This window comes from Homo sapiens, chromosome Y (assembly GCF_000001405.40).
Source record: "Homo sapiens chromosome Y, GRCh38.p14 Primary Assembly".
NCBI lineage: Eukaryota > Metazoa > Chordata > Mammalia > Primates > Hominidae > Homo > Homo sapiens.
This window is the reverse complement of record NC_000024.10, coordinates 19,420,561-19,552,470: the sequence shown is the minus strand read 5'-3', so window position 1 is coordinate 19,552,470 and position 131,910 is coordinate 19,420,561. Positions and strand designations below refer to the sequence as shown.

Here is a 131,910-nt window from a genome sequence, read left to right as displayed (position 1 = left end):
TTTAAATGATAGGAAAAGGCATTAGTAAGATAAAATGTGATTACTATTGAGATAAATATTTGCTATAAAAATAATTCAATTTGGTTAAACACAAATTGACTTCTTAAATAATCTTAAACATTAAGTAGAAGTAATTTTAGCTTATCAGTAAATTTGAGAAAATGTACACTTGTAGAATAAAAAGTGTGTTTGTATTACACTTTGCAGTAATTAGTCAGATACAAAGTTGTTTTCATTAAACTCAAATATTCACTTTTACTTCAAAAATTCCAACATTGAGTTAGTTTCTGAATAATAGCTTTTTTATTGTATTTAAAATTTAGAAGTTTAATTTTATTATTTTCTGGATTTTTAGAAATATTTAATGTAAAGCTCCTTTATAGTAAGTCAAATTTATTATATATTTCTGAAATATTAAAAAAAGAAACATAAAATGAGAAGTAAATTCTGAATTACAGACACAGAAACACAGAAAGTAAAGTTTTTTCTATTTTTCATCTGATAAGATCTCCAGAAACTTTAAATCAATTTGTAAGGAAGGATTGTCATGAGACAGTGAGGTTATAACCTGGATTCCCCATCATTGCCATAGCTAATGGAAAATAATTCCAGGAGCCATAAACAAACAAAAGCTAATCTAAAACAAAATATAAAATTAGTAAGAAGAAAAAATGAACAATAGAGAAACTTTGGGGCAATAAATTTGAACCTCTTGTGCCGCTGGAGTTGCATATGGGGAAGCCAAGAATAGATGGTACCAGGCATTAAGCCGTCCACTCTTGGCAACAACAGTGGTCTCTCTGTCGCCCACGCTGGAGTGCAGTGGCGCCATCTCCGCTCACAGCTCCGCCTCCTGGATTCACGCCATTCTCCTGCCTCAGCCTTGCGAGTAGCTGGGACTGTTTTTTTTTTTTTTTTAGTGGACAGAGGATTTCACTGTGTTAGCCAGGATGGTCTCGATCTCCCGACCTCGTGATACACCTGCCTCGGCCTCCCAAAGTGCTGGGATTATAGGCGTGAGCCACCGCTCCCGGGATCTCTTTTGTTTTGTTTTGTTGTTTGGCTCTGTCCCCCAGGCCCCCAGGGCAGTAGTCGAATCATAGCTTGCTGCAGCCTTGAACTCATGTGTTGTAGCTACCCTCCTGTCTCACCTTTCCGAATAGAAATTTACCTTATTCTGTCAGGTTTGAATTCATTAAATATCTCTTAGGAACTTCCAAAACTGTGAAAAGATTGTTTTTAAAAGGCTATAACAGTGACTTTCAGGTGAAGACTTGGACAAATAGATAATTTCTGTACCCATTAAAATCAGGGGCTGTTACTATGTTTGAAGACATTGTCGCCACAGCTTGAAGTCTGTAAGGAAAACCTGTAAAATTAGTGGGTGCCCACTCTAGTTTTAATCATTTGAGTTTCCACTCCTCATTGTGGTTGAACTATTTTATAACTCTGCAAAATCTAGAAAGTTGAAAAGAAACCAAAGATACTTTCCCTTTTCTTCCCACTTCTCCTACCCTTGGCCCACCTCCTTCTCCACCTACTACTCCACATGGAACCTGGAGATTTGAGTCGGGGAGTGATGTAATACCTGCGGCGCGTTGGCCCTTTACACACCTGTCAGCCATTTCAAGGCCTGAAGGGGCTGCTTTAATCTGCAATATTCAAAACTGGAATAAAAGGGTTAACTTTCCTTAACAGGTAAACTGACAGCTTGACCAGAGTGCTTCAATGATGCTGCGCTGGGGTTGAGGGTGGTTGGTGTGTGTTCGTGGTGGGGCAAGGAGCGGGGTTTGAGGTGGAGAGTGGGGTGGGGCCTGGCGATCCCGACTCGCGACTGTTCTGCCAGAGCCCTGGATCCTCTCCTTGATACTTGAGGTACTTTTCTTCCTGCGCACAGACGGACACGGACACAAGGTTGTACTAAGAAAGCTTGAAAGGTCCAAAGACACTAACAATGCAGTGGACGTCGATGTTCCTGATGTTTTCTGGTTTGAAAAATTAAGACAGATGGAAGAGTACATCTGCTGTTGGAAGACCAGTTGGAGCAGGGAAGGCTGACAGCAGGGTATTTTGCCCGAGCTCGCTAGTTCCCCTGCAGTCGGCCACAAGGCTAGCTCAGTCTAGCTACTGTCTGTCCCTGTGTCTTCGCGTCCCTAACACTGAGCAGAGGCGATGGTTGCCGTAAGCCCAGAGCTCCAAGTCGCTCAGGGGCCTTCACCTGCCTCTCCTCGCAGCTGCACTCTGATGCTAACGTCCCCACATGTGGTTATTTCACACAATAGCAGCGGCTTCCTCTCAGCTCCTCTCCTCCGAGCTTTTCGGTGAAATTAGAGATTTAGCAGCAGTTTAGAAACACAGCGAGCCTAGGGGAAAGGGAGGAAACCCTTGATCTCAGCCTGACCTTCGGAGGCAGAGGGGAGTTCCCTGTGAAAATCCGTGGCCGGGGCTGGGGGCTTTCCTTCCTAGGATTCCGAAAGGGCTAAGTAAGGGTTAGAGGTTGTGCAGGAAAGGCACCTGGTGAGCCAATTTCATGTTTACTTTTGCTTGTTCCCTTGCCTACTCATAATGCCCAGGGTAGCACTTGTCCCCTTACCTGCTCATATTACAAAATATAAAATTAGACTCATAGTCCAGGACATTGCAGAACCTGGATGGCATGCAATGGAACAAGGAATCATAAAATGAGAGCAAAGTTACCTCAGACTATACTGACCCTTCCTTGCCATCCATCTCCCTGGAACTTTGCCTATTCCCACTTCTTCTCCCCAGGGTTGAATGCTGTCTCCTGGAAAATATCACTTAAGCAATCAGTTAATAATAGAAAGCTTGGTTCATAATCACAGCCATAGGGAGAGCATTAACTTCCACGTGGTCTTAGCAATAATGTGAGAAGCAGATCTGGAAAGACTAAGTTAAGATGAATTTTTCAAGATTTGAAGTTTGAATTAAGACTTATTTTTTAATACATGAAGAGAAGAAAGGAGCTTCTTTAAGAAAAGATAAGGATCTTAGTTCAATAATGTGGGACTAATGGGTACTGAGGAAAATTTTAACTGGAGAGATTCAAAGAATGTTTGGGATATTATTATCGGCTGTTTGTGTCCTCTTTCTCCAATTCATATGTTGAAGTCCCCCCACCCCACTACTCACTACAGATGAGGTTTTTGGTAGGTGGTTAGGTTCAGATTAGGTCATGAAGGGGGGACCTCATGGTATTAGTCTCCTGTAAGAAGAGGAAGGAAGATCTATCTCCACCTGAAGGCCTAAAGAAAGGCCAAGGGAACACACAGGAAGAAGATTCCTGTGCCATCTGCAAGCCAGAAAGCTACTCTCACCAGAAACGAAATCAGCAGACCTCTTAATCTTGGACTTTCACCTTCCAGAACTTTGAGAAATAAATTCCCATTGTTTATAGATCCTTCAATCTATGTATTTTGTTATAGCTTCCTAAGAGGCAAATGCACAAATAAACTGATTTGATGCTTTCAATGGAAGCATCTTTCAGTGACTATCTATAATCAAGTTAATTTGCCAGATTTATCTTTTCAGGCAGGTTTCCTGGAATAGTAAATTATGTGGAGCAAGACGATGAAATAATACAAACCCAGATGTGAAAATACCTAGCTGGGTGCAGTAGCACACACTTATGGTCTGAGCATTTTGGGAGGCTGAAGTGGGCAGATTGCTTTAGCCCAGGACAAAATGGCAAAACCATGCCTGTATAAATAATAGAAAAATTTTCTGGTCATGGTGGCATGCACTGTAGTCCTTGCTACTCAGAAGCCTGAGATGAGAGGATCACTTTAGTCCAGGAGATTGAGGCTGCATTGAACCATGATCACATAACAGAGTGATCTGATCCTGTCTGAAAAAAGAAAGATAAAGAAGAAAAGAAAGAAAGAATGAATGAAAAAGAAAGAAAGAAAAGAAAAAAGAAAAGGGGAGGGAAAGAAAGAGAGAGAGAGGAGGGAGGGAGGGAAGGAGGGAGGGAGGAAGGACGTAAGGAAGGGAGGGAGGGAAGGAAGGGTCTCAAAACTGCAGATCATAAGAAGTGTTTGCTGTATGTAAACATGCAGTTTTCACAAATACAGTCTCTCCTATTCAGTTTTTTAACTTTTCAGAGAACAATAATTCCTGATCATAAAACGAGGCTAGTTTCATTAGGTTCAATATGACTATATTCCTAAGTTTAACATGAATGGCAATTTATGATACAGATGTGTCAAAGCTGATATTCTTGAAGGTTTTATAAAGACTCTCATAGTGGACTTTTTAAAGCTTCTCTGTCTAGGAAGACAAGGCCAAGAACTCTGCATCAGATTTTTCTTGCAGCATCTCTATATTGGAGTGATATATTAGTCCACTTTGACTATAAAGAAATACATAAGGCTAGGTAATTTATAAACAAAAGAGATCTATTTTGCCTTGCAGTTCTACATATTGTACCAGAAGCATAGTGCTAACACTGTTTCTGGTGAAGGCCTGGGAAGTTTTCACTCATGGCAGAAGGCATGCCACATAGTGAGAGAGGGAACAAGAGAAAGAATAGAAGATGGGGACTATTTTAAAAACTAGAACTTTCTGTAACTAATAGATAAGCGATCTGCCCTGGTGACCCAAACACTACCACTGTGTCCCACCTCCAACATTGGTATCACATTTCAACATGAAATTTTGAGGGGACAAATACCCAAACTATATCAGGGGAATCCATCTATTTTTGAAGTTCTTAAAATACCATGTCTCTCAGGAAGTGACCCTTCTTATTAACTGTACAGCTAGATCCTTAAGCCTGATATCATATCAGTTTTTCCAAGAGAGTTCTGTAATCATTGGCTCCCCGCTGTCAGCCTTAGCTCCTTGAAAGTATCTGGTCATATCTAAGTAAACGAACATTATTTTAAAACACAGTATTCAACAACCTTGGCCAACATGGTGAAACGCCATCTCTACTAAAAATACGAAAATTAGCTAAGTGTGGTCGCATGGGCATGGTGGCATGCACTGTAGTCCTAGCTACTTGTAATCCCAGCCACTTGGAAGGCTGAAGCAGGAGAATAGCTTGAACCCCAGAGGCGGAGGTTACAGTGAGCCGAGATTGCACCACTGCACTTCAGCCTGGGTGACAGAGAGAGACTCCATCTCAAAAAACAACAACAAAAACAGAAAAAAAAAAACCCACAGTATTAAAAAAAAAATTCATTGTGTTATCAATGTTTCCAGTTATGTTCTCTTACCAAGAATAATGGGTTATTTTTAAGCCTGAGGAAATACTATATAGACATGAGTAAAATAATATTTTTGTTAATTTTTTTGAGACAGAACTTCACTCTGTCACCCAGGCTTCAGTGCAGTAGCACGATCTTGGCTCACTGCAACCTCTGCCTCTTAGGTTCAAGTGATTTTCCTGCCTGAGCCTCCCAAATAGCTGGAATTGCAAACATGTGTGACCACGCCCAGCTAATTTTTGTATTTTTGGTAGGGACAGGGTTTTGCCAGTTTGGCCAGGCACACCTTGAACTCCTGACCTGAAGCGATCTGCATGCCTCTGCCTCCCAAAATGCTGGGATTGCAGGCATAAGCCACCATGCCCAGCCAAGAAACTCTTAATAAGAGTGTAAATTAGTTCAACCATTGTGGAAGATAGTGTGGTGATTCCTCAAGGATCTAGAACTAGAAACACCATTTGACCCAGTGGTGCCATTACTAGATATATACCCAAAGGATTATAAATCATGCTGCTATAAAGACACACGCACATGTATGTTTATTGCGGCACTATTCACAATAGCAAAGACTTGAACCAACCCAAATGGGCATCAATGATAGACTGGATTAAGAAAATGTGGCACGTATATACCATGGAATACTATGCAGCCATAAAAAAGGATGAGTTCATGTCCTTTGCAGGGATATGGATGAAGCTGGAAACCATGTTTTTCAGTAAACTATCACAAGGACAGAAAACCAAACATTGTATATTCTCACTCATAGGTGGGAATTGAACAATGAGAACACTTGGAAACAGGGCAGGGAACATCACACACTGGGGCCTGTTGGGGAATGGTGGGCTAGAGGAGGGATAGCATTAGGAGAAATACCTAATGTAAATGACGAGTTGATGGGTGCAGCAAATCACCATGGCACATGTATACCTGTGTAACAAACCTGCGTGTTGTGCACATGTACCCTAAAACTCAAAGTATAATTAAGGAAAAAAAAGAGTTTTCAATTTCTGAAGCCATCAGGCAAGGAGGATAAGATTTTATTTACAAAAGCTTAATTTCCATTTTAAAAAGCATAATGAACCTACTAGATTGTTATACATTACAGATAGCTTAAAAAGAAAGAGAAAAGACTTCTTATGTGTCCAGATCTAAAGACTTAAAATAATGTCAAGAATATTTCAAAGAATGTTTCCTTATTTGTTCATTCAGGTATTTGTAACCTGAATATAATTCTTATATTGCTAGACCTTGAATTAATAGTGTCATGAACCCAATTACTTTTCTACTAAAAAGAGTTTTGAGCCAGGTGTTCAGTGGGACACCTACCTGTAGTTTCAGCTACTCAGTAGACTGAGGTAGGCAGATCCCCTGAAATAGGGGTTTGAACCAGCCTGTGCCATATAGTGAGACCCCAACTCTAAAGAATAAAAATCAGAGAAGAGACTGGAAATCCTGACTCTGTCTCAAAATTGTCTAAGCTATGTCATCAGAAGAATGTAGCCAAGGCTTTATTTGAAGTGTCAATAATGTAAAGAACTATGGGGCTCTGAAATAGAACTTCCGTGTTGAAAATGAAGTACTCTGGCCTGTAGCTGATTGCAAGAGCTTGAGCTTTCATAGAAGCAAATAAAAAGCTATCTTTAGATAAACAATGCTTAAAATGGCCATAATTAACTTATTACTAATCACTTTTAAACATAAAATATCTGATGAGTTAATAATAAAAAAAAATTGGAACTGACAGGGAAATTTAATTGCATTTGTGGTTTGCAAAACAAAGCTAATACAAAAAAGTTTAAAAACAATGTCTACAGAGATAAGAATGACTATTTTCAAATAATGTACTGAATAACATATCTGATACAAAAATAGATAAATTTTTCCCAGACAGGAAAATATCTTGAAATTTTATACTTTTTTAGGAGAATGTGCATACTTATAATGAATATAGTGAAAATGTGTTAAGAACATAGAAACAATGTATTAAGAATATACCGAGAATATTAAGTGAAGAAATTTAGTGAATCTGGAGAATATCCTAACCACGTATATATTTTGTTTTTGTTGTTGGAGAGGCAGGATCTCACTATGCTGCCCAAGCTGCTCTCCAACTTCTGGATTCAAGGAATCCTCCTGCCTTAGCCTCCTAAAGTGCCAGCCAACCATATGAGTGTGACAGCCTCCTAAAGTGTGCGCCAACCATGCTCAGCCAGTATTTTAATACACCATCTATATTTTAATAAAACTTAAGAGATGCATCCCAATAGAAATTAGTGGGCCAGAAGATGGTGTATTAAACTGAAAATGTAAAGTTGTGATGAAGTTAATATCTTAAAAAATTATTACTGATAATGCCATATTGTTTTGGCTTAATATCAGGCTAAGTAACCACAGTATTCTGATTTAAAAAAAAACATACTAGAGAGCAAGTTTATTGACAAATCTTTAGGAACTTCAGGTACAGCATATGATTTCTGAACTATGTGTGTAAATAAGGTTTTGTTTATTCAAATTTAACACAGGGTAGTCTGTGTATGCCTTCCGATTTGATAGCTCTAATAAAACACTTTAATAGTACCATATCAAATAAATTTTATCATCATCGATTTTCTTCTTAATATGAAATAACACATATTTGTGATTTTTCTAAGAGTCAAAATCTCAAAAATCATTTTAGGTATAAAATATACCCCGAAAGTTTTATTTTATTCCATTTTATAATTAATCTGACTTGGAAAGGGGAAAAAAGCTCAAAGGGTATGTGAACATTTCATTAAGATAGGACCATTGGTGTCTGAGAAACAATATTTGGTTACCCACTTAAAGGAGACAATAAAACATGTAAAAATAAATACAGAAGTGAAGAAGTTAATATGTGATTTTGAAAAATATTACATTCAAAAGTGGAAAACTTTTTTTGTATTTTTTCCTTCAAAAAAATGAAGACAAATAATGAGGAGAAAATTATTCTACTAAGGCACAGACTCTTTTTTATCTAGGCAATAAGGAAAAAAAAGAATAATCCATCATATTGCAAGGGAAGGTAAATAAGAAACCAAGGAAATGTGTCCATCAAAACTGATCAAATTTTGCCAGTGTGGCATCTTAAAATACATTTCATAGCTTTTCAAACTCAAATATGAAAACAATTTGTTTTTTAGATTTTTTTTTTCTTTTTACTTCAAGTTCTTTATATTCTAGACTAACACTTTAGGGCAGATATTGGAGGGTGTGTCTCTCTTGGTGCAACTATTGCCTTTGCTTCAAATGGTGGCATATGGAGGAGGACACAACCTGTAGGAAGTGTTCAAGGAGTCTGGTAGTGACACCTGCTCAATATTGCTAGTGATAAAACTGTAGCCACTGTATAGCAATATCTGCCTGTAGAATGTCATTTCCTTTGAGGGGTACATTTTTTTTAGAGTTTCCTATAACCTCTAGAGCTGAACTTCATAAAAATAGGTAAAGGTTGGCCTTAAAAAGCCTACATTACACACTTTCAGGATGCTAGACCTAATAGTAAGCCAGGGATGAATCTGTAGAAGGCTCAGGTATCAGCTTTATTTATATATGTTAGTTCTGAGAGAGTAGAATATTTTTTTCTCTGTAGTGGCTCTCTAACAGCTATTAGGTTTACAAAGAGCTGTGGCCCAGATATTATTAACTGTCATCTTCCAACAGTTCCTTTCCAATGTATCTCTTACTAGAAATACTATTACATGATGTTTTTTCTGAAATGATTACTCAATAGGTTATAATGACAGCAAGATCTCCAACTTAGTTCATACTGATATTAAGATATAATAAAAATAGTATGTAAAGTAGATAATATAACTCAACATAAAGGGTAGAGGAAAGCACTTCAATTTGTTAACATAACATAATTTAACTTGATTAGGATCCAAAATCCTTCAACTCAGTTTCTCTCATGTTTCCATACTGGAAAATGAAAACTGCATATTTCAGAGATGTGCATTTATTCTCTTCTGTCCCTACTCCATTCGTTTATCACAATTTTCTTTCTCTGTAAGGACAGAACAAATCGTGTTTTTATGCCTTGATAAAGAAGAAAATATTTTTTTCTGGACACATAATTATCTGAAAAAGCAACTATTAACTTGGGAACTTCCTCTTCTTCTGAATTCTGGTTCTTGCAGGAGTGTTTAGACACCTTAATATCCTCTTGTCCTCACCTTTGTAAACTAGAACAAGACAGATTATTTGTTGTCCCAGAAGCCTGTTGGGAAATAAGAAGAGTTAGAATGACTCGATGTGTGTGGGTGGTGGTGGTGGTGGAAAGGAATGGGTGAGGGGAGGGGAGTGGATAGCGTATGGGCACAGATAGCCCTGTAGGAAAAGCAGTTTGCTTAATGTCAAGTTTGAGCAGCCTGCTAAAAAAGAAATAATGGGAAAGGGAGTGACTGTGATTGAGCCAGAAAAGAACCAGAGAACCTCAGATTGGGGATTTATTCTTGCATTGTACTGTTTCTTGTTCTGCAGGTTGTACTATAAGTTTCTTTCTATTGATGACTAGGAGTGGAAAATGCATACAGAGAAAGCGCCAGTCCCTATTGCACCATGGAGTTAAAGATGACTATTGACTTTAGCCACCAGGACTGAGATAGAAGCTAAGCAACTGCTGTGCTCATGCCCTGAGAAAGTGCCACTACTTGTGTCCTCAGCCCAGGGAATGGCAGGCACCAAGGGGTCCAGAACAGTGAAGACCATGCTGTAGGCTCTGCTACTCGCTGGCAGGGCTTAAACAGACAGACAAGTAGAGGCTGCAGATCCCGGTGCTGGTGACTGGGTGGGCTAAATGTGGTATGAGATGCAAGGCTCATATATATTGGCTACTCCTATAGCGTCAGTGACTTGTGCACACACTTCCTGATCTCCAGTATTTTGGTTCTAGCCTTTTGCCTGCGCTTGCCAATCTTTTTGGTCGACCTGAAGTGTTTTGCTTTGCTTCTCCCACTTTTGTTCTGTCTTGCGTGTGAGCACTTCTTGGCCTGATGTCCCATAGCTTGGGCTTATCTTGGTATCGTTCGCAGCGAAGAATTTAGGCACAAAGTTCGGCCGCTGACTCAAAAGTCTGTCTTTCCGTGCCTGAGATATTTCACTTAACATAATGTTCTTCAGTTCCCTTTATGCTGTTGCAAATTACAAAACTTCGAGGCGGAATCTGGGTTCCACTCTAAAGAAAACTCACTGCAAGTGGCAAGGAAAGCAAAGCAAGCGGGTTTGGGAGGTTGTCATGAAGGTGAGCAAGGCTAGTGTGAAGTTTCAGTCACCTGTGATAGAGTGGCAAATTGCTAAGGCTTTGGGAATTGCAACCGCAGGGATGGATGCAAACGACCGCGCCCTAGGCTTCTCTAGCGAAGCCCCAGAGGCAAGGCGCTGGCTCCTACCCAGGGAGGCAGGATGTGGGTTGGGACAAGTTAGAGGTGGGGAATTAGGAGAGCCTTCGCAGCAGAGCAGAATGCAAGCAAGGTTCGAAATCCATTTAGGCACTGAAGGGCTTGCAGAGTTGCTGATGTGCTGTCAGAGAGACTCGCGGCTGAGCTAAGTAGGGACCGGAAACTACTCGTCCGCGAGTTAAAATAGGACTCCTGAGATTTCACGGCTCAGAGGTTTTCAGGTGCGTGTCTCTCTCGCTTCTTGTTGAACATCTTTAAATAAATCTTGTGGCCTTCCCTCCCTCCTCTATCCTGTGCACCTACAGCTAATTTCCCGACTTGTCCCGCGTGTGCATTGAGCAGCTTCTCACCCTTTCAGGAGCCAGCCTGGTAAAAGATGGGATCTCCAGGGTCGGTGGCTCACAGCTGTAATCTCAGCACTTTGGAAGGCGGGGGCGGGTGGATCACAAGGTCAGGAGTTCCAGCCTCGCCAATACGGTGAAACTCCTTCTCTACTAAAAATAGAAAAATTAGTCGTGTGTTGTGGAGGGTGCCTGTAAGTCCAACTTACTCGGGAGGCTGAGGCAGGAGAATTACTTGAACCCGGGAGGAAGAAGTTTCAGCGAGCCCGGATCACGCCACTGCACTCCAGCCTGGGCGACAGAGCGAGACCCCTTCCCCCACAAAAGGATGGGATCTCCAAAAGAGGTGGAGATGCCGTTGATTCAGGTTGCAAGCCTCGGCCGAATGGAGTATAGAGTCCAGCTTCTGTACTGATAAGATGGGTTTGTCTAAAGTGCAGAAATATTTGAACAATATTTCGAACTCTCTCGCGTGGCGGCAGTAAAGGCTTTTACAGTCAGAATGTGTGCTGACAATAAAGTGCAAGAGTGACTTGGGTTCGGTATTAAAGAAAAAGCGTAGTCGTTCCTATGTCTTCCCTGTGTCCCAGCGAGTAAGGATTTTTCTATTTTTAGCTCTCCTATACTCCGCTGGAACCTACTATACATAGAGAGCATTAGTCCATAGAGACTATGCACGTGGTAGGGCGAGGGAGGTCCAAACGAGATGATTCCTAGGCTATCCTTTCCTTCGAGGTCTTCCAAAGTCGTCGTATAGGACTGGCCCAGACTCCCGGTCCCAGCTTTAATGTACCTGGAAAGAAAGTGCTTTCTAACCCTTAGTTGAATATGAAAGCCTACTGTAGACGAGTACAAACTGAGGGGAGGATGTTGAGTTAGGGTAGCTCACAAATCCAGGGAAGATCATACATTAAGTTGAAATAAACTTTGCTTCTCTGGCTAGCGTCCTTACTGCAAGCTCAGCCAATTGCGGGCCAGCACTGGGTGTGGGCGGGATGAACTTGCTGTCTTCGTCAAGATCTCTCCCAGGAGCACAGATGTGGGCAAAAAGATGTGAGATGGGCTGGGTCAGGCAGTTGAGAGCTAGCAAGAAGGTAGGAAAGGTGAAGACACCAGATTAGGGGTGCACCAGAGACACCCCAGTTCTGTTCACTCAGGTTTTTGTTTTTGTTTGTTTTTTCAGATGGAGTCTGGTTCTGTCGCTCAGACTAGAGTGCAGTGGTGCGACTTTGACTCACTGCAACCTCCATCTCCTGGATTCAAGTGATTCTTCTGCCTCAGCCTCCAAAATACCGGTGCCACCATGTCTGGCTAATTTTTTTTTTGTATTTTTAGTAAAGATGGGGTTTCACTGTTTTGGCCAGGCTGGTCTCAAACTCCTGACCTCATGATCCGCCCACGTTGGCCTCCCAAAGTGCTGGGATTAAAGGCCTGAGCCACCACACCCGGCCTCACTCAACTTTTTAATGAAGATTTCTGGAGAGGGGTTTTCTCCCTTTTTGGCTGTCTGTGAAACTTCTCATAAACCTATTGATTTATTACCCCAAATAAATGCTTAATTTGTGAATAACAACATAAGATGGGAGGAGTTATGGGCTTAAGTTCAGCATATTTTAACGATGGACCCTAATTAGCCCCAACGGTGTTTCTTCTTTGTTGATAGTTTCAGATTCAGGGAGAGAGCCAGCCAGAATGGTCAAAATGTCTAATCTTCAACCTGAATACTTGGCTATGATCAAAAGGAGGTGAGCTGCAGAGAGAAAAGACAGCACCAGGCAAAGTAGTCACAGAAACTGAGCCCTGTACCTGATGGATTAGAAGATGAGGACTGGTCATAAGGTCAAAAGAGGCTCAAGTTCTACAAGGCAACTATGAAGAACAAAGTAGAAGGTCTATTAAAATTTAATTCTCTAAATACATGATAAAATAAGAAAGATAAAAATTTCAACTTAAAATAGCCAAGTCAAAAATAAATTATTATTATTTTTTTTCATATCTTTATGACTTGAGCTGAAAAGTAAAGGATGTTGGATGTTGGCTTAAAAATTGCTCAGGTGCCTGCAGTGATTCCCTAATATAGGCCTTTCTTAAGCACCTTCTCCCTTTGTAAAGACCCCATGTGTACAGGCAGTGTAGTTTGCCAATTTTAGGCAACTTCACAAATCAAAGAAGGGGATGTTCTTTACAGCTCCTTGATTCCAGCTGCTGCCCAGTGAAGCAGATACAATTTCTAAAAATTGACCATCTCCTCTGGGTTTTTGTTTGTCATCACCTTATGATATTACTGAATATATTAACACCCTATATCGTTTTCTCCAAAGTGTGAGGAAGGAAACTGTTTACTGGAAGTCAGGTCAAGGGAAGGCTCTTGTGTTGTGCAATAGTAATGTGCATTAGCCTGAATATATCAAACTGGTGAAACTCCAGTGGAGTTCTGCTGATTCTTTGTAGCACTTTTCTTCTCCAGTTTTTGATAACAGATATCATACAAACAGGACATTTCTGGATACTTTATAACTGGAAGGAGATTAAGAATAAGAAATGAAAATATTTATTTTTAAGTTAATAGATTTTTTGAAATTTCACATTTAAAGAAAAATTAGCCTGAAATTATAGAAAGTTCTCACATATCTTCCCTCCCTATGTTTTTATATTTGTCATCTTGCATTAATTAGTATAGTACATTTTTTCCAACTGATGAACCAATATTGATACATTACTATAAACCCAAGTCCATAATGTACATAAGGATTCACTCTTTTTTTTTTTTTTTTTCTGAGATGGAGTCTCACTCTGTCACCCAGGCTGGAGTGCAGTGGCCTGATCTTGGCTCCCCAGAAGCTCCGCCTCCTGGGTTCACGCCATTCTCCTGTCTCAGCCTCCCAAGTAGACTACTGGCGCCCACCACCATGCCCAGCTAATTTTTTGTATATTTAGTAGAGACGGGGTTTCACTGTGTTAGCCAGGATGGTTTCCATCTCCTGACCTCGTGATCTGCCTGCCTCGGCTTCCCAAACTGCTGGGATTAGACGCGTAAGCCACCGCACCCAGCCAGTATTCACTCTTTGCATTATACATTCTACATTTGTTCACACATGTGTAACGAAACGTATTCATTATTAGTATATTATACAGAATACTTTCGCTGGCCTAAAAATACTCTGTGCTCTTGACTATTCATTCCTTCCTCCCTCACATGGCAACTTCTGATCCTTTTACTTTCTCTATAGTTTTGTCTTTTCCAAAATGTTATATAGTTGTAATCATACAGTATGTAGCCTTTTAAGATTGGGTTCGTTCACTTAGCAATATGTTTTTCGTGGCTTGGTAGCTCATTTATTTTTATTGCTAAAAAATATTCAATTGTGTGGGTGGACCACAGTTTATTAATAATTCACCTATTGAAAAACATCTTGGTTGCTTCCAAGTTTTGGCAATTATGAATATAGCTGCAGTAGGTATTCGAATGCAGGATTTTATATAAACATGAGTTTTCAGCTTCTTTAGGTATATACCAAAAAATGTACTTGTTGAATTAGATGGTGATATTCTATTTAGTTTTATAAAAAACTGCCCAGCTTTCTCCCCAAGTGGCTTTATAATTTTGCATTCCCACCAGAAATGAATGAATGTTTCTGTTGCTCCATTTGGAGCATCCTCAATGGCATTTGGTATTTTCATTGTTTATCTACATTCCAACAGATATGTAGCTATATCTCATTTTTTAAATTTGTAATTTCTTAATGACATATGACATAAAGTAATTTTATATGCTTATTTGTAATCTGTATATCTTTTTTGGTGAGGTGTCTCTTCAGTTCTTCAGTTCTTTTACTTTGCTGTTGTTGTTTTTTTGGTGCTCCATGTGAGGATTTTAGCTATTTTTAATAAGGTTGTTTGTTTCCTTATGTTAAGTTTTAAGGGTTCTTTGTATGTTTTAAATACTAATCCTTTATCACTCATGTGTTTGCAAATATTTTTTGCAGAATGTACTTTATCTTTAAATTCTGTTAACAGTGCATAATGGAAGTTTTTAAATCATAACTAAGTCCAACTTATTATTATTTTTAAATGGAGCATGTCTTAGGTGTTGTATCTAAAAAGTCAATTGTTGGCTAGGCATGGTAGCTCACTCCTGTAATCCCAGCACTTTGGGAGGCCAAAGTGGGTGGATCACGATGTCAAGAGATGGAGACCTCATAGCCAACATGGTGAAACCCTATCTCTACTAAAAATACAAAACTTAGCTGCGTGTGGTTGTCCGCACCTATAGTCCCAGCTACTCGGGAGGCTGAGATAGGAAGTCCCAGCTACTGGAGAACTGAGCCAGGAGAATTGCTTGAACCCAGGAGGCAGACGTTTCAGTGAGCTGAGATCACACCACTGCACTCCAGCCTGGCGACAGAATGAGACTCCATCTCCAAAAAGAAAAAAAAAGTCAATTGTCATACCCAAGGTAATTTACATTTACTCCTGTGTTATCTTCTTAAACTTTTATGTACTGTACAAGTTGATTTATAAAACTTATATGTTTATATATAAAGTAAAAATATATATTACATGTATTTTTATATATAAAAATTTTGTTATATACATAACTTACATTAAAAGTCTAGGATTCAAAAATCCTAGAATTTTATGGTTCTGTTTTATATTTAGGTATATAATTCATTCTGAGTTAATTTTTGTGAAAAAAATTTATTTTTTACTGTAGATGTAGAGTTCTAGGATCATTTGTTAAAAAGACTATTCTTTCTATATTACTTCTATTGCCTTTGCTTGTTTCTTAAAGACAAGTTGACTTTATTTATATGTGTCCGTGTCTGACATTCTATTTTGTTTCTTTGATCTGTTTATTCTTTTACTAATGTCACACGGTCTTGAATAGTGTAGCTTTATTTTTTTTTAATTATAAATTCCATCTTTATTTCTTTCCTCTCACATCTGATTGCATGCAGTTAAAAACAGCCACACAGCAGTCTGAATGCTTTGCTGCTTAGATATTTCTTCCACCAGATATCCCAGTTCGTCACTCTCTTTTTTTTTTTTTTTTTTTTTTTTAGTATTCATTGATCATTCTTGGGTGTTTCTCAGAGAGGGGGATTTGGCAGGGTCATAGGACAATAGTGGAGGGAAGGTCAGCAGATAAATATGTGAACAAGGGTCTCCGGTTTTCCTAGGCAGAGGACCCTGTGGCCTTCGCAGGGTTTGTGTCCCTGGGTACTTGAGATTAGGGAGTGGTGATGACTCTTAAAGAGCATGCTGCCTTCAAGCATCTGTTTAACAAAGCACATCTTGCACCGCCCTTAATCCATTTAACCCTGAGTGGACACAGCACATGTTTCAGAGAACAGGGGGTTGGGGGTAAGGTTATAGATTAATGGCATCCCAAGGCAGAAGAATTTTTCTTAGTACAGAACAAAATGGAGTCTCCCATGTCTACTTCTTGCTACACAGACACAGTAACAATCTGATCTCTCTTTCTTTTCTCCACATTTCCCCCTTTTCTATTTGACAAAATCGCCATCGTCATCATGGCCCGTTCTCGATGAGCTGTTGGGTACACCTCCCAGATGGGGTGGCCACCAGGCACACGGGCCCCTCACTTCCCGGACGGGGCAGTGGCCTGGCGGGGGCTGCCCCCCACCTCCCTCCCAGAGGGGGCAGCTGGCAGGGCGGGGGCTGCCCCCCACCTCCCTCCCGGATGGGGCAGCTGCTGGGCGGAGGGGCTCCTCACTTCCCAGACGGGGCGGCTGCTGGGCAGAGGGACTCCTCACTTCTCAGACGGGGCGGCCGTGCAGATGCTCCTCACCTCCCAGACGGGGTGGCGGTCAGGCAGAGACACTCCTCAGTTCCCAGACGGGGTGGCAGCCAGGCAGAGGCTACAATCTCAGCACTTTGGGAGGCCAAGGCAGGCGGCTGGGAGGTGGGGGTTGTAGCGAGCCGAGATCACGCCACTGCACTCCAGCCTGGGCAACATTGAGCACTGACTGAGCGAGATTCCGTCTGCAATCCCGGCACCTCCGGAGGCGGAGGCAGGCAGATCACTCGCGGTGAGGAGCTGCAGACCAGCCCGGCCAACACGGCGAAACCCCGTCTCCACCAAAAAATACAAAAACGAGTCAGGCGTGGCGGCGCATGCCTGCAATCCCAGGCACTCGGCAGGCTGAGGCAGGAGAATCAGGCAGGGAGGTTGCAGTGAGCCGAGATGGCGGCAGTACAGTCCAGCCTCCGCTCGGCATCAGGGGGAGACCGTGGAGAGGGAGAGGGAGAGGGGGAGGGGGAGGGGAAGGGGGAGGGTAGCTTTATAGTAAACCTTGAAGTCTGATATTGTCAGCCTTCTGACTTCATTCTTTTTTATTGTTGTACAGGATATTCTGTATCATTTGCCCTGCCATATAAACTTGAGAATCACTTTGTCAATTCAGCAAATAACTGTTGAGATTTTTACCAGGATTGCATTTAATCTGTAGATCAACTTGAGAAAAACTCACATCTTAACATTATTGGGTCTTCTCCCTGAATATAGAATATCCATCTATTTGACTCTTATTTAATTTCTTTCACCACAAGTTTGTACTTTCCTCATATATTGTTTCTAAAAATGTTTATTGATACATAATAATTATACATATTTATGGGGTGCATGTGATATTTTGATATGCCTAAACAATGTGTAATGATCAAATAAGGGTTTAAATGTCTGCCATTTCCTTGTGTTGGGAATATGTCAAATCTCTGCTCTATCAATTTAGATAAATGCAAATAGATTATAATTAACTGTAGTTAATCTACTGTACTACTAAACGCTAAAACTTATCCCTTTTATCTAACTGTATGTGTGTACCCGTTAACCAACCCGTCTTAATTCTCCTCACTGACCTTACCAGACACTAGTTATAATCTACTTTCTATTTCAATAACAGCAATGCTCTGAGCCCCTATATATGAGTGAGAACATGTAATATTTATCTTTCTATACCTGGCTTATTTCAATTAACATAATGACCCCGAGTTCTGTCCATGATGTTGAAATCATAGGATTTTATTTTTTATGTCTGTGTAATATTATGTATATGTATCACATTTTTAAATCTATTCAGCTGTTAATGAAAATAAGTTGGTTTTATATATTAGCTATTGTGACTAGTGCTGCAATAAAGACTGGAGTGCAGGTATCTCTTTAATATATTGATTTCCTTTCTTTTGGATAAATACCTGTCAGTGAGATTGCGGGCTCATATTGTAGTTCTATTTTTAGTTTTATGAGAGACCTCCATACTGTTTTTCATAATGACTGTATACTAACTTACATTGCCATCAACACGGTATAAGTGCTCAATTTTCTCCAAATCCTCTTCTTATTTTCTCCACACACATTTATTACTTTTTTCTTTTAGATAAAGCCATTTTTACTAGGGAGTCTATTCATTGTGATTTGGATTTGGATTTTCCTGATTAGTAATGTTGAAAATTTTTTCATATACTTGGCCAAATGTATGTTCTCTTTTGAGAAATGTCTATTGAGATCCTTTGCCCACATGTTAATGAAATTATTTTTATTTTTACTGTTGAGTTGTTTGAATTTCTTGTATGTTCTGAATGTTAGCCTCTTGAAAGATGAATAGTTTGTTAATATTTGATCCCATTCCATGTTGTGTCTCTTCTTCCTGTTAATAATTAAATTTACAGTGAAGAAGCTTGTTAGTTTAATATAGTCCCATTTATTTTTTGTATTGTAGACTGTGCTTTTGAAGTATTTGCAATCTTAGCTATAAAATAGTTTCCTAGATGAATGCCCTGAAGCGTTTTCCTTGTATTTTGTTCTAGTTGCTTCATAGTTTTAAGACTCACATTTAAGTCTTTAATACATTTTGACTTGGTTTTTGTGTATAGTAAAATTTAGGGGTCTTATTTTATACTTCATCTGGGTATACAGTTTTCTCTGAATCATTTATTGAAAAGGGTGTCCTTTCCCCTATGAAATCAGTAAACTGTAAATATGTTTTATTAGTTTATGTGTCTGTTTTTGTGCCAGTATCACACTATTTTATTATATCTTTGTAGTATATGTGGAAGTCAAGTAGTGTGATGCTTTCTATTTTTCTCTTTGTACTCAGTATTGCTTTGAATATTTGGGGTATTTTTGGTCCAATACAAATTTTAGAATTGCTTTTTCTATTTCTGTGAGAAATGTTATTTGTATTTTGATAGGGATTGTATGAAATCTATAGATTGCTTTGGGACATATGGTCACTTTAACAATATCAATTTCTTCAGCATGAGATATCTTTCCATTTGTGGGGTGTGTGTGTACTCTTCAGTTTATTTGATTAGTGTTTTCCAGATTTCCTTGTAGAAATTTTCATATACTAAGTTAAATTTATTCCTAGGTATTTTTGGTAGCTATTATTAATGTGATTGTTTTTTAATTTCTTTATCAGATAGTTTATTACTGGTAAATAGAAATATTACGGATTTATGTATGTTGATTTTGTAACTTTCAATTTCAGTGAATTCATTTATCAGTTCTGAGAGGTTTTTCATAGAGTTTTTAGGGTTTTTATATGTAAGATCATGTCATCTGTGAAAAGGAAAAATTTGAGATTTCTTTTTACTAATATGAATGATTTTTCTTTCTTTCACTTGCCTGATTGTCCTGGCTAAGAATTCTAGTACTGTACAGAACAGGTGTGAAGACTGTGAGTATATTTGTCTTGTTCCAGGTTTTAGAGGAAAGGCTTGTAGCTTTTCACCATTCAGTATGATATTAGTTGTGGGTTATGTTGAAATCTGTTCCTATGCCTAATTTGTTGAAAGTGATGGCATGTTGAATTTTATCATATGCTTTTTCTGCATCTATTTAGATAAACATATGCTTTTTGTTCTTCTTTCTGTCAATGTGATATATCACATTTATTGACTTGGGTGTGTTGAAACAACCTTCCCTACCTAGAATAAAGTAGATATATTGATCGTGTATTATCTTTTTAATGTGTTGTTGGATTTGGCTTGCTAGATTTTGCTGAGAATTTTTGCACTGATGCTTATTAGGGATATTGGCCTGTAGTTTTAATTTTTAGTTGTGTCCTTGTCTGATCTTGGGATTATGGTAATGTTGGTCTCATAGTATGAGTTAGGAAAAATTCCCATCTCTTCAAATTTTCAGAATACTTTAAAAGGAATTGGTTTTAGTTTTTTACTATAAATTGGATAGAATTTAACAGAAAAACCATCCAGTCCTAGGATTTTCTTAGTTGAGATACATTTTGTCACTGGTGTCATCTCATTACTTATTATTGGTCTGTTAATATTTTCTTTTTCTTGGCCAGGCATGGTGGCTCATGCCTGTAATTCCAGAACTTTGGGAGGCCAAGGCTGGCAGATTGCCTGTGGTTGGGAGTTCAAGACCACCTGACCAATATGGAGAAACCCTGTCTCTACTAAAAATACAAAATTAGCCAGACGTGGTGGTGCATGCCTGTAATCCCAACTACTTGGGAGGCTGAGGCAGGACAATCGCTTGAATCCAGGAGGCAGAGTTTGTGGTGAGCCAAGATTGTGACGTTGCACTCCAGCCTGGGCAACAATAGCGAAACTCCATCTAAAAAAAATTACATTTCTCTTTTTTTGACTCTTGGTAGGCTTTATATGTCTAGGAAAGTATTCATTTCCTCTAGGTTTTCCAATTTGTTAGCATATAGTTATTGATGATAGTCTCCAATTATAGTTTTTATTTCTGGAGTATCAGTTATGATGTCACCTTTTTCAATTCTTGTCTTACTTACTTGAGTCTTCTTCAAAATAATCTCCTTTGACCTCACGTTCCACCTCCAGGGCACTCTGAGGGAAGTGGTGGTCTCCCAAGGTTTTAGGCAACTCTGCCTTGTGGCTTTGCTGGGCTCAGTCCTGGTGGTTGCTCTCAAGGACTGGCATTGAATGCCTTGTGGCTCTTCCAGGTGCATGGTGCAAGCTTCTAGTGCATCTATCATTCTGGAGTCTAGAGTTTGGTGACTCTTTTCTCATAGCTCCAATAGGCAGTGCCCCAGTGGGGCCTCTGTGGGAGATCTAACCCCATATGTTTCTCTCACATTGCCCTACTTGATATTCTCCATGGGGGCTCTGCCCAATAGTAGGCTTCTGGCTGCGTATCCAGGCTTTTCCATGCATCCTCTAAAATACAGGTGGGGGCTCCCAAGCCTTAAATATTGAACTCTGTGTACCCACAGATTTAACACCATGTGGAAGCTGCCAAGGTTTATAGCTTGCAACTTCGGAAGAAATGGCCTAAGCTATACCTGGGCCCCACTAAGCTACCCATGGAGCTGCAGTTGCTGAGCTATGGGGGGCAGTGTCCTAAGGCTGTGCAGGGAAGTAGGGTCCTGGGCCTGATCCATGATACCATTCAGTCTTCCTAAGTTTCTGGGCCTGTGAAGAGAGAGGGTTCTGCAAGTGTCTCTGAAATGCCTTCTAGGTCTTTTCCCCATTTTCTTGTGTATAACCATTTGGCTCTTATTTATTTATGCTAATTTCTTCAGTCTGCTTGAATTCATCCCTAGAAAATGGGCTTTTCTTTTTTACCCCATGGCTAGGATGCAAACTTTTATGCTGTTTCTTTTTAAAATATAAGTTCCAATTTTAGGTCATTTCTTTGCTCATGCACATGAGGCTAGGTTTTAGAAGCAGCCATGCCATGTCTTGAATTATCTGATGCTTAATTTCTTCTGCCAGACACCCTAAGTCATCACTCTCAAGTTCAAAGTTCCACAGAATTCTAGGATAGGAGCACAATGCAGCCAGGTTCTTTGCCAAGGCATAACAAAAATGACCTTTGCTCCAGTTCCCAATAAGTTATTCATCTCTATGTGAAACCCCATTAGCTAGGACATCTCTGTCCATTTTACTATCAGCATTTTGGTCACAACCATTCGATAAGTCTCTATGAAGTTCCAAATTTTTCCTTTTCTTCCTGTCTTCTTCTGAGCTCTCCAAACTTTTCTAGTTTCTGCCCATTACCCAGTTCCAAAATCACTTCCACATTTTCAAGTATCTTTACAGCAATGCCCCATTGCTTGGTGCCAATTTCTGTATTTATTTGTTCTTTCATTGCTAGAAATAACTACCAGAGACTGTATAATTTATAAAGAAAAGAGGTTTAATTGGTTCATGGTTCTGCAGGCTGTTCAGGAGACATGGCAGCATCTGTTTCTGGGGAATTCTCAGGGTGCTTCTAATCATGGCAGAAGATGAAGGGGAAGCAGGCCCATTTAATATGCAGGAGCAGGAGCAAGACAGAGTGGGAGGGGGCACTATACAATTTTAAACAACCGGATCTCACGAGAACTCACTATTACTAGAACACCACCAACAGGATGGTGTTAAATCATTCATGAGAAACTGTCCCCATGATCCAACTACCTCCCATGGGGCACCACCTGTAACATTGGGGATTACAATTCAACATGAAATTTGGGCAGGCACACAGATTCAAACTATATCAATCTAATAACATTTGCTTTATATATTCTGATTCTCACATGTAGAGTACATATACGTTTAGACTTGTTACATGCTCTTGCTAAACAAATCTCTTTATCATTAATGACATTCTTTGTCTCTTTTTAACAGTTTTTAACTGAAAATTTATTTGGTCTAATATAAGTGTAGCTACCTTTGCTTGGTTTATGTATCCATTGTGTGAAAGTGTCTTTTTCCATCTCTACATGTTTGGACTATGTGTCTTGACAAGTGGAGTGGGTTTCTTGTGGGAAGCATATAACTGAATCATGTTCTTTTTTTTTAAAAAAAAAAAAAAAGTCATTTATCAGATCTATTTCTTTTAAATGGATAATTTACTTTTTAGTCACTTATTTTTTTTTAGGTCGAATTGCACTCTGCTGCCCAAGCTAGGGTGCAGTGCTGTGATCATGGCTCACTGCATCCTCAACCTTTGGGGCTTAAGTGATCCTTCTACCTCAGCACCCCCAGTAGCTGGGGTCATGGGCATATGCCACCATGCCCAGTTAGGTTTTAAAATTCTTTGCAGAGATAGGGACCTCCTATGTTTCTCAGGCTATATTGAATACCTGGGGTCAAGAAATCTTTCCACCTCAGCCTCCCAAGTGTTGGGATTATAGTCATGATCCACCATGCCTAGCTTAAGTGCAAAATTTAAATCAGTTACATTCAAGGTTATTAGGAATAGGTAGGTGATTTATTTCTTTCATTTAAAAAATTGTTTTCTAGTTGTTTTTGTATTCTCTTTATTACTTTCTCCCTCTCATTGTTTATCATTGCAGTTTGATGGTATTCTAGAGTAGCAATATTTGAGTACTTTCTCTTTTTCATTTGTCTTTTAATTTTTTATTAGTGAGCTTTATAATTTTGCCTGTTTTCATGATGGTATGTATTGTCTTTTCACCTCCACACTTACATCTTTTTTAAGCATTTTTTTTTTTTTTGTAGAACAATCTAGTATTGATGTATCCCCTCAGTTTTTGCTTGTGTGGTAAGAACTTCCTTTCTTTTTCATTTTTGAAAGATAGTTTTTCTGACCATAATATTTTAGGCCAGGAGGTTTTTTCTCTTTTAGCATCTTAGTATATATCACCCCATTCTCCTCTTGCCTTTAATGGTTCTGTTGAATAATGTGCTCTGAGTCTGATGGGGATCTCCTTATATGTGACTGGACACTTTTCTCTTGCTGTTTTTAGAATTTTCCCTTTGTCTTTGACTCTTGACAGTTTCGCTCTAATGTGCCATCAGAAACACCATTATGGTTTAAACCTATTTGGGGAAATTTTTTGTTTTCTATATCTGTATATATCTATCTCTTACAATACTTTTCAGTTTTCAGCTATTATTTTGTTAGATAGTTGTTTTATGTCTGTGTCCCTCTCTTATCAGAACTCCCGAAATTCAAAAATATATTCACTTTATAGTGTCCCATATATCGCATAGTTTTTCTTTCTTCTCTTTCATTTTTATTTTTTCCTGACTAGATGAGTTTAAAAGATGTGTCTTCAAGTTCAATTTTTTTTAATTCTCCTTGATCTAGTCTGTTTTTGAAGCACCTGATAGTATTTTGAATTTTCATTCAAAATTTTCAGTTGTAGAATTTTTATTTTGTTCTTTTAATGCTACCTCTTTGTTGAATTTCTCATTCAGATAATTAATTATTTTTCTTATTTTTTTATTATGAGTCTTCTCCTGTATTTCACTGAATCTTCTTGATACTACTATTTTCAATTCATTTTTAGCATTTTATAGATTTTTTCTCATTAGAATCTGTTCATGGATAATTGTGTTCTTTTGGAGGTATCAAGTTTCCTTGATTTTTAAAACTTTTTCTTGTGTCCTTACATTGATATCTATACACCTGGTGTAACAGTCACATCTTCCAAATTTATGGTTGTCTTTCATCGAAAAAAAAACTTTTGCTGTAGATATATGTATGATTCAGGTGCTTTGGCTTTCCTTCTAAGTGCATGCAGTAGTATAGTCTCCATATGATTTCTCTGTAATCAGTATCAGTGGTGTCTGTGAGTTTCTTATTGGCTTAGGCTATGGTTGTTTGTGAAGCCTGTGGTGAAACTTTCCTGCAGAGGGAACACCAAGTTAGCTGGTCCTTGAGCCCCAGTTGTGGCAGCAGTGATATAGGCATGCCTGTCCTGGAACCTCTGGGGGTTGTACGTGGGCATTAGTTTTAGTGGGATCAACATATTCAATCCATAGGTCTTCAGGTGGCTTACTTGGATACCAGCAGTGGCAGCAGTTGGTTAGACTGGTAACTTGACATCAGGCTTTCTGTACAGCATGGATGATATCACCAATGGCAGTAATGGCAGTGGCCCAACCCTTGGGCTCTCAAATGTCTTGCAATGGTGTTGGCAGTCATGGAAGTTCAGTTCTGAGGCCTCCACATAGCATATATGGCTGGAAAAAGTTATTGGGCATAGTTGGTGGTGGTGATGGCAGGCTGGGCAGACTTATCCTCAGGCCCCCAAAGAGGCAGAGGGAGAGTTCAGTCCCTAGACACCCAGCATGCTGTGTGCTGGCACCAGCATGCTGAGTGAGCTCATTCTTAGGCCCTCAGAAAGCATAAACAGGCACTGGTGATTGTGGGTGGCTGATCCTCTTTTTCAACCTACTGTTGGTGCCTACAGTTAGCAGTGGGGCTACCTGCAGCAGGTGGGATAGTTTGATCTCCAGACTCTTGAACAATGTGGGGGCACTGGTGACAGCGGTGGGCAGGTGAGTCTGAACTGCTCAGTAGTGCACATGAGTGCTGGCTGTAGTGACTGGGCAGATTATCATTAGGTCACTGGACAGCACACTCAGGTGGTAACAGTTTTTATGATGTGTCTATTCTCACACCATAAGATGGGCCAGTCCCCAGTCCCTGGGTGGGCCAGTTCCCAGTCCCTCTTAAGGTGTGTGAGGTGCATAACAACTCTTGCTGGAGGCAGTGGGCTTACTGTGAGTTCATGCCTCCAGGAAGGTGTGGACCCAGGATGACAACTAAGTGGGCAGTCCTAAGTCCCTCTTATGATGTGTGCAGGTGCATGGCAGCACTTGCTGGAATGAGGGGGGTTGCTGTCAGAATTAGCAGCCTCAGGAACATGACTCTCAGGTTCTTGGAATGTGTGCTTTGGCTCAGCTTGTCTCTGGAGGAAGCCTCCCTGGTACACTGTACTGCCCGTTCTCTAACTGTAGGCCACATGTGCACTACAGCGCTGGTGACTTTTCTGTACCACTGGGCCCTCCTAGTGTCTATCCCTGTGGGTGCGTGTGGAAGGAATGTCAGTGGGCTCCAGGGATGTGGAGGTTCGGGGACTGTTTGAAGCTTGGTGCAATGCAATGTGGTGGGTAATGGGATCTCAAAATGTTGTCATGGGTCTCAGTGGGTGTGAATAATCTTGTGTGAATTCCGTCTCTGGAGCTGTGCTCAGGTCCCAGGCAGCTCCCTATTCTAGTCTGAGGCCCTGAAGGGCTGAGGGGATCTCCTGTGTTTAGAATTGCAGGAGTACACCAGTGGAAACGTGGACACCTGGGAATCTCTTGCTTACGTTTTATCTGCATTGCAGTTTCTCCTAACTGCAAGCCAATCCTGGTCAGTCTGGCTGCTTTACTGCTTTATCCTCTTGTACTTCAGAGGTTCCCTGTCACTTTCCTACTGAATTCCAATGTTCTTTCTTAAATCTTTTTTTCTGTGTGTGTATCTGCTGGCTGTTTTGTCCTTCTTTGTAGAGAAATATAATGCTTGGTGCCTCTAGTTAGCCATCTTGAAGCCCCTTCCCTCCTCAGGTATTCCTGTACATACTTTGTTAGAATATCAATCAAGAAGTCTCTCTCTCTCTCTCTCTCTCTCTCTCTCTCTCTCTCTGTGTGTGTGTGTGTGTGTGTGTGTGTGTGTGTGTTTTGGTGCTTTGAATATTTCTCTCTTCCAACATTTATGTAAAAAATCCTAATTTCCCTGGCATTAAATGAATTATGACGATGAGATCTTAGTGGCTTTATAAGAGGAGAAGGAGAGACATAACCCAGCACAGTTAGCTTCCTTGACATGTAATGTCCTGTGATGCCTTAGGACTATGCAGAGAGTCTGCGCCAGCACGAGGCCCCTCATCAGATGCAGAATCTCAATCTTGGACTTAGCCTCCAAAAATATAAGAAATAAATTTATTTTATTAAAAATAAATTATCCTGTTTCAGGTATTAAGTTATAGCAATCAAAAATGAACTAGGACAGGTGTTAATTAAATGTTTTTTTTTGTTTTAAGTTCTAATTATTCACTGCTGATACAAATTGAGTACCCCTTATGTAAAATGTTTGGGACCAAAAGTGTTTCAGATTTCAGTGGCTTTTTTTATTGGAATATTTGCATATATTTAACCAGTTGAGCACCCATAATTCAAATGTGAATACAAAATGCACCAATGAGCATTTCCTTTGAGTTTTACGTTGGTCCTCAAAAAGTCAGATTTTGGAGCATTTTGGATTTCATATTTTTAGCTTAGTGGTGTTTTACCTGTATATAGCAAAATGATTAACTTTTCTATAACTTTGTACCCTGTAATGCTGCTATGATTACTTAGGTACAGTAGTTTAGTGTCATTGTTGACTTTTTTTTCTTCAGATTTTCATTTTGTCTTTGAACGCAGGCAGTTTTATTTCTTCCTTCCCAGTCTGTGTACCTTTTATTTTCCTTCCTTGTCTTACTACATTAGTTAGAATTTCTACTATGGTGTTTAGTAGGAGTGATGAGAGACAATATTATTTTCTTCCTCCTGATCTTAGAGGGGAAGCTTGTAGTTTCCCACCATTAAGTATGATGTTAGCTGTATGTTTTTCTAGATGTTATTTTTCAACTTGAGGAATTGACCCCTCTTTTCCCAGTTTGCTAAGAGTTTTATATTATTATTATGAATGGATGTTAAATTTTATCAAATGCTTTTTCTATTTCTATCGAAATCATCATATGGTTTTATAAAAAATATGTTACTGTGATATATTACTGATTTTTAAATGTGGAATAAGATTTGCATGCCTAGAATCCATCCCACTTTGACATGGTGCAATACTTTTTATACACTGTTGGAATCAATTTGCTAATATTTTGTTGAAGATTTTTGCATCCATGTATATTGGTCTATTGTTTTATTTTTTCATAAGTCTATTTGAATTTGATATTAGAGTAATGCTGACTTCACACAATGAGTCAGGAAATATTCTCTCTGCTTCTATTTTCTGAAATAAATTGTAGAAAGTGGTATGTTTTTAAAAATAAATGTATTTGTAAAACTCAAGCATCATCTTCCTGTCAATAGGAATGCATACAGAGTTTAATGTTTTTTAATGCATACACAGCTTCAACTTTGCAAGGAAAAGAATTCTGGAGACTGGTTACACACAAGAATGTATTTAACTCATACAATGGAAAATGACTAGCATAATAAATCTTACACTGAATATATTTTGTCACATTGTTTTTAGAAAAAGAATACTCTCTTTGAACTTTGTACCTTCCCCAATTATTTTTATTCACTTTTTGCCTTTACATCCTCTTTCATTTTATTAAAGTTGGTTATGATTCCTCTGTCTTATCTTCAGAAAGACAAAGGCCCAAGGAGACTTAAAGAGTATGTTAATTATATTTCTAATAAACTGAATTATATATCCCTAATGCATTTAATTAGGTTGGTGTTTAGTTTAACACTCAGTTCTTGCAATTATGTTGTTTTGAAATGCTTTATTTATTAAAACAAATACATTAATTAAAATACTAATTTCAACTCTGGTGGTCTAATAACAGAAGAGAGCAAGAGAAAATGGGAAAAAGAAGGAAACAATGGAGAGGGAAGAGAAGGAGACCAATGAACACACACGCACCCACATATGCACAGGTGTGTGTACGTGTGCATGCACACACACCCCATTCCTTTTGCCATCCCTTCCACATCATTATTACACTGGTCCATACATTTGTCTCTGGTTGTGCCCTGTATGTCCTCAGCCCACATGGATTTTCCATTACTTCCTGCTTCAGGCAGTCAATAGCTAGGAATAGGCATCTCTACCTGCTAGCAGCCCAGCACTCAACCAGTTGTGAGAGGCTGGCTGCAGGCTCCTGCATTGGGCTTAGGCCTCACTGCCCAACTGGAGAGGAAGAGTCTTTGACTTTGCCTTTGGGTACATTGACTAATTAAACTGTGTTCAGGATAAGTTGCACCGAATGTACCCATGCCGAGAGAATGAAGAGGATGCTATGGAAAAGTCAGTCATTACTTAGGCAGAGAAAGTGAAACTTCTGAAACAGAGGAGTAAGGGATGTGTATCTGTGATGGCACTTTCTGTTTCCCTTTAAGTAGAGATTTTGAGTGCATGTTAACACTCTTGCTGAAATGAAGGAGATAAGGATATCAATGGGAAAAATTCACAGCTCATACACATTTAATTAAGCAGGACCTGTGTCATCACTAGGCAAGGGAGAAGTCAGTTTACATTAGATCTAAACAGACAATGCTGGCAGCAGATAAATAACTCAGGTATCCTTGACATACTAAAACTATTATTGCTTTTGTGCTGTGATTCCACAGCATATAGGAACACAGGAAGAATGGCTGTAGGGACAAAAGGAACCCAACGACCAGAGATGTATCATGAAGCTAAATAGAATTAAGAGGAACCAGGACAGAATCCTCAGCTTTTACCACTGCCTGTGAGCAGAAGGGAAGACAAGGAACCTCAGTAAGACATGGACCCAGGAAGGAGCATAATAGCTTCACCTGGGAATAATTTGCCAGCAAGTAAGAGTACATACTATTTCATTGAACACAGGTTTAATTATGTCCATATTTCACCCATCTGAGTAAAGTGTTTTCGAGTGGTAGAAACACTAGTTCAAGGTCACAGAACAAACCAGGCAAGAACCTAGATCTCACTACTTCAGTAAAAAGAGTCAGAAAACAAAAGCAACTTCCAGATAGGGAGAGATCCAAGATACTCATGATTACCCAAGAGGCTTGATATTTTAGTCAATTAGTAAGCATCTACTAAGCATGTACTGTGTACATAGCAACATGCTGGGAATCTGGGGGCCACAGTGGTGTAAACCCTCAAAAGATCGAGCAGGGAAACAGTCTTTTTTTTGTGCCTAGCAAGGAAAGCTATGAAAGAGAGTGAGGGGCTATAGAAAGAGAAAACAAAATCAATCCCTTCTAAGGTCCCACTTTTAAATGCACCCTACAGTGCAGTTTATGGAAAGTCATCAAATCACTCTCCTGTATCCAACCTGAAATAAAGAGATAGCAAATTGTTCTCCTGTCATTAGGAGTGGAGGTGAGAGAGGCATCTTTTTACCTTCCGTGAAGGGTTAGACCTCATTTTCTAATATAGGCCGGGAAAACTATTTTAATACAAATTAAGGAGGCAACATAATCTCTTAAGCCTGAGAAAGAAACCTAGACAAAGTTGTCTTGGATGTTTTTCATATACAAAGTGCTTATTCGTGGATATCTTAAAAACCTACAGGAAACAGAATACTGGGAAATAAAGAAGTTTGTTTAAAGATGTACTTTTCTCTATGCTGCAAAATATTGCATCTAATTTTAGGCTTCAGTGGCCATAATGTCTGACCTTGACATTGTGGTGTTTCTGCTATATAATTTTACTGATACATACTGTTGGAACAATGCCAAAGTCAAAGATTCTGACATCTCTTTGAAGACATATAAGTCCCCTTAAAATTTCTGTCCATGCAGTGACTCACAGAGAAGGTTAACAGAAACCCTGATTATAGCATACAGAAACTTTGTGGCATGGTGGTGACATTAGATGACACTGTCTAAGCTACTTGCTGGCATTTTTGTTTTCACAGTTTTGGTATTTCCCAACCATAGGGAGGCAGTCTTGGAGAAGAATAACTCATATCTCATCAGGGACAATATTTGGATGTTTCCTCTTCTTATATTTTTCTCCATAAGTCTTCTCTATTATCTTTGCTGCTTCCCAACTTACTGAATTGCACACAGAAACAAAATTAGATAATGGATGTTGAAATAATAAGAAAAATTGACTATGTAATATATTTATTCCATGCATAATTATTTAACAACCACTAGTGCCTACCAAGATATTGAGCATTTATACAGGAAATAAACATTATCTCAGACACAATGAAACTCTTGGGAAGAGAACAAGAATAAATATATTAAAATATATGATATCCTAGTTCACAATGAATACTCCAAAAAATTAAGATGATAAAGGGGATAGAGAGAGAGGACATTATTTTAAACAGTAAATTATTCATTACAAATCTTGCATCGACAGAATAATATGCATAACTCGTGAATCAGTCAGCTCTTTCACAGTACTGCTATTTAACAAACTACCCTAAAACTTAATACTATGCATCAGTAAACATTTATTTCTCAATTATCTATGACTCATATATCTTTGGGTCAGCTATGGTGAGCTAATCTACGCTATGCACAATTGGACTTAACTCCAAGTGTCGGCTGGAGTCCAGGTCTGCTTCACATGTCAGCTATCTTTCATGAACGAGTTGAATATCTAGGACATATTATTCTTATGGCAATAGCAAACATTCAAGAGGATATAATGAAAATGCAATGACTCTTAAGACGTAAACTCAGAAGGGACACATTGCTACTTCTGATGACATTTTATTTCCCAAAGCAATCCTGTAGCCTGATCTCAAGAGTAAGAAGGTACGCTCATAAGATGAACTGCAAATTCTCATGACAAAGGATGTGGAGACAAGATAGGATGTCTCCTATCTTGAACCTGGGCAGATGGGCCATATGCCATTCCAATGCTAAGAATGAAAAAATTTGTTTGAAAAACGTTTTTCTTTTCTGAGCTTGCCAGGAAGTGAAAGAGGCAGGTAGGGAATGTGAGAAAATTCACCAGACACAGCAAGTTTGCTTTGAGTGGCACAAACGTAGCGTATGGTCCATAGTGGCCCAAAGAGTCATCACTTGGCCTCACTGTGCTAACAACTACATCTTTAGTGAATCTGATCAGCTATGTGTCATCTGGTGTGTAAAGTAACTGGACTCTGATAAGCAGGTGAGATTTTAAGCTTTTTCTTGAAATTCGTGTTTCTCTATTCCCAGTCCTGTCCCACATTTTTCAGGCCATTTTGTTGTATAAGATGGGAAATATCCCCAATAATCCTTTCAGATAATGATGATTTTTGAAACCCTGCCACCCCTCAGTAAACTCTCCAGAGCTCTTCAGTCAGTCAAGTACCACAATCTGGCTCATACCTGCAGATAGGAAAGCTGATTTTTTAGTTCATCATCATGGTTAATGAAATCTAATGACCATTATCCAAACTGATACCAATAGAAGAAATTTGTTACATAATACAAAAATTCCAGATTGCAACATCAAGACATATTTTGTAAGTAGAAAGGATAGAACATTGGGAGTGATAGATTTTTGTTGTTGTTATTGTTTGTTTGTTTGTTTTTTGAGACGGAGTCTCGCTTCATCAACAGGAAGGAGTGCAGTGGCATGATCTTGGCTTACTGCAACCTCCAATTCCTGGGTTCAAGCAATTCTCCTGCCTCAGCTTCCTGAGTAGCTGGGATTACAGGCACATGCCACCACAACCAGCTAATTTTTGTATTTTTAGTAGAGATAGGGTTTCACCATGTTGGTCAGGCTGGTCTCGATCTCGTGACCTCGTGATCTGCCTGCCTTGGTCTCCCAAAGTGCTGGGATTACAGGCGTGTGCCACTGCACCCGGCCGGGAGTGATATGTTTAATGGTGAGGGTCAATAGAAATTTAAGCCATCTTTACGTAGGAGAGTTCTGATGTGAGGTACCCCAAATTCTGTAAATAATAGTAGGGTAGAATTGGAAGTAGGACAAGCTAGATGTAACAATTGTTCTTTTTCTTTCTTCTTCTTTTTTTTAAATTTACTTTAAGTTCTGGGATGAATGTGCAGGTTTGTTACATAGGTATACATGTGCCATGGTGGTTTACTGCACCTATCAATCCATCTTCTAGGTCTTAATCCCCTTAAACATTAGGCATTTGTCCCAGTGCTCTCCCTTCCTTTTGCCTCCTGTCCTCTGACAGGCCCCACTGTGTGATGTTTCCCTCCCTGTGTCCATGTGTTTCTCATTGTTCACCTCCCACTTATGAGTGAGAACATGTGGTGTTTGGTTTTCTGTTCCTGTGTTAGTTTGCTGAGAATGATGGCTTCCAGCTTCATCCATGTCCCTGCAAAGGATATCAACTCATTCTTTCTCACGGCTGCATAATATTCCATGGTGTATATTTGCCACATTTTCTTTATCCAGTCTATCACTGATGGACATTTGGGTTGGTTCCAAGGATTTGCTATTGTAAATAGTGCTACAGTAAACAAAAGGGTGCATGTGTCTTTATAGCAGAATGATTTATGATCCTTTGAGTATACACCCAGTAATGGGATTGCTGGGTCAAATGGTATTTCTGCTTCCAGATCCTTCAGAAATTGCCATACTGTCTTCCACAATGGTTGAACTAATTTACACTTCCACCAACAGTGTAAAAAGCATTTCGATTTCTCCACAGCCTCATCAGCATCTGTTGTTTCCTGACTTTTTAATAATCACCATTCTAACTGATGTGAGATGGTATCTCATTGTGGTTTTCATTTTCCTTTCTCTAATCATCAGTGATGATGAGTTTTTTTTCATGTTTTTTTGTTGTTTTTTTTTGGCTGCATAAACGTCTTCTTTTGAGGAATGGCTGTTCATATCATTTGCCCACTTTTTGAAGAGATTGTCTGCTTTTTTACTTGTAAGTTTGTTTAAGTTTCTTGTAGATTCTAGATATTAGACCTTTGTCAGATGGGTAGCTTGTAAAAATTTTCTCCCATTCTCTAGGTTGCCTGTTCACTCTGATGAGAGTTTCTTTCACTGTGCAGAAGCTCCTTAGTTCAATTAGATTCCATTTGACAATTTTGGCCTTTATTGCCATTGTTTTTGGTGTTTTAGTCATGAAGCCTTTGCCCATGCCTATGTCCTGAATGGTATTGCCTAGGTTTTCTCCTAGGGTTTTTATGGCTTTGGGATTTACAGTAAATCTTTAATTTTTGTGTAAAGTGTAAGAAAGAAGTTCAGTTTCTGTTTTCTGCATATGGCTAGCCAGTTCTTCCATCACCATTTGTTAAATAGGGAATCCTTTCCCCATTGCTTTTTTTGTAAGATTTGTCAAAAATCAGATGGGTGTAGATGTGTGGTGTAATTTCTGAGGTTTCTGTTCTCTTCCATTGGTCTATATATCTGTTTTGGTACCAGTACCACGCTGTTTGGTTACTGTAGCCTTGTAGTGTAGTTTGAAGTCAAATAGCATGATCCCTTCAGCTTTGTTCTTTTTGCTTAAGATTGTCTTGGCTATAAGGGCTCTTTTTTGGTTCCATATGAAATTAAAAGTAGTTTTTTTTCCAATTCTGCAAAGAAAGTCCATGGTGGGTTGATGGTAATAAAATTGAATCTATAAATTACTTTGGGTAGTATGGCCATTTTCACGATATTAATTCTTCCTGTCCATGGGCATGAAATGTTTTTCCATTTGTTTGTGTACTCTCTTATTTCCTTGAGCTGTGGCTTGTAGTTCTCCTTGAAGAGGTCCTTCATGTCCCTTGTAAGTTGTATGCCTAGTTATTTTATTGTCTTTATAGTAATTGTGAATGGGAGTTTACTCATGATTTGGCTCTCTGATTGTCTGTTGTTGGTGTATAGGAATGCTCATAATTTTTTCACATTGGTTTTGTATCCTGAGCCTTTGCTGAAGTTGCCTATCAGCTTAAGGAGTTTTGGGACTAAGACAATGCGTTTGCTAAATATACAATTGTGTCATCTGCAAACAGAGACAATTTGACTTCCTCTCTTCTTATTTGAATACCCTTTATTTTTTTGTCTTGCCTGATTTCCCTGGCCAGAACTTCCAATATTATGTTGAGTAAGAGTGGTGAGAGAGCACATTCTTGTTTTGTGCCAGTTTTCAAGGGAATGCTTCCAGCTTTTGCCCATTCAATATGATATTGGCTGTAGGTTTGTCACAAATAGCTTTTATCATTTTGAGATATGTTACATCAACATCTAATTCACAGAGATATTTTAGCATGAAGGAATATTAAATTTTACAGAAGTCCTTTTCTGTTTCTATGAGATAATCATATGCTTTTTGTCATTGGTTCTATTTGTGTGATGGATTACATTTACTGATTTTCATATGTTGAAGCAGAATTGCATACCAGCTATGAAACCAACTTGATTGTGGTGGATAAGCTTTTTGATGTGTTGCTGGATTCCATTTGCCAGTATTTTATTGAGGATTTTCCATCGATGTTCATCAGGGATGTTGGCCTGAAATTTCCTTTTTTTGTTGTGTCTCTGCTAGGTTTTGGTATCAGGATGATGCACTTCATAAGATGAGTTAGGGAGGAGTCCCTCTTTTTCTATTGTTTGGAATTGTTTCAAGAAAGAGTGATACCAGTTTCTCTTTGTACCTCTGGAATAATTTGTCTGTAAATCTATCTGGTCCTGGATGTTTTTGGTTGGTGATGTCTGTTGGTGAGTTCTGTGGATGTTGATTAGGTCTTCTTGGTCTAGAGCTGTGTTCAAGTCCTGAATATCCTTGTTAATTTTCTGTCTCGTTGATCTAATATTGACAGTGGGATGTTAAAGTCTCCCACTATTATTGTGTGGGAGTCTAAGTCTCTGTAGTTCATTAAAAACTTGTTTATGAATCTAGGTGCTCCTGTATTGGGTGCATATATATTTAGGATAGTTAGCTCTTCTTGTTGCACTGACATCTTTAACATTATGTAATGCCCTTCTTTGTCTTTTTTTATCTTTGTTTGATTAAAGTCTGTTTTATCAGAGACTAGGGTTGCAACTCTTGGTTTTTTGATGGGTCTCCTGAATACAGCACACTGATGGGTCTTGACTCTTTATCCAATTTTCCAGTCTGTGTCTTTTAACTGGGGCATTTAACCCATTTACTTTTATTGTTAGTATTGTTATGTGTGAATTTGATCCTGTCATCTTAATGCTAGGTGGTAATTTTGCACATTAGTTGATGCAGTTTCTTCGGTGTCATTGGTCTTTATATTTTGCTGCATTTTTTCAGTGGCTGGTACCAGGTTTTCCTTTCCATATTTAGTGCTTCCTTCAAGAGCTCTTATAAACCTGGCCTGGTGGTGACAAAATCACTCAGCATTTGCTTGTCTGGAAAGGATTTTATTTATCTTTTGCTTATGAAGCTTAGTTTGGCTGGATATGAAATTCTGGGTTGAAAATTCTTCTCTTAAAGAATGTTGCGTATTGGCCCCCAATCTATTCTGGCTTGTAGGTTTCTGCAGAGAGATCCACTGTTATTCTGACTGGCTTTCTTTTGTAGGTAACCTGACCTTTCTCTCAGATGCCCTTAACACTTTTTTCTTCTTTTTAACCTTGGAGAATCTGATGATTATGTTTCTTGAGGTTGCTTGTCTTGAAGAGTATCCTAGTTGCATTCTCTGTATTTCCTGAATTTGCATGCTGGCCTGTCTTGCTAGTTGGGGAATTTCTTCTGGGTAATATCCTGAAGTGTGTTTTCCAACTTGATTTCATTATCCCTCCCTGTCACCTTCAGTTACACCAATCATTCATAGGTTTGGTCTTTGCACATTGTCCCATATTAATGGGAGACTGTTCATTACTTTTCATTTTTTTTCTCTAATCTTGTCCTCACACCTTATTTCAGTAAGTTGGTCTTCAGCCTTTAATATCCTTTCTTCTGCTTGATCAATTTGGCTATTGATACTTGCATATGCTTCACAAAGTTCTTGTGTTTTTCAGGTCCATCAGGTCATTTTTGTTCCTCTCTAAACTGATCATTCTAGCAAGCAGTTCCTCTAACCATTTATAAAGGTTCTTAGCTTGCTTGCATTGGGTTAAAACATATTCCCTTAGCTCAGAGGTGTTTGTTATTACCCACCTTTTGAAGCCCACTTTTGTCAATTTGTCAATCTCATTCCCCATCCTGTTTTGTGCCTTTGCTGGAGAGAAGTTGTAAGCATTTGGAGGAGAAGAGGCATTCTGGTTTCCAGAATTTTCAGAGTTTTTGTGTGGGGTTTTCCTCATCTGCATGGCTTATCTATCTTTGATCTTTAAGGCTGATGACCTTTGGATGGGGTTTTCTTGTGGGGGTCCTTTATGCTGATGTTTATATTATAGCTTTCTGTTTTGTAGCTTTTCTTCTAACAGTTAGGTCCCTCTTATGCAGGTCTACTGCAGTTTGCTGGAGGTCCACTTCAGACACTTTTCACCTGTGTATTACCAGCAGAGGCTGCAGAACAGCAAAGATTGCTACCCATTCCTTCCTCTGGAAGCTGTGCCCCAGATGGGCACCAGCCTGATGCCAGTCAGAGCTCTCCTGTATTAGGTGTCTGTCGACTACTGTTGGGAGGTTTCTCCCAGTCAGGAGGCACGGGGGTCAGGGACCCACTTGAGGAGGCAGTCTGTCCCTTTGCAGAGCTGGTGTACTGTGCTGGGAGAAATCCCTCTGTCAGGATCAGCTGCTCTCTTCAGAGCAGGCAGGCAATAATGATTAAATCCGCTGAAGCTGCTCCCATAGCTGCCCTTCCCCCAGGTGCTCTGTCCCAAGGAGTTGTGGGTTTTGTCTGTAATCCCATGACTGAGGCTATTTCCTTTCCTTCAGAGATGCCCTGCCCAGTGAGGAGGAATCTAGAAAAGCAGTCTGGCCACAGCTGCTTTGCTGGGCCCAGCCTAGACCTCCCAGCCTCCTTAGCACTGTCAGGGGAAAACCACCTACTCAGTAATGGTGGATGCCCCTCCCTGAACCAAGCTGGATTGTCCCAGGTAGACTTCAGACTGCTGCGCTGGCAGTGAGCATTTCACGCCAGTGGTTCATAGCTTACTGGGTCCTGTGGGAATGGGATCCATTGAGTGAGACGGCTTGGCTCCATGGCTTCAGCCCCCTTTCCAGGGGAGTGAATGGCTTTGTCTCACTGGGGTTCAAGGCACCACTGCGGCATTAAAAAAACTCCTGCAGCTAGCTCAGTGTCTGCCCAAACCATACCCAGTTTTGTCCTTGAAACCCAGGGCTCTGGTGATGTAGGCATACAAGGGAATCTCCTGATCTGCAGATTTCAAAAATTGTGGGAAGAGCATAGTAACTCATATGGGTAGCACAGTCCCTCATGAATTCCCTTGGTTGGGAGAGGGAGGTACTCAGCTGCTTCCACTTCCTAGATGAAGTGAAGCCCCACCTTGCTTCTGCTTGCCCTCCATGGGCTGTGCCTCCCTGCTTAAACAGTCCCAATTAGAAGAACTGATTACCTCAGTTTGAATTGCAAAAATCACCCACCTTCTGCGTTGACCTCACTTGGAGCTGCAGACCAGACCTGTTCTTATTTGATCATCTTGGTCCCTCCTGGTAGGCTCTTCTAATAGTTGTTCTTTAGAACAATACAATATGGAGAGTGTGGAGCATTCTGGAAACTGCAGCATAGCCTCAGATTTTATTGGCAACTTTGCCAAAATTCCAATGATTCCTACTCTGGTCTAACAGACCCTTCTTGGGCCCTTCTCTTGTATTGTATTGTACTGTACTGTACTGCACTGTATTGTATTGTATTGTGTTTTATCCCCAACTACATTAACTTTTAACACTTTTATTGAAGTGAAACATACAGACACACAAGTATACACATAGTTAGTTCACAGCTTGCTGAGAAACAACATCCATGTAACCAGAACTCAGTTTAAGGAATAGAAAATCACCACTTCCCTAGAAATTCCTGATTGCCTTGCTGTCACTATCAGAGTGATGATATTCTATCTCTAAACTGGGTTCTGGTTACATGGATGTTGTTTCTCAGCAAGCTATGCATTAATTATGTGTAAACTTATATGTCTGTAACTCTTAACTTTTAACAACATTGATTGGCTTTATATATTGTGTATTTTATAAAAATAAAGGTTGTTTTTGGTTGGCTTCTCTTGCCTAACATTATGTTTATGGAATTTATTTACTGTTGTATATGATTGTAGTTCATTAATGCTCATTGCTGAATATTCCCTTGTGTGACTATACCAAAATTAAATAATCTGTTCTACAGTTGAAGAACATTTGGCTACTTTTGGTTTTGTCATTAAGAATAATGTTTTCATCTATATTTATGCACATGTGCATATATTTGGAGGCTACACATATTATTTATGTAGACATGTAAAATACGTGTGCAAAAATATAGCCTCGTGAGTGGCTGGGACCACAGGTGTGACAAATTTTATCAATTTTTTTTCACTTCCACTAGGCATATATGAGAGTTCCCCTTGCCAGCCCTCAGAATTTTCTCACTTTTATGTTTTAGCCATTTTAGTAGCTAAAAATGGTGGGATTCTTAAAGTTCCAAAATGGCAGAAACAAATTATTTTTCCTTTAAAAATTCTTCACAGTATCTCCTGTAAAAATATCGCAGGGGAAAATGTTAAATAATCTGCTAAGAAAATTCTATTAATTTATTTTTATTTTCAATAAAATATAGAGTTCAGTACTTGATCTTTAATAACACTGGAATTTGGAAATGGAAAAAATAAAAATCTGAATTCAGCTTCAAGCCTTTCCCCATTTCCCAAGTCTGCTTTATCTCTCTCTTCTACTTCTAAAGCTGTCTTAAATTACACCGTGTAAACTGTTCCCTTCCCACTGAATACATTTCTTCTCCTCTCTGCCCTTGGAGCTTAAGCTCCTAGGCTCTACCTGGAGTAATCTTTTTGCTTTTCAGATCTCATTAGACATCCAGCCCCAGGTAAAATTTCCTCCACTGGGCCTCATTTAAACTGATACTTCTTAGCATATTTGGGTATAATTCTTTCCATTCCATTGTGCTTATGGTCACAAACACTTGTCATTTGATGTTCTGAAGTGATTTTACATTTAGGTCCTCATCCTAATGCTTCATTCTTAGAAGGCAATGACCCCAAAATCTAGGAAGGTGTTGCCACACTTGAGTTGCTCAAAAAACACTTTTTTGCCAGATACAATACCATTAGCTTTTGTCTTCTAGTTTTAGGGGTCAAGAAAATAGTGCAGAAGTTAGGGCTCATAAAGTCTAAATATAACCAGATAAGCACACAACTGAGTAATTGTCCAATGCTGAAAATATTTCAAAGGAAATCTTGCTGGTCACTTCTAATTAGTCTAGAATATCCTGGCTGAGCAGTAGGATCTACTGATAGCTTCACAGACTGCCTCAGTGTCACCTGGGGTGCCACTTTAGGATGCAGATTCCTGGTCTCATGCCTTTAAAATCTGACTTTATAGAATTGGAATGGCAATCTCTATCATAACCTGTATACAGTTAACTCTGATGTGCAGAGAGGTTTGGAAATCAACTGAGTCTGAAAATAAGGTTCTCAATAGAAAGAAACTATCAAGAGATGTTGAGAAGATACTGTGATAAAATAATTTGGATTTAGCATTGAAGTTTAAGTCTTAGCACTAACCCTTAGGTATGAAACCATGGGCAAATTATCAACCCCTTTGCACCCTGGGGCAACTGTTTTACTTACTTTACACCAGGGATCTGTTTTACTTACTATTTGCTGACTAACATATTACCCCAAACATCACATATTAAAACACAGCTTATTTTGCTCACAATTCACTGGGTCAGGAATTGTTAGAAGGGCCAAGGGTAGTAATTCTCTTTCACCATAGTAAAGACTTGGATGGGTTGCTGTCAGATATCACCTCGGGTCGTAGTTATCCAAAGGATGTCAAAAATGGCACACTCACATGGCCAGTTGATGGCAGCTGTTGGCTGGAGGATTAGGTGAGCTGTCTACAGGGGCACCTATGATGACTCTCATATGGCAATTAGAGTTCTTTTTTCAATTTTTAATTTTTTAATTTTACATGGTGCATAGTAGAGGTATATGTTTATAGAATATGTAGGCTATTTTGATACAGGCATACAAAGTGTAATAATCATACCTGGGTAAATGAGGTATCAATTGCCTCAAGCATTTATACATTATGTTACAACAAACCATTTGTACACTTATAGCTATTTTTAAATGTATAATTAAATTATTATTAATTACAGTCATCCCATTATGCTATAAAATAATAGATCTTCACTATTTTTTTGTTCCATTAACTATCTCCACTTCCTCCTCCAATGCACTACTACACTTCCTAGGTTCTCATACCCATCCTTCTACTCTCTATCTGTGTAGGCTTAATTGTTTTTATTTTTAGCTCCCTCAAGTAAGTGAGAACATGCTAAGTTTGTCTTTCTGTTCTGGGATTATCATATTTGACTACAGTTTACTCTGTTATTGCAAATAATAGGATGTCAATCTTTTGCATGGCTGCATTATACTCCATTGAGTATACTTATATTTTCTTTATGCAGTCCTCTATTGATTGACACTTAGATTGCTTCCAAATATTCCCTATTGTGAACAGTGTTGCAACAAACATGGGAATGCAGATATCTCTTCCATATACTGTTTTGGTTTTTGTTGGGTATATATCCAGCAGCAGGATTGCTGGATCTATTTTCAGTTTTTTGTAGAAACCTCCAAAATGGCCTCTATAATGATCATCCTATTTTACATTTCCACCAACATTGTTTGAGAGTTCCCTTTTGTAACTGCTTATTTGGACAAAAGTTATTTTAATGGGGGTGAGATGATATCTCATTGTAGTTTTGATTTTCATTTCTCTAATGTTCAATGATGTTGATCACCTTTTCATAAGCCTATAGGTCTTCTTTTCAAAAATGTCTATTCAGATTTTTTTGGCTAATTTTTAAATTGAATTATTAGATTTTTAAAAATACAGTTGTTTAGCTTCCCTATATATTATGGTGATTAATCCCATGTCAGACAGATATTTGGCAAAGTTTTCTCCCACTCTGCAGGTTGTTTCTTCACTCTGTTAATTGCTTTCCTTTATTGTGCAAAAGCTTTTTAGCTTCCTGTGACCTTATTTGTCTAATTTTGCTTTGGTTGCCTGAGCTCGTGGGGTAGCACTCAAGAAATTTTTGCCCAGTTCACTGTCCTGGAGAGTTTCCCCAATATTTTCTTGTAGTAGTTTCATGGTTTGAAGGCTTAAAATTAAGTGGTTGAGCCATTTTGATTTGATTTTTGCATATGGTGGTAGATAGGGTCTAGTTTTATTTTTCTGCATATGAATATCCAATTTTTGCAACACCAGTTATTGAAGAGACTGTCCTTTTCACCAACTTATGTTCTTGGCACCTTTGTAAAAAAATGAGTTAACTACATATAGGTCTGTGGATTTGTTCCTGGGATCTGTGTTCTGTTCCACCAGTCTATGTGTGTGGTTTTGTGCCACTACATCGTGCTTTGATTACTATACCTCTGAAGTATAATTTGAAGACACGTAAATATAATTCTTCCTTTTTTGTTCTGTTTGTTCAGGATTCTGAGTCTTTTGTAGTTCCACATAAACTTTAAGATGGTTTTTCCTATTTCTGCAAAGAATAGAATTGATATTTCAACAGAGATTGCATTGAATCTGTAGATTACTTTGGATAGTATGGACATTTCACAATAATGATTCTTGAGAATTCTAAGCATAGACTATCTTTCCATTTTTTTGTGTCCTCTTCAATTCCTTGCACCAATATTTTACAGTTTTCATTGTAGAGATATTTCAGCTTTTTGCACAGGAATAAGTTAATCAGGGTGGAGCCAAGATGACCAAATAGGAACAGCTCCAGTCTACAGCTCCCAGCGTGAGTGACACAGAAGATGGGTGATTTTTGCATTTCCAACTGAGGTACTGTGTTCATCTCACTGGGGAGTGTTGGACAGTGGGTGCAGGACAGTGTGTGCAGCGCACCGAGTGTGAGACGAAGCAGGGAGAGGCATCACCTCACCCAGGAAGCACAAGAGGTCAGGGAATTCCCTTTCCTAGCCAAAGAAAGGGGTGACAGATGACACCTGGAAAGTCGGGTCACTCCTGCCCTAATACTGCACTTTTCCAATGGTCTTAGCAAAAGGCACACCAGGAGATTATATCCCGTGCATGACTCGGAGGATCCTATGCCCACAGAGCCTCACTCACTGCAAGAACAGTAGTATGAGATCAAACTATAAAGTGGCAGCAAGGCTGGGGGAGGGGTGCCCACCATTGCTGAGGCTTGAGTAGGTAAACAAAGCTGCCAGGAAGCTCGAACTGTGTGGAGCCCACTGCCATTCAAAGATGCCTGCATGCCTCTGCAGACTCCAACTCTGGGGGCAGGGCATAGCCAAACAAAAGACAGCAGAAGTCTCTTCAGACTTAAATGTCCATCTGACAGCTTGGAAGAGAGTAGTGGTTCTCCCAGCACGATGCTAGAGATCTGAGAACAGACAGACTGCCTCCTAAAGTGGGTCTCTGACCCCCCAGTTGCCTAACTGGGAGGCACCCCCAAGTAGGGGCAGACTGACACCTCACACAGCCGGATACTCCTCTGAGACAAAACTTCCAGAGGAATGATCAGGCAGCAACATTTGCTGTTCACCAATATCCGCTGTTCTGCAGCCTCTGCTGCTGATACCCAGGCAAACAGGGTCTGGAATGGACCTCCAGCAAACTCCAACAGACTTGCAGCTGAGGGTCCTGACTGTTAGAAGGAAAACTAACAAACAGAAAGGATATTCACACCAAACCCCCATCTGTACGTCACCATCATCAAAGACCAAAGGTAGATAAAACAACAAAGATGGGGAAAAAACAGAGCAGAAAAACTGGAAACTCTAAAAATCAGAGCGCCTGTCCTTGTCCAAAGGAATGAAGTTAGTCACCAGAAATGGAACAAAGCTGGATGGAGAATGACTCGGACAAGTTGAGAGAAGGAGGCTTCAGATGATCTAACTACTCTGAGCTATGGAGAATGACTCGGACAAGTTGAGAGAAGGAGGCTTCAGACGATCAAACTACTCTGAGCTAAAGGAGGAAGTTAGAACCCATGACCAAGAAGCTAAAAACCTTGAAAAAAATTAGACAAATGGCTAACTAGAATAACCAATGCAGAGAAGTCCTTAAAGGACTTGATGGAGCTGAAAACCATGGCATGAGAACTATGTGATGAATGTACAACCTCAGTAGCTGATTCGATCAACTGGAAGAAAGGGTATCAGTGATGGAAGATGAAATGAATGAAATGAAGCAAGAAGAGAAGTTTAGAGAAAAAAGAATAAAAAGAAATGAACAAAGCCTCCAAGAAATATGGCACTATATGAAAAGACCAAATCTACGTCTGATTGGTGTACCTGAAAGTGATGGGGAGAATGGAACCAAGTTGGAAAACACTCTGCAGGATATTATCCAGGAGAACTTCCCCAATCTAGCAAGGCAGGCCAATAGTCAAATTCAGGAAATACAGAGAACACCACAAAGATACTCCTCGAGAAGAGCAACTGCAAGACACATAATTGTCAGATTCACCAAAGTTGAAATGAAGGAAAAATTGTTAAGGGCAGCCAGAAAGAAAGGTCGGGTTACCCACAAAGGGAAGCCCATCAGACTAACAGCTGATTGCTTGGCAGAAACTCTACAAGCCAGAAGAGAGTGGGGAACAACATTCTCAAACAAAAGAATTTTCAATCCAGAATTTCATATCCAGCCAAACTAAGCTTCATAAGTGAAGGAGAAATAAAATCCTTTACAGACAAGCAAATGCTGAGAGATTTTGTCACCACTAGGCCTGCCCTAAAAGAGCTCCTGAAGGAAGCACTAAACATCGAAAGGAACAACCGGTACCAGCCACTACAAAAACATGCCAAATTGTAAAGACCGTCAATGCTAGGAAGAAACTGCATCAACTAATGAGCAAAATAACCAGCTAACATCATAATGGCCAGATCAAATTCACACATAACAATATTAACCTTAAATGTAAATGGACTAAATGATCCAATTAAAAGACACAGACGGCAAATTGGATAAAGAGTCAAGACCCATCAGTGTGCTGTATTCAGGAAACCCATATCATGTGCAGAGACACAAATAGGCTCAAAATAAAGGGACGGAGGAAGATCTACCAAGCAAATGGAAAACAAAAAAAGGCAGGGGTTGCAATCCTGGTCTCTGATAAAACAGACTTTAAACCAACAAAGATCAAAGGAGACAAAGAAGGCCATTACATAATGCTAAAGTGATCAATTCAACAAGAAGAGCTAACTATCCTAAATATATAAGCACCCAACACAGGAGCACCCAGACTCATAAAGCAAGTCCTTAGAGACCTAGAAAGAGACTTAGACTCCCACACAATAATAATGGGAGACTTTACACCCCACTGTCAGCATTAGACAATGAGATCAACGAGACAGAAAGTTACCAAGGATATCCAGGAATTAAACTCATCCCTGCACCTAACTGACCTAATAGACATCTACAGAACTCTCCACCCCAAATCAACAAAATATACATTATTTTCAGCGCCACACCACACCTATTACAAAATTGACCACATAGTTGGAAGTAAAGCACTCTTCAGCAAATGTAAAAGAACAGAAATTATAACAAACTGTCTCTCAGACCACAGTGCAAACAAACTAGAACTCAGGATTAAGAAACTCACTCAAAACCACTCAACTACATGGAAACTGAACAACCTGCTCCTGAATGACTACTGAGTACAAAACAAAATGAAGGCAGAAATAAAGATGTTGTTTGAAACCAATGAGAACAATGACACAAAATACCAGAATCTCTGGGACACATTCAAAACAGTGTGTAGAGGCAAATTTATAGCACTAAATGCCCTCAAGAGAAAGCAGGAAAGATCTAAAATTGACACCCTAACATCACAATTAAAAGAACCAGAGAAGCAAGAGCAAACACATTCAAAAGCTAGCAGAAGGCAATAAATAACTAAGATCAAAGCAGAACTGAAGGAAATAGAGACACAAAAAATGCTTCAAAAAATCCATGAATCCAGGAGCTGGTTTTTTGAAAAGATCAACAAAATTGATAGACTGCTAACAAGACTAATAAGTAAGAAAAGAGAGAAAAATCAAATAGATGCAATAAAAAATGATAAAGGGGATATCACCACCGATCCCACAGGAATACAAACTACCTTCAGAAAATACTACATACACCCTCCCAAGACTAAACAAGGAAGAAGTTGAATCTCTGAATAGACCAATAACAGGCTCTGAAATTGAGGCAACAATTAATAGCTTACCAACCAAAAAAAGTCCAGGACCAGATGGATTCACAGCCAAATTCTACCAGAGGTACAAGCAGGAGATGGTACTATTCCTTCTGAAACTATTCCAAGTACAGGAGGGTCTGCTCAGCCTTGTAACATGGGTACGAGTCCTGAGCAAGACAGATGCACACTGAGAACATGAGCCTAAAGTGCCATGCCAATGTCTACGGTTAGGCATTGGAGAGAGCAAACGGGACCTAAATAGACATCTTTTGAACTTTTGAGGAGATAGAATCAGAAAAGTGGAGGGAAACAGCCTTCATTCAGCAGCAGGAGACTGATGTGTGGATGATTTGGGGTGCCGATATTAGATTGGTCTAAAAACTTAATGACCATGAAGACATTAGTGCAGTTCTTTGCAGAGCTGCTCATTCATGGATGGATTACAGATCAAACATTTGGTGCCCTATAAATGTTACTAATTCGCAAAATTGTTTTCCTTTTTTTTTTCAAAACCATGTTGCTCTGGATTGTGGATGTTATCATGTTATTGGTAGTAGGTAGAACAAGACAATTTGAATTTCAATTTAGGGAGCTGTATGTATCAAGAATGTTCAGTTTAAGATGTGTGTCAGGCTAACATGCACTAAGACAAATTAAGACACTTGGTGCTCAGTTGTCCATTAAGAACTAGAAATGTAAACATTGATAGGCAAATACAAAGACAGAAAGTGTAACTGTATTTGAGAAAAAATATGGGATTTTGTTTAATTTAATACTGGGCAGAAATTTTGTGAGATGTTGCTAGGGACCAAAGCCCATTTAAAGGTGTGAAGGTGGTTCCATGAATATCTGTCTATCCATGCTTAAGGACACAAGCTGAATGGGAAAACCTCTTCAATGCATAATGAAGGCTTTTCTGATGAGAGAGAACAACACTGTGAAGGAAGCATGGGTTACACAACCACATTCATGCACATAACATTTTTGTTCACAGTGAAATAGTGCATCTTTTTCAGAAACAGAAACAGGAAACAGAGGGCAAAGTGACGTACCTGAATGTGGATGGCCCTCAATTCTTCAAATTTATTCTGGTTATTGTTTCTTTCATTATGGAGCAGAAAAGAGGGTATGTGTTGAGCATGAAGCAAGATTTCTAAGAGATTTTGAGTTATTGACTTTGAATGGATGGATGATGATGGAAAAAGGGAGGAATATCTTTCCACTTTCTGAACCTGAGTAGTGGATGTTGCATATTTTGTGGTTCTGTTGTCTCAAGTGATGCAGGGTCTGGTGGCCTGGGAAAGACAAAGCCAAAAAAAAAATGCTTTCATTTTTGTATACTTCCCCCCCAACCCCTCTGGAGAACCATCAGGAAGGCCTGTGTAGGGTGGATTAGCATAAGCCCCCACCAACCCAGACATGCATGTAAATTCTGCCCTGCTTCAAGGATTTTTCACTACCCCAGCATAGCAGGATTTAAGCTGGCAAGACTGCTGTTGGGTGGAGCCCATGTTGGCTGCTGGCTGGGCCTCAATGCCACCAGAACCCCAGGATCACCAGGACTTTCCTCAGAAGGTCCAGGTAGCCCTGGGAATGCCATCCTGGAGGTTTTGAAAAACATGGGAGGGGCAAGGGCTTTTGTGCGTTTACGCCTGAGGTGTGGTATCTCATACAATAGCCCCTTCTTCACCCCTGTTCCCCACCTCCCACCAGCCCCAGGCCTGAAGGAGCTCAGAAGTCCCTTTTGTTGTTGTTGTTTGCAATGGAGTCTCACTCTGTTGCCCAGGCTGGAGTGCAGTGGCCCAATCTTGGCTCACTGCATCCTCCACAACCTGTGTTCAAGCGATTCTCCTGCCTCAGCCTCCGAAGTAGCTGGGATTGCAGGCACCTGCCATGATGCCCAGCTGATACTTGTATTTTTAGTAGAGAGGGGGTTTTGCCATGTTGGCTAGGCTAGTCTTGAACTCCTCACCTCAGGTGATTCCCCCCACTTCAGCCTCCCAAAGTGCTGGGATTATAGGCTTAAGCCACCGTGCCTGCCCAAAAGGTCCTTTATTAGGCCTCAGTGCAATTCTCATGTGTGCATGAGTGCGTTGAGGACCACACATGGGGCAGGTGAGCTCTTTTCTCTGCAAGAGGGGACCCTCCTGCATCAGGGCTTCTTGTGCCTGCTGTTATGTCTCAGCCCTGCTAGGGATCTAGTCAGAATGGCAGGAGGCCAAGTTTGGCTACCACTCATACTGACTTTTTTCTTCAGTGTTTTTGGCCAGAATTCCCGATTCCCTCTGGAAAGTCTGTTCTTTGCTGAGGCACAGGTAGCTGAGCCATGAGAAGACGTTCTGGTCAGAGTGACTGGCCTCTTTTGTCAGTCCCTGAGGTGGACAAATTGCCCTGGTCTACAGCTATCTAGACTGCTTTTGGCAGTTGTCCCCAGTACATTCTGCCAAGGGATTGTATGAATTTTTGTCGAGTGAGAGTCGTTGTGGGTTTTAATAATCGAGCTGTTCTCCCTTGGTTATTTTTTAGCACCCTGTCACCCCAACCAGCATCGCCTGCTCACTCCTGGCGATTAGATTCGGCGGCAAGTCTGTCCGAAGATCTTTAACCTAGCAGAAAACATAACTAGTGATCTCAAAGATGATGGGGGGGAATGATTAATGTACATCGACACAGGGCAGATAGAGCTTTTAGGTCGTACTTGTCATATTGATTTGCATGGATACAGAGTTTTGCTAATGTTGAAAACCTGAAGCTAAACTATATTTTCATTGTTTATGTGCAACTAGAGGAACTGCTAGGTAAAGAGTTTCAGATCAGGGCTCCAGATTGGGGTGCCAGGAGCAGGGCATGTGAGATCACCAAGAGATTCAGAGGCCTCCACTTTATTTTATTTATTTATTTATTTATTTATTTATTTATTTATTTATTTATTTATTTATTATTTTGAGACAGAGTCTCGCTCTGTTGCCAGGCTGGAGTGCAGTGGTGCCATCTTGGCATACTACAACCTCCGCCTCCCGGGTGCAAGCAATTTTCCTGCCTGTATCCTGAGTAGCTGGGGCTACAGGCTCGCACCACCACACCCAACCAATTTTTCTATTTTTAGTAGAGACGGGGTTTCACCGTGTTGGCCAGGATGGTCTGGATCTCTTGACCTCGTAATCCACGAGCCTCGGCTTCCCAAAGTGTTGGGATTACAGGTGTGATCCACCGCGTCCGGCCCCGGGGTCACAACTTCGAGGTGTTGTTTGTCCTTGTGATTTCAGAATGTGGGGAGGAGTACCATTTTAGGTGGGGGAAGGTTATGAAAAGGCACTATTGCTTTGAAGAAAGGAGGGTCTTTTAATGCTAATAGTAACTGCCACAGGGGTAGATTTATAGGGCCAGTAGGGGTCGCTCCGTACCATTTCTGGCACCTTCCTCCAACACCAATTTCTGTTCTTCAGAGCTCTAGCTATCATGACAGGAATACAATAGACTTTTATCGCAAGAGTTTTTTACTTTTTACTTTTTATTTTTTTTAGGCAGCCTCCTTCTGCCTTGCTCCCTCTCCTTCCCCCTTCCGGAAGCTATAGACACTTCCGAGAGAGCGCGAACTTGCGGTGCACTTTGCATGCGCGCCGCGGGTAGGACTGGACGGTCGGATTTGTAGGCAATTCTGACACCGAGCTCCCGGGCTCGGTTGGTAGAAGATCGCTTTGGGAATCCTCCTACTCTACGAGGACCAAGTAAGACTGGGTGTGTTAGGGGAAGTCAGCAACTTGAGTTCTGTCTCGCAGTGCCTGGGCGGAACGTCCCCTCTCCTGAGGTGTTGGGATGCTATGAGAGGGGTTGAGAGGGAAGGCCCACCCCACCCAGATCTCGGTGCGGGGTGAGGTCGGAACTATGTCAGATTATCGAGGCTAGAAAGTCTTTAAAAGTCACTTGCGGAGGGCTGGCCCGCAGACCAGGGCTGCCGGGCCACGACGGCGTGCTCGGCTGGCAAAACGAGTTGACATCATCCCTCTGTCCCTCCTGCCGCTAACTGCTGGGTCGCACAGCGGAGCCATTTCGCACATCTGGAGTTTTGGGGTTAGGAGAAGCAAGCGGTCCAAGGCTGGAAAACCAATAGAGGTGGCCGAGGATCTGGTGCCCCCTGCGCGGCCTCACGGAGCCGAGCTGGCGGTAACCCTGGGCATTGGAGCGTCCATGAGAACTAGAAACTGGGAATAGTGTGGGAACAAACATCGGAACGGGAACCGATGTTTGCCACTCCTAAGCTTCAGTGGTTTTTGATTTCTAGGGCGAACTTCTGGGGAGAGGAAAAGATAAAACAGTTTGCTTCGTTAATTGGCTTTTTGTGGCAGCGCGAGAGTTGTAGGGCACAGTACCTGGCTTGCAAGCCACTCCCATTAGTCTCTTCATTCACCTGCTTCCCTTCCCCCTCTCTGGTAGTTTTGCTTCAGCCCTGTGACTAGTGTAAAAGTACTTTTTGAAGACATTAGCCCAAGGCAGATAGATTTGTTCACTACGTGGCAAAACTAGAGCGTCAAAGCCTAGTTTCTAACAATGAGTTGGAGACCTGAGAGTAGCCAACCTACCTTTTTTTTTTCTCTCTCTTCCTATTCTGGGCTCCTGGAGGAAGGGAAAGTGGGGTCTTCTGGGAACTAATGACCTCACACCAGGGAGGTCAATTTCATAGTAGAGAGTGGGATATAGGAAAAAAGTATGAAATTTTAAAACGTGCTAAAAGATTACTGCAGGTAAGAGAAACTGGGTTCAAGGCTTCTTGTGAATTTAGTTTCTAGGACTGAAATGGTATCTTTTTACTGTTATTTAGGGAGGAGTATTAGGGAAGTCTTCCAAATTTCCTCAAGGATACGGCGTGAGAAAATAATGATTTCAAGTGGAAAAATTAGACCAGCAATTGCCTTCTCTGTGCACTTCTACGTTTGAGCTTGAGTTTTGTCCTTACGGATAAGTTATTTAGGGCCCTCCAGCCTCAGTAAGTTTTTCATTTGTTAAGATTGAACAGTCATCCATCTTTAGGACCAAAGAACACTAGGGACATTATTGTCCTAAGGATAAATCGTGCCTTAGCTAACCAGTCATATTCTGTGGATTGCGCCTTCATTTCTTGCTGCTACTATTCCCTCTGACAGTGATATGCCAGTGTCCTGGGACTGACCAGTTAATACTCTCCACTGAGGTTATTTCTCTGGGTTTGCCTCTTTCCCTTTATGTCAGTTCTTTGTAATTTAAATGAGTACATATTGAAAGGACTGAATCTTTTTTTTCCCCACTAAATAGGATCATTTTATGGTTTAGACATTGGTTCTAAAGCTCTTAACCCTTAGCACTATGCTCTTTGGCAAGTGTTTTTTTTTTCTTTTTTTTTTTTTTTAGACGAGAGTCTTGCTTTGTCACCCAGGCTGGAGTGCAGTGGCATGATCTTGGCTCACTGTAACCTCTGCCTCCCAGGTTCAAGCGATTCTCTTGCCTCAGCCTCCCAACTAGCTTGGATTATAGGCGCCCACCACCAAGGCCAGCTAATTTTTGTAGTTTTAGTAGAGACAGGGTTTTATCATGTTGGCCAGGCTGGTCTCAAACTTCCGACCATAGGTGATCTGCCTGCCTCAGCCTCCCGAAGTGCTGGGATTACAGGCATGAGCCACCATGCCTGGCTGGCAAGTTTTTCATCATTGTTTTGGGGAAGGGAACAGGAGCTGCTAGAGGAAGGAGACCTGGTTGGAACAGGTGAGACAGAAGTGGCCTGCTGGAGAAGCGGAAGTGCGGGATACATTTGATAAGGATTAAATCTGGATGTTATGAGGGCTCAGTGTGGTGTTCTGCAAAGTCGGCCAGGGATCACTGTTTTATGTTTTGTATTTTTTAAAAAGTTTCTAGCATGAGTAGAAAATCAGATCTGTATCTTTTGAAAATTACCTGATAACTGAGGGCAGAGTATCATGAAAAAAACTGGTTTATCTTGGGAATGGAAGCTGTAACCAGACACGTTACATCTGCGCAGCTTTGAGCCACCAGACAAGTGAGAGTGGCTTCTTTCCTCCAAAAAAATACTTTTGTTTTCTTTTTGGTCAGTAGAAGTACTCCTAAATGCTATTTTTCCTTACCCACTTGAAGACATTTCTCCAGCATGACACTCTTCTGTGGACTGTTTTTCCCACCCTTACTGGTTTTCTACCCTTTATTTATTTATTTGTTTGTTTGTTTGTTTATTTATTTATTTGTTTATTTTGAGATGGAGTCTCGCTCTGTCGCCCAGGCCAGAATGCAGTCTACCATTTATTTTGCTCAGAGTCACAGTGAAACACAGTCAGGGTGTGCTTATTAAATGCTGTATAAAATGCTGTCAATAGAAGAAAAAATTACAAAGGTTAGAGGATATAGATTCATGGGTTTTTGACAGGAAATGCCTTGGCACTTGTCATGTGATAACATGACACTTGTCTAGGATTTACATTATTTGTACACTACATTTCATTTTTTTTTTTTTTAGAAGAAGTAGGCCTAGAGCTATTCAAGTTTGCATTTGTACAGAACTGCTAAATGGGAGTTTCAAAGCATTTAACAAGGCATTTAACAAGGTTTCTAGACAACCAAGTTTTAATCAGACCCAAAGCTGGAACATACATTTTGACTTGCCCAGCTCCACCACTGCCTCTGTTGTTGAAGAAAACAAAAAGACTTGAAAATAATTTCCTGTGCTTGTACTCCCCACCTTCACCCCTTCTCTGAGGGCACTCAGCTAAAGCTGAAGTATATTTTGATATAGGCAAGGCCCAGGCTGTATACTTTGAAAATAATTGTAGTTGGGTAAATACTGTTTATAAAACAAAGTGGGTGCAGTGACTCATACCTGTAATCCCAGCTCTTTGGGAGGCCAAGATGGGTGGATCACTTGAGGTCAAGAGTTTGAGACCAGCCTGGCCAAAATGGTGAAACCCCATCTGTACTAAAAATACAAAACTTGGTTGGGCGTGGTGGCACACAACTGTAATCTCAGCTACTGGGGAGGCTGAGACAGGAGAATTGCTTGAATCTGGGAGGCAGAGGTTGCAGTGAGCTGAGATTGTGCCATTGCACTCCATCCTGGGTGACAACAGTGGAACTCCGTCTCAAAAAGAAAGAAACAAAAAACAAAACAAAACAAAACAAAAAAACAAAACAACAACAAAAAACAAAACAACAACAGCAACAAAAACAAGGTGCTAAGATGGGAGGTAAACTGGCCTGGTAAATTTAATTGTTAAGAACAATGTCAATTATATGTAAAAGATATTCATTAGACAGAGACCAAAGATTTGTTTCTTGGGCAGTTGTATTTCTAGTGAAAGTTTATGATACAAGGTAATGCCTTCGGTAAACCATATAATGAGCCTCATGTAAGTATTTAGTTAAAGCATATTTAAGGACTCACTAGTCTTGTAATTTGCTCTAATAATGATGCTATGGGAATGAAGTTAATCAAATATCATAAAGGAGACATTGAGGTGGGCAATTTACAAAACAAAGAGACCACTATGGTGTGGGCTATAGGACAGATCAGGACTTTGTGACATGTACAGACTTACTGCCAAAACCTCAACGTGTCCAGGGTAGATCAGCTCCTGCTTTTGCCGAGTGTAGCAATCAGTCCTAGAGGTTTGAACAAACTTGATTTCTAGTTGAGGAAATGGGCTATAGGAATCATGCTTTCTTTTTAACCCAAGGAGAAAATTCTGGGAGAGGGCTGATAAACTGCACAGAAATCTATAAGAAATGGCAGCATTCTTTTGCTTATGATGTCTCTGGTGAAGCTGACCCGTATGGGACTTGTTTTGAACTGCCATTAAGGTTTGATCTGTAGCTGTATCTCTAGTCTGGTTTGACTTTGGTAAGGGGAATGTCAAGGCCATTTACATCAATCACAAATTTGTAAATAGTGTAAACGCTATTGGCAAGGATTAGCACAGTGTCTCTAGTCGTCTTTCCTCAGCACTTATAAAGCCCACAGGATGTAAACCCACAGAGGAAGTGCAGAGGTGGCTGCTAGTTTCTGGCCAGAGTGTCTTCTACTGAGAAAGCTCAACCGAACTTCCTTACTTAACTAAACAAATCTTTCTGACATCCCAGGATTGGGATGAGGTGCAGGATGGTTTGTATGTTGTGGTTTAGGGAACTTGTTAGGCGGAGGTGATGGGAGAAGGCTTACAGGGTCATGCGTGTTTGTGTCTGGAGGAGTTTGGCTAGGATGTGTACACCTGGTTTCTCAGCTGCTTGTGACAGAATTTTTAAGATTTGAGAAAATAACTTTCAGTTGTAAGTAGTAAGCTTGCTGTAAGAATTATTAATTAAATTAAATAATTATTTAAAAATACATCAGTTATGTAATAATAATCCTGGAAATTGCAGAATACTCTGAAAGTCACTGTTTCCTTCTGAAATGGCCTTGTTATTTCAGATGACAAGTTAGCAACAGGAGTGTGCTGTGTTCCCTACACTTGCCACTGTTTACCAGGTTGGAAATGCAACATTGTAGGTTCCAGGACTCAAACAGGGTATATTTGGGAAGAAAGAATGCCAGCTGGCTTTTGACAATCTATTTCCCTTATAAGCCTTCCCCTTTTCAGAAATATTTTTGCCTTCAATTGTAGGATGCAAAAGTGTAGTCTTCAGGTCTGCCTACTGTACCATCCACTCTGTGACTTATTAAACTAGATGTTCATAGTCATAGGCCATTTCCAAGTTCCTGGCACCTCTCCAGGCACTTCATGGAGGCATCATGTTGGGAAGGAGATCAATTGGCAGTGGTGACTATTCAATGAATCCTTAAAATGCCCAAGTCACCAAAGCAGGCAATCAAGATGATCAGGAATGTAGGTCTGCCTTTTGGCTGGGTTGGGGCAAGCTTAGTGTAAAAATTTACTCCTTAGGAACTCTGGAGTTGATAGCTTTATAACCATAGAACCTGGGGTTCAGTGAATCATTCAGGGCTGACTTAATCTGTATCCTGCCCTTCTACATGACTTTGAATCTCTGGTGAATACCTGCAGGATGCTTGCATTTCTTTGTGTCCACTTCCATTCCCCCTCCCTCCCGTCTTCCTAAGTTTTAACATGGGCTTTTTCATATATTTAGGATACCTAATGGGGAGCACAGAAATGCTTCTGGAGTGATACCTGAACTCATTGCCAGTTCTATAAATTGGTCTCTTTTTATGACTTGTGCCATTTTCTGGAGAAATGTTGCTTCCATTTCACCTGCTTCAGTTTCATCTGGAGGAAAGGCTTAAAGATAAACAAGCCTGTAGTGTGAAAACGTTAGAGGCCTTTTCCTGTTTACAGCTGGGCTTGTACTATCAAGATTTGATTTGTGCTTTTGAGGAGGGACTTTGGTTGGCATTTTTCTGAACTAAATGCAAATTATAGAAAAAAATATTTTTAATGGTATGCAATGTATTAGTCACTTGCTATTGTGCTCCAAGGTAGGCCTCATTTGCACCAGCATCCTTACATCTGCTTGATGCTCTTTGGAGGCAATTCCATGTGTTGCAGTGTGTGTAGTTCTATGGAGCAAGGAGGAGTGACTGAACTCTGACCAACCAGAAAAGTAATTGTGGGTGGTTGGTACACTGAAGTTTTTCTAAGTCTTTCTTTTGTGTTTTTAGACTTCTAACATTAAGCAGCACCCATGGGGTTCCCATTGTTCCTTGCAAAGAAAATGGATTCCTACTTTGTGCTCTGGCCCTTATCCTGCTTTCTGTGGACTCTCAGACTTTGGATTAAGAGCAAGGAATCTCAGAACTCCTGAGTGAAGTTTCTTTATATTCCCTTTGTATACTCATAAATGCTGCTATTAGCTTTATGGTATAATTTGTTCCATTTTGTTGGATAGAGGAGCTTACTCTATCCAACAATAATAAGTACCTTATTATTATTATTGTTATTATTGTCACCCACGCTGGAGTCCATTAGTATGCTCATAGCTCACTACAGCCTCTAACACTTGGACAAATGATCCTCCCACCTCAGCCCCTAGAAGAGCTGGGACTACAGGTGCATACCACCACACGAGGCTAAGTGTTTTATTTTAATTTTTTGTAGATATAGGTCTTGCTTTGTTGCTCAGGCTGGTCTCAAACTCCTGGGCTAGAGTGATCCTCCTGTCTTGGCCTCCTACGGTGTTGGGATTATAGGCATGAGTTAAAATACCTAGCTCGAGTGCATTTTTTTCCTGTGATACTCTAGTGGAGGCAAGTGCTTTGACAGGCACTCAGGGTTTAAATAAATAGTTATTGTAGATCTGCCTATTCTAGATCTATCCCTCCCTATGCAAACCCCTCTCACCCATCACTTTGAGTGGGAACCAGCTCTGTAGGGACCAGATCAAGAATGTGCTTGGGGGAGAAGAAGTAATGCTAAGATACTGTAATGAAAGATACAGATTTCTTTTTTTGGGACCTCTTCTATTGAGGGACCCCAGCATTCAAATGCTTCTGCTGTCACATAGGCAAATGATTCCCTGATGGTTCAGCATGTGGCACAATGTGAAAGAAATGAGAGGAACACAAAAGCAGATGTAGTAGCTTGAGAGATTAATGGAAAAGGGAGTCCCTCACAGCAATAGTTGATCTGGGAGAGGCACCTGGTCCGAGACACTTTTGCATGAGGGGTTCTGTGGGGAAGCCTGGGTTTTCCCTATACGCTCCTTGCTGATTTGCAGGCTAGTTCCTTTTCTCCAGTACTTCCCAGGGTCTGCACTGCCCTCCTTTGCTTTATCCCCAGTGGTTGCTTACACCTCACTTGTATCTTTGTAGGGGAGGAAGGGCCAACCATGGGAAGCAAAACTTCAGTCAGTTTGGAAGGTTTCCTGAATGACTGTGGAGGCTGAGATGGGGGTGGGTTAAGGTGGAGGGATGGTATCTTCAGTGTCCATTTCCTAGTAAGCTCAGCAGTATTATCAATGAGGCTTTGGGTATACTGGAGTCTCCCTGTGGCATGTGGAATTGCACCATTGACCATGTAGTTTCTTTTCATCAAGATTCCAGTAGGGACAGAAGGTACAGGCATGGGAAAAATAAGTTGGATTGCCAAGGCCAATTGGTGTGTGGTAAGTGTTACGGAACTTTGGTCTACCAAGAGGAAGGGACATTTCTCCTTCTCTCTATATTGCTGCTGACAAGAGTCAAGTACTTGGCCACTGTATTTTCTACTCTAGATTTCCAGTTCTCTCCTCTTCTTTCCTTCGCTAAGACTCATTTTATTGTAACTGCTGAACTTGTGAGCATGTGTGTGTGTAGACAGGCAGGAGGGTGATGGCAGCAGATAGCAACAGTGGGTAGTATTTCCCTCTGCAGTGCTTCTTACACGAACCTGCTGGCAACCTTGAGGGCATTATTGGAGTCTCCTACCTGATACAGATTAATTTTATGCAAAATGATTTACATGAAAATGATTTTTGTTCTTAGCCTCTCCTTTTCTAGGAATGGACTCTTTGGTGCTTGCATGAAGAACCGAGAGACATTGATTTGTGTTATATGGGGTGGTTTCTGAGATGCCTTCCATTTTGTCTGTGCTACCTGAGAAGTGTAATTTATGGACTTTAATAAATCTCAACATTCAGTCTATACAGAGAAGACAGAGACAGCGGAAAACACCCTGGTGTTAATCGTGTCCTCAGTCCAACTTCCTATTTCTTTATTTCTTTGAGTAACTTTCTGGCTCTTTTCCATTGGGGCTGCAACGTTCTTACCAATAGTCGAGTATTTTCTGTTTTTTTATTTTATTTTATTTTATTTTATTTTATTTTATTTTATTTTATTTTATTTCTTTTATGTGCTTTAGATTTATTATTGTTATATATACAATATAATATAATATTTACCATTTTAAGTATACATTCTGTGGCATTAGGCACATCTAAATTGTTGTGCAATCATCACTGCTCTGCATCCTCAGAATTTCTTTATTTTTCCTAAGTGAAACTTTACATCCATTAAATGCTCTTTCCCCACTCATGTATGTCAACCACCATTCTAATTTGTGTCTACAAATTTCACTATTCTAGGTAACCTATGTAAGTTAAATACAGTATTTGTTGTTTTGCAAATGGTTTCATTCACTTGCATAATATCTTAAAGGTTCATTCATGCCATATATGTGTGTGTATATACATATACATATATATGCATATACACACATACAACATTTTGTTTATCCATTTATCCATCAGTGGACTTTTTTTCACTTAAAAACACTGTTTAAGTTTCTGCTTTCAATTCTTCTGTATTATACCAAAAAGTGGAATTGCTGGACCAGAATTGTAATTATATGTTGAATTTTTGGAAGAAGCACAGTATGGTTTTGCAAACTGACTGCATGATTTTACCTTGCTACCAGCAATTTAAAAGGGCCCCAGTTTTTCCACATCCTCCCCATACTTGTTATTTTGTTTCATTTTATTGTTTTGTTTTTGGTAGTAGCCATCCTGATGGGGTAAACCCTAATAGCCAGCTTAATGGTATCTCATTGTGGTTTTGATTTACATTTTTCCAAAGATTCGCGATGCTGAGCACCTTTTTATGTGCTTATTGATCGTTTCTGTACCCTTGTTGGATGACTGTTTATTGTTTATATCCTTTACCCATTTTTTTAGCTGGGTTGTTTTGGTGGTGGTGTTGAGCTGTTATTATACTTTATGTGTTCAGAATTTTAATCCTTCATCAGATATATAATTTGCTAATATTTTCTCCCATTCTGTCAATTGCTTTTTAATTTTCCTGCCAGTGTCCTTTTAACAATTTTTTGGGGGGTTTTAAGCTGTGGTGAAAACCCCATATATTTCCTATCTTAACCACTTTAAGTGTACAGTTCAGTAGAATTACTTACATTCATGTTGTGCAATCAATCTCCAAAATTCATCGTCCAAATCAGACACACTGTACTTACTGAACACCCCCACACATTTCTTCCTGAAGTGCCTGACAAACAATTCCTTTTTGTGTCTGAGTGTTGCTGCTTTAGATATCTCATATATGTGGAATCATGCAGTATTCATGACTAGCTTGTTTCCCTTAGCAAAATATCCTCAAAGTTTGATGTTGTAGCACATGATAGGATTTCATTTTTTTGTACAGAACTTACACTTAAAAATGGTAACTTTTATACTATATATATTTTGCCACAGTAAAACCAAGGCACATCAAGGCAATATAAATTTTCAAAATAATATTTATGTGTGTAATTTTCACAATAACATTTCGTTGTATATATAGTCCACATTTTCTTTACTGGTCATCCATTGATGGACACTTTGTTTGATTCTATGTCTTGGTTATTATGAATAATGCTGCAGTGAACATGAGAGAAGAGATGTCTCTTCAACCTACTGATTTCAATTTCTTTGGAGACATACTGTGAAGCAGATTTACTGGATCATATGGCAGTTCTATATTTAAGTTTTGATGAAACTTTATACTGTTTTCTATACTAGCTGTACTAATTTGTATTCTCACTGGTGGTGTAAAAGGATTTCCTTTTCTCTACATCTTTGCCAATATATTTTATCTCTTGTCTTTTTGGTAACAGCCATTGCAGCAGGTGTGAGATGGTATCTCATGGTGGTATTATGTTGCCTTTCCTGATGATTAATGATGTTGAACATTGTTCCTATACCCATTGGTCACTTGTATATCTTCTTTTGAGAAATGTTATTTAAGTTATTTTCCATTTTAAAAGTCCCATTTTCAATTTTTTTGCTATTGATTGGAAATCCTTATATATTGGGTATTAATTCAAATTAAAAGCCTTTTGGTTTGTAAAAGGGTCCATTGCCAAGGGATTGGGGACCCTTGCCATAGAGGTAAAAAGGAATGTAAGAGAAAACAGTGAAAATTGTACACCAAAAAACTAGGATCCCTTTAACCTGCTGACTGTTTACTGTGCAGAGGCGTTTTAGTTTGATGCAATCCCGTTTTTCTGTTTTTGATTTTGTGGTCATACCCAGGAAATCACTGCCAAATTAAGTGTCATGAACCTTTCTGTTTATGATTTTTTTCTTTCTTTCATGACTTTAGTACTTACATGAGGTCTTTAATCAATCTTGATTTACTTTTTGTGTATGGTATAAGGGTCAAGTTTATTCTTTTGCATGTGGGTATCTAGGTTTATTAAACACCACTTGCTGAATGGCCTCTTCTTTCCATGCTGGGTGGTCTTGTCACTCTTATTCTTTTGACCATACAGTTGAGGGTTTGTTTCTGTTCTCTCTCTTTGGTTCATCACCACACTTTTTGGTTTCTGTAACTTTGTCATATGCTTTGGTATCATGGAGTTTGAGATCTCCAATTTGGTTCTTTTTCAAGCTTGTTTTTACCACTCAGTGTTTTCCAAGATTCCATATTTATTTTAGGATATGTTTTTGTGCTTCTGCAAAAAAACCCGTTAACATTCTGAAAGATAGTGTTGTACTGTATGTCAATATGGATAGTATTGACATTTTAACAATACTAGGTCTTCCAATTTATGAACACAGGATGTCTTTCTCTTTATTTGTATATTAAATTTTTTTCAGCAATGATTTCTTGTTTCAATATGCCAAGTTACTATTTGTAAAATTTTCTTATGAATGGAATTTTTGTCAGCTGTTTTTGTATGTTTTATTGTAAGCTTACAAAACACAACTTGATTGCTCTGCGTTCTGTAACTTTGCTGAATTAATTTATTAGTTTTAACAGGTTTTTTTATTTGTTTGTTTTCCACCAGTGGAATCTTTCAGGTTTTCTATATATAGAATCATATGATCTGAAGAGACAGATATTTTTACTCCTTCTTTTCCAGTTTGGATGCTTTCTATTTTATTACTATTTCTGCTTATTTGCTCTGGCTAAGACTTGTAGTATCATGTTGACTAAAAGAGTCTAGAGCAAGTATCCTCATCTTGTAGTTGGTCTTAGAGGAAAAGCTTTTCATCATTTGCTGTTGAGTATGACGATAGCTCTAGATTTTTCATATGTGACATTTGTTAAGGTAGTTTTCTTATATTTCAAGTCTGCTGAGCATTTTTTTATATCACAAAATGGAGTTAATTTTTGCAAATGCCTTTTTTGTATAAATGGAGTTGATAGTTTATGTTCCCTCTTCATTCTCTTAGTGAGAATGCATTTTATTGATTGATTTTCAGGTGTTGAACTATCCTTGCATTCCTTGCATTTATTCATGTTCTTGCATGTCCTTGTATTTATGTAGGTGTAAACCCTACATAATTTGGTCATGGTGTATAATGCTTTCAATGTTCTGTTGAATTGTTGCTAGTGTTTTGTTGAGGATTTTCACTTAAATGTTATACTGGCCTATAGTTTTCTTCTTAAGTCTTTTCTTTAGTGTTACTATCTGGGCAGTATGGAATGAATGAATGTATAAATCTTCAAACAATGAATGTGGAACTCTTTCTTCTCTTTACTTTTTTTTGCAAGAGTTTTAGGTGTTAATTCTTTGTTAAGTAGAATTCTACAGTGAAGGTTTCTGATCCTGAGCTTTTCTTTTTTGAAGGTTTTTGATTTCTGATTCAGTCTTTTTACTGTAAGATTCTTCAGATTTTATCATTCTTTATATTTTATTTTTATTAGGTTGTATGTTTATAGTAATTTACTTATATTTTCTAGATTATCTAGTTTTTTGGTGTACAATTTTCACAGTTTTCTCTTACACTCCTTTTTACCTCTATGGCAGGGGTCCTCAATCCCTTGGCAATGGAGCCATTCCAATCCGTAGGCTGTTAGGAACTAGGCCACACAGGAGGAGGTGAGAGGTTGGTGAGCCAGCATTACTGTCTAAGCTCCACCTCTTGTCAGATCAGCAGTGGCATTAGATTCTCATAAGAGTGCAAACTTGCTTGTGAACAGTGCATGCAAGGGATCTAGACTGTGTGCTCCTTCTGATAATGTAGTGCATGATGATCTAAGATGTAACAGTTTCATCCAGAAATCATACCATCACCCTCCTCTGTCTGTGGAAAAATTGTTTTCCACTAAACCTATTGTCTGATGCAAAAACGGTAGGGGTTGCTGATCTATGGCATCAGTTGTAATGTCCCCTTTTCATCTGATATTAGTTATTTGAATCTATTAGTTATTTGAATCTGACATTAGTTACTTGAATCTATTCCCTTTTTAAAAATATCTACCTAAAGTTTTGTCAGTTTTCTTGATGTGTTCAAAACAATCGCCACCTGTTAGTTTGGTTTATTTTTTTTTGTATTGTTTTTCTATTTTCTGTTTCCTTTATTTCTGCTCTAATTTTCATTTATTCTTCTCTCTACTAGTGTTAGGTTGACTTTGGTATTCCTCTTGCACTTGCGCTGTAAAATTAAGTTGTTGATTTGAGATGCCTTCTTTTTTATTGTAAGTGTTTACAGCTATTAACTTTCCTGTTAGCACAACTTTTGCTGCATTCCATAAGTTTGCAATATACTCATTATATTAATGTAACCACCCCTGCTCTCTTTTGGTTACCATTTGCATGTAGTATCTTTTTCCACTCATTCACTTTTAGCATCATGTCCTAAAGACTCTAAATCAGTCTCTTTGTGGATCCCGTGTTTTATGCATTTAGTCCATTTGTCTTTTTTTAAATTAAGAAACTTAATTCATTTATCTAAAGTAGTTACTGGTAGAGAAGGACCTACATATTGCTGCCATTTTGTTTATTGTTTTTATGTGTGTTGAGCTTTTTGTTCCCTTGTCTTCACTCTTAGTGTCTTCCTTTGTGTTTTGATTTTTTTGCTAGTGACATTCTCTTCTCATTCCTTTTGCATATATATATATATATATATATTTTGAAACACAGCTTCGCTCCTGTTGACCAGTCTGGAGTGCAATGGCACAATCTTGGCTCATTGCAACCTCTGCCTCCCAGGTTCAAGAGATTCTCCTGTCTCAGCCTTCTGAGCAGCTGGGATTACAGGCATCCACCACAATGCCCAGCAATTTTTTTTTTGTGTGTGGTATTTTTAGTAGAGACAAGGTTTCACCATATTTGCCAGGCTAGTCTTGAACTCCCGACCTCAGGTTATTTGCCCGCCTCAGCCTCCTAAAGTGCTGGGACTACAGGTGTGAGACGCTGCGCCTGGCCTTTTGCCTGTATTTTGTAGAGATTTCTTTACAGTTAACATGGGGATTACATAGAACATCTTACACTTGCAATAATCTATTTTAAATTGATATTGAATTCAACTACAAATGAAAACTGCATGTTTACAGCTTTGTTTCCCTCCAACTTTCTGTTACTGATATTGCAAATAACATCTTTTATTAAAAAAATTGTGGGATCTTGTATATTGCCTTGGCTATATTTGAACTCCTAACCTCAGCAGTCTTTCTGTTTCAGCCTCTCAAGTAGCTAGGACTACAGGCACATGCCACTGCACCCCACTTAAATCTTTATATGGCATGTACACAGATGTATGGATGTATAATTTTTTAAGGCTTTTGTCTTTTAATGCTTTTAAAAGTATTATTTGTCATCAATCTTTCAAAATACAGGACTCTATATTTGACCATATATTTACCTTATCAGATAATTTTATGTCTTATAAGGCTTCCTATTGCTGTTTAGCATTCTTTCTTTGAAATACTTTCTTTAGCATTTCTTGTGACGGAGGTCTGGTGGGAATAAATGCCTTCAAGTTTTGTTTATCTGGGAAAGTCTTCATTTCTACTTCATTTTTAAGGAATGTTTGCCATATATATGTATGTGTATATATGTAATCTTAATTGACAGGTTTTCTTTTCACTAAATTTCTCACTGCCTTCTGGCCTTCAAGGTTTCTGCTTAGAAATTCACTGGTAATTTTATAGAAGCTTCCTGGTATGTGGCAAGATTTTCTCTTTTTCTTTAGAAATCAACAGCTTGATTGGGTCTGCACTGTGGCTCACACCTGTAATCCCAGCACTTTGGGAGGCCGAGGCAGATGGATCACTTTAGCCCAGGAGTTCAAGACCAGCCTGGACCACATGGCAAATTCCCATATCTACTGAAAACACAAAAAATTAGCTGGGTGTGTTGGCAGTTGCCTGTAATCCCAGCTATTCAGGAAGCTAAGATGGGATAATTGCATGAACTTTGAAGGTAGAGGTTGCGGTGAGCTTAGATTGCACCACTGCCCTCCAAACTGGAGAACAAAAAACCCCCATAGAAAAACAATTTATCATAGTATATCTTGGTATGGGTGTTTTTAAATTCTTAGTGGAATTTGTTGTTTTCAAATTTGTATGTCTTTTTTTCTCGGAATTTGGAAAGATTTTAGTCGTATTCTTCCAATAATGTTTTCTGCCTCTCTCTTACTCTTCCTTTTATGTGACTCTCATAATATGTATATTGATATGTATATTTATTCTTTTGTTTTCTCTTGTAACTCAATAATTTCAAATAAACTATCTTAAAGTTTACTGATTCTTTCCCATACCTCATCAAAGTCTTCTGGTGAGTTTTTAATTTCAGTACTTTGTTTTTCAGCTGTAAAAAAAATTTTTTTTTGAAAATCGTTTCTATTTCTCTTGATAGTCTCATTTTTGTTCATGTACTATTTTTCTTATTTCATTTAGTTGCCTGTCTTTGTTTTGTTTTCTCAATGAACAATTAAGACAGTTATTTTAAACCTTTGTGTGGAAATTGTGTGATCTCAGTTTCTTTAGGTTCAGTTTCCAGTGATGTACTTTGTTTTTGGATTTGGCCATTAGGCCATGTTTCCATGTTACTTGCATGTCTCTCAATCTTTCTTGGGATTTTGGCATTTGAGAAACAGCCACCCCTCCATTTTATGTACTGGCTTCATTGAGGGGAAGATCTTTTCTAGTCACCCCAGATAGAGGTTCTGGGACTTCTCAGTACCTTTCTTGGGATGCCTCTTGTCTGTATGTGCTTTTATTTTAACACGTATAGTTGATTTAACTGTCTTAATTTCCATTAGAGGATCATCCATGCTATTTCTCAGGTGATTTGGTTTTGGTTTCAATCTGGTCTTGGTATTCATCTGCCCACCATTTCTTACTTCCTCTGGTTCCTGCCTCTGACATTGCAGACTCATTGTTGCTCTGATGTGCTCATGTTTTCAGCATAGTGCATCCTGGTATACAAATGATGCTACAGTTTCTTTCAGCACTTCGGATTCAAGTGAGATAGAAACCAGTTTCTCAGGCATCCTGAAAATAAGACAGAACAATGTTGGCAGCAAGGAGGGGTTGCTGTATGCTGAGGGACGAGCTGAGAATTAGAAGGTTTACTCTGATTATTCCTCACTATACCAGATAGAGGAAGGGATAAAGATGAGCAAAATATCATGGACTTGGCTACTGTTTTTGGTTGCAGTATTTCTCGACAATACATTTGACTGGGTGCTGCAGCTTCTTAATGAGTCTGCAGAGTAAAGTTTGGTGCATATATCATTGTTATCTTGGTGTCTCCATGGCAGTATGAAAGACTATAGACCTATCAACTAATTGAATGTCTTCTTTTAATAACTGACTGTTCATATTCTTTGCCCACTTTCACATTGTTTTATTGTTATCCAGTTGAGTTACTTGTAAATTTGAAATTAATGGCTTGTAAGATATACAGTTTGCAAATATGTTCTCTTACTCAATGGGGTGTTTCTTCCCTTTCTTTTTTCCTTTGCTACACAGAAGCTTTGCAGTCTAATGCCATTTAATTTGATTATTTTTACTTTTGTTGCCTGTGCTTTTGGGGTGATATCAAAAAAGTTGTTACCTAGTTTGATATTGTTGAGATTTCTGGTAGTTTTTCAGCTTTTGATTATATATTTGCTTCTTTCATTCATTTCGAGTTGATTTTTGTATATTGTGTAAGATAACAGTCTAATTTCATTCATCTGCATGTGGATATTGAGTTTTCCCAGCACCATTGTTTGAAGAACCTGTCCTTTTTCCATTCTGCACTCCTTGCACCTTTGGAAAAAAAAAATTGAACATAAATGTTTGAGTAATTTTTGGGTTTTCTATCATTCTTAACTGGTTGAATGTGTCAGTTTTTATGCTAGTACTATGTGCTCCTGTTAGATTTTCTTTGTAATATGTCTGGTAATCAGGGAATATGCTGCCTCTAGCTTTGTTCTTTTTGTTTTAGGTTGTTTTAGTCTTTCAGCGTCTTTTGTAGTTCCATTCAAATTTAATGTTTGTGTTTTCTATTTCTGTGACAAGAGACCTTGGAATTTTGACGGTGATAACATCGAGTTTCTAAAATACTTTGGGTAGAATGGATATTTTCACAGTATTAATTCTTCTATTTTATGGACAAATCTATTTGTGTTTAAGTTTATTTGATCTTTTTTTGTAGTTTTCATTATAAATGTCTTTTATATCCTTGATTAAATTTATACCCAAGTTTTAAATTTCTTTGTTGTTGCTTTTATAAATGAGATTGTGTTATTTTTCCTTCTTAGTAGTTTGTTGGTATGCAGAAATGATATTGATTTTTACATATTTTCTTGGTCCTGTAACTTTATAGAATTTATTTATCTGTTCCAGCGGTTTTCTTTTGGTGCAGTCTTTGGGGTTTTCTAAATATAAGATCATGTTATCTCCAAGTAGAGATAAATTCACTTCTTTCTTTCTTGTTAGGATACCGTTTATTACTATCTGCTGTCTAATTATTCTGGCAAAGACTTCCAGTACTATGATGAAAATAAGTGGTGAAGAGTAGCCATCCTTGTCTTGTCTCTGTTCTTAGGATAAAATTTTGACCTTTCACCATGGAATCTGATGGTAGCTATGCATCTGTCATATGTAGCCTATAAATTTCCTCTCTTCTTAACTTGTTGAGAGTTACCATGAAAGGGTGTCAAATTTTGTCAAATGCTTTTGCAGTTGATATTACAATGATCATGTACTTTTCATTTCTTCTTTTTTTTTCAATGTGATGTGTTACATTAATTGGTTTTGTGTATGTTAAACTGTTTCTCAGAGATGAATACCATTTGATCATGGTTAACTATCTTTTAATGTGTTATTATATTAAGTTTGCTAGTAGTTTTTGAGAATTTATGTATGTGTCCATCAGGAATACTAGCCTGTGACTTTCTTTTCTTGTAGCATCTTCTCTGTCTAAGCAGTAAATAATTAAAGGTGCTCTTCAGGGAAATGCTGCAATTTTTTCTGCTGCATATTGGGATTTGAAAGATGGCACCAAATATTTTACATACTTTTGAAAACAAGCCCCAAGACAAACATAGCAGCCTGGCACATATATGCAGCTTCCTGTTCAGACTATAGCAGCTGATGGTTATGTTATAAAACTGTGTGTCACCTATAATTTTTAAATATTTTTATTTTTATTTTTTTGAGACAGGGTCTCACTGTGTTGCCCAGGCTAGAGTTTTTGTCGTCCACTGAAGGTTGCTTATTCTGTTAAAAATGTCTTCCTACACTCAAGAAAAACTAAGTGAATACTCATCTTATCTAAACCTTAACAGGCCTTGGGAGGGTTAGTGTGAGTTCTTTACCCAGTAAGGGTGGTGCTGACAGTTTTGGAGTTGGTAGCTTCTAAGTTGCAGCAAACAATTTTTGCTGAGGAGGCAAAATTTCCAGAGTGAATAGACAACTTAATATCCTTTAAATCTGAAAGGATCATTGTTTTATGCTTTTAGAATTATAGTTTAACAGAGGTGTGAAGAAAACAGGCAGCACAATGCCCTAAGAAGGAGTCTGCATAAGGGAAAAAAGCAGTTCACGCAGATACTATATTTCTTACTTTATCTTTAACCCCTTCTGCTCAGATGTTAGGCTGATGTCATATTGAACTACTTGGCAGTTTCTCTTATGTACTGCTACTGCTGTTTTGAAGGAGTGTCCCAAGTAACATCTATGTTGTTGCTCTGCCAAGGTGGATGCAAATTGGCTTATCAGATTGACGGCCTGGAAGCACTGATCATGGACCACACAGGCCTGAAACAGGAAGGGCTCCTGTTCCCCAGAAACACTGTCTTTCTAGTTTGAGCAGAATGAACTCCAAGCAAGATCATGAGGTTACCATGAACACTGTAGGTGGCCTTGGGTTTTCTTCAGAAATAAATCCATAGATGCAGTTCAAACTAAATATACCTGAGATAGTGGAAGATTTTGCTGTCTCTGAAAAACCCCCAGATTGCTTCACTGCTGTATGTAAAACACCGCCTGGAATACAAAATGCTTTCAGCACAGCAGAAACACTTGGCTTGGACAGGCCTACCAGCCACAATCATAGGCCTTGCAACATCTATGATGCTCATTACCTGCAGCTACCCTGGGTCAATCCTTACATGGAGAGTGCCACACCAGCCATCCATCCTTCCCTTGATTTTCCAAATATGTATTCACAGAACATGTTCTGGCTACCTCAGCAGTCCTCCAACTTGGCCCAGCTGCTATGTTTTCCAGGAAACAGAAATAGGAAGCAATTTTCCTACCTGCCATCACCTTGCTATTTCAGTCCCCACATCCCATTGTCCTTGGCATCACCCATGAGGCTTTCAACAGCTTTGGCCATCTCAGCCATTCCACCTCTCTTCCGCTGTGCAGACAAAAGCGTACCACGGAGGATGGCCATCAGTCCCCGGAACGCCATCAATTCCCACACCTATCCTCATATTCAGAACAGGAAACAACCAGGGTGCCATTTGCCAAGGCAGTTGCTAGTGGCTTTCCAGGCGATACAACTCTCGTGTTCTGTGCCTCCCCTCAGCCCTCACCCCAGGTCCACCTTCCCACCCAGGCTGTTGCAGACATATTCTCTGAGTTCCATGAGCATTATGCCAGGATCTCTACCGCTCCTTCAGTGACACTGTCAAAGGCAAACATGATGGGCAGTGAGTTCCCCACAGCGAGGCTCTCCAATAGCAAATATCCTGAGACCCTGGAAGTGGGTGAGAGTGCTCAGCCAGTCCCCATGTACACCTGGAAGACAGTGGCTCAAGACAGGAAAGATGGTGTCTCACCTCCTCTGTTAGAGAAGCAGAGTATTACCAAAAGCATCTCAAATAAGCCAGTAGAGTTGTCTTCTAAAGTGGTGGAGGTAGATGCTTCCAAAGCTGATCACATGAAAAAGATGGCTTCCATGGGCCTGGTTCACAGCATGGCTGGAAGTGGCTTAGTGCTCTCCAGAAGTGAGATTCTGAAAGAGATATCTTCTCTAAGAAATGGCTGTGCTATCTATAGATCTGAATTTATTAGCACTGATCCATCATCCTGGGTAGTACCCAGGCCAAGAACTAATGAAGAGAACAATGGTGAAAGCATGTTGAAAAACAAGGTGATGGACTGGATGATAATACAACAGCAAAGTTCTTTTTACCTTTGCATGAATGGCAAAGGAACTATGATCCCTAATGTTTTGGGGTCAGTGTCCTGTGCAGGCCACCCCACCTCTATATTAACTCTATATTACCAGTCCCCAACCCCACATAGGGCAGATGGCACTAGGACCAACAGGAGCTCTGTGGATACCACATCATCCATCATTCAGCAAGTGGGCCAACCTCCAACCGTGCCTGTCAAGCAAAGCAGCAGCACTAGCAGCAAGGTTGCCAAAGCCAGCAGCCCAGAACTGAGTTTCAAAGCAAATAAGAATGGCCTTCAACCAAGCCCCCTATTTCTACCTCCAAATGAGGCTTTCAGGCCCCCATCAATTTCCCACCCCAGAAGTTACTTTCCTTACCCAGTACCTAAGGCCACTGCTATAAGACCCTTCTCCTTACATGACAAAGGGCCTGTCTACCCTCATCCAGTTTTGTTGCCCAACAACAGTCTCTTTCTGGGGTGTCTTGCCTCAAAGCCTAGACTGCCTTATGTGGTGCCCATGGGCCATCCAGAGTTTCTGATCTACCAAGATGCCCTGGGATTTGGCATGGTGCAACCCATGTTGATAACACACAGGCCCATAGAGATCACCAAAAAGGAGAAACCAGAGAGGAGGTCACATTCCCAAGAAAGAGCCTGCCGCAAAGACCCAACTCTCCAGAATCAGTTTTCTGAGATGCTGGAAGCTAGCAGTACAGCGTTTCATCCAGAAGTCCCCAATGACAGTCTAAAACTGAACCCCAGCTGGAATCAAGGTAAGATTATTATCAGAAGTGATAAGGTTGTTTATGTAGACCATCTCCAAGAAAAAACAGATGCTAAAACTGATGCAAATGTGTCCAAACCCAGCTTCATAATGAAAAGTGTTGGCCAGAATGCTGACCCTGCCAGTCCCCCAATTGTCAAGCCATACCTGCAGCAGCATGGTGATTTCATCACCCTAAGAGAGAAGTTGGGGCACATTGATGACTTTCATGAACCTTATACTATCAAACAGACTCCAACCAACAAAGAGAAAAAAGAGGAGAAACCAGAGAAAGATCCCATTCCCATGAAAGAGCCTGCCACAAAGACCCAACTGTCCAGAATCAATTTTCTGAGATGTTGGAAGCTGGCAGTACAGAGTTTCATCCAGAAGTCCACACTGACAATCTAAAACTAAACCTCAGCTGGAACCAAGGGAAGACTGTTAGCAGAAATAAAAAGATTGTTTACATAGACCTTCTCCAAGAAGAACCAGATGCCAAAACTGAGGCAAACATGTCCAAACCATGCTTTACAGTGAAAAATATTGGTCAGAATGCCAAGCCTGCCAAGCCCCCAATTGTCAAGGCATCCCTGCAGCAGCATGGTGATTTTATCATGCTAAGAGAGGAGTTGGGGCACATTGGTGACTTGCATGAAGCTTATGCTCTCAAACGGACTCCAGCCAACAAAGAGAACATAGGGATGCCAGTTTCAACATCATTCCTGGAGCCAACTCTAGTGAGTGATGGTCATGCTGTAACTTTTGGTAAAATCCAAGAGTATCCCAAACCATATTGCCTTGGCAGTGCCCCACTAAGTATGGACATAATCTCTACTTACACCAAAGATGGAGCCAATGAGGCCAAATCAAGTGATGGCAAACTTCTGAAACCAAAGCCATCTAACCTGGTAAAGAGAGTCACCACCTCAGCAGGTTGCATGGCTGACCGACTCAAGTGTGTTACTACTGAACTGTATGCAGATTCTAGTCAGCTCAGTTGGGAGCAACGGGCATTGCAGGTCACCCCCTCTACCCACCTTTTAGCAACTTTACCTGTAGTTACAGTTTAAATATGTAAAGAGTACTGGGGGAGTATGGTAGGACATGGCACTATGCAGATTTGACTAATGAAGCTTATTGTAATTTGAATGTATATATTATGTCCAGTAAGGGAATGTGAATAGTAGTACTTAGGATATACATGTTTCTGGATACTTTGCTACAGAATCTGAAACTTTTGAATGCCACCATCATGCCCCAAGTGGAAAAGCCCACAAACAAATACTTAACGTAAACTTTGTTACATATGCAAAATTGTTAAAAATACTGAATAAAATTACTTTTAGGCTATGTGTGTAAAGTGTATGTGAAACATAAATGATTTTTTTGTATAGACTTGGTTCTCATATTCAAGATACCTTATTATGTATATGTACATATTCCAAAATCTGATAAAAAATTAAAATAATTGTCCCAAGCATTTACAATAAGAGATGCTCAGCCTGTAACAGAAGTTTTAATTATTGTGAATAATTTCTAAAAAATGCATGGCATTTACCTATCAATTGATTTTATTTTTCTGTTGATAAAATAACCAATATATCTAGCTGCTCAGAATACCTTACTTGATACTTGCTTGAGAAGATGTGTAGCAGCTGTGGTTCTGCAGGATCGTGCAACTTACACACACACACACACACACACACACACACACATTCGCTCTCTCTCGCTTACTCCTGTACCTCTTGGCAGAATGGGATATAGCATATATTTAACTTGATAGTTAATTATGATACATGTTGTATAGGAATTTTCTAAGATTTTTACTTTTATTTCAAAGATGAATAGGCCACTTTTTTTGGAATGTTAAAAAGAATTTGTTTTATCTTTATAAAAATAAATGAAGTTATTTAAATGACCCCCTGAGTGCCCATTTTAATTACATGACTAGAAGAATTAAAAAAGGACAGTATTTTATGTCTGCCTAGTGTTTATTATGGGTTCAGTTCTTCAAATTTATGTTTTTCATATTATTGTCATTATAATATTATATAAGCCTTTAAAGTTAAATTTTATTTCCAAATATTCAAAAGGTAGTTTATAGCCTATATTCCTTGTGAGATTTTTTTCCTGCTATTTCTGTTTTGTGTGTATGCTGTGTTTTTATTTCCAAAAGAGAATGTGCACAAAAATGTGTTCACTGATATACATGCTTATAGCTTGTGTGTCTAGATACATAAACTCCTTGAAAACAGTATGGTTAAAGAGTTTATGTCCATGGTTAATTTTGGGCAAACATTTGTTTGGACATATTTTTCTTTAGTGTAAGACAAATGAAATAGCATTTATAATAAGGTGTTGATGTTCATCCCTCTTTTTTTTTCCATTCAGAAACCAAGGACGCCAAGCCATACAAATTCAGCACAGCTGACTCAGAGAGGTGGAAAGGAAATCAGGACAAAAAGCCAAAATGTCTTCTGGAGGAGGATATTGCCAGCCAGAATAACTGTGAGAGATGTAGGTACAGCTGAGCCACTTGCTTTGTGGCTCAATTACCACATTGGTGGCAACAGGGTGATCCTGTTCCCAGGGCCCAGGGAGGTGAGATAAAGCAATCACATACAAGATTCTGACTTCTGTTTGGTGTCTTCTCAGAAAAATGGGCTGTTTTTGCCATCTGTGGAGTGAAGGACTGATTGTCTTTTTAATCATTGTGGCAATCAGGAATGAATTATCTGTGAAAGATAATTTCCTTTTAATAATCTATGAAGTATTATTTTCCTTTAGACAAGGACACATCTCGTTTTATAAAGGAGGCTTGGCCCTATAGTTAGAAACAGTATAATACAATTTTTAGGTTTTTAATTATTGATTTATTTTTGTTGATACATAGTAGATGTACATATTAGCCCTTCCTTCGATAATGTGGGTTTCCTTCTCTTCTGCCAGCCACTTCACTGAAGCAGACCTGGGGTGTGTTTGGTCGCAATGCCTGGGCAGAAATTATTGGCTCAGGAACTTCTCTTCCAGGAGAATATGCCTGAATGCTTTGTAGATTATCTTGAATTAGATACAGAGAAAGTTGATGCCCGTGATGGAGAGGGCATAAGTTATAACAAGGTTAGTCTCAGCTGGAGCTGATACAGTTGCCTGCAGAGGAAATGGATCATGGGAAACCCTCAAAAGTCTCAGTCTCCTCCCATCTTGTTAGGGCCCAGCATCTGTGGCACCAACAGTGGCAGAATTTATTTTTGCTGTGGAGACTTGTAAATGTTGCCATGGAGATACTTCTATGAGGTACTACTATGGCACAGCTGTGATAAATTATGGAATGTATGTGCTGTGTCTCATAAGACCATGTTGCAGGGAGCAGGTGGTAGACCTCAGATAACAGACTTACATTCTTATCTATCAAGGGCACATGGTTTTCTGCTTTTTAGAAGGGCTTAAAATAACAGCTATGGTAGAGTCTAATGGTTAGGACCCCTACATCTCTTAATTTATATCCTTTGCCATGTGATTAATGCTGTGTGTGATGACTGAAATAGTCTAATTTGAGAACATCCAGGTTAAGATGTGCAGCAATGGAACATAGAACTTCTCACCTGTATAGCTGGTAGTCTGTGTATCTTGGGCCATCACTGTGGGCAGAATTATTACTGGCTTTTGTAAGGCCATGTAATATCTTGTGAGGGGAGTGGCAGGGGTTCATTCAGAGGAATGAGAATCTTTGACCGAAGAGGTAATAGTGAAGATACCTCAATTCTTTGAAATTATTGTCCCTTTTTTTAATGACTTGGAGGATTTGGGAAATGGTGAATGGAACCAGTTTTGGGGAAAAATCCTTTTGAGAGGTAGGGGAACTCTATGTGAGTAAATGTGATTGCAGTGAACCCCACGTTTAGCAATGGAGGGTTCTTGATAATAGTTCAGGATGAGGTCATGGTCCCCTGGGTTTCCTGGTACTACATGGGGTGTCGGGAGAATGCCCATGAGATGAGTTACAACCTTCCAAGGCACAGTTGTGTAGCAGGCTGGCCATCCTTTTCTGGCTGGTCTCCTCATGAAGAGGGGAGCAAAAGGTGGTATGTGAAGGGGAAACCTCCCTACCCTCACTGGGCAGCTTTTGCCAGATGGGAAATTTTGGAGTAGACAAGAGTCAGCCAGGGCTCTTATAGAGGTAGTGTCATTCACTGAGCAGAGAGATGAGGTTACTAGCCAATCATTGCCCACTGACTTCATCCTGTGAAATAACTCATCACAACTCTTCCAGTAAAAGATGCTCTCAGTTTGGGCAAAAGGTCAGGTGGATGAGAGATAATTTTGCAGTAGGGGTAAAACTTAATTGGAAAACTATCTCCTCAAGAAAAATGCCTTATACGAAGTTGAGAGTGTTAGAGATATAGGTGACCATATGAGATCTGTAGTTCAGATATAAAGGACAAAAGTAGAATCTAAAACACTCAGGTTAAGAGCTTCTTAATCTGATATTTGATGTGGGAAGGGAAGTTCATTCTGGGTTGGGTCCCACACTAGCTAAGCTGCTTCCTGATTGTGACTCTCAAAGGCATTGTGACACCATGCAATCACTTTTTTCAAACCATGTTTTCTACCTTAAAGGAGTTAAGGAGAGAAGACAGTACACTTTAAAAGTTTAAAAGTATACTTTTCCACTTGCACATGGCATTTCCTAAGATAATACTTAGGTTTTCACTCTACATCCCCACTCCCTCCCATGGTACATTCAGGGGAGGCTAATTGGATCAAAGAAGTTGAATGATCTAACTAGAAGAATTCATGTCTTAGTATGTTTTCTACTGGTACAAACAGGGTAATTTATAGTTAACAGAAATGTATTTGCTCATAGTTCTGGAGGCCAAGAATTATGAGGGACTGCTCTGGCAAGCTCCATCTTCCAGTTGCATCCCATGATGGAAGGCAGATGGGAAAGAGAGCCCAAGGGAAAGAGAAGAAGGGGACTAAACTCATTTAATTTAATTATGAACTCAGTTCCACAATAACTAACTCACTCTCACAGTAATGACATTAATTAATGTCCCATGGTCATGACTTAATTACCTCTTGCAGGTCCCAGTTCTCAACACTGTTGGATTGGGGACTAGGTTTCGAACACTTGAATATTGGGAAACATTCAAACCATAATATTCCATCTGTAGTCTTGAAAATTCCTGTCCTTCTCATATGCAGAATGTATTCATTCTGTCCCAATAGCTCCACAATCTTAACTCATTCCAGCATCAACTCAAAAGTCCAAAATCTAGAATCTCTTCTTAATCAGATATGAATGGGACACAAGACCTAATTTACTATAAGACAAATTTCTCTTCTACTGTGAGCCTGTGAAGTTATGTGCTTCTAAAATGCCATGGTGGAGCAGGCATGGGAAAGACATTCCCATTTAAAAATGGAGAATAGGCAAGAAGAAAGGAGTAACTGGTTCCAAGTAAGCCCAAAACACAAAAGAGGGAGAAAAACAACAACACTGAGTTTTTTTTTTTTTTTTTTTTTTTTTAGACAGAGTCTCACTCTGTTGCCAGGCTGGAGTGCAGTGGCATGATCTCAGCTCACTGCAACATCTGCCTCCCAGGTTCAAGTGATTCTCCTGCCTTAGCCTCCTGTGTAGCTAGGACTACAGGCATATGCCACCACTCCCAGCTAATTTTTTGCATTTTTAGTAGACATGGGGTTTCACCATGTTGGCCACAATGGTCTCGATCTCTTGACTTTGTGATCCATCTGTCTCAGCCTCCCAGAGTGTTGGGATTACAGGCGTGAGCCACCCTGCCCAGCCAACACTGAGTTATAAAGCTGGACAATAATATCTTTTGATTTCATGTCTTACATCATGTACACTGAGGTAAGAGTTCAGCCCTCAAGGCCTAGGCATTCCTGCCTGAATGATTTTGCTGGGCTTTAGTCCACCCAGAAACTCTCATGGTTTGGAGTTACATTCCTATAGCTCTTCCAGGCTGAAGTTGCACTCTGGTTGTTCTACAGTTCTGGGCTCTTGGAGTTGACTCCAGACTCACAGCTCCACAAAGCATTACTATAGTGGGAACTCTGTCCTGGCTATCTCCCTATGCCATGTCTCTGCCTGAAACCCCAGGCTGTCCAAAACATCTTTTATAATGCAGGTGAACGTGGCCCTGGCTCAGGGATTATGTGTACCTGTAGAGTCAGAACTATATGGATATTATTATAGTTTAAGGCTTATCCCCTCTGGCAGTGTGACATGAGGCACATCTGGGCCAGCTTGAGCCATTGCTGGGGCAGCCAAAGATCACTGCAACAAAATGCAGGGAATAGATACTTGAGGGGGTGTACTTGCCTGCAAGGCCATAGCTTGCCTCCAAAATCTCTCAAATGCCTTCAGGCTCATTATCCCATTGCCTTGATGAATAGCACCTGTTTTCCTTATATCTGAACTATCTCTTTAGCAAATGATAGCTTTGCTATATGTTGTTTTTATTCTTTTGAAACCACTTTGTTTTTCTTTACATGACTAGACAGAGTTTGCCAAATATATTCATTTTGCTTTCTTTTTAATTACAGATTTTGTCTTTAAATCATTTCTCTTTTCTCTCATTTTGCTGGTAGTTTGCCAGAAGAAGCCATATAGTACCATGAATGTTTTAAGACTTAGTGTTCTTCTAGATATCCTAGTTCATCGCTCTTAAGTCCTGCCTTTCACAACATCCTTGGACATGAAGGCAATTCTGCCAACTTCCTTGAACTTGTTTTAGCAAGGGTAGCCTTTCATCCAGTTTCTGGTGACATATTCCTCATTTCCACACAAAACTGCTGTCTGTAGTTCTACATACATTTTCCATACAAAATTGCTGTCTGTAGTTCTACAAACATTTGATTAGTCCCAGCTGGTGTGACCAGTGTCCTCATTGTGGTGGTCCTATGTTGAACAGGAAATGGAAGCTCCTTGGATTCAGTGAAAAGCTTTTCCTTCCACATTTCCTTGCACATTTGTGCAACCAGCAGACTGAGTTTTTTTAAATTGTCTCTGAACTTGTGCATGTGCTGTCAAACCTTGTCTTTGGCTTTTCCCAGACCCCTCTTCGCAGCACCTTAAGTCTGCCCAGGTTCTCAGCCTTCCTCTGGCAGTTGTTTCCCTCTGCTGATTTTGCAGGCAACTGCCATGTCCTGGACCATGGGCCCTATGGAAGAGATGATTACTTCTGCCCATTAAGGGTTTAGGTTTCTTTTGACATGCTGTCTCCCTTCCCTCCTTCTTCATGATCTCTGCTGTTGGTCCAAGTGAATATTGGTGTTACCACTTCAGTAGATGACATTTTGGGTATATTTTGTGTCTTCATCTCATCAGCCTTTTATTTCAAAATAATGACCTCAGCACGTATTACTGTAGAGATATTTATGCCGGTCCTGGCTTGATTGGATCATGCTGCTGAAAGAAAGGACTGTAATATTTTTTTTTAAAAAGATAGCATTGATGTCTCATCTTCTTTCTTATTTGTCTCATTCCCCTAATATACAGAGATAGAAGGAGAGAATTATGAGTGTGGTGTATGTCTAACTTTCTGCTTTGCTTGCTGCTCATCTTCAGTGTATCCTTCCTTTGGACAAGTCTATTTATGAGAACTTGATATTAACAATGTGAGAACTCCAGTTTCTAAAGAAGCATCTGTCAATAGCAGATTACCTTGGCATGGTCTCAGCTGTTCCCTGAATCCTGCCTTCTCTTGGTGATTTTTGAATTCACTTATGTATTCTGGTTTTCTCTCCTGCTAGGCAAGCATAGTCCTGGAAACAAACAGCACAATTCCTTTAAAGCCCTAAAGGATGAAGATCTTCCTGTAGAGAAGTATTTAATGGAAAGGCAGCCTGTAGGTGAGCCAGCTGCCGACCAGGTAGCTATGGATGTGATGCACAGCCCCATCCTCCAACTGGAAAGGAAACACAAAGTCTCAAGTGACAGCAACCAGACAGAGACTACTGCAGAGAAGTTGCCAGAGGACTCTTTCCTAAAAAACAAGCAAAAACAGGTTTATATAGGTGAGTTTTGTCACCTTTAGCTGCCTTCTCAGTGGGCCTGTGCATACAGTCACAGTGGACAGACATGGCCTGTTGATGTGTGGCATGTAGCCCCATAAACAGAATCAGTGGAAGGAAGCCATGACACATAGCAGTGAAGAGTTTTTATTCCCACTCCTCTTCCATGAGATTTCCACCATGGAGCCCCACAGACTCCACTCATAACTTACTTGCTTTACAGCCAGATGCAGGCACTCAAGCCCAGAGAGGGTAAAAAATAATTAGGTTCTCTCCCAAAATCAGAGAGAGTAACCACACTCCTTTCCCTTCTCCTCCCCTCACACTACTGGTGATGCATAAAGTCATTTGTTCTTTCAAGGCAGCATTTGGATTAATTTTTAGTTATTTATTCATTAGATACCTGGCCCTAGAGGGAAGTAACAAATTCCTCTGTCTACTTAGAAGACCCACATTATAGTGAGCTGACCAACCTGAAGGTGTATATTACATTTACAGGGCTACATCCTAAGAAACACCATTTGATGCACCTTAGAGAACAGTAGGAGCAGCAGGTGTTGGCAGCAGAGAACAAACCTAGTCTGCAAGGCAGGAAGGAAGTGACCCAGACAGTCCAGCCTGAGGTCACTGCCTGGGATTGTGATATCATGAAAGAGAAACTCAGCAAGAAAAGGGCAGAGGTCAAAGGCAACAGAAGCTGGTTGGAAGAATTTCTTAAACCCAGTGACAACGAAGAAGGTATGCAGAGGCCACTTCTTGACTACCCTACCCACTTCCTTGTGGAATGTACAGAGAGAGTTGGTACGAGAGTGCTCTGTTCTCTTGTCTGAGCACTTTGCAGAAAATTGTTACTTGCAGTTTGATGTGTTAACCTATTTTCCATTTAAATGAGGGATAATTATGTCTGAAAACTTAATTTTAAAATTGAAGTTGCTCCAAAGTAAGAGTTAACAGTGGGATTTTCGAAATATTGTCCAAGATGGCTGAATAGGAACAGCTCCAGTCTACAGCTCCCAGCATGAGCGACACAGAAGATGGGTGATTTCTGCATTTCCAACTGAGGTACCGGGTTCATCTCACTGGGGACTGTTGGACAGTGGGTGCAGGACAGTGGGTGCAGCACACCGAGCATGAGCCAAAGTAGGGCAAGGCATTGCCTCACCCAGGAAGCACAAGGGGTCAGGGAATTCCCTTTTCTAGCGAAGGAAAGGGGTGACAGATGGCACCTGGAAAATCGGGCCATTCCCACCTGAATACTGCACTTTTCCAATGGTCTTAGCAAATGGGACACCAAGAGGTTATATCCCACACCTGGCTCAGAGGGTCCTATGCCAACGGAACCTCGCTCATTGCTAGCACAGCAGTCTGAGATCAAACTGCAAGGCAGCAGCGAGGCTAGGGGATGGGTGCCCGCCATTGCCAAGGCTTGATAGGTAAACAAAGCAGCGGGAAGCTCAAACTGGGTGGAGCCCACTGTACCTCAAAGAGGCCTGCCTGCCTCTGTAGACTCCACCTCCAGGGGCAGGGCATAGCCAAACAAAAGGCAGCAGAAACCTCTGCAGACTTAAATGTCCCTGTCTGACAGTTTGGAAGACAGTAGTGTTTCTCCTAGCATGCAGCTTGAGATCTGTGAATGGACAGACTGCCTCCTCAAGTGGGTCCCTGACCCCTGAGTAGCCTAACTGGGAGGCACCCCCTAGTAGAGACAGACTGACACCTCACATGGGTGGGTACCCCTCTGAAACAAAACTTCCAGAGGAATGATCAGACAGCAACATTTGCTATTCACCAGTATTCACTGCTCTGCAGCCTCCACTGCTGATACCCAGGCAAACAGGGTCTGGAATGGGCCTCTGGCAAACTCCAACAGACCTATAGCTGAGGGTCCTGACTGTTAGAAGGAAAACTAACAAACAGAAAGGACATCCACACAAAAACTCCATCTGTATGTCACTGTCACCAAGACCAAAGGTAGATAAAACCACAAAGATGGGGAAAAAACAGAGCAGAAAAACTGAAAATTCTAAAGATCAGAGCACCTCTCCCCTCCAAAGGAAGGCAGCTCCTTACCAGCAATGGAACAAAGCTGGACGGAGAATGATTCTGATGAGTTGAGAGAAGAAGACTTCAGATGATCAAACTTTGCCGAGCTAAAGGAGGAAGTTCGAACCCATGATAAAGAAGTTAAAAACCTTCAAAAAAGATTAGACAAATGGCTAACTAGATCAACCAATGCAGAGAAGTCCTTAAAGAACCTGTTGGAGATGAAAACTATGGCACGAGAACTACGTGATGAATGCACAAGCCTCAGTAGCTGACTCGATCAACTGGAAGAAAGGGTATCAGTGATGGAAGATCAAATGAATGAAATGAAGTGAGAAGAGAAGTTTAGAGAAAAAAGAATAAAAAGAAATGAACAAAGCCTCCAAGAAATATGGGACTATGTGAAAAGACCAAATCTACATTTGATTGGTGTACCTGAAAGTGATGGGGAGAATGGAACCAAGTTGGAAAACACTCTGCATGATATTATCCAGGAGAACTTCCCCAATCTAGCAAGGCAGGCCAACATTCAAATTCAGGAAATATAGAGAATGCCACAAAGATACTCCTTGAGAAGAGCAACTCGAAGACACATAATTGTCAGATTCACCAAAGTTGAAATGAAGGAAAATATGTTAAGGGCAGCCAGAGAGAAAGGTTGGGTTACCCACAAAGGGAAACCCATCAGACTAACAGCTGATCTTTCAGCAGAAACTCTACAAGCCAGAAGAGAGTGGGGGCCAATTTTCAACATTCTTAAAGAAAAGAATTTTCAACCCAGAATTTCATATCCAGCCAAACTAAGCTTCATAAGGAAGGAGAAATAACATCCTTTACATATAAGCAAATGCTGAGAGATTTTGTCACCACCAGACCTGCCCTAAAAGAGCTCCTGAAGCAAGCACTAAACATGGAAAGGAACAACTGGTATCAGCCACTATAAAAACATGACAAATTGTGAAGACCATCAAGGCTAGGAAGAAACTGCATCAACTAACAAGCAAAATAACCAGCTAACATCACAACGACAGGATCAAATTCACACATAACAATATTAACCTTAAATTTAAATGGGCTAAATGCTCCAATTAAAAGACACAGACTGGCAAATTGGATAAAGAGTCAAGACCCATCACTGTGCTGTATTCAGGAAACCCATCTCATGTGCAGTGACACACATGGGCTCAAAATAAAGGTATGGAGGAAGATGTACCAAGCAAATGGAAAAGAAAAAAAGGCAAGGGTTGCAATCTTAGTCTCTGACAAAACAGACTTTAAACCAACAAAGATCTAAAGAGACAAAGAAGGCCATTACATAATGCTAAATGGATCAATTCAACAAGAAGAGCTAACTGTCCTAAATATATATGCACCCAATACAGGAGCACCCAGATTCATAAAGCAAGTCCTTAGAGACCTACAAAGAGACTTAGACCCCTACACAATAATAATGGGAGACTTTAACACCCCACTGTCAACATTAGAAAATGAGATCAATGAGACAGAAAGTTACCAAGGATATCCAGGAACTGAACGCAGCTCTGCACCTAGCGGACCTAATAGACATCTGCAGAACTCTTCCCCACAAATTGACAGAATATACATTCTTCTGAGCACCACACCACACTTATTCCAAAATTGACCACATAGTTGAAAGTAAAGCACTCCTCAGCAAATGTAAAATAACAGAAATCATAACAAACTATCTCTCAGACCACAGTGCAATTAAACTAGAACTAGAACTCAGGATTAAGAAACTCAATAAAAACTGCTCAACTACACGGAAACTGAACAACCTGCTCCTGAATGACTACTGGGTACATAATGAAATGAAGGCAGAAATAAAGATGTTCTTTGAAACCAATGAGAACAAAGATACAACATACCAAAATCTCTGGGACACATTTAAATCAGTGGGTAGAGGGAAATTTATAGCACTAAATGCCCACAAGACAAAGCAAGAAAGATCTAAAATTGACACCCTTATGTCACAGTTAAAAGAACTAGAGAAGCAAGAGCAAACACATTCAAAAGCTAGCAGAAGGTAAGAAATAACTAAGATCAGAGCAGAAGTGAAGGAGATAGAGACACAAAAAAACCTTCAAAAAAATCAATGAATCCAGGAGCTGGTTTTTTGAAAAGATCAACAAAATTGATAGACCACTAGGAAGACTAATAAAGAAGAAAAGAGAGAAGAATCTAATAGATGGAATAAAAAATGATAAAGGAGATTTCACCACCAATCCCACAGAAATACAAACTACCATCAGAGAATACTATAAACACCTCTATGCAAATAAACTAGAAAATCTAGAAGAAATGGATAAATTCCTGGACACATGCACCCTCCCAAGACTAAACCAGGAAGAAGTTGAATCCCTGAATAGACCAATAACAGGCTCTGAAATTGAGGCAATAATTAATAGCTTACCAACCAAAAAAATCCAGGACCAGATGGATTCACAGCCAAATTCTACCAGAGGTACAAGGAGGAGCTGGTACCATTACTTCTGAAACTATTTCAATTAATAGAAAAAGAGGGAATCCTCCCTAACTCATTTTAGGAGGCCAGCACCATCCTGATACCAAAGCCAGTCAGAGACACAACAAAAAAAAGAGAATTTTAGACCTATATCCCTGATGAACATATGAACATCGATGCAAAAATCCTCAATAAAATACTGGCAAACTGAATCCAGCAACACATCAAAAAGCTTATCCACCATGATAAAGTGGGCTTCATCCTGGGATGCAAGCCTGGTTCAACATACACAAATCAATAAACACAATCCATCATATAAAAAAAAGCAACGAAAAAGACCACATGATTATTTCAATAGATGCAGAAAAGGCCTTTGACAAAATCAACAGCCCTTCATGCTAAAAACTCTCAATAAATTAGGTATTGATGGGACATATCTCTAAATAATAAGAGCTATCTGTGACAAACCCACAACCAATATCATACTGAATGGGCAAAAACTGGAAGCATCCGCTTTGAAAACTGGTACAAGACAGGGATGCCCTCTCTCACAACTCCTATTCAACATATTGTTGGAAGTTCTGTCCAGGGCAATCAGCCAGGAGAAGGAAATAAAGGGTATTCAATTAGGAAAAGAGGAAGTCAAATTGTCCCTGTTTACAGATGACATGATTGTATATCTAGAAAACCCCATTGTCTCAGCCCACAATCTCCTTAAGCTGATAAGCAACTTCAGCAAAGTCTCAGAATACAAAATCAATGTGCAGAAATCATAAGCATTCTTATACACCAATAACAGAAAAACAGACAGCCAAATCATGAGTGAACTCCCATTCACAATTGCTTCAAAGAGAATAAAATACCTAGGAATCCAACTTACAAGGGATGTGAAGGATCTCTTCAAGGAGAACTACAAACCACTGCTCAATGAAATAAAAGAGGATACAAACAAGTGGAAGAACATTCCATGCTCTTGGATAGGAAGAATCAATATCATTAAAATGGCCATATTGCCTAAGGCAGTTTAGAGTTTCAATGCCATCCCCATCAAGCTACCAATGACTTTCTTCACAGAATTGGAAAAAACTACTTTAAAGTTCATATGGAACCAAAAAAGAACCCACATTGCCAAGTCAATCCTAAGCCAAAAGAACAAAGCTGGAGGCATCACACTACCTGACTTCAAACTATACTACAAGGCTACAGTAACCAAAACAGCATGGTACAGGTACCAAAATGGAGATATAGACCAATGGAACAGAACAGAGACCTCAGAAATAATGCCACACATCTACAACCATCTGATCTTTGAAAAACATGACAAAAACAAGCAATGGGGAAAGGATTCCCTATTTAATAAACGGTGCTGGGAAAACTGGCCAGCCATATGTAGAAAGCTGAAACTGGACCGCTTCCTTACACCTTATACAAAAATTAATTCAAGATGGAATAAAGACTTAAATGTTAGACCTAAAATCATAAAAACCCTAGAAGAAAACCTAGGCAATACCATTCAGGACATAGGCATGGGCAAGGACTTCATGCCTAAAACACCAGAAACAATGGCAACAAAAGCCAAAACTGACAAATGGGATCTAATTAAATTAAAGAGCTTCTCCACAGCAAAAAAAAACTATCATCAGAGTCAACAGGCAACCTACAGAATGGGAGAAAATTTTTGCAATCTACTCATCTAACAAAGGGTTAATATCCACAATCTACAAAGAACTCCAACAAATTTACAAGAAAAAAGCAAACAACCCCATCAACAAGTGGGCGAAGGATGTTAACAGACAGTTCTCAAAAGAAGATGTTTATGAAGCCAAAAGACACATGAAAAAATGCTAATCATCACTGGCCATCAGAGAAATGCAAATCAAAACCACAATGAGATACCATCTCACACCAGTTAGAATGGCAATCATTAAAAAGTCAGGAAACAACAGGTGCTGGAGAGGATGTGGAGAAATAGGTACACTTTTACACTGTTGTTGGGACTGTAAACTAGTTCAACAATTGTGGAAGTCAGTGTGGCGATTTCTCAGGGATCTAGAACTACAAATACCATTTGACCGAGCCATCCCATTACTGTATATATACCCAAAGGAGTATAAAACATGCTGCTATAAAGACACATGCACACATATGCTTATTGCAGCACTATTCACAATAGCAAAGACTTGGAACCAACCCAAATGCCCAACAATGATAGACTGGATTAAGAAAATGTGGCACATATACACCATGGAATACTATGCAGCCATAAAAAATGATGAGTTCATGTCCTTTGTAGGGGCATGGATGAAGCTGGAAACCATCATTCTCAGCAAACTATCACAAGGACAAAAAACCAAACACCGCATGTTCCCACTCATAGGTGGGAATTGAACAATGAGAACACATGGACACAGGAAGGGGAACATCACACACCGGGGACTGTTGTGGCGTGGGGGGAGTGGGGAGGGATAGCATTAGGAGATATACATAATGTAAATGACGAGTTAATGGGTGCAGCACACCAACATGGCACATGTATACATATGTAACAATCCTCACGTTGTGCACATGTACCCTAAAACTTAAAGTATAATAATAATAAAAAAAAACAGTGGGATTTTCTTTCTGCATGGGCTACAACTATGTAATGACTCCTTTTTTTTGCCCTTTTCCCCATGTCTCTTTCCTGTTAGCTATTCTGCCACCATGCTGCACCATCTATATTTAGCCTTGTCTCTGTTCTCAGGCCCTCCACCGAAGAATAAGGTTTTATCCAACAATGCAAGCAGCCAAAAGCCGACTCACTCAAGCTGCATACCATTGTTGAGGCTGCCTGATAAGCAGCAGAAAGTTAATGAGAGCATTAAGACAGACATGCTGTGCACAGACAAGGAAGAGGAGTGCCCTGCTGCCTCCCTGCTGCAGAAATACACCAATAACAGTGAGAAGCCATCTGGGAAGAGACAATGCAAAACCAAGCACTTGATATCTCAGGACCTGAGGCAGGGGTTCCTGCTAACAGGGAAGTGCTACGTTGAGAATGCTGATGGCAAGATACCTCTTGGCACTTGTTTTCTCCTTGGGCTTATATAGAGGCTATTTCCCCTCACCCCAACATTCCCCACCTACCTGCTTTTCTCAAGGATGTAAAGCCTTTCTTTTACTGGACTCCTAACTTCCCTGTCTTAGAGGGGAAGTCTTCCTTGATGGTGATAAAATTGGAAACTATTAAAATTTAAGTTCATACCCCAGTCTGTAACACTTTTCCTTTGATATTCCACCTCCCAGGAAGGAAAGGAAACTGCCTTCCCCATGCAGGTTTGTCTTACAGGAAGGAGGAGGGGAAGCAGTGGATGTGGAAAGGATGTAGTCTTAATCTTAACTGTGTATACTAATTCGTTTTGTCTTAGTCAACTGTCCCAAGATTCAGAAAGCAACTTGAACCCAGTTCCAACTATGATCTGACTTCATCCAAGCAGGAGATGAAGCCCTTCAACTGCTTGCAAGAGTTGCTACCAGCTTCCCAGTCCATGAAGCTGCCACACTCATGTTCCCCTCAGGAAACCAACCAATCTCGCCCAGTGCAGCTGAGAGCAAGGAGAATTATTGTCGATAGGCATGCTGGTGAGACTCTCCTGCAGCAGGCAGCATGGCTTGGCTATGAGGTGAGTGTCCTGGTGAGCACTCCTAGAGCAGCTGCTGCTTCCAGCTGGAAAGCAGGGCTTGCTAGCTGGGATGGGATAGTGGGAGGTACTTGAAGAGCAGAGCTCAGCCCCTTCACATCAGGGGACTTGGAGAGCAGAGCTTAGCCCCTTCACATCAGGGGACTAGCATGTCTGTGTTAGCCCCAGTCTCCCTGCTATTTGGTGGCTTTTGCAGTCACAGTGTGCAAACGGGCAAGCAGTCAGGCAGGTTGCTCCAGCTTCCTCCAGTCTGGTTTACTTATTTCTGCTATAAAACTTGAAAAAATTCAGGGCTTGGTGACTTGGGGAAATTTAATGGGCCCTTTTGGATTCTGATTAGCAAGAGGAAGAGATGTTATTAGCTCTATATGGTGTTGCTTGTGCTATGGTGGCCCTGTGTGGAGAGCAGGCAGGAAGTGGCAATGCAGGTTGGGCACAGGTGTTCAAATGTGAGGGTGTGGAGCAGACCTGAGTGGTCTCTTTCTGAGAGAGGGTTAAGGTGGCCCTGGGGCTGAGTACTGGAGGAAGAATTCAGACTTAGGGTTTCTCCCCAAGTCACTGCTCCTTCATCACCCTCTCACTCCTGCCCCCTACACCCATACTCCTCCCAAGATGCATGATGACAGTGTTGACTTATGTCAACTGAGCACTGGGCTGTGTGCTCTTTCTAAGCTCACATGATCTGAACTAACTCATTTTACTCTGTCATCATCTTTGCCAGCTATTATCACTGTTTTCATATGAGGAAACTAACTCCCAGAAGTGTTAAATGGCTTGGATAGGTAATAACCTAGGAACAGTTTCAGTTTTGGTTGTTTTTATAGAACTGATGGATGTGACGCCTGTACCAATCAACAGCTTCAACAAATTCCACATCTATACATCTTTAGGCCCCAAAGCCTTTGATGGCACAGGTGATTTTGAGATTGTTTATGTAAGGATGGCTGTCATCGTTGCTTTAGATTTCTGGTATTTGGATAATTAAAGTTTCTAGACTGCAACTTGGATGGTTAGAAAAATAGTAACTTTTTCAGATATTAAGTGAATTTGCAACATGTAATTTAAATAGATCACAAGTTTTTAGTTAAAGAACTCTTTTTGACACATAATAATTGTACATATTTCTGGGGTATATATTCTATCGTGTATGTATATCACATATGTGATGATTTCTTTCTTTTCTGTTTTTTTTTCTTTTTTTTTGTTTTAGGCAAGGTCTTGCTCTGTCACCTAGGCTAGAGTGCAGTGGTGCGATCTCAGCTTATTACAACCTCTGCCTCCTGGGCTCAAGTGATCCTTCTACTTCAGATTCCTGAGTAGCTGGGACCACAGGCATGTACCACCACACCCAGCTAATTTTTGTTTTTTTGTAGATACACGATTTCGCCATGTTGCCCAGGCTGCTCTCGAACTCATGACTTCAAGTGATCTGCCTGTCTCAGCCTCTCAAAGTGCTGGGATTACAAGCACAAGCCACCGTTCCCTGCCTATATGTGATATTTTGATACATCCATACAATTTGTAATGATCCAGTCAGGCTATTTAGGATATGCGTTACTTCAAACATTTACTATTTTTGTTTTGGGAATATTTCATACCTTATCTTCTAGATATTTTGAAATATACCATACTCTTGTTAATTGTAGTCTCCCTTTTCTGGTATTAAACATTAGATCATATTCTTTTGATATGCCTGTATATTTGTACCGTAAATTAACCAACCCCTGTTTATCTTGCCCACACCTACACCCACTTCCAAGCTTCTGGAGACTATCATCTTACACTCTACCTTCATGACATCAACTTTTCCTACATATGAGTGAGAATAGGTGATATTTCTTTTGCTATGCTTGACTTATTTTACTTCACATAATGACCTTCAATTCCATCCAGGTTGTTGCAAGTGACAGCATTTCATTCATTTATATGGCTTAAAATATTCTGTTGTGTATGTATACCACATTTTCTTTGTCCTTTCATTCACTGTCGGCATTTAGGCCAATTCCATGTTTACCTATCGGGATTTACTTTTTTATTTTTCTTTGATAGAGACTGTCTAGTCAGATTGCTGGATTATATTGTGGTTCTAATTTTAGTTTTTAAAGAGACCTCCATATTGTTTTCCATATTGGCTGTACTAATTTACATCCCAAGAGTTTGTAAATCAACCTTTTCTCCAAATCCTTGGCAGAATTTATTTTTTTGTCTTGTTTAGTAATATCCATTCTGACTAGTGTAATATGGTAACTCACAGTGGTTTTGAATTGTATTTCTGTGATGATTAGTGATGTTGAACATTTTTACATATATATGATGGCCATTTATATGTCTTCATTTGAGAACTGCCTATTCAGATCCTTTGCCTACCTTTTAATGTCATTTTTTTTTTGCTGTTGAGCTTAGTTCCTTATATATTAGTCCCTTATTGGATGAACAGTTTGCAAATATATTGTGCCATTTTATAGATTGTCTCTTCACTCCTGTTGATTGTTTGTTTTGCAGAGTTCAATTTCCCTATTTTTGTTTGTGTTATCCATGCTTTTGAAGTCTTAGACATAAAATCTTGGCCTAGACCAATGTCCTGAAGCATTTCCTGCTTTTTTCTAGTACATTTATATTTTGGGTCTTAAATTTAAGTCTGTTATTTGAGTTGATATTGTTATCTGTTGAGGTTTTGTGATCTAGTTTCATTCTTCATATGGACATCCAGTTTCCCCAGCCCCATTTAGTAAACTGGGTGTCCTTTCCCCAGTGTGTGTTATTGGTGTCTTGTTAGAAATTAGTGGTCTGGCAGGAAAGAAGCAGGCAAAGAAATTTTTGTTTTATTTGCCATTAATATAAATACAGCAAATATTATCTTTTTTCTTTTGAGGTAGGATCTCACTCTGTGTCCCAGGCTGGAGTGGAGTGGCATGATCTCAGCTCATTGCAGCCTCCAGCCTCCTGGGCTCAAGTGATCCTCTCACCTCTGTCTCCTGAATAGTGGGGACTACAGGTGTGTGCCACCATTCCTGACTGTTTTTTGTATTTTTGTAGAGATGGGGATCTCTGCATATTCCCCACACTGGTCTTGAATTCCTGGCCACAAGTGATCCACCTGCCTCAGCCTCCCAAAGTGCTGGCATTACAGGCATGACCCACTGTGCTAAGCCCAACAAATGGTTGTCTTAAACACAACTTTCTAATAACTTGTTCAAAAAGCCAAATAAAAACTTTCAAAACTCTAATAAAAAAAACTAATAAATTTATAAACTACTAGTCAAAGTCAAAACAAATTAATTACATAAAATTCAATAACAAAAACATTATAAACTTTACTTAAAATTTTCTTAAATTGTTTTTCTTTTTTTTATTTTTTATTATTATACTTTAAGTTTTAGGGTACATGTGCACATTGTGCAGGTTAGTTACATACGTATACATGTGCCATGCTGGTGCGCTGCACCCACTAACTCATCATCTAGCATTAGGTATATCTCCCAATGCTATCCCTCCCCCGTCCCCCCACTCCACAGCAGTCCCCAGAGTGTGATGTTCCCCTTCCTGTGCCCATGTGTTCTCATTGTTCAATTGCACAGAGCTGTCCAGGCCAGAGTACAGTGGCACGATCTCAGCTCACTGCATCTTCTGCCTCCTGGGTTCAAGTGATTCTCCTGCCTCAGCCTCCCAAGTAGTGGGACTACAGGCACACACCACCATGCCTAGCTAATTTTTGTATTTTTAGGACAGACGAGGTTTCACCATGTTGGTCCGGCTGGTCTCGAACCCCTGACCTCATGATCTGCCCACCTCGGCTTCCCAAAGTGCTGGGATTATGGGAGTGAGCCACCATACCCAGCCCGAATATTATTTCTTTTTAAAAGGAAGGAATTTCTGACATATGCTGTAACATGGATGAACCTTGAGGACGTTCATTTATGCTAAGTGAAATATGCATGTTGTAAAATGACAAATACTTTATTATTCCACTCGTGACATGCTAAGAGAAGTCAAAATCATAGACACTGACAGTAGAATGGTGGGTGCCTGGGTTTGTAGGAAAGGTTAATGGGGTTACTGTTTAATGGGTACAGAGCCTGTTGAAAGTCCTTTAGATGAATGATGGTGATGGTTGCACAATAATGTGAAAGAGTTAATGACCATGAACTGAACACTTAAAAATGGTTAAGATGATAAATGTACATTACATATATTTTTTCCACAAATAAAAAAATTAGTGTTTCAAATTTAACAAGAGTTAGGATATATCCTTCGTAAATGTTCAGCCTCATTTTAGTTACTCTTCTTCAACACTGCTACTCTACCATGTTATTACTATAATCTCTACATTGTTGGAATGATAATACTGAAAAAAGAACTACACATGGGGCTGGATGCGGTGGCTCATGCCTGTAATCCCAGCAGCTTGAGAGGCCAAAGCAGCAGGATCACTTGAGCCTAGGAGTTTGAGACCAGCTTGGATGACATGGTGAAACCCTGTTTCTACAAAAAAAAAAAAAAAAAAAAAAAAACAACTGGGAATGGTGGCACATGCCTGTAATCTCAGCTACTCAGCTACTCAGGAGACATGTGAGAGGATCACCCTAGCCCAGTGAGGTTGAGGCTGCAGTGAACCATGATTGTGCCATTGCACTCCAGCCTGGCAGACAGAGTTGAGACACAGTCTCAAAATAAACAAACAAACAAAACTCTTGTGGTTACCCTTGTAGGATTGATTCTGATTTTTAAGTTATGGTGTATATATGTATATGTGTATGTCTGTGATGTGTGTGTGTGTGTGTGTGTGTGTGTGTGTGTGTGTGTTTTCCTGCACCAGATATGGTTTATTTCAGTGTTAGGGTCACGTTAGTTTTCTTGTTGTGGTTTTATAGTAGTGTTGTTTTCAAAAAAAACAACCATTTTTTCTCTAATTTTCTTTTTAATTTTTTTTCTTTCCAAAAGTCAGTGACCAAGTCATTCTTGTACTCAAAAGTAAGAATACAAATAGCATTTGGTTGGGATAGGGTAGTGATATTATTATTTTGATCACTTTTTCCTTGAATTGGCACTTTTCTTCATCGCCCAACTGAAGAAGTTTTCTGCTTCATGAGGTCTTGTGAAGCTTCACAATCTTTCTTCATACCTCATGTATGGTCTCCCAGTGAGACCAAGCTCAAACTCCTCATTGCCTTCAGCCTTCACTTTCAGGGCTTTTCTTGTCCATTGGATAGCATTTGGAGCCTTATTTCTTCCTATTCCTGTATATGTATGTTTATATCTTTCCCTCAGTTGGTAAGTGGTGAGAGCATGGAATGTTGGACTGTTCTTTAATGTTCCCAGGGGCAAAAGCCCCTGAAAATGTCAATAATTAGTGACAAATAATTAGTGATACTGCCTTATAAGACTCTGGACTCTTTATTGTGACTATATTCAAAATGTATATTTGAGTTTTAAGTCCTGAGAGTACAAATATCCCACAGCTGGTTCAGAAGGACCTGTTATCACCATCCACATCCCCAGATCTGGCCTTCATCCTGCCTTTGACCTTAGTTTATTGGTGAGAAACCAAGATTTGTCAGTTGTGGAATCCTCTGGTGGTGTAAATGTGGTGGCTGCTTGAGGGTTGGGTATTAGGGTTTGCTAATAGTTAAAAAAAAAAAGAAAAAAAAACCTAAAACGTATTTTGTTTTTTCACAGATTCCAAACAGCATTCCATCAGGAGGGCACTGTGGGCAGTGTTCCACCTTCCAATAGACATGGGTGGGAGAACTTTGTACTTTTTCAGATCTCATCCTGATCCTGACAACTCTGGTTCTGAGCCACAAGTTTGATCACAGATCTGTGAAAGGTGCCAGGGCAGGCTTTTAGGAGAGTCTAAACTCACCATTTATCTTTGCACCCAGGTTCTTTATATAAACAAACAGTCATTTTTTAAATTGTTTAACAGTTGTTTGTTGTATTAGGTTTCATAATGGTAAACTTTTTTTTGAGTTATCTTTTTACATCCTGTCCATACTTCCTTCAAAACTTTTTAAATACTTATTCTGTCTTCAGTTTTTCAGGCCTCAGATTAAGATAGATTTTTCATTTGAGAGTTAGTGCTGAAATAGTCCCTTCATGAGTCCTGTTAAAAGGATTAAGTGTATAATAACAATAATTTGTCATTTGATCATGGGTCAGTAACTGTGTCTCAATTTCACTATCTGTACATGGCAGTTACATTCCTCATGAGTTGAATATTGTGTCTACGAGGCTTACATGGTACACATGTATCCAATTTTGCCTATTGTTAAAGAAAAGTCAAGAAATGAGCAAGTGTGCATGAGTTTAATCCCACCGCACATCTCTTACTAGGCCTCTCCATGGTGCAGTTGAAAATGATTGTTTGGAAATTGTCCGCCTCCTCCTTTCCTATGGCGCTGGCCCCACTTTGGCCACCTACTCAGGCAGAACCATTATGAAAATGACCCACAGCAAAGTTATGGAAATGTTTCTAACAGGTGGGTCACTTTACGGAACAGGAATAACAAAGTTCAAGATATGTTCTTTATTCAAATATTAGAGGGAGACCAGGTTATTGAGATTTGAGTTTTACTAGGTACAAATTAAAAAGCTTGAGACTTTAAAACAGCAGCAATGTGGCTTTTCTGTATTGTGGAATATAGTAGTCTAGTGAAGCTAATTATTTTGGTGATTAGCCGTTGATTCTATATTTCCTTTGATCTATTTTTACCCTAATGCTGTAAAAGATTTCCCCAAATTATTTGGATTTCCTACCAAGCATTTTTAAACAAATAATGACTCACATTTTTACATCTTGATTCTGGATAATGGAAACCTCAAACTTCCCACAGAAGAGGTTATTTAGAATAGTCTATGTAGCTCAGTGAGTGAAGAACTAATCATGCAAGCCCCAGGCATTACTAGACTACATTTCTATACACCAGTATGGAAATGGATTACTTCCATACACTAGTATGGAATGTAACTGGTTTTTTTGTGTGTGTTGATTTAGTATCCTGCAACTTTGCTGGAATTACTAATTTTAACATTTTTTAAAAAGTTGATCTTTTTTTTCCCCTCTCTCTCCAGATTACTTAAATGACCTACAGGGTTGCAGTGACAGTAAGCTGAATAGCTCTTGGGAGTTCTACGGCAGCTCTGTCTGTGGTGAGCAATATTATTGTTTTTAGTTGAGTGGAAAATAGGAAGAGGACATTTTTCTTTGGTGTGGTTGACGGGGGATAGGTTGTGCATGCTATAAAACAGACTCTGTTGGAAAAGAATCTATTTTTATATTTTTATTTAGAGTTCTTCATTGGATGACAGCTGAAATCCTGCTATTGCTAACATCTTTGTCTGTTTCTTTTCTCCATTAGAACCAGATAATGGAGGGGAATCCAATGTTTTGGCAGACCCCCCAGGACCAGAGGACCAGGATGATGACAATGAGGCTTGCAGTGATGTGTTTGAATTTAAATTTTCAGATACCCCCTCTTACCTTGTTAAAACATTCAAGTTTCATCTTTGCAGGGGTGAGCATGGCTGCTATGTCACTGAAAATTAGCTGAGCTGATTTGTGGGTAGTAGCAGGACTTAAAGCTCTTTTTAAGTAGATGAGGGTGAGTGGGTGCTAAATGCCCAAGAGTTTTACATGATGTAGCAAATAGGTTTTTTTTAAAGATTTATTATACTCAGCTAATTAATTGGTTGTATAGTATAGTATAGTATGGTATAGTATAGTATAGTATGGTATGGTATAGTATAGTATAGTATGGTATAGTATGGTATAGTATAGTATAGTATAGTATAGTATAGTATAGTATAGTATAGTATAGTATAGTATAGTACAGTACAGTATAGTATAAATTATCCTCATCAGAACACCACCAATGTAAGTAAGGCCCCAGAACCCAAAGCACAGAAGTTTCTTTTACTAAATTCTTTGGGAAGGAGTCCTAGGAATCCTTCAACAGATCATTACAAGGGCTTCTTGGGAATATAATGTGTACTGTACAAAGCCGTTAATCTCCCTTCTCATGTAGAATTAGGAAAATCATCAGTGTCACTCGAGATCTTTGTGTATGGTCATATTTAGTAAGATACAGTCTTACACTATTTGTGAGCCACTGTGCCCTGGTGACCAATATCTTATCAAGAGAACTTTGTTAACATTTTAACATTGGTGCTTAGTAAACAATAGTATCCTCAGGCTCTGGAGTTATGTGTATTCCATTGTAAACAGTGACAGTTTTATTTCACTTTATTTTTTGTTAGTATGCCATGGATTCTTACATTTGAGGGTTCATGTGATATTTTGATACATGCATACAATATGTAAGCATCAAATGAGGGCACTTGGGATACCCATCACTTCAAACATGTATTATGTCTTTGTATTAGAAATATTAAAACCTTCTCTTCTAGAAACAGACTATACATTATAGTTAACTATAATTTTCCTACTGTGCTATCAAATACTGGATGTTATTCCTTCTCTCTAACTGTATTTTAATAGCCATTTAATCATCTCCTCTTAATTCCCTCTCCCACCTACACTGCCTAGCTTCTAGTACTCACCCTTCTACTCCATACCTCTATGAGGTTAACATTTTTTATTTCCTACCTATAGGTAGAACTTTCTGTGCCTGGTTTATTTCATTTAATAGAATGACCTCCAAGTCCACCTGTGTTGCAAATATCAAGATTCAAGTCATTTTGTGGTGGACTAGCACTCCATTATGTAAATATATTCCATTTTAAAATCCACTTGTCTGTTGATGGACACTTAGGTTGATTCCATATCATGGCTATTGTGAATAGTGCTGCAGTAGACATGAGAGTGCAGATACCTTACTGATATACTGATTTGATTTCTTTGGGATATATACCTAGCCATGAGATTGCGGAATCACATGTTAATTTTATTTTTCATTTTTGAGGAATTCACCAACAGCATAGACACATTCTCTTTTCTCTGCATTCTCACCAACATATTTTTGTCTTTTGATAATAGGCATCCTAACTAAGAGAAGATAATATTGTGGTTTTGATTAGAAGTTTATTATAAATAGAAATAGTAAAGTTGTGTTGCAGAGTGTGTGAAAGGAATGGACTTGGGGGAGAGGGAAGATCAAAGAGGTGTTTATAGTCATCCTTTTGGGTTGGGGTACAGACTCACTTATCTCAGTAAGCCTAGTGAGACATATTAAGAGTCATTACCCAAATTATGGTGAGAGCTGAGTCAACAGGAGTTTAATTTTTTCATCAGCAATGAGAGCAGTGGAGGAACTGTTATAATAAATCTCACTAAGGTGTTTCCCTTGCTTTATATAATTCAGTTTGTTCTTCTACAAATGTCTGATAACCAGATGAATCCAGAGTTACCCTCATCAGAAGTAGGTACTTACCCTTACCTTGAAAGAAGAATGTTGGTCTATGAGTGGGCATGGTGAGAAATGGCAGGGGTGTTGAAGTGAAAGTAAGTGACTCCTGTTATGCCTATAAGGTAGCTTTTTCAATATGATAATTAATGGTTGGGGGAAATTTTATTTTTGCCAGAAATTGGGACTACCTTTTCTTTTTATTTTGCAGACCACAAAACTGGTTATTGCTTTCAGATGTACTTAAGAAAGTGAAAATGTCATCCTGCATATTTCGCTGGAGTTTTCCACATCTGAAAATTGTCCCAATTGCAGAGGCAGAGTTTTACAGACAGGTTTCAGCAAGTATCTTGTTCTCTTCCTCCAAAGACTTGGAAGCCTTCAATCTGGAAAGCAACAAACTACTAGATTTACTAGAATGTACAAATGAACTCCAGATTCTCCTTGGCTCCTCTCTGGAATGCTTAAATCCCAGGGATGTGGCCTTGGAGAAGGACCACTGATGAGAAGTCAAATCCCACTGTATACTGTGTGTTCTAGTGTTCATCCTTGTTTATATTTATCAAAGTACAACTACTTCTGTGGAGGAGGGACATTATTACATATGAAAATATTTCAGCTTTATATAAGATAAACCCTCTAGCTAGAAGATTTAGAAAGATGTCTTTTTATTTTAAACTTTTGTTATGAAATTGCTGAAATGTTTCTTTAATTTTCAATGTATAGAAACTGCTTTGAATAAATTTGTTTTCATTTGGAACGTCTTTTAAAAGGAAAATATAATGAGGAAAAAGAGCCTCACCTACCTACCTATTGACTTTTTTCCACACAAAGCTCTGATGACAGAGATCATTGACATTTATAAATAATGTCATCAAAATTGAGTGTTTGGGAGAATAAATTTGGTAAAAGCATTTGATATTGTAACTTCTTTGTTTTGTTTGCTGCGTATCTTCTTATGCCAGGTATATGCTATTGGGTATATTTCAACTTAAAATTACACTGAAACACAACTAATTGTATGAGATTTATAACCTAACTTAAAGGTTGTAAATTAGTTTCTATGAACCAATCTCAAATATTTTATGATCTTCTAATGAAGAAACTTTAATTTATTTTCCTCCTCCTCCTTCTTCTTCTCCTTTTTTCTTTTCTTTCTTTCTTTCTTTCTTTTTTTTTTTTTTTGAGGCAATGTCTCACTGTTATCCAGGCTGGAGTGCAGAGGCACAGTCAGAACTCACTGCAGCCTCTACATCCCTGGGCTCAGTGGTCCTCCCACAATCAGCCTCTGGAGAAGCTAGGACTATAGGCCTGTGTAAACATGCTTCGTTAATTTTTTTTTTTTTTTTTTTTTTTGTAGAGACAGTGTTTAGCCATGTTGCCCAGGCTGTTCTAAACCACCTGGGCTCAAGTGATCCGCCTGCCTCTACCTCCCAAAGTGCTGGGATTACAGACATGAGCAGCCATGCCCAGCCTGTTTTTCTGTTCACTATAAAATATTGAAAATTAAGGACAGTTGAGTTTGCTTGAAAATGTAAATATTTTAATTCTGTGCTTATAATTTCTTTCAACTTTGTTAGATTTATGCTTCTGTAACACTTTTACAGAAATTTTCTGAAGATGCAATAAAACTGTTGAGGAAAGGAAAATGTTGAACTGTCTGTGTCCTATGTGATCCTAAAACATGTTGTTACATTTTTTTTAAGTTGACAAATTTCCTTGGTGGCTTAATTTCTGTTATTTAAAACTTTTTATTTCAATAGCTTTTGGGGTTACAAGTGTTTTTTTTGTTACATGGGTGAATAATATAGTGATGAATTCTGAGATTTTAGTGCATCTGTTACTTGAGTAGTATATATAGTACCTAATGTGTGGTTCTTTTATCACTGGCCCCATCTCACTCTTTACCTTCTGCATCTCAAGTTCACTGTATCACTCTGCATGACTTCTGTACTCATAGCTTAACTCCCACATGTAAGTGACAACATACAGTTTTTGGTTTTTCACTCCTGTGTTATTTCACTTAGAATAATGGCCTTCAGCTCCAAGTTGCTGTGAAAGACATTATTTTGTTCCTTTTTATGGCTGAATAGTATTCCATTGTGTATACACACCATATTTTCTTTATCCAGGCATCAGTCAATGGGTAGCATATATGTTGATCTCTGATCTTTGCAAGTGTGAATTATGCTGCTATAAACATACATGTGCAAATGTTGTTTTTATATAACAACTTCTTTTTTCTTTGGGTAGACAGATAATAGTGTGATTGCTAGATCAAATGTTAGTTCTACTTCTGTTTCCTTAAGGAATCTCCACACTGCTTTCCATAGAGGTTGTACTAATTTACATTCCCTTTGGCAAAGTATAAGTGTTGCCTTTTCCCCCATCCATGCCAATACCTATTGTTTGTTGGCTTTTCAATAATGGTCATTCTTGCAGGAGTAAGGTGGTATCTCATTGTGGTTTTAATTTGTGTTTCTCTGATGATTAGGTATGTTGAACATTTTTTTGTACATTAATATTTGTTGGCCATTTATGTTTCTTCTTTTGAGAAATGTCTGTTCATGTACTTTGCCCACATTTTGATGGGAGTATTTGCTTTTTTCTTACTGATTTGTTTGAGTTCCTTGTTGATTTTGGATACTCTTACTGTTAGATAGGTAGCCTGCAAACATTTTCTCCTATGGGATGTTTGCTGATTATTTCTTTTACCATGCAGAAGATTTATAGTTTAATTAGAACCATTTTGTTTACTTCATTCTTTTTGCGTTTGGTTTTGGGATCTTAGTCATACATTCTTTGTCTAGGTTAATGTCTAGAAGAGTTTTTCCAACATTGTCCCGAGAATTTTTATAGTTTCTGGTCTTAGATTTAAGTATTTCATCTATCTTGTGTTTATTTTCATATTAGTTGGGAGATACAGATCCAGTTTCATTCTTCTACATGTGGCTTCTTGCTCTGCTACCCAGGCTAGAGTGCAGTGGTGTGATCTCAGCTTACTGCAAGCTCCACTTCCTGGGTTCACGTCATTCTCCTGCCTCAGCCTCCTGAGTAACTGGGACTACAGTTGCCTGCCACCACGCCTGGCTAATTTTTTACATTTTCAGTAGAGACGGGGTTTCACCTTGTTAGCCAGGATGGTCTCGATCTCCTGACCTCATGATCCACCCGCCTCTGCCTCCCAAAGTGCTGGGAATACAGTCATAAGCCACCGCGCCTGGCCTCCCATCACCATTTATTACGTAGGATATTCATTCCCCAAACTATGTTATTGTACATTTTGCTGAAGATCAGTTTGCAGTACATATTTGGCTTTATTTCTGTGTTTCTCTTGTATTCCATTAATCTGCATGCCAATTTTTATACCAGTATTGTACTGTTTTGGTACCTATAGTCCAGCAATGCAAAGGCTCCAGATTTGTTCTTTTTCCTTAGGATTGCTACTGATTCGTAAATGAATGCTGTAGCATTGAACAGTTTCTACTGCTCTTCCTAGGAACCTAGAGAAGCCAATTTCAAGCTTGCAAAGGCTTTTTAACTGCTTAGGGGAAAAAAATTAGTGTTATCACATGGGCCCCAAAATTCCTGTCCTCTGGATGGTGGAAATTCCTGTCCTCTGGATGGTGGAAATTAAAGTATCCCCACAGGGTCACAAGTTTAAGCTCTTAAGGAGACAAAACAAGATAGAGAAATTTCATACAATATTGGTTTCAGGGACCCATAGCAAAGTTTGTACCTGATCAGCCTGCTGAACTGGCTTAAAAAGCAGGCTTATAGGGATGCTAAATCCACATTTCATTCCATGATATGCCTCTCCCCATTACAGAACACAGAAAGACAAATTTTCAGCACAAAGTACACTACATTTGCTATACACTAAGACGAATCTTATAAATCATTTTTCTATTGATCAGACCCTTGAAGAGAGATGAATAGTGATATTTACCATAACACAGATAGACAGAGAGAAAGTACAGAAACTTGGCTGGTAAGAATTTCTTACCCTTTTTGCTGGCATACCAGATTTCCAGTTTCCCTTTCTCTGCAGTTTCCAGAAGAACAGGGCAGCTTCTGATGACCCTGTTGCTTGTGCCATAGCTGTGAGGTTCAAGCCACTTTACAAGAGAAAAGGAACTTTTTCTATTTTATGGAACCATAGGCAAAATTCTTAATTTGCAAGATGCTGCCCAACAGGCTGTGTGGAGAACTGAATTAACATTTTTTTTTTTATCCCAGCAAAACACACATAACAAAACAGACACTAGCCACTTCGTTCAGCACCCAATATCAACCTGGCAAAGCTCAAACTTTTTCCCCTTGGTACTTGTTGTCTTTGATCTACTCCAGGTGGGGAAGGATGGTTTCAGAGTGAAAATTTATGATGGGGTCTCTGGGAAAGGTAAAGAGCAGATAGTCACCCAAAGACAGGCTGTTGAACTTTCTTCAAGGCTCGCTGAATATAACCAGACAAATATGGAGGGCTCTCTGAGTTAGGCCTGCTGTACTTCAGCAATTCCTTCTGAGTTATTTCACCACATATACAAACACACATAAAGATGATGTTAGAAACAAGTGCTTGACCACAAAATAGAACTAGTACTTAGGCAAAAAGTTTTCTCAGCAAGGCAATTTACCTCTGCAGAGGGCTGCTGCCTGTATCAGTCATGATCGCAAGAACATACCAAACAATGGAGGGAAAGGGCTTTTATCCCTCCCGCAGTCTGTGCCTCTGTGTCACTCCCCCCTGGGCTGGGGTTGGACCACACAATCTAAGCTGACCCTATTGGCTATTTGTGAATACTTTACAAAATAAGGAAGGGAAGGTGGTGTGGTTTACAATGGCAGGACATTTTGGAGGGAAGAATAGCTGCAGAGCAGGTAACCAAGGGAAGAGATGTCAATTATTTTTTAGAACTGGTGGGAAGGTTGTTTACCATTAACTAGGGACAAACAAGCACAAAGTATGAGAAAGCTAGGCTTCGAAAATAGAAAACAAAGAACAAAAAAATAGAAAACAAAGAACAAGAAAGTAGAACGAGATGACTCTTTGAAGAGGAACTTACTATACCTAACAATTTCCCTCTCTTAATTTTTATAATTCCTCTTCCAACCTTTTTACCATGTCTTGGCTTTGCTGTTCTGCTTGGTTTTCTAAAAGGAAAAGCTTATCTGAATAAGGTAGAGGAGCGATAAGAGAGGTTTTGGTAATTGCTGTCTCTATGAGTCTTTGTACTAATCCATGAATGCATCGTATGATACAGCATCCAACAAGAATAATGACACCTACAACAATTGCAAGACAAGTACATATTAAGGACATTAATTCTTTCCATTACCCAAACCATGTTTCCATTAAACTTGTAGAGGGGTCATTTGTTCCAGAATTATTTGCCAACTCATTGAATAAAGAGGAGGTCAGGCCCTGCAAAGTTTTGTAGTTGTCCCATTGGTGACTGTGTTATTAGGAATAAAGGTACAATGTTGGACTCCAGTCATGACACAGACTCCCCTTTTTTTGGCTAACATCATGTCAAGGGCCATTCTATTTTCCCAGGCCATTTAGCTGGTGAGGCCTAATTGTTTAGCAGTCTCTTTGATGGCATGTCTTGTGTAATTGACAAAACTTTGCTGATGATAATAAATGTAATTTATCCAATCTACATTTTTGTTTAGAGTTGACCATCAAAAACAGCACAGATTCAAATCCTGCAGCTATTTGATTTCAGGCATTAAATTCATTTGGTACCCCTCATGAGATTCCAATAGCATCTATATAAACAAGAGAGTCAAAAGATCCATGAGGGGCATTTCTTCTTTTACAATTTTTTTTTTTATCATGTTGACAGTATGCTAGGGTGAAAGGGATGGCCAATTGGACTAGGGCACAAGTGCCACTCCAGTTACTTGCAGAGTGTCCAGTAAGGGTCCACCACAATATCACCATATAGCTGCTCAAGGATGAACAAGGGCAGACTGATTGGTAGGCTCTTGGAAGGGCTGTAGTTTCACTGGAACCCTTTAGGTTTCCAAGAAATGCCAAATTTACCCCTTGTTGTGAGAGATATGAGGTAAAATTGGTGTCAGAAGACGGAGGCTGAATGGCCCTTGGGGGCTGACCCACAGGGTGTTGGACTTCATGGAGTAGCAGAGAGAGACTTTGGCAGGATTTATTGCCCTAGGCTGTGGGATCTTGGAAAAGAGCTACATGCCTGGTCAGCTGGATGACCATCCCAGTGGAGAGGGGATGACCTGCGCCTCTGGTCTACGGTATGCACAAGCATAACAATAGCTTTTGTTTAGAGTTCAAACGGAATATTTAATCCATTCCAACCAATCATTTGCATCTTGATATCCTATTTCAAAGGCTACAGTTTGTTTTAAATCCTTAAGTTCTACAATAGCCACTTTGATTTTATCATTATGTAGAGGAAGAATACTAGTTTCCTTGGGGGATAGTGTAGAAGGAAGTGTAGGAGGCGAAGGAGTAATATAATATATCTTGAAAGATCCATTAAGATATGTCCCTGACATTTCAGCTCCCATGCTGTATAAGTGACTTAAGTAGGAGAAGTGGGAGTAAGACAGAAATTTGCACTGGATTAGATTAGTTATACTGGCAATTGGGGGTGGGGTGCTTCCTTTAGCAAAGTGAATGTATGGTTTTAAAGACATACAACCATCTGTTGATGAGGTCCAGTCTTGATATTTGGTTGTTCACATAATTTCATTTTCCCTATTGCAGATATGTTTTCCTGCATTTGTTAAGGAACAAGGGTCTTGAGAGGGAGAGCCTTTTGTCTTAAAGGGGAAGAGATACTTCTGTGAGGCTAAGAGTTGCCTTTGACTTTGGAGATCTTCACAGGGTATAATAAGACAAGCATCAAAGGTAATAGTTTGGGGTCAACTTGACCTGGTTACGTTAATAAGGAGAGGACTAGCAATAGCAGGGGAAGATAAAGAAATATAACATAAGAAGATCAAACCTGTTTTAACTTTAACTTGGTTGGAGTTGGCCCTGGAATAATTGTCCATGATTCTGGAGGGCGTCGTGTTCTTTTGATCCTAGTGTGATGAATCCATCCCCTTTTAGCAGTATGGACAGCTAACTTGGTCATTAGAAGCACCAAATACTGTCCTTCCTAGGTGGGATCGAGCTTCCCATCTTTCTAACCTTTGAAGAGAACATAGTCTCTGGGCTGGTGTGGTGAACTGGGTGGCATCTGTGCTAAGAGGCCTTTGGTCCTAAGGGAAGAGAAAGTGGGGGATATACCAAGTATATAGTTTTTGAGGAACTGATCTTCCATTTTGAACATAGGGATGTCAGCAATGGAGTGTAAATAAGGGAACCCATACAGCATTTCATAAGGGGTTAAGCCAGTATCTTTCTGCGGGACAGTTCAGATTTTTAACATGGTGAGGGGGAGGCATGTAGTCCATGGCAACTGAGTTTTTAGGACTGATTTAGTTAGGCAGTTTTTGAAAGTGTAGTTCATTCTTTCTACTTGTCCTGTTGAAGGTAGGTCCCAGGGGGTATGGCAGTTCCAGGTTATATCTAGTATTTGTGCTAGTTTTTTAGTGACATAAGCAGTGAAATGAGTCCCATTATCTGAATTGATATTTTCTATTAATCCAAACCTGGGTATAATATTTTCAACTAATGCCTTGACTACATTATTAGCAGTTGCATTTGAAAAGGGAATAGCTTCTGCTCAATGAGGAAGGCGATCTACTATCATTAATAAATATTTTAAGTGGCCGATTGGGGGCATTTCAGTGTAATCATATTGGACACTTTGGAACAGACTTAATCCTGGATTTCTCCTTCCAGGAGATAGTTTTCTGAGGGTCTGCTTATTAGTCTTTTTACGTACCAGGCAGCTATTTGTAAATTGTCTTGCTAAAGTATAAATTCCTGTACATCCATGAACCCTGAGGGCTGCATCATCCATAGCTTGAGGTCCCCGGTGAGTCCCTTGATGCAAATGAGAAAGAACTTCTCTCATGAGGGTTTTGGATAACATTTCTCTTTGGTCTGGTAACACCCATAAAGGTTGTCTAATAGTGGCTTGAGTTCTCTTAGGTTTTGGATCTTCATGCTGGTTAAAGGAGCATTAATAAAACTAATGCCTTCTCCTCCTAGGGGCACCTCTCTTAAGGAAAAGATGGCTGGAGCTGATTCTCCTGAGGTAGAGGGGAATCGGGAGTTCTGAATACCGTTTTTTACATTGCTCTATCTCACGTTGAAGTCCTTTCAGAGAAGCGTACTTAGGCTGGTAGTGAAGAGGCTCTTGGGATGATTACCAAGAGGCAGGGGTACAAGGAGGTGGGACAATGTGAGTAGGAGAAGCATCTGAGAAAACTGCCTCTGCTTGAGGGGGAGGTAAATTAGAGTTAGGAGCATTGGATTGGGCAAGTTTGTCTAGGGGGTCCCGTGTGTTGCTGGGCTGTCTAGGAATAGGGACTTTATCTTTTTCAGAGGAGTTAGTCTTTGACTTTCTCCCTCCAGTTTTTAGAGGGTAAAGGAGGACAGGTCCTTGCCACCAACATAGGGCATAATTTATCTCCTCCTGGGAGATGAAGGTTTTGTCATCATATGTTCTATTAAAAGCTGACAAATCCAATCCTCATTTGACTCCAACTTTGGCCAGAAAACTGAGGGTTCGAAGATTGGTTCCTGGGTTCAAATGACATAACAATATTTATCATCTGTTGCTTTCTCTTGTGCTTAGTCCTTTCGTTGTCTTTCCAATATTTTAGCATAAATTATTGGGAACTTTCAGGGGGAATGTTATTGCTGCTAGCTTTATCCTTTTTTACCCTCTATCTTACCTGGGGTATTTCCCATCTTAATAGTTTTGAGGTGACACTCAATCTCCCCTATTGGAAATGTCTTGCCTTGTCTATTACCAAAGGTTTGTGTTAGGCTCAATCCCCCCTACTGGAGATTTCTTTCTTTCTTATCCTGGAGGCTCAACCCCCACAACTGGAGGTTTCTTGCACTCTTCTCCTTCTGCTTCTTCCTTTCTGGCCACTTCCCCAAAGTGAATTTAGGTCCCTTTTAACATTGGCAGGTCAGTATAAACCCCTGATAGGACCCCCAAAGGGGCACCATAGCCAAATCTCAGATTGCACTCACTCACTCTGCACTCAGTGTACTTGAATATGAATCACACACTTTCAACTTCCAAGATATCCTGACCACCAAGGAAGGACTTTGTCACTTTTGTGATGCTTGTTACCTTGGTCTGTGCACAGATTTACCTGGTTGCCATGGTATGTGAGGATTCTTTCTTCCAAGTTGTTGGCCTGTTTCTTTCCATATTGCTGAGAGTCTAGGTTTATTCATTGCACTGAGTGGGTCCCAATCTGTCACCTTGAGGGCACCACAATAAGGCAGCAGGATGTATCTCCTGATGAGAGGTGACCCTTTCTCTGGTGGAGAATGGGAATCCTCATTGAGCCCCCAGATTGTTAGAAACAAGTACTCAATGCTGCAAAGAAGAACTAGCACTCAGGCAAAAAGTTTTCTCAGCAAGACAATTTACTTCTGCAGAAGGGTGCTGCCTGCATCAGTCACAGTTACAAGAGCACACTAAACAAAGGACGAAAAGGGTTGTTATTCCTAAAGCAGTCCCTACCCATTTGTCACTCCCACATGGGCTGGTGTCAGATCGCACAATCTAAGCTGACCCAACTGGCTATTTGTGAATACTTTCCCAAATAAGGAAGGGAAGGGGGATGTGAGTGGCAGAACAAGTGGTTTCAGCAGGAAGAATAGCTGCAGAGTGGGCAACCAGGGGAAGAGATGTGAGTTATTGATTAGAGCTGGTGGGAATGTTGTTTACCATAACTAGGGGCAAGGAGGGACAAAGAATGAAGAAACTAGGCTTTGAAAACAGAAAACAAAGAAGTAAGTTGAACAAGCTGACTCTTTGAAGAGGAACTTACTGTACCTAACAATGAGGCAAACAGAAGGCCTTCCAAATCAGATGATCTCTAACCAAAACCTCCAAGAGTATCCTTACAAACTTTTCTCCTATTCTCCATCTGAGAAATCTATTTGAAGTCTTTCTGAATGAGAAATCTCCCAAACAAAGACTCTTCCTGCTAGTTAAAAAGAGCCAGCCAAGATCAACCCCTCACTCTAGCAGCTGAGGAGACACGATGCAATGGGTCTGCAGACAAAGACATCCCATAGTGGAGCTACAAACTGACACCCCATAGTGAAGCTACAGATACCACACCATAGGGCTAGAGAAATAGGAAAAGGAAGGTAGCATTGGCAGCACCTAGGACACTCATAAATCTAGGCACCCACAATGGGGCCACAGACAGACACCCCATCATAGTGTTTCTGAACCAAACTGTGAGGGATTGAGCAACTATTTACCACAGTTCAATTATGAGATGCAGATTAGCTGGGGAGGAAGAGAGTTTTTATTTCTGTGAGTGGTTACAGGAAGAAGGCCTGGAAATTATTATCAGAACAACTCAAAATTAGAAGGTTTTCCAGAGCTTATATATTTTCTAAGCTATATGTCTATATGTAAGTGTACATTCATCTAAACATATAAGTGATTAGCTTTTTTAAATTTATAACTAAGGTCTGAGTCTTGAAGACCTTCTTCTGGAACCTCAGTAAATTTACTTAATCTAAATTGGTCTAAGTGCTAAGCTGATTATCCTTATTTTGTCTCTTGCTAAATCATGGAGGTTTGGGGAGTTCCTTCAACCCCCAATAAATTTGTCTGTGGAGGTGTGGGGAGTTTCCTCAAACCTACAATAAAACTTGTTTAGTTCTAAATGGGTCCTGTTAGGAATCCCTTCATTATTTTGTCATGCTTTCAGGTCCAGGAATGGCCTAGTCAAAACTCTTGGTGTTTTTTTTTTTTTTTTTTTTTTTTTTTTTTTTTTTTTTTTTTTTTTACATCCCAGCCTTTGTATAAAGTCACTGGCTTTTTTTTAAGCTTTTAATATTTAACTTAATCACTCAGTCAGTACTGAAACAGTTGTTTCAGAGACCTGGTCTACCACAATCCCCACCATCAATTGGCGCATGGTTTCTATTATGTTTCTACACAGGGAGATGGGGCATAATAATCTTTTTGGCTACTTCCTGCTGAAATGGGGGTCATCATTATGGGACACCCAACCCAGTGCTGGAGTATAAGAGGGTGGTTTGTTTCCAGTAGCACTCTCTGTTTCAAGGAGCTAGAGGAAGCATCTGCTGAAACATCTAGTCTTCAGTTTACAGAGCATTAAGAAAGCACAGGTTAGGTTTTAGTGATTTCCAATTAGGACAAAATGGGGTAAAAGAAAAAGGAAAAAAATTGAAAATATTATTTTGGAATTTAACTCAAACTGCAGAAAATAATAAAAATTAAAAAACACCAGGCAAGACTAGAATTTAACAATGGATATAATATAGTTTTGGAAACATTCTTCTCTCTCCAGTTTCCCATTTTTATTAAAGAGAAGTCATGATAGGACATATTTACTTTATTATACTTGGTCAGATTATTTTAATAAAGTGCAGCAAGGATAGTTGTTTTTTATGTAGGCCTTTTAAACTAGCATTGATGGAACTTTGTTCCATAGAAAGAATATGAGATAAGACCTTTTCAAAGCTGAGCCCAGCCATGGATTTCTACCATCAACTACCTATGAGTTGGGTGAATTCCTCTCCTTTTGAGGTTCCAAGATGACATGGGGTTCCTGCCTGTCAGAAAGTGACTTCCTTTATTTAACACAGATCAGAATCCCTGTATACAGGGACTGTGTACACAAAATATGAGACTTTATTGGCTCCATAAGGCAAGTTTGATTCTTTAAAAAAGAGCATCCCATTCCAATCAAATATTTGGTAAAATAAGCTGTGTCTCCAATTGTGTCCTGTTAACAAAACAGAACAGACTCGTATTGCTCTTACACAAATAACTTTACTGCCATAAGTTAAGAATACTCACAAATAGTTTCCAAAGTCTGAAGAATCAGGTAGAGAGAAACAAATATGCTCCAAATTTTGTTCATAGGGATAGATTTTGCTTAATTGTTAAAAGCTGTTAGTAGCTCAAAAGAAAACTTTCCTTGATTCTAAAAAACAAACCAAAGATTAGCATACTCAATAGCTTCATGGCATACAATCTGGTTAGCTCAATCTTTTAGCACGTTTGTTCCTGATCTCCATTCTTCCATGGTAGTGAAAGGAATGTGCACACTTGTGCATGGAACAGCTCTCTGGAGGGTCCCTATTGTCACAACCTTTCAGTCAATGAATTCAGCATTGTCTTATTCCTTGCGGGCATGCCAAACTTGTTCCCAGACCAAAGAGAGGGTTGGACTGCTATTTCTCATGGCCCAATAACAAGATGCAGAGAAACTGAGGAGAAGGAGAGTTTTTATTTCTGTAACTGGTTACAGGGAGAAAGCCTGGAAATTATCACCAGATCAACTCAAAATTACAAAGTTTTCTAGAGTTCATATATCTTCTAAGCTGTATGTCTACATGTCAGTGTGCATTCCTCTAAAGATATAAGTGATTAACTGTTTTATTCTATAACTAAAGTCTGAGTGTCAAAGACCTTTTTCTAGAGCCTCAGTAAGCTTACTTAATCTAAATTGGTCTAGGTGCTGGAGTAATTACCTTATCTTGCCTCCTGCTGAATCATGGAGGTTTGGGGAATTCCTTCAGACCCCCAATAGACTTGTTTGTGGAGGCCTGGGGAATTTCTTCAGACCCACAATAAGACTTGTTTAATTCTAAATGGGTGCTGTTGAGAATTCCTTCATTATTTTGTTATGCTTTCAAGCCCAGGAAAGGCCTAGGCAAAGCTCTTGGTGGGATTTGGTTACATCAGCCTTTATATAAGTGCAGTGGTGTTTTTTAGCTTTTCATATTTAACTTAAACACTCAGCCAATATGAAATGTTATTACTGGCCTGCACAGTGGGGCTACAGAACCAGTGGAGAGAAGAAAGGAGTTGTTGGCAGCACCTAGGATACTCACCAAGCCAGACACTTTACAATGGGACTACAGACATAAACCCCACCATGGGGCTACAGAACCAGTTGGGAAAAAGAAAGGAGGGATTGGCAGTGCCTAGGATAGTCACCAATCCAGACATCATGTAATGGAGCTAGAAATAGACACCCCACCATGGGGCTACAGAAAAACACCCTGTGACAGGGCTACAGTTAAGAGAGGTCTCCCCATGACTCTCCCATTTCAATTAAATCAATGAACATTGCATCAGTGGTGCCCCACCAGTAGAGACAGTACCAGAGCCACCGCCCAGCCCAAGAGAACTAGGTAGCCACTTGGGCTAGCTTTTAGATCCATTGCTGGAGTGAGGCCACCAAACCATGGGCAGGTAGCCACAAAGGTTTTTCCTGAACAATGCACCAAATTTGTAACTGCACAATGGGGTCGCTTTGCCAAATACCTAGACAGAGCTGATTTATCAAGACAGGGGAATTGCAATAATAAAAGAGTAATTCATGCAGAGCTGGCTATGTGGGAAACCAGAGTTTTATAATTACTCAATTCACTTTTCTCAAACATTTGGATATCAGAGTTTTTAATGATAACTTTGTGGATAGGGGCTTGGGAGGCAGGGATTTCTTACTGGTCAAGTTGGAGGCAGAATCACAGGGGGTTCACTGTCATAATTTTCTCAGTTACAATTTTGCAAAGGTGGTTTCCTTGGCTTTAGAGTTTTTGCTCATAAAGGTTTTTATAATAGTACTGAATGATCTTTTGAATTTCGGTTGTGTTGGTTTAAGTGTCTCTGTTTTCATTTCTAATTGAGCTTATTTGCATATTCTCTCTTGTTTAATCTAGCTAAAAGTATAACTTTTTTTCCCAAAGAAAAACAGCTTTTTGTTTCATTGATCTTTTGTGTTGTTTCTTTTGTTTGAATTTCATTTATTCTGTTCTGATATTTGTTATTTGTTTTCTTCTTCTAGCTTTGGGTTTAGTTTGTTCTTGTTTCTCTAGTTCATTGAGGTATGACAGGAGGTTGTCAGTTTCTGCCCTTGACCCCTTCAGGCTTTTCTACATAGACATTCAGTGCTATAACCTTTTTTTGTAAAGCACTGATTTCACTGTATCCCACACTTTTTGGTAACTTGTGTCATTATCATTATTCAATTCAAAGGATTTTTTAACTTTTATTTTGATTTGATTGTTAACCTAGATACCATTCAGGAGCAGATTATTTAATTTTAATTTATTTATGTAGTTATGAGTGTTTCTTTTAGAGTTGATTTCTACTTTTCTCCACTGTGATGTGAGAAGATATTTGATATAATTTTTATTAAATATTTCTTGGGTAGAATTTTTTATGAATATTTGTTACATCCACATGTTCTAGTGAGTCATTTAAGCTTATTGTTTCTCTGTTGACTTTCTTTCTCAAAGATCTGTCTAGTGCTGTCAGAAGTGTATCAAAGTCTCCACTATTATTAGGTTGCTTTCTTTCTCAATTCCTAGGTCTAGTAGTAATTGTTTTATGAATTTCGGAGCTCAGTGTTAGATGTATGTAAATTTGGATTTTAATTGCTTCTTGTTGGATTGATCTTTTTATTATTATATAATGACCAACTTTAACTTTTTTTTTCTGTTGTTATTTTGCAGTCTGTTTTCTCTGATATAAGAATAGCTACAAGGTGAGTGGATTATTTGAGGTCAGAAGTTTCAGACCAGCCTGGCCAACCAGGTGAAACCCCATCTCTACTAAATATAAAAGAAAAAAGTGAGATATGGTGGCACATGCCTGTAATCCCAGCTACTGGGAAGTATAAGGCAGGAGAATTGCTTGAACCCAGGAGGCGAACATTGTAGTGAGCCAAGACCGCTCCTTTGTACTCCAGACTGGGTGAAAAAGCGAGACTCCATCTCAAAACAAAAACAAACAAACAAAAAAGGAATAGCTACCTTTGTTTTCTTTTGGTTTCCATTTGCATGGGATTTCTTTCCTTTCTTTTTTTTTTTAACCTAGAGTTTACATGAATTCTTTCATGGTAGGTAAGTCTTTTTAAGACATAAGATATTTGGATTGAAATTTTTTTGTTCATTCTTCCATTCTGTATCTTTAAGTAAAGTGCGTAGGTCATTTACATTCAGTGTGTTAATATTGAGATGTGAAGTACTGTTGTCTTATTGTGTTAATTGTTAACGTAGGTTGTTTATTATTGTGTTATTGTTTTTCAGGCCCTGTGAGTTTTAAGCTTTTAAGACTTTCTATTTTTGTGCATATTAGGGTTTTGCTTCAAGGTTAAAACTTACTTTATCATTTCCAGTTGGCACTGCTGCTGTGGAAATGACAAATTCTCTTGATGTGTATTTGCATGAAAATGACTTTTTATAGTTCAATTATAAAACTTAATTTCACAAAGTATAAAATTCTTGGCTGATAGTTTTTCTTTTTAAGGAAGTTGAACATAAGACCCCAGTCCCTTCTTGCTATAAGTTTCCTGCTGAGAAGCCGGCAGTTACTCTGATTTTTTTTTTTTTCTTTTGGAAATTACCTGTTGTTGGATTTAAATATCCTTAAGACTAAATTCCTTGGTGATCCTTTTGCAATAAATTTGTCAGGAGTCCCGTATGCTTCTTGGATTTGGTTATCTCTAGACAAGCCAGGGAAGTTTTACTCAATTATGATATGACGATGATATCTATATCATAGAAAACTTTTTGTTTACACCCTGAACTGCTTTTTACATTTCTTTATGATGGTTTGCCTTTCATCTTTCTCTGATATCTCCTGGAGTAGCTTAATAACTTACCTGCTGAACCCCTTATCTGGTATTTAACTTTATTATGACTTGGATTCATTGCTGAAGAGAAAGTGTGATATTTTGGGGTTTTCATAGAATGCTGTTTTGTTGTATTACTGGAATTACTTTTATGGTTGCTACTCATTTCAGTACACTGTTTTTTTCTAATTGTTCTCAAATTTATGTTTAATTTGACTTTTTTTCTGCTTGTTTGCATGATTTTTTTTCTTTTTTAAAATTATACTTTAAGTTCTAGGGTACATGTGCACAACATGCAGGTTTGTAACATAGGTATATATGTGCCATGTTGGTTTGCTGCACCCATCAACTTGTCATTTACATTAGGTATTTCTCCTAATGCTCTCCGTCCCCTAGCCCCCCACCCCCAACAGGCCTTGTGTGTGATTTTCCCTACCCTGTTTCCAAGTGTTCTCATGTTCAATTCCCACCTATGGCTGAGAACATGAGATGTTTGGTTTTCTGTCCTTGTAACAGTTTTCTGAGAATGATGGTTTCCAGCTTCATCTAAGTCCCTACAAAGGACATGAACTCATCCTTTTATATGGCTGCACAGTATTCCATGGCGTATAAGTGCCACATTTTCTTAATCCAGTCTATCACTGATGGACATTTGGGTTGGTTCAGGTATTTGATATTGTGAATAGTGCTCAATAAACATATGTGTGCATGTGTCTTCATAGTAGCATGAATTATAATCTTCTGAGTATATACTGAATAATGGGATCACTGAGTCAAATGGTATTTCTAGCTCTAGATCCTTGAGGAATTGCCACACTGTCTTCCACAATGGTTGAACTAATTTACACTCCCACCAACAGTGTAAAAACATTTCTATTTCTCCATATCCTCTCCAGCATCTGTTGTTTCCTGACTTTTTAATGGTCACCATTCTAACTGGCCTGAGATGGTATCTTATTGTGGTTTTGATTTACATTTCTCTAATGAACAGTGATGATGAGCATTTTTTCATGTGTCTATTGGCTTCATAAATGTCTTCTTTTGAGAAGTGCCTATTCATATCCTTTGCCCACATTTTGATGGGGTTGTTTTTTTCTTGTAAATTTGTTTAAGTTCTTTGTAGATTCTTTCAGATGGGAAGATTGCAAAAAGTTTCTCTCATTCTGTAGGTTGCCTGTTCACTCTGATAGTAGTTTCTTTCACCATGCAGAAGCTCTTCAATTAGATCCCATTTGTCTATTTTAGCTTTTATTGCCATTGCTTTTGGTGTTTTAGTCATGAATTCTGCCCATACTTTGTCCTGAATGGTATTGCCTAGGTTGTCTTCTAGGGTTTTTATGATTTTAGGTCTAACATTGAAGTATTTAATCCATCTTGAATTAATTTTTGTATAAGGTGTAAGGAAGGGATCAAGTTTCAGCTTTCTACATATGGCAAGATCAGATAGTTGTAGATATGTGGCATTATTTCTGAGGTCTCTGTTCTGTTCCATTGGTCTATATCTCTGTTTTGGTACCAGTACCATGCTGTTTTGATTACTGTAGCCTTATAGTATAGTTTGAAGTCAGGTAGCATGATGCCTCATGCTTTGTTCTTTTGGCTTAGGATTGTCTTGGCAATGCAAGTTCTTTTATGGTTCCATATGAACTTTAAAGTAGTTTTTTCCAGTTCTGTGAAAAAAGTCATTGGTAGCTTGATGGGGATGGCATTGAATCTATAAATTACCTTGGGCAGTATGGCCATTTCATGACATTGATTCTTCCTATCCATGAGCCTGGAATGTTCTTCCATTTGTATGTGTCCTCTTTTATTTCATTGAGTAGTTGTTTGTAGTTCTCCTTGAAGAGGTCCTGCACATCCCTTATAAGTTGGATTCCTAGGTATTTTATTCTCTTTGAAGCAATTGTGAATGGGAGTTCACTCATCATTTGGCTGTCTGTTTTTATGTTATTGGTGTATAGGAAAGCTTGTGATTTTTACACATTGATTTTGTATCCTGAGACTTTGCTGAAGTTGTTTATCAGCTTAAGGAGATTTTGAGCTGAGATGATGGGGTTTTCTAAATATATAATCATATCATCTGCAAACAGAGATAATTTGACTTCCTCTTTTCCTAAATGAATACCCTTTATTTCTTTCTCTTGCCTAATTGCCCTGGCTGGAACTTCCAACACTATGTTGAATAGGAGTGGTGAGAGAGGGCATCACTGTCTTGTGATGGTTTTCAAAGGGAATTCTTCCAATTTTTGCCCATTCAGTATGATATTGGCTGTGGGTTTATCATAAATAGCTCTTATTATTTTGATATATGTTCCATCAATGCCTAGTTTATTGAGAGATTTTAGCATGAAGTTCTGTTGAATTTTGTTGAAGGCCTTTTCTGCATCCATTGAGATAATCATGTGGCTTTTTTCATGGGTTCTGTTTATGTGATGGATTATGTTTACTGATTTGTGTATGTTGAACCAACCTTGCATCCCAGGGATGAAGCCAACTTGATTGTGATGGATAAGCTTTTTGATGTGCTGCTCAGTTCAGTTTGCCAGTATTTTATTGAGAATTTTTGCATTGATGTTCATCAGGGATATTGGTCTAAAATTCTCTTTTTCTGTTGTGTTTGACAGGCTTTGGTATCAGGATCATCCTGGCCTCATAAAATAAGTTAGGGAGGATTCCCTCTTTTTCTATCGATTGGAATAGTTTCAGCTCCTCTTTGGACCTCTGATAGAATTCTGTAAATCTTTGTGGTCCTGGACTTTTTTTGGTTGGTAGGCTATTAATAATTGCCTGAATTTCAGAACCTGTTATTGGTCTATTCAGAGATTCAACTTTTTCCTGGTTTAGTCTTCAGAGGGGGTATGTTTCCAGGAATTTATCCATTTCTTCTAGATTTTCTAGTTTATTTGTGAAGAGGTGTTTATATTATTCTCTGATAGTAGTTTGTATTTCTGTGGGATTCATGATGATATCCCCTTTATCACTTTTTATTCCATTTATTTGATTCTTCTCTCTTTTCTTCTTTATTCTTCCTAGTGGTCTACGTATTTTGCTGATCTTTTCAAAACACTGGCTCTTGGGTTCATTGATTTTTTGAAGGGTTTTCTGTGTCCCTATCTCCTTCAATTCTGCTCTGATCTTAGTTACTTCTTGCCTTCTGCTAGCTTTTGAATTTGCTCTTGCTTCGTTAATTCTTTTAATTGTGATGTTATGGTGTTGATTTTAGATCTTTCCTCTTTCTTTTGTGGGCATTTAGTGCTGTAAACTTCCCTCTACATACTGCTTTAACTGTGTCCCACAAATTCTGGTATGTTATGTCTTTGTTCTCATTTGTTTCAAAGCCTATCTTTATTTCTGCCTTCATTTCATTATTTACCTAGTAGTCATTCAGGAGCAGGTTGTTCAGTTTTCATGTAGTTGGGCGGTTTTGAGTGAGTTTCTTAATTCTGATTTCTAATTTGATTGCACTGTGGTCTGAGAGATAGTTTCTTGTGATTTCTGTTGTTTTACATTTGCTAGGGAGTGTTTTACTTCCAATTTTTGTGGTCAATTTTAGAATAAGTGGAATGTAGTGCTGAGAAAAATGTATATTCTGTTGATTTAGGGTGTAGAGTTCTGTAGATGTCTATTAGGTCCACTTGGTGCAGAGCTGAGTTCAAGTCCTGGATATCCTTGTTAACCTTCTGTCTCATTTATCTGTGTAATATTGACAGTGGGGTGTTAAAATCTCCCATTATTATTGTGTGGGAGTCTAAGTCTCTTTGTAGGTCTCTAAGGCTTGCTTTTTGAATTTGGATGCTCCTGTATTGGGTTCATATATACTAAGGATAGTTAGGTCTTCTTGAGTTGATCCCTTTACCATGGTGTAATGGCCTTCTTTGTCTCTTTTGATCTTTATTGGTTTAAAGTCTGTTTCATCAGAGACTAGTACTGCATCTGCTGTTTTTTTTTTTCTTTTTTCTTTTTTTTTGCTTTTCATTTGCTTGGGAGATCTTCCTCCATCCCTTTATTTTGAGCCTTTTTGTGTCTCTGCACCATTTATTAAATAGGGAATCCTTTCCCCATTTCTTGTTTTTGTCAGATTGATCAGATGGTTGTAGATGTGCAGTGTTATTTCTGAGGGCTCTATTTTGTTACATTGGCACATATATCTGTTTTGGTACCAGTATCATGCTGTTTTCATTACTGCAGCCTTGAAGAATAGTGAGATGGGTCTCCTGAATACAGCACACCGATGGGTCTTGACTCTTCATCCAATTTGCCAGTGTGTGTCTTTTAATTGGGGCATTTAGCTTATTTACATTTAAGATTAATGAGTTATGTGTGAATTTGATCCTGTCATTATGATACTAGCTGATTATTTTGCCCATTAATTGATGCAGTTTCTTCATAGTATTGATGGTCTTTAAAATTTGGCATTTTTTTTGCAGAGGCTGGTACTGGTTTTTCCTCTCCATGTTTAGTGTTTCCTTTAGGAGCTCTTGTAAGGTAGGCCTGGTGGTGAGAAAATCTCTCAGCATTTGCTTGTCTGTAAATGATTTTATTTCTCCTTCACTTTTGAAGTTAGTTTGGCTGGATATGAAATTCTGGGTTGAAAATTCTTTTCTTTAAGAATGTTGAATATTGGCCCCCACTCTCTTCTGGCTTGTAGGGTTCCTGCCGAGAGATCCACTGTTAGTCTGATGTGCTTCCTGTGGGTAACCTGACCGTTCTTTCTGGCTGCCCTTAACATTTTTTCCTTAATTTCAACCTTGGTGAATCTGACAATATGTGTCTTTGGGTTGATCTTCTCATTGAGTATCTTTGTGGTGTTCTCTGTATTTCCTGAATTTGAATGTTGGCTTGCCTTGCTACTTTGGGTAATTTCTCCTGGATAATATCTTGAAGAGTGTTTTCTAACTTGGTTCCCTTCTCCCCATCATTTTCAGGTACACCAATCAAACATAGATATAGTCTTTTCACATAGTCCCATATTTCTTGAAGTCTTTGTTTCTTTTTACTCTTTTTTCCCCTAATCTTGTCTTTTCACTTTATTTCATGAATTTGATCTACAATCACTGATTTTTTTTTCCACTTGACCAAATCTGCTATTGAAGCTTGTGCATGCCTCATGAAGTTCTCCTGCTGTGGTTTTCAGCTGCATCAGGACATTTAAAGTCTTGTCTGTAATGTTTATTCTAGTTAGCCATTCATCTAACCTTCTTTCAAGGTTTTTAGCTTCCCTACATTTGGTTAGAACATGCTCCTTTAGCTTAGAGAAGCTTGTTATTACTGGCCTTCTGAAGCATACTTCTGTCAACTCACCAATATCATTCTCCATCCAGGTTTGTTCCATTGCTCATGGGGGGCTGCAATCATTTGGAGGAGAAGAGGCACTCTGGTTTTTGGAATTTTCAGGTTTCCTGCTCTGGTTTCTCCCCATCTTTGTGGTTTTATCTACCTTTGGTCTTTGATATTGTGATCAATATCAAAGTACCTACAGATGGGGTTTTTGTGTGGATCTCTTTTTTGTTGATGTTGATGCCGTTCCTTTACGTTTGTTAGTTTTCCTTCTAAGAGCCAGGCCCTTCATCTGCAGGCCTGTTGAACAGCAAATGTTGCAGAACAGCAAATATTGCTGCCTGATCCTTCCTCTGGAAGCTTCATCCTAGAGGGTCACCAGCTTGTATAAAGTGTCTGTTTTCCCCTACTGGGAGGTATTTCTCACTTAGGCTACACGGGGGTCAGGGACCCTCTTGAGGAGGTGGTCTTTCTGTTCTCAGAGCTCAAATGCCATCTTGGGAGAACCACTGCTCTCTTTAGGGCTATTAGACAGGATGTTTAAATCTGCAGAAGCTGTCTGCTGCATTTTGTTCAGCTATGCCCTGCCCAAAGAGGTGGAGCCTAGAGAGGCAGTAGACCTTACTGAGTTGTGGTGGGCTTCACGCAGTTTGAGCTTCCCAGCTGGTTTGTTTACCTACACAAGCCTCAGCAATGGTGGGCACCCCCCTTTCCCCACCAGGCTGCAGCCTTGCAGGTTGATCTCAGACTGTGGCACAAGCAGTGAGCAAGGATCCATGGACATGGGACTCTCTGAGCCAAGCATGGGAGGGAATCTCCTGGTCTGCCAGTTGCTAAGACTGTGGGAAAAGTGCTATATTTGGATGTGAGTATACCATTTTTCCAGGTACAGCCTGTCACGGCTTCCCTTGGCTAGGAAAGTGAAATCCCCCAACCCTTTGTGCTTCCTGGGTGAGATGACATCCCACCATGATTTGGCTCACCCTCTGTGGGCTGCACCCACTGTCCAACCAGTCCCAATGAGATGAACGAAGTACTCTCAGTTGGAAAGACAGAAATCACCTGTCTTTTGCATCAATCTCACTGGGAGCTGCAGACTGGAGTTGTTCCTGTTCAGCCATCTTGGAAGCAACCATGGATTTGATTCTGTTGCCATGATACTAGCTGGTTATTTTGCAGACTTGTTTATGTGATTGCGTTATAGTTTCACTGGCTTGTATACTTCCGTGTGTTTTTGTTGTGGCTGGTAGTGTTTTTTTTCTTTCCATATTTAGTGATTCCTTCAGGAGCTGTTGTAAGGCAGGTCTGGTGGTAACAATTTCTGCTACCATTTACTTATCTTAAATGGGTCTCATTTCTCCTTCACTTTTGAAGCTTCTGTTGGGTGGATTTGAAATTTTGGACTGGAGTTTCTTTTTTTAAATAATGTTGAATATTGGCCCTTAATCTCTAATGGGTTGTAGAGTTTATGCTGAGAGGTCTGCTGTTAGTCTGATGAACTTCCCTTTGTAGGTGACCTGGTTTTCCTTTCTGAGTGACCCTCACTTTTTTTAATTTTTCTTTCACCTCGGAGAACTTTTGACTATGTGTCTTGAGGATAATCTCCTTATGAAGTATTTTATTGGGGTTCTCTGCATTTCCCAAATTTGAGTCTTGGCTTCTCTAGCTAGGTTGGAAAAGTTCTCCTGGATGATTTCAAGCAATATGTTTTCCAACTTGGTGCAATTTTTCCTGTCTTTTTCTTGTGGAACTTTCCTTTAACAAAAAGCAGCCTCAAGCCATTTCTTCTTTAACAGAAAGCAGCCTGAAAAATATGCAAACTAGAAGCTTTTATATCTAAATGCAGGTGTACCTGGAAGCCAGGTACATTCAATATGGTGATTCCCACTTTTTTTTCTTGTCACCATGTTTACTGGTGTCATGGCACTATCCAGTTAAAACCATGTGTGCTGTTATCATGACAACCTCCAGGTAGGTGCCACATTTACATAGTAAAAGACTGGGGTGGGATAGCCAGTTATTTTGTTGGCTATATGAACGGCACCCCTGATCAATCCAATCTCCTGGAGCCTTTGTAAATTAGACACCACCTCCCAAAGCCTCTCTACAAAATCAGTTGCATGCCACCGCAATTTGGAGACCGTCTTGTGGTCGACTTGCTTTGTCAGCATGAGGAAGCCTTTTCTCTCTCTTCTTTTCTATTAAACTTTCCACTCCTAAATGCACTCCTTCCGTGTGTCTGTGTCCTGAAGTCTTTTTCAACCATGACTAAGAACCAGGGTATATATACTCCAGATGATGGAGCCATTTCATTTTTGGTGTTCTCACCTGGGATCAGGATCAGAACAAGAACTAGAAACATCAGAGTGGTGAGTTTGGAGTGAACCTCGTCTGTCGTTAATCTCAAGGCTCTCTTCTAAGCAGTTTTCTTTCACAGAAGTCCTCATCATTGCCTGAGCCTGGGAAGAGTCCTGGGGTAACTAAGAATTTCTGGCCAGGGCACATTCTGGTGTGATTCAAAGGCTTCTGGACTGAACCCAGACTCTGACAGCCAGTCTGGATGTTTGTAATGCATCTCCAGCTATCTTGTTGCAAAATTTTACTTCCTTTTCTATCCTCAGTCACTCTGGCTTATATTCTCTCTGTTTGTGCAATGTGAAGGGAGTTTAACAGTTCAGGGAAACAGTTCTGTTAAGAGGTATTAGCAAACACATATTATTCAATAAGTGCCTCGCTGTCTCTATCGGTTCCCTGATGATCCCATTGTATTTCTGAGCCAACATCTCCACCTAGTGGACAAACAAATCCTCTTCATCAGGCACTTTGAAGTTTCCTAATTCTCTCCTTTTGCACTGCTAGAAATCAGGCTCTAAGCCCCTTCCGGGAAAAGGAAGCCTTCAACAATTAGGAGTTAAACGTCCTCTATAGTCAAATTTTAGTCCTAATAATGTCCCAACAGCAGGAAAGACATCTGTTCTTTTAAGACATCTGTTCTGTCTTCAATTAGAATTGTACTTAATTAGTAAGTGGATTTTAATGGTCTAGAAGTTAAACAGAACCACTTTTCTAATGGTAAATGTTTTAGCACAGACTGTAATAGGAGGCAATCTAGCACATTGCCTCCATTAAAGAAGCTTCTACCAAAGACATCGTAGTTTCTTTGAACACTCATTTTTCAGAGAGCCAGGCAAATCACACAGGAGGATAAGCTAAGCTTGCATGCGTAACTTGTGGTTAATCCCATCTCTTAGTTTATCCCATTCCATGGCTTGGAGAACCATGCTCACAACTGTGAGCAGCACATTTAACCCAGTGCTGGGACTCAAAACTCAAGGAGAGAAAATAGTTGGGGGAACACTCCCACTTCCTTCCCATCCATCTTGGGTCACAATAAAAGAAGTGGGGAATAATTGTCACCTCTTATGCCAGATGGGTAACAGACCATTTTTAGCTTGCACCGCTCTGACATGCACTCTGAAACACTGGAACTTTTTTAACCTCAGCAATTTGAAAAGAAAAGCCCTCATTTTCTTTTGCTCAAGGCCATGGCATTTTTACTAAACCTTTGCAAGCTTGTAAGATCAACCCAGCTTTCTTAACAGGCATATCAGGCAGGCATATAGAGAATAATTCACCAGAATTAGAAGCAATTTCCATGGAATCATCTGAGTATTTTCCTTATTTGGGGCCACCTCAAATTCCCTTTTGATTGCAGGACCTTAGGCAAATAAAGGACAACTAAGGCCAATTTTTTGACAACACTAGTAGGCATGCAGAAGCTTTGCAGAATTTAACTCAGATGTTTCACCTCACATGGAAGGATGTTATGCTGCTCTTAAACCAAACCCTAACCACAGCTAAAAAAGAGGCAGCTCTATAGGCAGAAGAGAATTTCAGAGATGAGAAATGTATCTCCTATATTACACCTAGAAAGTAGAAAGCAGATAGGGAGAGCAAATAAATAGGAGAAACACCATTCTCAATAGGAAGGGAAAGTAAGGGAAGCAGTTTTTTTGATAGCCCTGATACCTTAGTAGCTCTACAGATAAATGGAGAAGAAGCACTTTTTAATATGTATTTTAGAGGGCCTATGAAAACCTAAGGCCAAACCTCTCAATTATTCTAAACTGTCTATGATAGACCAAAAGCCAAATGAGAATCCTGAAGCCTTCATGGAAAGGCTGAGAAAGACACTCATAGAGTACCTCTCCTTATCCCCTGATTCAGTCAAGGAACCGTTCATTCTAAAGAATAAGTTTATTACACAGGCAGCTCCAAATATTAGAAGGAAATGACAGAAGCAAGCTACAGGACCAGGAGGCAACTTAGAGAACCCCCTGAAGGTGGCCACTTTGGTCTTTTATAATAGCTAGAAAGAGGAGGCCCAAATGAAAGAGAGAAAGCTCAGGGGAAAGACAAATATTCTAGTGTCTGCTTTGCAGAGTTGCAAAGTGCTAGATCCCTGAGATGTATCCACTAGGTGCTCTCAGTTTGGCAAACCAGGGTATTTTAAGAAGGAGTGGCCAAATAGCAAGAAGCCAGCTCGACCATGTCCAGCCTGTGGTGAAGGCAACTGGAGACCAAAATTCTTCCAGGGGAGGAGGGCAGTGGGTTAAAAATCAGTCTCACAGATGGTCCAGCAGGACCGATGGGTCCTGGGGTTCAAATTCCTGGCTCCAGTGCCTCAAACTGCCAGTATAATACAGGAAGCCCCAGATGATTCTGGAAGTTGAAGGAAGGAAAGTAGACCTCCTTCTAAACACTAGAGCCAGTCTCTAATTTTGTAGTTTCTAATCCAGGCCTCCCCTCTTCTCATAGCATAACCACAGAGGGCATCTCAGGGAAAACTTTAGTTCAATATTTTTCTCAAGCTCATCGTTGCAGTTAGGAGGACATGTTTTTTCCACATGCTTCCAAACCATTGTCACTATGACTCTGCTAGTCGAAAAAAACAAAACAAAACAAAAAACCCCTCCAAATTAACCCAAAGAGATAATAACTTAACTGTTTACAACCCCACATAATGTAGCAGGATTACTGTTCTCTACAGAGAGCTCTTAGCTAATAAACAGCAGGTAAAGCAAGAAGTACATAAGGCAGGATAAGCCACAGCCATGCTAAATAATGTCACTCCCCAGATAAGCACTCAATTAGCTGAACTAATAGCTCTTACAAGAGCATCTAAATTAAGCAAGGGAAAGGTAGTTAACATTTACACTAATTCCAGGTATCTTTATCAGTTCTCCATGCTCATCCTACCATTTGAAAGGAAGGGGATTTTTTTTTTTTTTAACATTGATAAATCTCCCATAAAATATCACCAGAAAAATAACAGGTTATTATTCTTAGTTTTTATTTCACAATAAATAGCAGGAATGCATCATTAGGAACATCAAAAGGGAATAAAGTAGCCAAAGGAAATAGGTTAGCAGATCAGTCAGCTAAGTAAGCAGCAAGGAAGATTCAAGGCATTAACAAGTTCCAAATTATTCTGATCAAGAAGGCTCCATAAGAGAAATTAAACCTTAGTATTTTCCTGCAGGAATAGAATGGGCCACTTCTGAGGATATAGTTTTCAGCCCTCAGAATGGCTACAGTTAGACGATGGCAAACTCCATCTGCCAGCCTCCTGCCAATGGAAAGTCCTGAAAATCCTTCACTAAGCCTTTCACTTAGGAAAGAATAAAATTGATCAATGTGCTAAGAGATTGTTTCCAGGCAGACAACCTCTAAATTGGTTAAGTGTGTAAGCTCTCTAGATCACTTCCAGTAGGAATTAAAACAAGCAGAAGCCCGACCATGGGAAATACAACCACCTTTACTTAATCCAGGAAGTTTAGTATTAGTGAAAACTCAACTCTCTTTCTCTAAGCCAAGCTGTTAAGTGCCCTACATTTTTCTTTCAACTTCCTTCGCGGTAAAAGTTACAGGTGTCAACTTCTGAATACATCATACTCAACTCAAAGCCTGAAGAGCTGAGGGAGCAATCCCTGAAAGCCCAGAGGAATGTCTTGAATATCAATGTGGAGAAATAGAAGATCTTAAGCTGAAAATAACAAAAGTAACTCAGTGAGGGCTACTCATCTTACTAAATTCCACTCACACCTCACCAGATATTTTTATCATTTCCCCCTATTCTCTCAGAACTCACCACCAAATATTAGAACTTATTTTTAACCGTATCTGCAGAGAGATTTTAAATTGCATTTGCAACTTCATAGATTCCCCGGAGGGAAATGTTATATCTTGGCAAGTAAAATTTTAAACCGAAATTATTTACTGCTTCATTTTTGAGGGAATTGCTATAGTCACGTTACTATTTCCAAAAGAACTATGTGCTATGACACTCACAGTATGGAATTCTGGTTGCAAAATTCTAATTACTGTTGTATTTTGTGAAATTATCATCTTAATAATGAATAATTGCAGGAAAGATTTTGTCAAGATTATTTTGCTTATATTAGGAGTAATAGTTACAAACAAGAAGTATGCATGAAAGTTTTACTTTCATTAAGTTTGATAGAACTTTTTATTGAAAATGAGAAATATGGAACACTCTAAGCTATGGAAATAAGGTTATAAAAAAAGAGATTTTATACAAGGAAGGATCTTGTATGGTAAATTCTTGTCCTAAAAGGAAATGACTGGAATGGCAGTCATTTAAAGGAAGGATGTTTAGGACAGGTCAGAAAGTTTGAGAATGTTGTAAAATGTTTTGTAGAAGTCACAAAATAATTTAATGATTAAAGGAAAGAAATTCCTGAGACTGACAGTGAAGTTATTTTAGCCAGCCAATAATGTATTTCTTCCAATCATATCCCAAGTTATAAAAATGACCTAAACCTAAAATATTTTCCTAAAGGCAAATCATAGGGGAAAGATATATGCTTTCCTCAAAGAAAATGTTGCTTTTATATTAACACTTACGGTAATGTACAGTAACATCAACATCTAGTGGAGGCAAACCAGTAATATTACAATCCATTGGTGTAACTAAGTTCTACTTAGTTCTACTGTCATAGTTAAAGTCTATAGTACCCCTACTAACAGTGGTAATGTTAATATTCATATTCTAACCCTATATTTTAAATGCTCTTATAAAATTTATCTCCTTTTTCCTAGAAATAATCAAACTTCAAATGGTGCTGCAGACAGAGTCACACATGGACACATCATTCTTTTGAGAAAGCTTATATCAACCTCAGGAGGACCTCCATCTGCTGTCCCCTGACATGACACCCCTTTCAGCAAGAAGCAGAGAGAAATAATCATCATCCAACACCTCCTAACAGCAGTTAGAGTCACATCTCCTGAGGGAAGAAATAATACAGGAATTATTAAAAAAATATTTTGAAGCAGGTTTTAGAAAGGGGTAAAAGAAGCCTTAGTGGAATTTTCCTTTAATAAAAAGCAGCCCCAAACCATTTCTTCTCTAACAGAAAGCAGCCTGATGAACACGCAGACTAGAAGCTTTTATATCTAAATGCTGGCAGCTGTACCTGGAAGCCAGGCACATTCAATATGGCATTTTCCTTGTCACCATGTTTATGGGTGTCTTGGCACCATCCAGGCAAAACCATGTGTGCAGGTATCATGGTGACCTCAAAGTAGATGCCATATTTGCACAATAAAAGCCTAGGGTGGGAGGGCCAGTCTTTTGTGGGCTAAGTCAATGGAACACCTGATCACACCAATCCCTTGTGCCTTATGTAAATCAAGCACCACCTCCTTAAGCCTCTGTTCAAAGCCAACTGTGTTCTGCCACAATAGACTCTCTTTTGGGTCTATTGTGTGACATAGTGTGTCTTTTGGGTGACTAGTTTCTCAGCATGAGAAAGCCTCTTTTTTCTTTGTCTCTTGTTTTTTGTATATTAAACTTTCCACTATGAAACCTACTCCTTTTTTTGTTTCTGTATGTCTTTCTTGACCATGACACAGAACCAGGGTATGTACACTCCAGACAATGAAGCTGTTTCATCATGATTTTTAGCTTCCTTGTATTGGGTTACAACAAGTTCCTTTAGCTCAGTGAAATCTGTTTGTATTCACATTCAGAAGTCTACTTTGGCATTTCAGCTATCTCAGCTTTAGCCCAGTTCTGAATGCTTGCTAGAGAGGTGTTGTAGTCATTCAGAGGAAGGAGGGCACTTGGGCTCTCTGAAACACTGAGTTTTCAGTGTTTTTGTGCTGATTTTTTTTTTTTGAGCTCATGTACCTTCAATCTTTGAGGTTGCAGACCTTTGGGTGTAGGTTTTGCTTTGTTGTTGCTGTTTTATTATTTATTTTTTCAAACAGTCTGTTTCATGCATGTCTGTGTGAAGAGACCACTAAACAGGCTTTGTGTGAGCAATAAAGCTTTTAATCACCTGGGTGCAGGTGGGCTGAGTCCGAAGAGAGAGTCAGTAAAGGGAGATAGGGGTGGGGCTGTTTTATAAGATTTGGGTAAGTAAAGGAAAATTACAGTCAAAGGGGGTTTGTTCTCTGTTGGGCAGGAGTGGGGGTCACAAGGTGCTCAGTGGGGGAGATTTTTGAGCCAGGATGAGCCAGGAAAAGGACTTTCACAGGTAAAGTCATCACTTAACGCAAGGACCGGCCATTTTCACTTCTTTTGTGATGGAATGTCATCAGTTAAGGCAAGCACTAGCCATTTACACTTCTTTTGTGGTGGAATGTCATCAGTTAAGGTGGAGCAGGGCATTTTCACTTCTTTTAGGATTCTTCAGTTACTTCAGGCCATCTGAGTGTATACGTGCAAGTCACAGAGGATGCGATGGCTTAGCTTGGGCTCAGCGACCTGACATTCCTGCCTTCTTATATTAATAAGAAAAATAAAACAAAATAGTGTTGAAGTGTTGGGGGGGAGTGAAAATTTTTTGGGGGTGGTATGGAGAGAGAGAATGGATGATGTTTCTCTGGGCTGCTTCAAGTGGGATTAAGGGCGGCATGGGAACCTAGAGTGGGAGAGATTAAGCTGAAGGGAGATCTTGTGGTAAGGGGTGATATTGTGGGGTTGTTAGAAGAAATATTTGTCATATAGAATGATTGCTGATGGCCTGGATATGGTTTTGGATGAATTGGGAAACTAAACAGAAGATACAAGGTCCAAATAAAAAAAGGAGAAAAATGGGTATTAAAGTACTAAGAATTGGGAGGACTTAGGACATCCAATTAGAGAGTGCCTAAGGGGATTCAGCATAATTACTTGCTTGGTTGGCAAGATTTGGGGCTGTATCCTTGAGATTTTTTTATGTGGTCATACATCAGGCCAGATTGATTTAGGTAAAAACAACACTCTTCATTTAAGAATACACAGAGTCCTCCTTTTTCAGCAGTGAGTAAGTCAAGGCCTTGGCAGTTTTGGAGGAGAACTGCAGCTAAAGAATCAACTTGGGCCTGGAGGACTGATAAAGTTTGTGATATATCTGTGATGCTAGCAGAGAAGTCACTAGACAGGCTACAGAAGGTCATGACAGAAGTTGAAATGCCTGCTATTCCAGTACCGAGAGCAATAGTGGAGGCAGAAAGTCCTAAACCAACCAGCAAGTGAATTAGTGGAATAACTCTTTTTTGTCATGTTGGTGTCATAAGGGGAAGAGGGAGCTCTTTGGTCGTATTTGCAAATTGAATTTTGGGGGTAAGGAAAACTAGTGTGCATGTGCCTGTCCAATTAGCAGGTAGACACATGTAGGTAGAGGATCCATAGAGGAAGAAGAGACCTTGTGGGAGGCAAAACTGGAGATGCAAAGTAAAAAGGTGAGAAGGAATGCTGAAAGGGGTGTCTTGTACCCAGACTCCTAGGGATCCAGCTAGGGTGGCAGCCATCAGAGGGTGTAATGGGGACTGATGGGGTAACTGCGTAGAGGGGGAGGTTTGATTTTCACTGTGTATGAGAAAAAGTTGAGTATCTATGAACAACCTTTCACTGTTATTTTTGGGGCTTGGTATAAGTAAACAAGAAGAGGGCCTGGGAGGAGAGTCTGACAAGCAAGGGGAAGGTAGCCGAGGATGGAGTGAAATGCAGGGTAAGTGTCTTCTTAAGCAGTAACTACTGCTAACGTTTTTAAGTTTGTCAGTATTGATAGAGGGCTTGTCTGTAATATGGAGCAGAAAGCCTCCAATTGTTTCAGTGATGTGCGTAGTTGGGCTTTGGAGATGAAGCATAAAGGAACATTGAGAAGGTGAAAGATTACCTAGGAGAATTCCAGTGGATCTTTGCTTAGAGATACATAAAAGAGCGGCAGCAGGAATAGTAGTTTGTGTTGTGAGAGGTCCAAATATGGGGAGAGTAGAGTTAATATAAGGAGAAAGGTTTCTTAAATAAGTGCGGAGGAGGGCGGCAGCTTGCTGATGTGAAATGTCTGGGGAAGTCTTGCTGGACCTGTCTAGAAAGTAAGTGAGTTCTTCAGGAGGGTAAAGGTGAGGGCTGTTAAAGGAAGTTGGGAGGTGTAAGGAGACAGGAGATGTTACCCACTCTGTCTGTAAGGCGGGGACAGCTGTGTAGGCACTGGAGGAAAGGGAAATGCAAAGCCAGCAGTTGTTCACTAAGGAGGGATTAGAAGTGGCTAGGAGAGAATGGGTAAGGTTGATAGTGTGGTGCAGATAGCTGGGGAGAGGTAGAGGGTGACATAAAAGCGGGAATGGTAATAAGAGTGAGTATAAATGTAAAGAATGGAACTTCATCAGGTTGGAAGTATTGGAAGGTGCCTTGCTAGCAAAGATCATCTATCTACTCTAAGAGGGAATTAAGAGTGTTGGTTTGGGGATAGCACCAAGAGGTATCAGCTGTGATGGCTTGAAGAAACAGTGTAAACTGACAGTGTAAACAAGAGTAGGGCATTTATAAGTAGTTGGGAATGGAGAATAGGAGTATGACTAGAAAGAAAATAGTAGGGATGACAAGTTTTTTGGGGCTCGGCCTGAGTGGTGGGGGTGACTTCGTAAAGTCCTGTTGCAAAAAGTAGGGTAAGAATGAACAGACCTAATTTAATGAAGGGATGTATTAAGCTCATTAGGTTTATTACTGTTCTTCAGAAATACAAGTGAGTTTAAGGGGAAGTAGGGGAGAGTACTTGTGACTTCCAGGAGGAAGAGGAGGGATTAGGCTGGCTGTCCGATGGACACAGCTTTATTCTGGAATGGTGAACCCAGTGGGGAGGATACTGCAGGCGGACTGCAGTTGGGGTACTATAGATGACTAAGTAAGGTCTGGTCCATTGAGCTTGTAGAGTTTGAGGGGTCAGATTCTTAACAAGAACTGATCGTCCAGCTAGGGTGTCTTCATATGGCTGGGGATCTGGAGTAGGAAAGAGAAGATTAGCAGTCTGGTGAATTTCCTGTCTAGCCTGTTGGAGGACTGGAAGATAGTTGCCTAGAGGGCTGGTGTCTGGGTTGAGGTTGGGGCCAAGCAATAAAGTGCGTCTATATAAAAGTTCAAATGGACTGTACCTTGTAGCATCTTGAGGACAGGCTCTAATTCTGAGAAGAGCAAGAGGTAAAAGTACTGTCCAATCCTTTTTAAGTTGGAGGCTGAGCTTGGCGAAGTGTATCTTTAAAAGACCATTAGTCCATTCTACTTTTGCTGAAACTTGAGGATGGTAAGGGATACGAAGGTTCTATTGAATACTAAGAGCCTGAGAAACTGCTTGGGTGATTTGACTAGTAAAGGCTGGTCCATTATCAGACTGTATAGAGGTGGGAAGACCAAACTGAGGAATTATGTCCGACAGAAGAGAAGAAATGACTGTGGTGGCCTTCTCAGATGCTGTGGGAAAGACTTCTACCTTACAAGTGAAAGTGGCTACCTAGACTAAGAGATATTTAAGTTTTCTTACTTGAGGCATGTGAGTAAAGTCAATTTGCCAGTCCTGGGCAGGGGCAAATCCCTGAGCTTGATGTGTAGGAAAGTGAGGAGGCATAAGCAATCCCTGAGGGGTAGTAGAATAGCAGTTGGAACACTGAGAAGTGATCTCCTTGAGGACAGATTTCCATGATGGAAAGGAAATGAGAGGTTCTAAGAGACAGGTAGTGGTTTGTAACCTATATGGAAGAGGTTATGAAATGACAACAGAATAGAATGGGCATGTGAGGCTGGAAGGAGATATTTTCCTTGGTCTAAGAACTATTTGCCTTGTGTGGGAAGAGATTGATAGGTGGAATTTTCAGTGGGGCAGTAGGTGGGAGTGACTGATGTGAAGGAGAAAAACTGTCCATGAGGGAGAGAAGTTGGAGAGCTAGCTGCTTGTCTAGCCACCTTATCAGCGTAAGTGTTGCTGTGAGAGACAGAAGTTGGAAAGCTAGCCGCTTCTCTAGCCACCTTATCAGCATAAGCGTTGCCTAGAGCAATGGGATCTGACACCTTTTGATACCCCTTGCAGTGAATGACCCCAGCATCCTTTGGAAGTAAAGCGGCCTCGAACAGACTTTTTATTAAAGAGGCATTAATGATGGAGGACCCTTGTGTAGTGAGAAAATCTCTTTCAGCCCATATGACTGCATGGTGGTGCAAAATATGAAAGGCATATTTAGAATCAGTATAGATATTGACATGTAGTCCTTTTGAAAGAGTGAGGGCCTGAGTTAAGGCAACTAGTTCAGCTTGCTGAGAGGTAGTGAAGGGAGGCAGAGCAGTAGCCTCAATGATAGATGTGGAAGATATTATACCATAGCCTGCCTTTGCTGGTGAATGGCGATTAGGACTGGTGGAACTGCCATCAATAAACCAAGTGTGATCAGAGTGAGAAATAGGGAAGAAGGAAATGTGGGGAAATGGAGTGAACATCCAGTGGATCAGAGATATGCAATCATGAGGGTCAGGTGTGGTATCTGGAATAATGTGGGAGGACAGATTGAAGTCTGGGCCCAGAACAATGGTAACTGTGGGAGACTCAACAAAGAGTGAGTTTAGCTGAAGGAGCCAGGGAGAAGAAAGTATATGTGTCAGGTGTGAAGAAGAAAATAGATTTTGGAAATTATGAGAGCTGTAGAGAGTGAGTTGAGCACAGTTTGTGATTTTGAGGGCCTCTAAAAGTATTAGGGTGGCAGCAGCTGCTGCACAGAGATATGATGGCCAGCCTAAAACAGTAAGGTCAAGTTGTTTGGACAAAAAGGCTGCAGGAGGCAATCCTGGTCCTTGTGTAAGAATTCTGACTGCACAGCCCTGCACTTTGGCTGTGTGTAATGAAAAGGGTTGGGATGAGTCAGGGAGAGCTAGAGTGGGGGCAGTCTCTAAAACTGTCTTCAAGGAATGGAAAGAGGAGAGGGGAAAGGATTTAGGATCTATGGGGTCAGCTAGGTTTCCTTTTGTGAGTTTATATAATGGTTTTGTTAGGATGGCAAAACCAGGTATCTAAAGGTGAAAATATCTAACCATGGGTAGGAAGGAAAGGAGTTGTTGTTTCCTAGAAGGGGTTGGGGTTTGAGAGATCAGTTGGACATGATCGGCAGGGATAGCATGTGTGTTTTTATGAAGAATTATGCTGAGGTAGGTAATGGGTGGAGAAGACATTTGAGCTTTAGAGGGGGATACGTGATATCTTTTGGAGAATAAATGCTGAAGGAGCAGAAGTGTGTCTTGAGACGATTCAAAGGAGGGGCTACAAAGAAGAAGGTCATCAATATATTGAATAAGGTGAGAAGTGGAGGGGTGGTAAGAAAGTAAATCATGAGAAAGAGCTTGGCTGAAGTAATGAGGGCTGTCCTTGAAACCTTGTGGCAGTGCAGCCTAGGTAAGTTGCTGGGACTGATGGGTGTCAGGGTCAGTCCAGGTGAAAGCAAAGAGAGGCTGAGATGAGGGGTGCAGGGCAATAGTGAAAAAAGCATCTTTAATATCGAGAATGGAATAGTGAGTTGTGGAGGAAGGTATTGAGGACAAAAGAGTTCACGAGTTGGGCACCACAGGGTGGACAGGAAAAACAATTTGGTTGATAAGGCATAGATCCTGAACTAATCTGTAAGACTTGTCCGGTTTTTGGACAGGTAAAATGGGGGAATTGTAAGGAGAGTTTATAGGTTTTAGAAGCCCATGCTGTAGCAGGCGAGTGATAACAGGCTTTAATCCTTTTAAAGTATGCTGTGGGATGGGATATTGGCTTTGAGAAGGGTAAGGGTGTTTAGGTTTTAATGGGATGACAATGAGCATGTAATCCATTGCCAAGGAAGGAGTAGAGATGTCCTATACTTGTGGGTTAAGCTGGGGGATATGAGAAGAGGACACAAAGGAGGCTTTGGGTTGGGGAGAAGGGTAGCAATGAGAAGCAACTGTAGTCCAGGAATAGTCAGGGAAGCAGATAATTTGGTTAAAATATCTCAGCCTAATAAGGGAACTGGACAGGTGGGGACAACTAAAAAAGAGTGCATAAAAGAGTGTTGTTCAAGTTGGCACCAGAGTGGGGGCCTTTTCAGGGGTTTTGAAGCTCGGCTGTCAATACCTACAACAGTTATCAGGGCGAGGGAAACAGGCCTTTGTAAAGAAGGCAACATGGAGTGGGTAGCCCCCATATCGATTAAACAGGGGATGGACTTACCTTCCACTGTGAGAGTTACCTGAAGCTCAGCGTCCGTGAAGGTCCAGGGGGCTTCTGAGGTGATCAGGCAGCATCAATCTCCAGTTGCTAAGCTGAGCAGATCTGGGAAGGAGTCAATCAGAGGGCCTTGGGCTGGAGCTTTATGGGCTCTAGGAGTGGCTGCCTGGTGAGCTGGGCAGTCCACCTTCCAGTGGGTCCTTGCACAGATGGGACATGGCTTGGGAGGAATCCCAGGCTGAGGGCATTCCTTGGCCTAGTGGCCAGATTTCTGGCACTTGAAGCAAAAGCCTGATGGAGCAAGTATTGTAGGAATGCTTGACTGCTGTGGCTTAGGCGTATGTGGCTTAGGCATTTTGAAGTTCTTGTATGCTGGAGGTGTGGCTGGGTTTTATCTCACAGCAGAGGCAAGTAATTGTAACTTAGAACTGCGTTGCCATCTGGCTGCTTCCTCTCTATTATTGTACACCTTGAAGGCAAGGTTGATTAATTCCTGTTGTGGGGTTTGAGGGCCAGATTCTAATTTTTGAAGTTTTTTCCTAACGTCAGGAGTGCATTGGGTGATAAAATGCATATTAAGAATAAGGCAGCCTTCTGGCTCTTCTGGATCTAGGGCAGTAAAGCGTCTAAGGGTTGCCACTAAGCGGGCCATGAACTGGGCTGGGTTTTCCTCTTTACCTTGGGTAGTTTCTTTAAGTTTGTCATAATTACCAGCTTAGTAAGCTGCCTTTTTAAGCCTTTCAACTAGGCGGGAAATCATGTAATCTCACCTAGCTATACCTGAGGAATTTGCTTGATAGTTATATTGGTGATCCTCTCGGGGAACTGCTCTAATGCCTTCCTGGGGGTCTGGCTCATGAAGCCGGTGGTTATCAGCATGAGATTGGGCTAGAGAAAAAACTCTTTCCCGTTCATCTGGGGAGAGGGCAGAAGTCAGGATGACATTTAAGTCACTCCAGG

At 39.7% G+C, this 131,910-nt stretch overlaps 1 protein-coding gene and 1 pseudogene across 3 annotated transcripts; both read left to right on the top strand.

Annotated features, from left to right (window-relative positions):
- Nucleotides 1-49,317: 49,317 nt before the first annotated feature.
- BCORP1 (BCL6 corepressor pseudogene 1) lies at nt 49,318-97,040 on the top strand (annotated as a pseudogene). 2 transcript variants are annotated; one of them, NR_033732.1, is made up of 11 exons: nt 49,318-49,439; nt 72,177-72,302; nt 77,568-77,831; nt 78,327-78,566; nt 85,097-86,015; nt 87,244-87,365; nt 92,367-92,512; nt 93,105-93,182; nt 93,392-93,547; nt 95,354-95,414; nt 95,607-97,040. The product of NR_033732.1 is annotated as a BCL6 corepressor pseudogene 1, transcript variant 1 (transcript). The 2 variants fall into 2 exon arrangements; NR_002923.2 differs by lacking the exons at nt 92,367-92,512; nt 95,354-95,414.
- LOC102723934 (BCL-6 corepressor-like) lies at nt 69,016-70,855 on the top strand. The gene is made up of 3 exons (XM_047442786.1): nt 69,016-70,062; nt 70,143-70,154; nt 70,467-70,855. The coding sequence occupies exons 1-3, from the start codon at nt 69,039-69,041 to the stop codon at nt 70,853-70,855; spliced, it is 1,425 nt and encodes a 474-aa protein (XP_047298742.1). The 5' UTR covers nt 69,016-69,038.
- Nucleotides 97,041-131,910: the final 34,870 nt, after the last annotated feature.

Coding starts and splice junctions, on each gene's coding strand:
- LOC102723934 (XM_047442786.1), top strand. CDS start 69,039: ATGAATGGCAAAGGAACTATGATCCCTAATGTTTTGGGGTCAGTGTCC.